The sequence below is a fragment of the Mesoplodon mirus genome (assembly GCF_964341445.2).
Source record: "Mesoplodon mirus genome assembly, chromosome: 9".
NCBI lineage: Eukaryota > Metazoa > Chordata > Mammalia > Artiodactyla > Ziphiidae > Mesoplodon > Mesoplodon mirus.
In genome coordinates this window covers 15,732,512-15,876,690 of record NC_138985.1, presented here as the reverse complement: position 1 = coordinate 15,876,690, position 144,179 = coordinate 15,732,512, and positions in this window count along the sequence as shown.

Genomic DNA, 144,179 nt, shown 5'->3' with positions numbered 1-144,179 from the left:
TATGAATGTGATGATTTATAGATATATTTTAATATTATGAAAAAGAAGAAAGTTAAATAGATTTGTATATTTCTCCCTTTAATCACTATGGTTGACTCTGAAAGGCAATAAGAGGCCATAAAATGAACCCAAATACAGTATAGGCTATAAGCCATTGTGCCCTGCCCTGAAATTGGGTCTTTGCATGTAAGGTTATAAGATACGTTATTCTTTACGAAGAAAATAAATGCCAATCTTAGGAGGATGATTTCCTGTGCATTAGCTGAAGCTATAATCTGAGAATGCATGTACCTGTTAAGGCCTTCTTTATTTTTTTCACAAACTAAGCTGAAGTTAGAAACAGAAGCTTTCTAAGTAACTACAGTTTCCAAATGCGGAATTATTCTGACTCAATCATTTGAGTTACTTAATAATAATTGGTTCCTCTGAGGATTTTCATTTCTACGACTTAGATGGTAAACTAAAGAATATATTGATAATGGTTTTCTCTGGTGGGAAGACCAAAGAGGAATCACAATAACTTATCCAGGAAGAACTCAATGGGATTGTTATTAGTGCCCATTTGCAGATTGCATATAACCATTCCGTGCTATCTTTCTGAAGCTTGTAATTTAATTTTTTTATATTTCGTAGGTGAATACAATCTTGGTGAAATTGAGGGTCTAATAATAAGTACAGAACATTTGAGAGAATGTGTGGGTCTATGAAGATTTTAAAAATGACTTTTTCCCCCAGAACTTGTAGTGAAATAAATTGCTTGCCTTAACACTTGGGGATATCTAAATTGTTCAGTGAATGATCAGAGCAAATATTTCAGCTACAGCTTTTCAATAAAACCAGTTATTTGCATAGCTTCATATTTCTATAAATTCTTATATATCTGTACTTAGAATGCATTACTAGTTTCCCAACTATAGCTAAACTAAGCCATTATTTTAAAAGCAGAGTCCTGTTATTATCAGGTAAACATTATTCTTTCCACGTATAATGTCCCTTAAACATACTTCATGTATTATCACTCTGAATTGAGAATATTTCATCTAACCCAGTTCAACCATAAGACAGCTTATAGCACACTTTCAATCCCAACATTATAATGAATTGTTCTATTTTTCACATAGGTAAATAAGAAAAAAAGTTTCAGAGTTTAGTTATGCTAGTTGTAATAAATTATCTTTTCTCCATCTAAATGTCATGGCCTTTTTTAAATTAGGCAAACTCTTAATGATAATTTTTTTAAGAAGTTAAGTGTAATAGAAAAAAACATTTGGCAGAAGCAACTGTGAAATTACAAAAAGTGCCCAGTGTTATGCTTAGGATATAGTAGAAGCTTTAAAAGTACCATGAATGTACAAAGTGATTTATTATTTTCATAATGAGGTCTTTGGATTCAAACTGACTTGGATTTCATTATCAATTTTATATATTTCCTAGTAGGTTAACATTAGGAATATTGCTTATTTCCTCTAAGAATTTCCTAATCTGTGAAATAGAGTGAGAATTTACTCCACAGCATTATTGTATTGTTTCAGTGAGGTAACTCACTGAATCTGGTGCAGCAGATAGTACTAGAAAATATTGGTTCCTTTCCTTTGCATTGAAGCTTGTCCTCTGTGTTTCTTTCATTCTTTCTTTTTCTTTATTTCTTTCTTTCTCTTGTTTTCTCTCTTTTAAAATTTCTTTTATTTTTTATAAAATTTTAAAAGTTACATTGCATTTATAATTTTTACAAATATTGGTTATATTGCTTGTGTTGTACAACACATCCTTGTAGCCTATCTTACCCCCAGTAGTTTTTACCTCCCACTCCCTCACCCCTATATTGCCCTCCCTGGAACTGGTAACCACTGGTTTGTTCTCTATATCTGTGAGTCTGCTTCTAAAAAGAAGTGTTATAATCACCAGTTTGTTGTATTTTTTAGATTCCACATGTAAGTGATATCATACAGTATTTGTCTTTGTCTGACTTATTTCACTTAGCATAAAGCCCTCCAAGGCCATCCATGTTGCTGCAAGTGGCAAAATTTCATTCTTTTTTATGGCTGAGTACTATTTCATTGTGTGTGTATTATATATATATATATATATATATATATATATATCTCACATCTTTTTTATCAATTCATCTTTTGATGGACACTTAGTTTTCTTCCATATCTTGGCAGTTTTAAATAATGCTGCTATGAACATTGGGATGCATGTATGTTCTAGAATTAGTGTTTATGGTTTTTTTTTCAGATATATACCCAGGAGTGGAATTGCTGGGTCATATGGTAGGTCTATTCCCAGTCTTTTGAAAAACCTCCATACTGTTTTCCACAGTGGCCGCACTAACTTGCATTCCCATCAATAGTGTACAAAGTTTCCCTTTTCTCCACATCCTCTCCAACATTTGTTATTTGCATCCTTTTGATGATAGCCATTCTGACAGGTGTCAGGTGATATCTCATTGTAGTTTTGATTTACATTTCCCTAATGGTTAGCAATACTGAGCGTCTTTTCATGTGTCATGTTTGTTTTTTAGTTAGTGATACTAGTGGTAAAAACCTGTGCACTTGTGATTCCCATGTTCTCAAGAAGAAGCAAGTAAATGTCAGAAATGAGATGTTTGTAGGGTATATATTGCACTTCAGCATATCCATAAAATTCAAATTTGTTTAGACAGAAAAGTGATTCTACATACTAGAAAAACACCTTGGAATGAATAATGTATAATGCAGTCACATACTTTGATATGTACTTATTTTACTAGTTGGATTTATGGAATAGGAATTCTTTTTAAAAAATTTAATCAAAACCATTTTTTATTCACCCACAGCATAGTTATACAATAGCATAGATATATTTCATATGTACATGCAAACATGAATATATGTACACAGGAACTTTCAGGAAACTGCAAGAATATATGGATTTCTAAACAGTCATGATTAGAAGGATAGAATAAGATAAAGCATCTGGGGGCTTGCTTCCCTGGTGGCACAGTGGTTGAGAGTCCGCCTGCTGATGCAGGGGACACGGGTTCATGCCCCGGTCTGGGAAGATTCCACATGCCACGGAGCAGCTAGGCCCGTGAGCCATGGCTGCTGAGCCTATGCATCCAGAGCCTGTGCTCCGCAAAAAGATAAAGCTTTTGGTATGGTCTATACGCTCCTTATTATTCAAACATCTCTCTGAAATTATTCTTGTCCTCCTTAATGTCTAAATATTATTACCTTGAAAAATAGAATACTAAGAATCAGATGCCATAATTCACTTAAACAATCTCTATATTGCCCAAAATCTACATTATAACGATTACAAAAAGTAGTATGTTAAAGGAAGTTTCTTAGAACATAGGAAACATTTTGCTGAATCAAGCTTATTGTCCTTAAGTCCAGGACAATATCTGCAATGGAGTATTTTGATGAAATTTATATTAAAAGTGCAAATTTGCAAAACAGCCAGCCTTTGATTTCTCTTAATATATTCCATAGATTAAATAACCCAGGGCATTTTTATGACTTTCTTTTGAACTATGTGAAGAAAATTTCATAGTTTGTATATTCAAAAGTGTTTTCTTCAGTGCTACACTTAACTAAAGGAAGGCAGAAAACATACCCACTAGATATTTTATAGGATTTTTTAACTTTCACAGAATAAGGGTGAAATAAGAAATTATTTGAATTTCAATTTAACACTAACAGGTATAATCTTTGTACGACCTGAAGAGACATTTTGGTTTATAAGCCTTTCAATTATCAAAAACCAAACACAACTCAAATTGCAAGTCTTTGATGCACATCTCCCTCTGTAGAACTGCAGGCTCAAGGGCACTTGTGTCTAGAAAGGTTCCACGCCTGGACTCAAACACATTTGTGTTTTCAGAGTACTATACGCTGTATCTTCAGTGTATGTCAAAGGTAAATCCTCATTTTTTATCTTATGAATTATTCTTTCATTCTTCTACAATTTGATTAATGAAAGTTTTCCATGTATTGAACAAATTTTTTGCCTGGATTATCCTTGATCAGATCTCCCATTCTAATTTTACCTAGTCCAGAAATAGTGTACCTATGGATATACAAACGAGGCCAATTACTCCTTGAATTGCTTTATTTACTTTTTAAAAAAATATTTATTTTTTGATGTATAGTTGATGTACAATATTATATTAGTTTCAGGTGTACAACATAGTGATTCAATGTTTATATGCTTTACAGATTTGATCACCACAAAGTCTAGTAACCATCTGTTACCATAAAAGTTACTTCATTATTATTAACTATAATCCTTATTCTGTACATCACATTCCCATGACATTTATTTTATAAGTGGAAGTTTGTACCTCTTAATCCTCTTTACCTATTTTGTCCATCAACTACCCCCTCCCCTCTGGCAACCACCAATTTGTTCTTTGTATCTATATGTCTGTTTGTGTTTTGTTTTGTTTGTTCTGTTTTTTAGATTCCACATGTAAGTGAAATTATTCAGTATTTGTTTTTCTCTGTCTGACTGATTTTTTTGGCCGAGCCGTGCGGCTTGCAGGATTTCAGTTCCCTGACCAAGGATTGAACCTGGGACACGGCAGTGAAAGCGTGAGTCCTAACCACTGGACCACCAGGGAATTCCCTGTCTGACTGATTTACCTAGCATTATCCATTGTGATTTGATGACTTTCTTTGGTGTTATGTTTGTACTCCTTTCTTTTTATTTTTGTGTGTCAGTTGTAGGTTTCTGGTCTGTGGTTATCATGAGGTTAACAACCTATGTGTATGGCAGTCTATTTTAGGTTGATGTTCACTTAAGTTCAAGCATATTCTGAAAGCACTACATTTTTACTCCCTGCCAAGCTTTATGTTTTGATGTCACATTTTACATCTTTTTATGTTGTGCATCACTTAGCTAATTACTTTAGATATAGATTATTTTACTCCTTTTGTCTTTTAACCTTCATACTAGCTTTATAGGTGGTTGATCCACTAGTCTAACTGTAAGTTTGCCTTTACCAGTGAGAATTTTTTCTTTCATAATTTTCTTGTTTCTAGTTATGACCTATTAAAGAAGTTCCTTTAACATTTCTTATAAAACTGATTTAGCTTTTGCCTTTCTGGGAAACTCTTTATCTCTCCTTCACTTCTGAATGATAATCTTGCCAGGCAGGATATTCTTGATTGTAAGTTTTTTCCTGCCAGTATTTTGAGTATATTGTGCTAGTCCCTTCTGTCCTATAAAGTTTCTGTTGAAAAATCAGCTGATAGTCTTATGGGGGTTCCCTTGTACATAACTAGTTTTTTTCTTGTTGCTTTTAAGATTCTCTCTTTAACTTTCAACATTTTAATTATAATGTGTTTTGGTGTGGATCTCTTTGGGTTCATCATGTTTGGAACTCTGTGCTTCCTGAACTGAGATGTCTCTTTTTTTCATCAGGTTAGGGAAGTTTTCAGCCACTATTTCTCCAAATAGGTTTTCTTTCCCTTTCTTTCTCTCTTCCTTCTGAGACCCCTTAGAGGGTCTAACTAATGAACTAACATGCAAATGTTTGTACACTTGGTGCTGTACCAGAGATCACTTAAGCTAGCCTCACTTTTTTTTTTTCAATTTTTTTTTCTTTTTGCTGTTTTGGTTGGGTGATTTATACTGCCTTGTCTTCCAGGTTGCTGATTCATTCTTCTTCATCCTCTGATCTGATTTCCTCTAGTGTATTTTTCATTTCAGTTATTGTATTCTTCATTCTGGCTGTCTCTTTTTAATATTTTCTGTCTCTTTGTTGAAGTTCTCATTGAGTTCATCCATTCTTCTCCCAAGTTTGGTGAATATCTTTATGAGTATTACTTTGAATTCTTTATCTGGTAAATTGCTTACCTCTGTTTTGTTTAGTTCTTTTCCTGAAGTTTTGTCTTTTTCTTTCATTTAGAAGGTATCCTTTGTCTCTCCATTTTTCCTAACTCTCTTTGTTTCTATGTATTCGGTATATCAGCCACACCTCCTACTCTTGAAAGGGTGGCCTTATGTAGAAGGTGTCCTGTGGGACCCAGTGACACAATCCCCAAAGGTCATAAGAGTCAGGTGCTCCAAGGGTACTCCTACATGGACTGGGTATGCCCTCCTGTTGTGTTTGGGTCACTTGCTCTGGGTGTACTGGTATATGGGGTTGGATCCCATACAGGTGGCTGCAAGGCCCAGCCATAACTCCTGTGGGTTTGCAGATGTGCAGGGTTGGTCCCCAGGACAACTGACTGAGAGGTCTGGTCATGACTGCTGCAGGTGTGCTGGTGTGCAGAGCTGGCTTCCTAGCATGGAAGCTGCTTTGGAGGGGCTAGCTGTGGGGGGCAGGATAGGAGGGGCTGGTCCTCAGGGGAACACCAGGGCAGTGCCCACAGCTTTAGCTAAGTTGATGGAGAGTGACAGAATTGATGCCAGTGCCAAGCCAGCTAGTTGAAAAAAGAGTTAAAAAAGAAAATAAATGGCACCTGACAGTGCTTCTGTCCCCAGAGAAAGTCCTATCAGATCCCTGTCCCTCAGGCATATGCTCTAAAATTAGTCAATGAATCGACTTCTCCTGTGATCCAGGCCCTTTTCAAGCTACTGCCTCTGTGCTGGGACTCAGAGTGAGCGAGATTGTGCACAAGCCCTTCAAGAGCAGAGTCTCAGTGTCCCATAGACCTCCTCTCTCAGAAATAAGCCCCGCTGGTTTTCAAAGCCAGACATTATGCAGGCTTATCTTCCCAGTACAGGTCTCCTGGTCTGGGGAGCTCAGCATGGGGCTTGGGCCCCTCACACCTCAGAAGGGACCTCCACAGTTGTGATATCCCTCCCTCTTGTAGGTTATTGTACTGGGGGTGTGGGTTCTGGCTAGAACAAGTCTCTGTCCCTCCCACCTGTCTCGATGCGACCTTTTCTTTATATCTTTAGTTGTAGAAAATCCCTTATACCAGTCTTAAAGTCATTCTCAGAGATAATTCTATATGTGGTTGTAATTTTGGTGTGTCCGTGGAAGGAGGTGAGCTCAGGATCTTACTACTCTGCCATTTTGATTGATTTATTTACTAATTATAGAGTATGTTGCTCTCTATACTATATAGTTCCTACATAAATTGAAGAATGATAATGTAATGAAAATGTGTGATATGTCTGAAATTATTTAAGCTCATACTTAATTCCTTTACAATTCATGCATTATTTAATTGAACTTGTATAACTGCATATCATCAAGTTTATTTTAGCGTAGCCATTTATATTACATGCAGTCTGAAGAATTTTAAAAATTTCCAACTTATTCGCTTTATAAATATAGTGATATTTTATTCATTGAGCACTGTTAGGCAGGGAGAAATCCATATAAAGAAATTTTCAAGTAACTGAATCTTACCCTTACCCTTAAGCTAGGAAATTTAAGCATAGACTTTCAGTGCTATGTGTTTCAATTATGTTTTGACTTCTTAAAACATTTTGGTAGAGTGGGTGTTTTCTTCTGGCTTCTTGACTAGATTATGAATATTTTCAGTTTCAGGTAATTAAATTTAGATAAGTGAGATTTGCTAAAATTTGTCCAGAATATCAAAAATCATCACTCTTAAGGACACTCTTTGACCTGATTGATTTATCCTGCCCCTCTTACTAATTATTTTAGTACAGCTGCTCTTTTGCAACACTGCCTTATTCCCCAAAACTTTTAGAAATCAAATATTAAATTGCAATAAATCTGTTTAGTATCATCCACCAAAACGAATTGCAATCAATTCTTGTATTTTTTTAAATGTAAGGAATTTAAAAGACAAAATTTAGTTTAGTTCTGTTGCTTGATTTTATATTTCCTTACCATTTTCTTCTTTTAATTCCTCTCTCCCCTCATTGTCTCTTTCATCTTTTATTTTTAAACAGGGTCTGAACTTATGATTCAGCGCTTCATTTCTAGGGAGGTGTTATCACAAATTGACATACACCTCAACAGAATCAGGGCTTTAATGATTCCCAAACCTAAGGAATTAAAAACCTTCATGGTTGTGACAATAATGTTGGAAAAAGTTATATTGGTTTGTTAACGGTTTATATTGGTTTGTTTGGTGTGGACAAATTTATTTTGATATAACTTGAGAGATGATCAAATTTATACTGTAACTATCAAAAATAAAAATAAAAGTAATATAAAATGTGATCTAAACCAACTTCAATTTAAGTTGGACACTGTGAAATTGTTCTGACTCAAGAAGATCATATACCAAAATACGAAGACTTAATAGGGGGATTTCTAAGTGTAATGAATCTTTGTCAGATACCCCAGGGATTTACATTTCTCAACGTGACTCTACTAGCCTGTGAGTGCCTCAGAGGCAGAAACTGTGTCTTACATTCTTATTCTCAGCATAAAATCTGATGTTAATAATAATAACAAATTAATAAAAGTTATAACTCAATTATTTTAGGTATTACATACATGCTGAATTAACATACCCAGAAATATCTGCATGGTCAACCACCTCAATTTAAAAGGTGTAACTTATTATTCACTATAATTGTCTTTGGCTTCAAACTGAAAGTGCCTGAACATGGTAGCTAAGATGACATTTCCTCATGAATAATTTTCTGCCAAAAAAAAAATCAAAATTTTAATGAAGAAAGGACAAAAATAAAGTTAATGATCTAGAGAAATGAGATTGTGGTTTAATGATTCACTGAACCCATACAGGCAAATGGCCCTGGGGAAAATAAATGTGAATTTTAAGAGAACCAGAAGCAGAACGAGCCACCATTCCTGAAAGTTGAGAAGAGGTGGATGTAGGACAAGAAAGAACATGGTTTTAAATGGTGGGTGGTAACATTACTGATATGATTGTATAGATTAGATGACATAAATAGATTCAAGTGGAATTCACATTAATTATCATGTAAATTTCTAAATGAGAGATTCTTCTTAGGATGTATTATATAAAAAGAGAGGCAATGTAATTAAAGTCCATGATGCTAATTTTAGAGATACATTATTTTACTGATTGGTTATTTATCTCTCACCTGGCAGTTTTAAATGTTTTCTATGCAGAGAATACTTTCACATTTATGGGAGGCATTATGTGTATAATTGATAATCAAATCTTAGAAGTGATCTTACTTTGTAAAAACTATTTTATATAATTAATTGGGAAAAAACAAGTGAAGATCTACTAGATAGTGGACATGGGCATACTTAGCTTCCAATTCATTAGAAACTTGATTACATATACTTTGGAAGAAGTCCTCTTTTGGCCAGTAGGACTCCCAAATCCCTTAGTTTCAAGGTTGTAGGATGGTGAAGCAAACTTTTTTTTTTCCCAGTGAGTTTTTAAGTAGAATAGTAAGAACACTTCTCTCTCTCTCCATACCTACTTATGGGAGAGTGGCAATATATTTATTGGTTGTGGGTTTAAAGGATATACTACATCCTGTAAATTTGTACACAAACTCACAGTGTGTCGTCTCTCAGCTGGGATTGTATGTGAGCCTTCAGCAGGCTGTTCCACTGCTCTATCAAAATGGGGCCCTCTATAGATGAGTAATGATGAAAGACCAATCTCTGTGCACGTGAGATCAATACCACAATTTTTGCCATGAATTATATCCCCAGGTGAAACATCATATTGTGGGCATGCCACAGTGATGAAATAAGTATTTTGTAAGTTGACTAACAAGTCCTTCCAGCAAGAAAGACAAATCTGTACCTAGATTTTTATATTTTCTTAGGAGGACAGTGAATTCTCTTCTATTTATGGAAGGGGTCCAATGAAATAACGACCCCCGCAAGTAACTGGTTGGTCCACCCAAGGGATGATAGAAATTGGGGCTTAGCATTGGCTTCTGGTGTCGTAGATTGAACACTAATCGGTGAAGGTAACTGGGTTCATCTTGGTGTTTTAATTATGTATTGTTATGTAACAAATCACTCTAAAGTTTAACAGCTAAACAACAATAAACCTTATCTCTCTCAGTTTTGTGGATCAGGAATTCTGACCCACTGTCTCTCATGTAGTTGCCATCAGATATTGGCCAGGAAAGCAGTCATCTGAAGGTTTGTTTGGAGATAGAAGCTCTACTTCCAAGGAGGTCATTCACATGGCTGACTGTTGGCAGGAGCCTCAGTTCTTCTCCATGACTGTTTAGGGTAGGTTTAGAGTAGCTTTTCATTTAGGACTAAGTTAGCCCTGCTAGAAAGGCTTAGACTTCCATGGCCTCTACTGAACTTCCACGACGTCTGATCTGGTCTCTTCATTCTGGCTGGTCATACCTGAATGTCTCTTAGCCCAATCTGGGAATTGTTTACCTTATTGCCTCCTGGTAGTTTTTATCTTAGCATAATGGAGAATTACTACACATGCAACCCTTATTGTTCATTCAAGGGGAATCCTATGCAGGTTTCAGGATCCCTTTCTTCTTATGGCTCCTTCTTTTCTGATACTCTGCACCAAAAGTTACTTCTGCTATAGTCTCCCTGAACTCTGATCATTGATTCCACAACATAGCTAGGCAGCTGTGCCCTACTTGAGTTGCTCCCAACCCCCAGCCCATTTTACTGTCCAAAACTCTTCTGAGAAAGCTAAGGCAATAGTAAAAATCATCTCATTTGTTTCTTCTTTCAAGGGTCAGAGTCCTGGGTCACCTTTTTTCCAATATCTAAAAGCTGTTGTTTCTTATGTTTTACCAGATTTCTACTTGTTTATGTCAGGTGGCACATTGGAAATCCATCATGATCAAAATGGCATTAGAAATATCATAGCATTGTGAAATAAATTAGGACACTTTTCCTCTTTTTCTTACTGGGGAGATTTTTATTTTCTTTGGGGTATACTTTTTTCTTTGCTATCTTTAAAATTTTATAAGATGAACTTTTTACAAGCTTGATTTTAAAACATTTAATTTTCTTGCTTGGTTATTGTTTAACCTTAGGTCACTTTTAATAATTTTATTTTCTCAGAAAATATTTCACATAATTGATATTTAATTCAAATTAGTATGGCATTGCATAGTATTCTCTGGTTTTTGTTAAAATTGTGTCTTTGATATTAGTATATACCATTTTTAGTTTTCTGTATTTGTATTTCTTCATTGTTGTTAACTTGATTTACCCCTCAGAAAATTTTCTTACTGGCCTCTATATGAAGGAAAAGTTTTTCAGTTTTTTATTAGTGTTATAATTTACCATTTATAAATGTCTGCATTTACTACATTGATTCTTCCTATTTCTCTATGGTTATTTTGTTTGTCTTCTTTCTTTTACTGAATGCTGAGGTAATTGTCTTTTCTTTTCTATGTAACCTTTCTTGCTAAGGTTCTATTTTTTAGACAAACGTTTATTAATCTAATGAAATTTTTTAGTTTTGTTTTATTATCTACTTTATTAATTTCTGCTTTATCTTTTTAGAGGGTGGGCATCTGCCTTATTTGGTTTTAATGTCTTCCTATTCTACATTCTTTAAAGGTTAAATTGCTCATTTACATTAATATTTTTAAGTATATCTACTATATATGCTTTTTTTCCTAACAGGATCTTTTAAGTTTTGATATATACTGACTTTATTGCCCTTTAGTGTTCATTTCTAAGCTCGTATGTAGCTGAAAATACGTTTTTTTTTCCTTTGGCAAAAAAAATGCCATTCAAGCTGATCCAAATCACTTTTCAAGAAACCACTCTGTGGGGACTTCCCTGATGGTCCAGTGGTTAAGACTTCACGATCCCAATACAGGGGGCCTGGGTTCAATCTCAGGTCAGGGAAATAGATCCCGCATGCCACAACTAAGACCTGGTGCAGCCAAATGAATGAATAAATATTTAAAAAAAAAAAAGAAAGAAAGAAACTGCTGTGTAGATTGATCATTGTCTTCTGGAACCTAGTAGTGAATAAAAATGTTAGATTAGCCTCATGTAATTATTTTTCAGGCAAATATTGACAATCTAGTATTTCTTTGCAAGTTTCCTTTTATTCTTAACTTAAAAAAATAATATCAGTCTTAGGCACTAAACTGAGACACACTAAGCTGTGTCTCAATATTGCTTTATTTTAGTTTATTTTCCTTGTATCAATATGTACATCTGACAGTTTCCTAAATATACCTTTATTTTTTCATTATTAACCAGTCTCCATTTGCTTCTTCTTGAATTATAATTGGTTCACCTAATCTTCTCATACATCCTTTAGTTTTTGAATATTATGTCTATCCTTTTCCTCTGATTTCTTAGAAAACCTTCCGTTTGTCTTCTACATTTTATTACATTTTACGAAGTATCCAATGTCCTTTTCACTGTATATATATTGAAGTTATTAATTTTTTGATCATGTTTTTCTTATGAAAGTAATTTGTTTTTTTAACCTCACAATGTTCCTTTTTATTTCCTAATAGCTTGATTTTTGTCCAGTTCACCATCCTCTTGATGTATATTGAGAAAAAAAACAAAAGATTTTGCAATTTTTTATTTATGGAAAAATATTTGACATTAAAAGGGCCAAAGTTTAAACTAAATTTTAAACTAAAATTTAGCCATGTCTTCAGATAAATATCATTAAAATGTTTATTTTGATTTATTTAGTAGTTGCAAGGAAATACTAATTTCTTCTCAGTTATATTTGTATCTAAAAGGTAATTTGCTTATAATTCTTTCAGTGGCCAGAGCCCAGAGAGCTTTTATAATTCCATAGTAAAAAGACAAATACCCTAATTAAAAATGAGCAAAGGATATGAATTAGAAAATTCTCAAAGGAAGATATATAAATGGCAAATAAGCACATGAATAGATACTCAGCACCATTAATCGTTAAAAAATGCCAAGCAAAACCACGAGATGCTACTTCACACATTTTAAGATGGCTATGATCAAAAAGATAGGTAATAAAAAGTATAGGCATGTGGAGAAATTGGAACCCTCATATATTGCTGGTGGGAATGTAAAATAGTGCAGCCATTTTGAAAAACACTTCGGCACTTCCTCAATAACTTAAACATAGAGTCATCACATGACTCAGAAATTCTACTCGTAGTGGATTCCTTAGGATTTTCTATTACATGATCATGTCATCTGAAAATGAACTTAGATTTATTTTTTTCCTTTTCAATCCACATAGCTATTGAGGGAATTTTGAAGGTGCAGGAAGATGAGCCAAGTACTGCCAGCTAGCTGGAATTACACATCAAAAGAAATAAATCGATGGTTGAAATTTGATTAAATGAACTTCACATAGGAGCACTGCAAATTTTGTTTGAAACTAAATTGCTGACTTACTTACATAGGGTTCCTTAAACTCCCTCTAGTTAGAAATTTGGTTAATCCAAGAGGTTGAAATGAGACTAAACCTGTAGAGGGGGTTTAAACCGATCAAATTCAAAGGTTATGGGTTCACAGGAACACTGAACTAAGAAGACCTTCACATACACTTTGTTGGTCTAGTTAGAACTTTATAGTATATGACATTATAGTATCATCCAATATGAGGATAAATGTGAGTATATAAGGGCAATTAATTTTATTAAATGTTATCAAAATGAGGATGACAGTAATCACACAAAGTGATTATTGGCAAAAATCACACAAAGTCTGCTTTTCTCCCCTTAGATATTGCTGTTCAGAGATAGTTTCAACAAAGTATATATCTCATAATTTCAATGCAACTTATATAACTACGATAACATATAAAACCCAGATGACAAAAGTCCAAAAACACTACTCAAAAAATCATAAAAATAACTGTTATGGTTGTTCTTTTTAGGCAGAACTTTCAAGTGCATTCTTTACCCATGAAATGCTACAGATTTTTTTTCTTCTTCCAATAACTTCCAGTAGTTTCTCTTCACTTTTACCTTTGGAGGCAGTATAGGGCAATTGAAGTTATTCTACCACATTGTGTCCCACAAATTATTTTTTTCTATGGTTAGCTCTTGGCAGCTGTCTGCAGGACATGTGATTTACTCTAATCCAAGGGTTTAATAAGTCCATTTCATGGTTATAACATCTGCTTTTCATGAAACTGTATGGCAAAAAATGGATAAAACTCATCTAGAAGATAAATGTAACAATTTGAGGGAAAAATTTACATTTTCCTCTTGCTGATAGTTTTAATTTTCCAGACTGAATTACTTTTAAATCATGTAATTTTAAAAGTTTCATCCAAATCATTGAATTAGGATGAATTCTAAACTTTAAAAAATTCCAAGTTTATTTAACATTAGTCTTTCCCATCCCCAGTCTAAAGAAAAATAGAAATGCACCTAATATTAATAAAGAAAAAATACCTTATATTTGCATGTCAAATGTTTGAAGTGCTTTTCACACATTATCTTGATTTACACAAAAACTCTGTACCTTGCGTCACTAGCCAATTATAAAGTTAGTAAATTTTCTTAGACTCTGAACTCCTCAAAGACTCATATTGTGCTTACATTTCTTGTTCTTTTCTTTTCAAAGTGTGTCTTTTAAAAAAAAGTTATACTTCAAATGCTTCTCAAAATATCTGACAAAGCAATACTACAAGCTCTCTTACCACAGATTTATCATATTTTCTATTTTACTAAGTATAGAGGTATTTGGATGATTTTTAAATTTCTTCCTACATGCTTGTAAGACTCATCTCAGATTTATCCTTTCTATATAAAGCAGGTATTAATTACGCTGCTATGATGTAAAATTTTGATTATTACGTGTAGCTACTGAGAAAGAAAAATTGTATATATAGCTGCTGATAGCTTGTAGTCAGCTCAGCATCTCACAACTGAGTTGTGGTGTGCCCTGTTGGGCATTAAGAACTTCAGAGAATGTTAACATTAGGTGAGATCATTCTGCGACTATGATAGAACAATACAAACCATCACAAATGTAAACATCACAATGACCAAACATCTCTCTCTCCTGGCTGATATGAACGCTAATGCTTTTCCAATAACAACTCTGGCCTAACTTGTCTTCTTCCTCTTCCCTCACCAATTTTAACTCGTTTTCTTCAAACTTCTGGGAGTTCTCAAATTTTCTCAAAACTGGAGCCACATAGTGAATGTCAATAGCATATAAACCTACTTAGATTGTACCTATATGCAGATTTCAATTTAAATACCTTAATTAATTTTACTTATTCAGCTAATCTAAATGACCTAGATAAAAATAAATGATACTCAAATCACAAATTAGCCTTAATACCTGATAGCACTCAGTCCCATACAAACCCATACTTCCTTAAATTTTGCTCCAAATTACTCAGCATAGGATCAAGTCTATAATAATCTTACCCTAACTTCCTCTTACTTATATACGCCATAATTCTCATGGTACACGATTTCTCTTACTACAGCAATTTCATAAACATAAACAAGTTTGACTGTAGGTGTGTTCCTGGTGATCTTTAGACAGTGAGATTTACCACTGCATATTTACATGCTATATATATATATATATATATATATATATATATACATACATACACACATATATATGTATATATATATATGTAAAAATATATATCTGTGTAAATGTGCTTAGAGTTACCTATAATGGCAGAGGGAGATACAGACACATAGAGAAAGAGATATATTTAATTTAGTGGGAAGAACTTAGCAAGTATTTAATAAATGCTGAGTGAATTCCTGAACAGCTGAACAAAATTAATAAAGAATTTCTGGCAAACACATTATAATGTCCCCGGGATTGGGTTATTCCCTGAGATGTGAACGAGACAGCAAAGTTAATGAACACTGTATTAGCTTTGAATTTTTAGGAAGTGAGCCTCCAGTCCAGGAAAACATCACCCTTCAAATGCTATAACGTCTTGGTGAAGCACAAGCAGTGGTCAATTTCTGTGGCTCTTGTGTCTTAGAAAGAGCAGATTCTGAGCCACTAGAGGCTCCACTGAAAGTGTTCTACACCGGTCTGTTAAAAACTTTCTGTAGTAACTTTACCCTTTGGGACACACGATGAGGAATTAGCCTTCAGGCATCATTTACCACCCACTCTTTGTAGCCATCCTGCTAAGTCTTTCAGTAGAATCCCTTATTCCCCATTAACTCAGGACCAGCCTAGGACTTCAGTCCAATTTGCTGAGAGCTCTGGTTGCATTTCCAATTCTTCTTAGCCTCTCTGTGTCTTTCATTTTGGTTTGTTGTACTGACATCTGCTGGATAAGAGGTTCTCTTCCCAAACTCCTCATCACCAGGCTCCACTTATTTGATCCAGAGTGGGAAGTGATTTCATGACGTGCTGGAGATTTGAAATTCTGGTTTCCTTTCCTATTTTCCACCCCCTCACCAATTTTAACTAGTTTGCTTCAACCTTCTGGGAGTTCTCAAATTTTCTCAAAACTGGAGTCACATAGTGAATGTCAATAGCATATAAACCTACTTAGATTGTGCCTATATGCAAATTTCAATTTAAATTCCTTAATTAATTTTACTCATTCAGATAATCTTAAGTGACTTCTATGAACAAAAATAATCCCATTTGAGGAAAATCCAATATTTTCTTCAAAAGTCCAAGAAAATTAAAACTGTTGTAAGAATGGAAGTTGTCTAACTAGTATAAAGCTGTAAAATATACTTACAGCACAATTTTTGTGTTTGTGAGTCTACTTACGGTTATAGCAAAAATACCAAAAGCATACACTTTTTTTCCTGATAAATTCAATGGTTAACCCATTGGTGCTTAATTAAATAATGCTCCATGAGTGAAGGGATTTAAATTATTTTTACATTCTGATGGATTCTGAATTAGTATTTATCTTTGTAATTATCTCTCAAGTTAAAGATTTAGGTATCAGTAAATTAAGCCCAAAATATATACACAGAGGGAGTGGCTTCTCCAAGAAATGCATCTAATTAAATTCTATAAAACATAGCATATCCTATGAGATTTATAATGTGTACTAAATAAGCGATTTAAGGGAAGTCACCTTCATTGTTTACCTAATATGCAATACAAAAATAGGAAAATAAAAATGCAAGTAACATAGTCTTGAGAGAGTTTTTGATTGTTAAATGAAATAAAAGCTAAACATAATTATTTCCTGTGACATAAAGACAAATTTCAATATTCTGGTTATAGTAAAGACAGTATAATAGTATGCCTGAGGCACAGGCTATTTTTTAGCTGATTTTATGTACTGCAGTTGTGTTTTCTCAATGCACAGTTTTAAATAATATTAGAGAATTCAGTGGGTTCATTAACTACAGTAAATGAAAAACAACCATCCTTTGCAGTAGGCATTTTTATAGATATCAGATTAGAGGGGGAAAAAAAGCAAAATGGAATTTTTCTATGTTGCAGATTATCCTGACTCATAATGCTAGTTAAAATTGATGCCATTTTAGTTTAATGAATCTCGTCAAATCCCACTGTTAGAGACACAAAGCATATGCTGACAATTAAGTGACCAATTTTATAATTTTGTTTTGAAGTACTAAATCAGAACTAAATAAATTTACAGTCCCATCACCTTAAAATCCTATGGTTTACCCACAGTGGCTCAATTTGCCTCAATTTGCAAATGACTGATTCTGAAGAAGAAAGACAAATCAGTTCTAATTTGAGTAGCCTTCCTAGTACAGCCATAAGAGTTTTGACCATAACATTTTGTAAACGCTTAGTCATTTGAAATTTTTGCTCTGCTTGCATAGAGTGTTGCAAAATAGACCAGTTTAGGTAATTTCACTGTCTTATATTTATAATATTCATATAAGTATTTATGTAATTCTTATATAAATTTGTATATATTAAAATTAATATATATAATATTTATAAAAGTAAGAAAAATCTGGAAACTGAGAACATAAAGGAGACAAAATTATCCACTAAATTATTTCTATACAGTGTTCCTGAAAATAATGATTACATTGACTACCTTCGGACTGTTGCATTCCTGGAAACCCCTTCACCAAGGATTTCTTAGCTAGCTAAATGTGCAAGATAACTGCTGATGCCAGGAATCCTTGATCTACATTGTCTCCCATCTTTTTAAATTTATTTTTATTTTTTTTATTTTGCGGTACACGGGCCTCTCACTGTTGTGGCCTCTCCCGTTATGGAGCACAGGCTCCAGGCGTGAAGGCTCAGCGGCCATGGCTCACGGGCCCAGCCACTCTGCGGCATGTGGGATATTCCCAGACCGGGGCATGAACCCATGTCCCCTGCATCGACAGGCGGACTCTCAACCACTGCGCCACCAGGGAAGCCCTGTCTCCCATCTTAATTTTAGATCCTGTGGCCTATTGGCCAGTGTGGTTGGTTTCTTTGTAATTTTGTTGATTTGTCTGAAATATTAATATTAATAAATGTAAATAAACTTATATGTAATATTAATGTATGTAAAAATCCTCAAGGAAGTATGTGAAAAAAAACAGATTCCTAGGTACCATGCCTCGAGATTTAATACATTAGGTAGGTCAAGGGATCTGCATTTTAATATGTACCCCAGGTGATTGTGAAGTAGATCTACAGGCAAAACTTTAGGGACATTGTGGATACTTAGGAAGTGATGAAAAGGAGTTGGGCAAATGAAATAAGTTGATAGTGTGTTATTTCATGTTCAGCGATTCCCCAATATTTGTAGTAGAGAATTGTTCTGTTCATCAACTGAAACTTCAGTTAATGGAAATCTGAGCGTTTAGAACAGCTACAGTTTGTGAGAGAAAGAGAAGTACCATCACTGGTTTCCCTGGTAATTTGACCAGGGAGTCTTAGAGGAATGTCAAAGGGCAAAAGAGTTTAGTAGCAGTCATTGGCTTCTGAGTGGCATGTTAGAATTGGTGCAGTAGGCCATTAAGCTTAGTTGAGTGAGCACTTTGCCGGACACAGATCTCCTTCTCAACTTTAGTCCTTTACTATCTGTACACAGTCAGATGAGGAGCTGCAAGTACAGCAGCTTGAACTGTGGAAAGGGAGTGATGCAGTCACCATACAGGAAACTAGGGGCATTAGTAAATACCGATGACTGGTTAAGCTTGTTATGCAAAAATTTGCTATTACAGGACATTTTGAGGTATAAAGAGAAAAGAACAAAGTTTTTGAGGGCAACTGAATTTAGAATCAAATTGTTGTTTTGTCTGTTATTAGCACTCTGACCTCAGACTCTTTGTTCTCAAAGTCTCAATTCACTTGTAAAATGGGCAAAATTATGCTTATCATGTAAAACTGTCGTGAGGATAAAAGTAGGTAAAAAAAACTGAAAAATTCTTAGCAGAGTGCCTGAAAAAAATTTATACATACATATATTTGTTTTTCTTTCCTTGCCTCAATTTGTTTGCTAGTGATCTCAGGTGGCCTTGGCCTGCAGCAGCTTGAAGCAGGGTTTCGGTTCCCTGGCAGTGATTGAGGTCGGGTCGTGGCGGTGAGAGCACCAAATCCCAGCCACTAGACCAGTGGTCAGTGACAAGGCCCTGGCCCTTCGGCTTTGCAGAAAAAAAATTCCTACAAAGACGGAAAGTAGTGAAACAAGTAAAGTATTTATTAGGAAAAAAAGAGTACAGTACGTGTGGATAGACACACAGGTGGGCTCAGAGAGAGCGTCGTGCCCTCGTGACAGTTTGAATCACTTTTATGGGACATTTCTTCCGTGTTTCCTTTGACCAATCATTTTCATTTGCCTGGTTCGGAGTCCATATTTAGTGTATCTCAGGATTTTCCCATGTGTGCATGTGAATCTCTTAACCAAGATGGATTCTACCGAAGGGACCTATAGGTAAGTGAGCATTAGTTGACATCACTCCCCTTTTGAGCTCCAAGGAACCTTTCTGCACATGTGTAGTCAGGGAGATCTCCCTACTTCAAGAATGAGGAATATGTGGTCTCTTATCTTCTATCTGGGCAGGGCCCAGCCTCCTCTCTCAATTGTCCTGTTATTCCCATCTCGGAGTATTGGTCCACAAGGAAAGAACTCGAACCGTTTGCCCTGGGGGCCCATCTGTCTCCTGCCTCACTATGACCACATTTTGAATCTTTTTTCTCAATTTCATCATATGTGTCTATATAACCTTGTAATTTCCATTTGAAAAACCAAATATTTGTAGTTTTCACAAATGTTAGGGAATGATAAGAGTCTAAAAGAAAATTAAGCTGTAGCCTGTTAGAAAAAGGAGGATTTTTGATACTTGTTTTCTTTTATTAAGCAGTGCTTATTTTTTATTTTGACCACTTTGAAACATTCAAATAAACCCAGATATCTTTTACAACTATTGAGTATTATTAATTTTACTTGGATTTTATTAGAAAATTATACCACACACTTAAATATAATTTTACATTTTTTTGGCTGAGGAACACATTTACATTTTATTATGAAAAATAGGTAATTTTTTAGATACACTTGTTTTTTATAAGGTGAAGCCCCATTATCTCAGTAATCAGTTTTATTTTTAGATTTTTCACTTAGAGCTTTCCTCAGTTTTGAATAACTTAGGTCTCTCTCTTTTTTTAGATATAAATGTGCTTTGTGTAGATGATCTTATTCTGCTATATGTTGCTCAGGTCTATTTAATAACCACTATAGAGAATGACGTGACAAAATACCAAGCAGCACTACACACTAGGTATTTCAGATTAAAAAATTAAATTGTTGTTAGAAGAATTTTATAGTATGAAAGTTGAACTTTAATACAAACTATAACGTAAGAAACAAAATTTGACGTGTAGTGAGTTTATCTTACATCCTTTTCAAGTGAATTTGGTTACTCACATGGAGAAAGGCTTTCTTCCGAAGACAGTTTGTTTCTGAAGTCGTCCTGTAAAATTGACTTCTCCACATTATTGCAATAGTGAGTTTCTAGTATATACTTAATAGAATGGAGACTTTAAAAGATAATCATCAGATATGATGAAATGTAAAACATATCAGGTATTCATGTACAAGTACAATTATAAACTGACTTGAAGGTCTGGAATTCCATTTTAACTCTTTAAGATAGTTTAATTACTCTTAATTGAAAAGAAAGCATATTTTAAAATTAACATATATATTAGGATTTTCTAAAATCAAAATCTATAATGAAAAGGGCTCAATTACATGACTGAAATGGGAATTCTTTAATCTATCTTTAGAATACATGCAATAATACAATAGCTGTGAATGAAATTGTTATACAAATTTTAAAGTACCAAGAAAGGAAAGAAACGAACATTTAAATACAGCAGTTTAAAGGGTAAAATCGGAGTGCACAGAAAAGCAGAAATAAGCTGTGGTATTATAAAAATATCTGTTTTTATTAATCTCGGAGCAATTTTTGTTATCATGTATCATTTTATCAATTGTGGGCAGCTCACAGACTTAGGATTCCACATTTCGTCTTCTGTGATTGGCCAGTGTTTATGTAAAAGATACAAAAAGCAGAAAGAGATCAACATTGATTGACTGCTTGCTTTACGTTTCTCACCACCCGCTATGCACTTATGTCTACCAAGCACACCTGTGACAGGCCGTCGACTATGACTGCTTGTCTGAACTCTGATCCTGCTGCAATGATTGCCCGCAGTGCCTGATGACCCAGATGTAATTCCTGGCTCTGATTCCAACTCTGAGCTGACTTTGACCTGCTGGCAGGGACTTCCAACAGCACCTGAGCTCTGCTTGTGCCAATATATCTGACATGTTCAGAGCCAGCTTCTGGCTGGTGAATCTGCCACTCAAATAGCAGGGTTTTGTACATATTAGGAAATCAAATACAGGACTTGCCAGAAGTGTTGTTTCATTAAAACAAAATATGAAAAAAAAATGTGTGAAATTGGAGTAGACCCAAGTTGGTAGAAGACCTTGTCTGAATAGTCACTTAGTTTAAGCAAATCGATATACATTTATTATATTTGTATTCTCTATGATAAATTCTCTGGTCTCTAAGTTTAAAAAATATTCATAGTTAAGGGCATTAAATTTAAAAAATGTTACTAAGAATGATGCTTTCTTTTTTTTCTCAATTCATGTCACCAGCTTCTAAAAAGTCTACGCATAATTTGTCAGGCCATTGTTAAGAACTGATGTAATCCTTGGTCACCTTATGAACTGTGCTGGTGACCAGAAATAGTAGGAAGTTAAAATAACAATTATTTTTGTGAAATATTTTACCATGAAACCTTTTCTTTGAATACCATGGTGGGTTTTTTTTTTTTTATTCTTTTTAATCTGGGAAAATAGTCTCTTTTGGAGCCAATGTGTCTATATGTGATTTGTTAATAATCTAGTTAAATTAATTACAAATATTTTACCATATGTGTTCATTTTCAGTATTTGTACATATAAGACTATAAATATACATACTCTTAGTCAATTCTGCTGTATCCTATATAATATTTATGGAAGACTTTTAAGCAAATGTAAACTATAATATAGTCCATCTAATGTACAAAATGTAATACTTGACTAAAAATCATTTTAAAAAGAAAAATGGGGCTTCCCTGGTGGCGCAGTGGTTGAGAGTCTGCCTGTCGATGCAGGGGACACGGGTTCGTGCCCGGGTCTGGGAAGATCCCACATGCCAGGGACTGGCTAGGCCCGTGAGCCATGGCTGCTGAGCCTGTGTGTCCAGAGCCTGTTCTCCGCAACGGGAGAGGTCACAACAGTGAGAGGCCCGCGTAACGCAAAAAAAAAAAAAAAAGAAAGAAAAGAAAAATGAAAATATTTGCCATTCTTTCTTGGACCTAAAGGTGACATTAAAAAATACTTACATATGTTAATTAATAGGAAAATGTAGAATAAATCTAAAAGAATGTAGGTATTATCTAAAGTAGTTAAATATTTTCAAGTAAGCTTCAGAGAATATTACAGATATCTATATTTTCTTCATTTTAAGAACAAGAACTTTATTTAACTCGGTTGAATGAACATAAGGCCTCGGCGACATCATTTTAGTGTCACTTCATGTCAAGCCAGTACATTAAAACCAGGGCTCTAAATATTCTAACCAGTTCAAGCAAAAAACATTCAACAAAGTAAAAGGCAGTGTCCACTGTACTATAGAGTAGTTTCAAAGTAACAGCTCTCCCACGTTTAGTCATGTGAATATCTCAAATAAATGAAAAGTAATGAAATGGAAACATGTAGAGAAACAGAACTCTGAATATGCTTAAATGTGTACAAGTAATAATCTGTAAATAGCACAGACTCATATATAAGTCAACAACTTATTGTTGGTAGATGAAGTAGAGTTGTAATATAAAATTAATTTCTTTTGTTTTTTTCTTTTGTTTTGTTTTAAAATTTTTCCCTAGATCTGTTTTCGTGGAAAGAAGATGAGTGATTCTACTGAACATCTGTAATACCCCGATGCACACTGGCATTCAGGTAAGATTTGATTGATGGTGTACTCGAATGTAGATTTACAAATGTGGCCCAAGGCCAGTTTCCCCTTATTTTGACAATGAAACACTAATTCTTAATATTAAGTGTTTACTGGAATGGAGAAAAAGAAAGCAGTTTCTAGCAACATACAGAGAATGAGAAATGGTAAATTAAACAGTGTTACTACCCACCCTTAGGTCCCAAAGCTTATAGTGGATATTCCACCCATGAAATGGTAGCTACTCATTAGTGCAGAAAAACTGCCTTAATACAGCCCACTAGTGCTGTTACGCTGGTGCTGTCAATTGGATACTCTTTAAAGTTCTGTTTTGTCTATTAATCCCATGTGTTATTTTTTTTTTCTTGGAAATTTAGATTCTCCCTTTGTTAAATTTAAAAACACATGCTAGGGTTTCCCTGGTGGCGCAGTGGTTGAGAGTCCGCCTGCCGATGCAGGGGATACGGGTTCGTGCCCCGGTCCGGGAAGATCCCACATGCCGCGGAGCGGCTGGGCCCGTGAGCCATGGCCACTGAGCCTGTGCGTCCGGAGCCTGTGCTCCGCAACGGGAGAGGCCACAGCAGTGGGAGGCCCGCGTACCGCAACAACAACAAAAAAAAAAACACATGCTAAAGTATAAGAATATAACATGCTTTGATTAGAAGCTCCTAAAACAGCACATCAAAAACATTATGGCCTAGAAAATGTTTATGAGCCTGAGAACTGCTACAGAATAGCAAGCAGATTTTTTTTAACAGTGTCTAAAATCTGGACATTTGTCTACACAAAAAAAGATAGAAAACCTTGTGAATTCTATCTTCAGATTTATGTGAAACTGTAGAGATTGCAACTAATATCTTGTACTCTTTTAACAAAAGTTTGAAAGGATGGCTAAACTTTACCATGAGGGCATACACATCATAGCTCTCATTGACAGACATGGAAAGGTAAAGTCCAGGTTAACTTCCTGGAGGCACTAACATTTTTGGAAACTTGTCTTTACACTGGTCATGAGAAGATTTTTCCTGTCAATGCAGCAAAATCTCTCTAGCATAATGGTTTTTCAAAGATCAGTTTAGGGACTTCCCTGGTGGTCCAGTGGTTAAGACTCCGTGCTTCCAATGCAGGAGGCATGGGTTTGATCCCTGCCTGGGGAACTGAGAGCTACATGGTGTGAGGCACAGCCAAAAAAAAAAAAAAAAAGTAAGATCAGTTTAGTTGGACTAATACTTATTTAATAGGAGAAAAAATGTTTTCTTAACTTATAACTACACTTGTGTTAAAAATGGCCCATAGTCATCATTATTTTGATTTGTATCCTAATGGTGACAAGATACCTCTTAGTTCTCATAAACAAGTGACTCATTTTTTTCTTGAGCGTTCTCTGTGGCAATTTCCTTTATTGGACATATTTTGCTATTCTTATTTATAGCTTAACTTGCTTTTTTATGCTGTTTAATAATATAGATAATTTTATAATACATAATTCTTTGGATTGAACAAAGCTCTTTTAAAAAAATATTTAAAATCCTCATCACAACAATTGTACAAAATACACAGGATTAGAAAGTTTATTCAAATTAGCTCCATAAATGGATCATGTTTACCACCTAGATAATAGGTAATAACAGAGCTAGAGTTGGAACTCTGAAGGCATAACTGCAAGCTTAGAGATTTTACCATGCTGACTTTCACTATTGCTGATTTCCAAAGCATGCTTCCTATTCCTTTTCCACTCACTTACAGTATATGATTTTACTGAATATAGACTAGAAATTATATTATAACATCAAATCTGATCTGAGAAGCTAATCAAAACTTTCATGAAATTAGAATCTAAGAATCTTTGTCCAGAAATATAAATATACATAAACTCTTAAAATTATAGCACATTTATTATTGCTATTATTAAAAAGTGGGAAAAAATTTAAAAATTCTGGAGTCATTCAATTCTCTTCAAATTCTAATTGCTAATATGAATTAGACTTAAAGGGAAAGGCATAAAATGCCAACAATTACTTAAGGAAAGTAAAGCTGAAATGCAAAATCCCAGTATGCTCTACAAGGTAAAGGTACTAAAAAAAATAACAACAACAATAATATGCACTGATAAATATAGGACATAAAGCTTATTTATGAGAATCCACAAAAGCATATAGAATGGAAGTAAATAATGCTAAAGCTGACATAACTATCTCTTTTGGTAGTCCAATAAAATATTGATTCTTAAAGGTAACAACAGTCATGAATTAAGGTGACTAATATAGGGCTTCCCTGGGTGCAGTGGTTAAGAATCCACCTGCCAATGCAGGGCACACGGTTTCGAGCCCTGGTCCGGGAAGATCCCACATGCCCCAGATCAACAAAGCCCATGTACCACAACTACTGAGCCTGCGCTCTAGAGCTCTCAAGCCACAACTACTGAAGCCCGTGCACCTAGAGCCCATGCTCTGCAACAAGAGAAGCCACCGCAATGAGAAGCCCATGCACCACAACGAAGAGCAGCCCCCACTCCCCGCAACTAGAGCAAACCCACACTCAGCAATGAAGACCAAATGCAGACAAAAGTAATTTTTTTTAAAAAAGGTGACTAATATAAAGTAAAATAAGTAAACCAACTAATACTTGCTTAATTTATTTTTCATGAAACTATTCTTACTTATTCTCGTAGAGAAAGGAAACAAAAATTTATCCAGAATAATGTAATTGTATTGACATTAAATAAGAAAAAAGAAATCCATTAAATAAAAAACAAATTTATATGTTAAGTGAAGGTTAAAAAAAAAAAGATCAGTTGCTGAGTTAGAATATTTTCTACTCTTGCACTTGAAAAATGCCAGTATTTTTTATTGCAATTACTTTTTGTAGGTCTATTGCTTTCACATTTCAGTTGTCATGATAATGTTAATTGTGTAGCATCCATCATAAATTTAAAAGGGCAGACACCGTGGTCCATTTGCAAAGGAGAATTTGATAACTTACAAGAAAAAAAAACCCAAAAACTTCATCTGTTCAAGCCTTATGCAGAATGCTTAACTCTTTTAATCACAAAACCGTCTTATCCATTCCCTCAACCTGAGACAATGAAATACAGCATTTTGTGTTGTTTCCAATTGAGCTTTCAAAATTCTGAAATGCAGCTTCATTTTAAAAACATTGGTAAGTAATTATAAATGATTGAGATGTTCTACATTGCAATTTTTAACTCTTGATGTGTTTTAAAATCACCTATAGATGGATTGTTTACACAGCAGAAAAATTTTACTTTCTGACTCAAAAATGCTTCTAAAAGTTGGAATTTGAATAGCACCTACATCAATCAAAACAACCAAGAAAATTGATTTGTTAACAATATCATTTTATAATAACATTATTTTTTTCTCTTTTTGTCTTAATCCTGCTAAGACTGTCAAGATCTACTATCAGAAAGAATAATGAGCCATTGATAAATGTTTGCACTGGGATAATTTATGTGTTCAAAACCATCAAAATCTAAAACAAGTTTGGAGGGGGGAGGAAAAGGAGAGGCAAGAGAAAGGGGAGAAAGAACAAGAGAAAAAGGAGGAGGAGGAGAGCACAGTTAACAGTCAAATGAAGACAGAAACAATATAATCAAATTTGGGAAGGGAATACAACTGAGTTGAATGTGAGTGAATTCCTATGCTACTGATTCATTCATTTATAAAAATAATTATGAAGTATGTTTAAATATTGGCAAGAATGTAACTACAATGAACAATAAATTATTTCACCATTATTATTTATTAAATTAACCCAATTATCAATCTTTTAAATTTGTTTTACTTTTATTAATAAAAGAAATCATAAAGAATTAATTCTTATTTTATTAGTAACTTATATAAGCTAAAGGGCAAACTTAAGTCTGAAGATATTATCTCAAACAAGAGGAAATTATTTTTTCTTAACATTTGATTGAATGACTTGTGTTCTTTTGTTCTGTTTGTCAGCCCAGTTGGAATAGATCATCCATTTTCAATGGTGAACAATTAACTCTTCTGGTTTAGAGCTTTGGCTCCTTTCCATAATGCTCAGAAAAAAAACCCAAAAAACTAAAAATCAAAAACAAAAACAAACAAACAAAACTAGGAAAAATGATGCAAGAACAAAACCAGCCAACAGTTAGAGTGAAGATATCACTTAAAATTTTTTTTATTAAATATCTTGGATATTTGGGTAATGTTCTAAACTTATCTCAGAGATGCAATACTCTCTAATGATTTCTGATTTCACATTCAGAATTCCTAACTCAAAGTTATAATTTGGGTTCTCTGGCTACAGTGCACCCATCCCACTTCTAACACAAAAAGCATAACTATAGAACCTTTGTAATGTTTAACTTGCATCATACTCACTTAGGGAAAAATGGGTCTTGTCATAGATAGCTGGTACCTAGCATCACAACATGATTTTTCTTCCTTTTTCTCCATGGAAAATGTCTACTTCATGGTATTTGAACATGACATTATAAGCGGTAGTCAACAGAAACATAACTGAGATAGGTAATTACTATTTTCTTTTGAAATGTATTAACAGTAACATTCTTTCCCCTTGCATTTCTTTTCTTCATTCTCCAAGAGAATCAAGAACATAACTCTTTCTAAGTGTAATATCATACCTTTAAGTAGGAATTATTCTGCTAAGTACCAAATAACGTACACATTTTATATACATTTGCTTCCATTATAATTGCCTTGGAAATGATTTATAAATACAAAAGATGAGGTGAAAGCTACTGCACCACATCATGTCCAAGTTACACTTGGCCAACATCACTATCTGTTACCTATTTCCTGAAACTCTGAAACAAAATTTTGCCTACCTTCTTTCCCTTCCTCTTCTCTTTGCCCATCCCTTCCTTCTTTTCATTTTGTCCGTTAAATATTTTCCTCTCATCTCCCTTTTTCTTTGTTAAGTAGATCATTAAAAAGTTCTGCTCTCTTACTAAATTTCATCTTTCAGGAGTCACCTGATTCCATATATGAGAAATACCTCAAATTCATAAACTTTAATATAAAGTCTCTTGGGTAGTGTTTGAAGGGGTGGGGAAAGACAAAAGATACTCTGGTTTTTTCACTGCTCTTAACTTTTACCAAGTCAGCATCAACAACTTTGATCAAGCTGTTCTCACTTACCATCATATTTCATTACTTTCTGAAATCCAAAGACCTTGTTTTCAGAAAAAAAAAAAAGTTGTTACCATCTCTATATAATTTTTTCACTCCTTGAAATACATGAATTACTTTCTAAGTAGTGGTATTTTTGGTATGATTATAACTCAGAAACAGAAAAATAGAATCTGGGTTATGCAGTGTATCTTATGTAAAGAAAGTAGCTGGTATTATTTGGCTCTAGCCAAATTTTCTATCTTTATTTTCATATTCTATAGCCAGAAAGAAAACAAAGGCTTCGGCAAGAAACATGTTTTGTGGTTATCAGTACCTCGAAATGCAAACTGGTTACAAGCTGTTCAGAAGTTTTAAGCCTATCCATTAATGCTTTCCCCAAAGCTCTGGTCAGCCACAATCTGCAGAATTACATTAAACAGGCTTAGTGCAGGGACTGCTCATTCACAGGCAAAAAATAAATTAATTAATTAATTTAAAAATTCTGTTACTCATTTGCAAATGAATGAGGAATTGGAAATAGCTTAGTATACTACAAGAAATATAACTCCTAGGTATCAGTCACAGCTATGCCAGTAACAAATTATACAATAGGGCACATGTCACTTAATTTCTTTGGCCCTCACTTTCTTCATTTGCAAAATTAGAGATATTCTTCTTGACTAAAATATATTATATTGAAGTTTTAGAAGCAGAAAGCCATTTCTTTTTCTTCCATGACTGAATTTGAAATAAGCTAGGGCTGACGGAAAATCTTGTCTTTGTTAAAACAAACGACACAGTTATTTAACCACCACCACAACACACCCTTCCAACCAACACCAAAACGAGTAGAAAACCTAGTTTGTGTTGGTGATTTTGTCTAAATTTGGGACACTTGGTTTCTGACCATAACTGTATCATAGATGGATAGCTAACCCAAGAGCAGTGTTCCAAGTGGCCTGAAAAGATTAACCAAATGGATTGATTTTTGTCTAAGAATATAGCAAAAGAATGGCACAGGTAGAAATTGCTGAAGCCGAAAGGATGTGAGAAGGATCATGAGGTGATTGAGCCCAAATTTATCAGGAAGTCCCAAATATGAATAAGACTGGGAAGCAGCAACTCTGATGGATAAACCTATGAGATATAGAGAAAAATAGAAAGTACAGCATAAGATAAATGATTAGTAGTAATGGAGAGTAGAAAAAGAATAAAACTAAGGAAGTGCACTAGAATAAACACCCATTTGCCAATACCAGGATCCTCCCTAGAGTTCCTCTTCCTGTGTCCCAGTTGTTCATTTTCTGAGTTTCTCTTTGTGGATACCCTGATAATATATCCTATATTACTTGGAGCTTCCAAATAAAGTTGCACTCTTTCAACCCAAAGACCTTATCTTAATAGAACTATTATATGATGTGTAAATACAAAAATGACTTCATATTCCCATATGGTATTTACATTTTAAAAGAGAATCTTATTAATTCCAAAATGTTTACAACTGGAGGCATATTTAGAAGATATTTTGAAACAGAATATTTCACGAGTATTATCTATTCCAGATCCCTGCTTCTCATATCCTCAATAACAACAACAAACTTGACAAAAAAATCCTCCTCACAATGCTACTAACCAACCAAACAAGATTACATTTATATTATGTTTTCTGGAAGTGTTTTGGTTTGATTTATACATTTCCATGTACTTCCATTAATATGAAGATGAATATGTAATTCATTAAATTTCATCTTCATGATCAAGATGCTACATATTAATAAAATTTTTCCATTTTTACCATGTCTAAATTTACCAAGATGAGGGTATAAATCAAAGAAAGTTTATAGAACTTTAGTTAAGAAATATCTTTTAAATGGCATTTTTACTATTCTTTAAAAAAAAAGTCATGCTTTCTGTACTACATTGCATCAGGGCATTAAAGATTAATGGAGATGTTTGACTACAATGTTGAATTTATTTTTCATTTTGGAAAAAAAGAGTAACATATGCAAGATAATATGAGAGATGAAATAAAAAAGAAGCCTGTTTGATTCAAATGAGGAAAAATACATCAGTGTAAACTTGGCATTATATATCCAAAGAAATAAAAAGCAGAGATTGCAGCAGGGTCCAGAGTTTGCTTAGAGAAGACTCTTGACCTTATCCAGTTTCCACCAATACCCTATGCCCCAAACCAAATAAACAGAATCTGCATTTAGTTATGCAAACTGAGCTTCAATAAAACAGTTTAGTATTTACTCAACTTTTTGTTGCTATATTTTCCTTCCTAAAGAGAAGCTGAAGCTGCTACCAAGCCCAGACAGAAACTAAGTCTGAGAATCACCCAGGAACTGCTCTGGACCACACTTGGAAGTAGTGGCTTTCAGTGGTCCTCATTTCCCTTTTTATTCTCCTCTCCCAACTTCTGTGCTGCTTCCCATCTTTCTGTCCAAGAAGCCACCATCCTAATCTTTTTTTTTTTTTTCCGGTACATGGGCCTCTCACTGTTGTGGCCTCTCCAGCTGTGGAGCACAGGCTCCGGGCGTACAGGCTCAGCGGCCATGGCTCACGGGCCCAGCTGCTCCGCGGCATGTGGGATCTTCTCGGACCGGGGCACGAACCCGTTTCCCCTGCATCGGCAGGTGGACTCTCAACCACTGCGCCACCAGGGAAGCCCCCATCCTAATCTTTTCATTCTTGTTACTCTTGTTATAATCTTTCTTTCTTCCACCCTTTTCCCCACAACTTAGACACGCAGTTGCCGAACTTTCTCCTAATGTAATCAGGAGAAAATCAGTCCCTAAAGTGTTAATTAATTGGTCAGATAAATGAACATAGGATAACTAACACTCTCTCAAGTGACCACAGTTTTCTGGAAAAAAAAAATCCTCTTAATTTTTTTGGTCAGATCCATGTATGACTCTATCACAAAATATTTTGATAAACCTCAAAAGAATTTTCAAGTTATATATTCTGTTTACTGACATGCTCTAAGACTAGTTACCCAAAAAGAAGCAACCTATGGTCCGATCTTAAAAGCTTAATATACAAATGACATCATATCCCTTAGAAAATCATTGTCCTGGACAGCTTTGCCCTCAGATTCATTTCTGAAAATTTCTATGCCCTGTTAAGTATCACAGAAAGGATAATTACTACAGGCTGCATTTCTCAGGTTCCATGTCAGCTGCTTTCCTCCTGCGTTTGGTCCGTGGCAGGCATTGACAGGGGAGTAGGCAGGGAGAGAAAGGAAGAATCCAGGATATGTGCCTCCCTCTCTATCAGAAGTGGTGTCTTCAACAATAGCTGTTCTACCTCCAAATCTCCATCTCCCTCCATGGTTGCAAATTCCCCCAGCTGATTCTGATCCCTGAGCTCTGGTAGTACAGTCTTTTCACTTTCCCACTCAGACCTAGGGGCAGTAATGGTTTTCTGCTTCTTAATCTCTGAATCATCTTACAGATTTTCCATTGTGTGTCTCAGTTCTTTCATTACCTGTGTAACCAGTTCCCTGCATTAAGTACCCTCTGATTGTAATCTCAGAGTGGTTTTCTTGGTTGGACTCTTTACAGGATGTGAAGTCCTAGAGATGACAATGTTTAGTATTGCACACAATTTCCTTAAAGCTATTTATTCCATAAATTGGCTCTGGTTATTAAGTTTTTCAAATAGGTGTGAGATGGGCAAAGATAATGAGACTTCAGTTGTTTCAGTTTCTCTTCTAATTTATTTGTCTGAAAACTGCCAGATGTTAAGATCTACCAAATATCCATTTGTTACAATGTCAATCTGAGAAAACAAAGCAATTAAACCCCTTGACAGGAAAAGCAGTGGGTTTTTTTGGACACCAACTTGTGAGTAATGATCAAATAAGTAAAAAGGAGCAAATGGCTAATGGGACAACTGCATTATAGAATACCAATTTTAGATTTTCCTCAATGTTCAACCTGACAATGTTTAATATAATCTAAGTGTTTATTGAACAACTAGTCTATAGTAAATATTGTGCTAAGCCTAAGGATAAGATAATGAATAAGACACAAAACTTGCCCTAGAGGGCTTCTCTTCAGGAATGAATAGGTGAATAAATAAATAAGAGTAGGTAAATTGGAAGAAAGATAATCACTTAAAAACATATAGGTATTAGAAAGAGAATCCTTCTAGTAAGGGACTCATATGTGTAAACAAATAAATAGTAAATACTGATTAATTAGGACAAAATGGGAAAATATGCAAGCTGTGGATATAGACCAAGGAGGGAGTACTAAATCTTGGTGGAGCATGTATAAAGAGGTTGACCAGGAAAAGTTTTCTGAAGAGATAATGTGACAGTTAATTTTTTGTGTCAACTTGACTGGATCACAGGATGTCCAGATATCTTGTTAAACATTATTTCTGGGTATGTCTGTGAAGTGTTTCTGGAAGAGATTAGTATTTGAACTAGTAAACTGAGTAAAGCAGATTGTCCGCCCCAATGTGGGAGGCATCCAATCTATTGAGGACCTGAATAGAAAAAAAGGTAGAGGAAGGCAAGATTCACTATCTCTCTACCTGACTGATTGAGCTGGAACATTGATATTCTCCTGACCTCAGTGCTCCTGGTTTTTAGACCTTCAGACTGGAATATACATCATCATTGGCTCTCCTGCTCCCAGATTTTCAAATCATTCCACCAGCTTTCCTGGATCTTCAGCTTACAGATTGCAGGTGGTAGGACTTCTCAGCCTGCATAATCACATGAGCCAATTCCTTATAATAAAGCCGTTTATACATATGAATGAATGAGTGAGTGAATGAATGCATAGGTGAATAAATAATAAGTAAAAGATAAATTGGAGGAAAGATAGGTATTTAGAAAAGTAAAGATATTAGAAACAGAATCAATAGGATCTATGTCTATATATATTCTTCTCTGGAGAACCCTGACTAATAACAGGAAACATCTAAGTAATATTTTGAAGGACCAATATCATTCCAAGCCAAGAGCCCTGTTAGAGAACTAGGTGATAGTAACATAATGAAAGGGTTTGTGTGTCATTGTAATGAGTCTGGGATTCAATGTATGCTGAAGAGTTCACTAAGGGTTATACATATAAGATAAACATGATCAGACACATGATTTTGAGGAATATTATGAAAGAAGTATGTAGAGAATGAGACTGGTTAAGAAATTGATGTAATCTAAACATATTTCTCTCTTTTTTTCTCAATTATTCTATCCTTTTAAAAAATTTTATTGAAGTATAATTGATTTACAATGTTGTGTTTAATTCCTGCTGTACAGCAAAGTGACTCAGTTATACCTATATATTCTTTTTCATAATCTTTTCCACTTTAGTTTATCACAGGTTATTGAATATGGTTCCCTGTGCTATACAGTATGATCTTGTTTATCCACCTATATATAATAGTTTGCATCTGCTAATCCCCCACTCCCAATCCTTCCCTAGCCCACCTTTCCTCCCTCTTGGCAACCACAAGTCTGTTCTCTATATTTAAACATACTTCTGTTAACCTGAGGGTGATGAGAACATAAACTAAGGTAATAGGGTTGGAAATTGGAAGTAACAATTTGTTCAAGAAATATTTAGAAGGTAGAGTTGACAGGGTATTGCGACCATTTTAATGTACTGTGTTAAAGAATGAAGAAACCTATTTAGATGATATCAATTTATTCAAGTATTTAAAAATTTAACACTACATAGGTAATGTTCTTGAACTGGAAATTGAATGGGAATTGAAAACCTATAATAAGCTCAACATAGATGAGTCTGTTTCCAGCTTTACCAAATTGTTAATTGAGTCAACAAAACAAATTAGTTAAGAGCAGGGATTCTGCAGCCAGAGTCTGGCTTTGAACTCAGGGTCTGCCAGAAAATAGTAATAGCTATACGTTGAATAAATAAATAGATGAATGAGAAGGTGAATACATAATTAATTAATAAAATGTAGGTAACAAATTGGAGGAAATGTGGGTATTAAACACATATAGGTATTATATATCTTAGTTAACATTTCTGTAACTCAGTTTCTTTATCTTTGAAATGGGACTAGGAATAGGACCTACTTGTCAGGGTTGATAATACATCCAAAAAGGTTGGAATAGGGTATAACTAGATATTAACATCATAATTATACCTAGAATGTTTCACTTGAATGCATCTAACTGAATGCTATTTCCAAGTAAAGATTTTTGTCTGTTTTGTTGATAAAGAATCTGAAGTGCCAGAACAGTGCTTGGCAAACAGCAGATGCTCCATAAACATTTACTGAATAAATGAGAGAATACTTCTAATAGGCACATATAATTGTTATTTCTCCTTTAACAAGCATGTAATGCTTAGTATATGTCATGCACTATTCTAAGCACTTTACTCAACACATTTAATCGTCAAAACAACCTTATGAGACAGTCTTATTGCTCCCTTTTTGTAGATTAGAACACTGAAGCACAAACAGTTATTATTATTGAATATTTATTGTCTTAGTTTGAGGTGTAACAACAAAATGCCATAGACTGGATGGCTTACAAACAACAGAAATTGAACTCTCACAGTTCTCGGTACTGAGAAATCCTAGATCGAGACAACATCAGATCAATGGCGACATAGATGGCCAACTTCTTGCTGTGTCATCACTAAACAGAAGGGGCAAAGGAGCTCTCTGGGTTCTCTTTTATAAGGACACTAATCTCTTGTTCATAAGGGCTCCACTTCATGATCTGATCACCTGCCAAGGGCCCCACCTCCTAATACCATCATACAGAGGATGAGGTTTTAAGATTTTCATTTCAGGGGCACACATGCAGTCAATAGCAGTTATCAAAGATCGCACAGGAGTAGGAGTCAAAGCTAGAATTTGAGCTCAGACACTGTGGCTCTAGAGTTTTATGCTATTGTCCATAATACACTTACAAGCTTGGCTCTAAGGGCCAAGGAGATAGATGGTAATGGCAGTTCCCAAGGAGAGGGAGTCTCTTTTTGATTTAGGCAGAGTATCCCAACTGTTTTTATTGAAGGATTAAGTAAATTCAAAATGACAGACAGCAAGCCTTTCATGATTCTCCAGTTGGAATATTTGTTTTTAACTTGAGAAAATGAGTTGTCCTTGTTGTAGATGATATTTGGGGGAGAGCAAATATCTCAGCATCCAGCTCTTGGCAATCTCATAAAAGCTTTGATGGGGCTAAATACAAACCTGAATAAGATTCATTGTTTCCCTAATTTTGCATTTATGCTACATTGTACTCTTTTTTCCCTTTATACACATTATTACTCCTGTTATTTGTAAACTCTGTGTTTTGTACTATATTCTAGTATTTTATTTTATTATTTCATCTTCTTACACTTTCCCTCCTGTTTATTCACTCTTCCACATTCAGACTTCACGTATACTGTTAAGATTCATGTTCTTATGTCTTATTGAAATTGTTTTTATGATTTTCTTTTTTGTTTGCTTTTCTGTTTTTTGGCTCTACATGACAGACAGAGATTATTTATAAACCCCTTATTGTTTCTTGGTATTGTCAACAGGTTGACAATTTCCCCAATTTTCTCCCTAGGGTACTTCTGAATAATCTTTTAAAGTATTCACCTGCATCAGAAAAATAGAATATCAAAAATTCTGAGCCATACTTGATATGAAATGTACACTTTGATTTGACAGGGTTTTTCTGAGACAAAAATGTACCATTCCTGTGTTACTGTAGTACCAGCTTCTAGGTCTGAAATTTCTACCAATAAGTTTGTTCCTCTAGAACCTACTATACTGATATAGTAAACTATGAAAGTAAACTGATATCAACAGAAAGCCATTTCAAAGTTCATATGCTTTAAATTTGGTCATCTAGCCGGTGTTATTCAGCCTTCTTCCACTGGCATATTATCGTGGCACAATTTCCCTTAACATTCTCTATTGGTGAATCAGAGAGCTTGTCCTAAAAAACTATTTTATTCCCTAAAGGGAACTTATCCCTTTTAAGAATAAGAGGGGTTAAGCTTTGAAGTTATAATAAGTTGATAGCTATACATACATACATAAATATACACTCTCTCACACACACATACACATATACATATATATATATGTATATATCTATATCAGTTTGTCAGAGTAAATAAAAAAATATAGGGACTTCCCTGGTGGTGCAGTAGTTAAGAATCCACCTGCCAATGCAGAGAACACTGGTTCGACCCCTGGTCTGGGAAGATCCCACATGCCACTGAGCAACTGCTGAGTCTGTGTGCCACAACTACTGAAGCCCGCACACCTAGAGCCTGTGCTCTGCAACAAGAGAAGCCACCACAATGAGAAGCCCATGCACCACAACAAAGAGTAGCCCCCGCTCACCTCAACTAGAGGAAGCCCGCACACAGCAACAAAGACCCAAAGCAGCCAATAAATAAATAAATAAATAAAATGTAAAAAAACTACATATTATATGTTATAGACATATTTTATAAATCTATTTAATCTTCCAAACTCTAAAGCATTATCATCCATATTCTTCTTCAATGTGTTTGAATTTCCACAAATGATAATTTGGAAAGCAAGGATTTATTGAGTGTGTTCTTATCAAAATTAACTCCAAATGAATTGTTTTGTATTATCATCCTTATTCTGCGATGAGGAATGACTAAGCTTATAAAAACCCGACCTGGATGGGGGAATTTTTTTTTTCCTGGATTAGAAAACATAAGGGAGAGAGAAAGCAAGTCATATCTTATCCATTATGATCAACAGCCCATGCTAATTGCATTCGTTAAGCTAAATGAGCAGCAGAATGAGGATCCAAGCTTTCTAATTGAGGCAGATTTATTTTTAGTATGAAATTCTCTCAAAATACATTTTCTTTTTTAAAATACCAAGTGCCATATTAAGACATATAATTTAAACAACCAATCATGGATGGGTTTAGCCCTTCTGGAAGTGTGAAATTATACAAGCACCCAAATCATCATTATCACTTTTATAGTTTTATTATGACTATTATTTATTACATGAGTGAATAAAATATAAAAAGGAAAGAAAAAACGTTCTTCATTAGCGTTAATGACTCATCCTAGCAATTTTGATATTGAGTTAACAGTTTAAGTTCTCTTCTGCCCTAGATTCTCTCCTGAGAGCATCAGTCATGTCAAATAAATGCATATCACTTTAGAATAGGGTGCTTGGAAATAGATTTTATATACGCTGAGCTCTACTGTGCTTGGAAGGAAATATATATATATATATATATATATATATATACATACACACACATATATGGACACACACACATATATATGTAGCATATATGAAGGTTAATAAGCCTAACACAAATAACATATATTCTAATGAATTTTATACACAGTAGATCCTGCAAGTATTTTTATAGTAAGTACTTATAACACTTTAGGTATAACTGAAAGATGACTTGTCATTAAAAGATCTGGATTTAAACTGTAGTTCTGCTGTTACTACCTCTATACTATGGGTGAATCCCTAAAATAAGAATAATAAATGTGAAGTCAAATAACTATTTCAAAGTTTTGGTTCTGACTACACCAAAGTAACTTGTTTCAGGTAAATCCTCCCACCAAAAAAATTATAAAAGCTAGACAAAACATATAAAACAACTATTTGAAAGCATTGGAGAGGAACCAAAGCAGGCAAGGTTTGAGGACCTTTGAGACAATGGAAGCACATAAGATGAGTTCTACATTCACCCAGGCTTTTCCTTGAAGCCATTTTCCAGTTCACTGCACAGTGGAGCAGAACCCAAGCAAAAAGTAGCAGTCTCACAAGGCTGAAAAACAATGGCAGGATTTTAAAGCTGCTAAATTGGATGGGACTTGAGAAGCAAAATCCTTGAAATGAGGAAACTACAATAGCAAGTAAAAAAAATTTTCAGACTAATCTCCCTGAAGATGTCGGTTGATTCCTAATCCTTGCATGTGAAAGGTGAGACAAGAAAGAAAAAGATGAAAAAAAGAAAAAGAAAATAGAAAGAAAGAAAGAAGGAGGGAAGGAAGGGAGGGAGGGAGGGAGGGAGAGAGAGAGAGAGAGAAAAAGAAAGAAAGAAAGAAAGAAAGAAAGAAAGAAAGAAAGAAAGAAAGAAAGAAAGGAAGGAAGGAAGAAAGAAAGAAAGAAAGAAAGAAAGATAAAAGAAAAGCTAAAACTAAAGCCCAGCCATAAATGGTAACCAGAAGCAAAAAAACTGAGCAGAAATCTCATCATTCACATAGTACCGAAAAGACAGAAGTTGAAGGTCAAGACCTGGAACGTTGGAAGAATCTTCTCAAACACTTAAAGTCTTCTGTTGAGGCTCCAGGAAGGAGACACCAAGCCACACTTTAAGTATAAGGCATATACTTTAGGAGTAAAGACTACAACCTAAAAGTAACAACAAAACTATATAGAATACCCTTTTAATAACAGCACTCAACAGAATCAACACTGGGAGGAGTTGACCCACTGTCCACTGATACACCATCTGTTGTCAAAAAAAAAAAATTAACCCTCTTTAAAGAAAAATAACATATTCCAGAATCATTATAATTTTTTATCCAAAATATTTAGCATTGAATCAAAAATAAAGAGGCATGTCAAATGCCCTTTATCCAGATTCATCAATTTTTTAATATTTTGTCCCATTTGCTTCATCACTTTAATACATCTAATATTTTTCTGAGGATACATACAACATGAATCGTTTACCACTTACTGCTTTAATACGATTTCTGTAGGAATGAAGAGCTCCTCTTACGTAGCTGTAGTAAAATGATCAAATTCATGAAATTGAACATTGGTGTATTTTTATCTATATTTCACATTCTATTTTCTTCAACTGTCCCAATATACCCTTTCTGGATATTTTTTACTGGTGTAAAATCATATCCATGATTGTGTGTGCATTTACTTGAAATGTCTAGTAAATTTAATTTTGAGAGGTTAAATCTAGAACATTTATTTAAACTTTTATTTGTTTTCCAGGACACTGACTTTTTTCTTTTTAATAATATAGGTCTGATATTTTATTTGAATTTTCTTCACATGGGTTTTGCTGGTGTTTCCTTGTGTCTAGATTTAGGTTATGCATTTAGGCGCTGGAAAACTATGTATGTTATGCTGTGTCCTTCTTAAGGTATCATCTATATACCCATGATGTTTGTTCCCTCTTAGTGATAATGGTAATTTTGATCACTTGGCTGATGTGTTGGCTGGTTTATTTACTATAAACAGATTATTTTCCCTTTTGTGATTAATATGTAGTTTTGAGGAAGATAATTTGAGGCAATGTGAATTCCTGTTCTTCATCAAATTTTTCACCTCTAAATTTAGCAATTATTTGTTTCTTGCCTGTGATAGTGCAAAATAGTAACTTCCTAAGCCTATTATTCTTCTATATTTATAAGTGATAATTCTACTATAAGGAAGAATTTTTCTATTCTCCTTAATTTATTTGTTTACTTATTTGTATTGATAGTTTGCATTCACGGGTTCTTATTTTATTCGACAGGTTATAATACATTAATGTCTTTATTTAATTAGAGGTTCAAGTTGTTCCAGATTTGGCCAGAGGGATCCCCCTTCAAGTTGATCCCTGTGTCACTGTGGCATGCTAACATCACTTTTTGATCACTTCTTAATTTTCTGGCACAGAAAAATTCCAGGTTCATCCTAATTTTCTCTGCCCAGCCTTGGAATTAGCTATTTCTCCAAGATTCCCTGTTGTCTTTTAGAGGAGAATGGTATTTAGAAAAAATGACCTAGTTTTCTGAATGCTAGGTTTGTTCATTGCCAATAGAATGTCATTATTTCCAGGCAGAGGTGGAGGTGGGAGATAGATACATACGTACATAGATATGTCCAAAGGGATTTATTTTGCCTTTCCCAACCCATTGTTGTACTTTCCTTCCTCCACAGTAGAAATATAAATATATTTATTAATTTGCTCAATATTATAACATATACAAAATAGTCACACTTGTTAAACCCCAAAGAAATTAAAATCAGACCTATTTTTAAAAGTTCAAGATATGTTTGGAGTTCCTTTTTTTCTTTTTCTTCTTTAGCCTGAGGATATATAGTCAAAGAATTGCTTTATAAAGTTAATTGGATTCGTGTTTTTATTTTTGTTTCATTTTATTTTATTTTATTTTATTTAGTGGAGATTTTATTCCTTATATATATGGTTGATTAATTTGTGTCTATTTGTATTAAATTTGGCTGTTTTATTTTTCCATTCTTTTAAAAATTTTATTTAATTATGTAGAGCATTGATATGATTCCAAAATTTGAAACTGTAGAAAATGCAATGAAATGTTACTTCCTCTCACATTTTTCACTTTCTCTTTTACACTTGTAGATGATAACCAGTGTTCTTGTTCTCTTATATGTCCTTACTGTGTTTCTTATTGTAAAATTAGCAGATACTTGGATGTTTCCTTATTTTCCCTTCTGTCTTATATGGAAATATTATACCATATGTACTCTGGACTGTTTTGCTATTTGCTTTCTAAAAATGTTATGATATAGTCTGCAAACCACTCCATATCAACTTGTAAACTCTTGTATTCTTTTACATACCTGCACAGTGTCTGTGTATGTGTGTGTGATATTAACTCAATCAATTTCTTATTGTGTGGGTATTTACACAGTTTTTAACATTTTGTAATTACAAATAATGCTATGATGAATAATCATGCGCATGTATGTTTTTGTATTATAGAGACTGTAAGTTCATGGTAAATTCATAGATGTGAGATGGCTGTGTCAAAGGACAAATACATAGGTAGTTCTATTAATATCATCAAATTCCCTTCCAAGGGGCTTTTGCCATTTTGCATTTCACCCGCAATATATAATATATCTCCACAGCTTCATCAATAGAATGTATTCTCAAATTTCTAAATTTTTGCCGGGTTGGTACATGAGAAATGGTATCAAAATGCAGTTTTGATTTATGTAACTCTTTTTTATATATGAAATTAAATATATTTTCATATTTAAGGCTATTCTTATATCTTTTATGCAACTTGTTTTTTAACTTTTGCTTATTTTTTGAAGAGTTTTTAGAAATTCCTATATTTAAAAACTTGTGTATATATTTGATATATTACTCTTTATATGGAATATATGTTGTAAATATTTTCTTCCAATTTGCCATCTAGTTTTTGACTTGGTTTATGGTTTTTGTTATTTTCATTTGGTTTAGTTTGCCATGTAAAAGTCTTTTAAAATTATTTATATGTGGACCAATTTGTTAATCATTTTTTATTGCATGAAATTTTGAATTCTAATTGCAAAACCTTCCTCTACATCCAGGTTATAGAAAATTTCATTCATGGTTTCTTCTGCTACTTGGATAGTTTCATGTTTTACATTTAGATCTCTGATCCTGTTAGAGTTAATTCTTGCATATACTGTAATGATTAGAAATAATCTTGTATTTTCCCAAATGGCAAACAAATTGTACCAGGAGCATTTAAATAGATTTTTACCTCAGGTATTCGGATATCAATATACTAAATGTCTTCATATATTGTACTTAGCTTTATTTCTGTATCTTCTATTATGTTCTAATGATCTCTGTATCTCTTCATGAATTACCACTACATTGTTTCGATTACAGAGATTTTTAGTGTATATTATAATTTATAGGTCTGGTCATCCTAGACCTTATCTGGCTTTAGAAAAAGAAAAAAACATTATCGTGTTTCCATTGTCAGAGTCCAACACTACAATGAGTGTTTTCCAACAATTATCCAAATATAATAACTAATTACTTTTGTCTAAGAAATATAGCTGTTTTATTTCTGCTTGTATTAATTGTTGAGAACATGGGCTGATTTTATTTGGATGTAGTTCTTACACTTACCAAATAATCATTAAATATGGAAGTGAAATATTAATTTTAAAAAGGTAAAATACTTCATTTAAGACTGGAATTTGAAAACTATGAAAGATAGATGTGAGTTCAGGTACCCTAGTACCCCTGAAACAGTTTTCATAAAGTGCCAACTAATGAAGCATATTTAATTTCTATTTCTACTTTCTCATAACCAGGAAAAGGAAAGCTTATGCTAAGCCTATAATTTGATTTTTTTAAATTGCTGTTCACACTTGATGTTTTAATAATGCTTTTATTTCAAAGGAGATGTTCAAATTGCCATATTACTTTCTTAATTGATTTCATTGTAGTGGATGTTAATTTTTATTTTAACTCATTTCTTAGCAGTGAAAAATGATATGTTTGTATAATACCAGTTTTCCTTAAAGAATGGGAATATTTTAGGTGTAACATCTATGAAATAAAAAATAATTCATTAGTGACCTTGTAATGTAGTGAGAGAATATGAAAATAGCAACAAGAGACTTGGGGTCCTAATCTGAAGTTCTGACATACGTAGTTTTAGGACCATGATGAAGGCACCAGGTCCTCAATCCACAGTTTTGTCATTTGTAAAATGTGGGAATTGTATTTAATTGGTGCTTTCTAATCATTATTTATTAAGTATTGGTCTTACATAATTTTTATAGAATGTATTACATGTTGGAACAGTAATATTATTGAAAACCTTGTAAAAGAGGGAAATTTCTACATTTTCCATTTAACAAACCGGTCAATTTTATAAAGTCTGCCTCCCTTACTAATTCATAAAGGCAAGGCGATGTCCAATTTGTTAAAGTTTTGGATACTAGTATTGTGCCTTGCATGTACCTAGTCCTCAATAAATATGTGTTGACTGGTAAGAATGCACAGCAACTAGAACTCTTCATACTTTGCTGGTAGGCAATTTCTTACCCAGCTAAGAATGAATAACTCTGCAGGAAATGAATGTTCATAGCTGTTTTATTCATAACAGCTAAAATCTGGAAATAACCCAAGTGTCTTCCAACTAAGTGAATAGATAAACTGTGATATATTCATACAATAGAATACAAAATCAGCAATAAAAATAAATAAGCTTTTGACACCTGCAATAGCTTGAATGGATCTCAAGGGCATTGTGCTGATCAAAGAAAAAAATGAAAACAAACAAACAAAAACACAACAAAATTCTAACCACATATTATACGATTCCATTTGTTTAGCATTCTTAAAATGATAAAATTATAGGGATAGAGAACAAAAAAGTGGTAACAAGGACTTAGAGTTGGGGAAAGGTATGATTATTAAGGAGTAACACCAGGTAGTTTCTTTGTGGTGTTTGAACAGTTCCTGACTGTGGTGAAGTTTAATCCATATGTTTGATACAATTGTGTACAACCATACATCAAAAAAAGAAAAAAAAGATGTAAAACCTGGTGAAATCAGAATAATGACTATATTTGAGTTAATAGTATTTTACCAATGTCCATTTCCTGTTTCTAACAATGTATTAGGGTTATGTAAATATTACTTTTAAAAGTATATTACCTTTGTGGGACCTCTCTGCACTATTTTGACAACTTCTTGTGAAATTTAATCCATTTCAAAAGAAAAAGAAAAAAGTAGGTTGAGTCAGTTAATGAACGAACAGAGCAACGACCCTCACATTGTCTTGACTAGGATGTACTCATGCAAACTGGACTTTGGTGGGCAGTCTAGAATTAGTATTATGTTCCTGTGTTCCTTCAGCTCATTTGAAGTACAATTATTTTATTACTAATTATTTCAATTTTCTTTGCCTAGAAACTAATTCCAGTTCCAGACCAAACCAATTGGAGTCTTGTCCTTTTTTTCTTGCTTATTAATACCCAGCTAGTGACTACTTCTACTCCATTCTGATTCCTAGAAAAGCAATATACCTTCATGCCTGGATTGAAGGTTATGGTTAACTTACCATGAAGTTTAGTTACTCCTAAACTTCAGTTTGAATCTGTTTTCTTTATAGTCATTATACAAAACTCAGCTAGAATGTTCATTTATATACTTTACTCTGTTTTGAACATATGTCATCATGCTCATCTTGGAGTTAACTCTTTGGTATTTATCATTTCACACTGTTATTTTACTTTTCAGTAAGACTTCCTTTCTGAAACCTCAGTAACTCCAAAATTTAACAATATCATTTAGGTGCACCTTAAACCCACCATTTCTATAATAAATTATAATTTGATACTGTTGGCTTTATTTTTATTTTTATTTTTTAACATCTTTATTGGAGTATAATTGCTTTACAATGGTGTGCTAGTTTCTGCTTTATTACAAAGTGAATCAGCTATACATATACATATATCCCCATATCTCTTCCCTCTTGCATCTCCCTCCCTCCTACCCTCCTTATCCCACCCCTCTAGGTGGTCACAAAGCACCAAGTTGATCTCCCTGTGCTATGCAGCTGCTTCCCACTAGCTATTTTACATCTGGTAGTGTATAAATGTACATGCCACTCTCTCACTTTGTCCCAGCTTACCCTTCCCCCTCCCTGTGTCCTCAAGTCCATTCTCTAGTAGGTCTGTGTCTTTATTCCCATCCTGCCCCTAGGTTCTTCATGACCTTTTTTTTTTTTTAGATTCCATATATATGTGTTAGCATATGATATTTGTTTTTCTCTTTCTGACTTACTTCACTCTGTATGACAGACTCTAGGTCCATCCACCTCACTACAAATCACTCAATTTCATTTCTTTTTATGGCTGAGTGATATTCCATTGTATATATGTGCCACATCTTTATCCATTCATCTGTCGATGGACACTTAAGTTGCTTCCATGTCCTGGCTATTGTAAATAGAGCTGCAGTGAACATTGTGGTACATGACTCTTTTTGAACTATGGTTTTCTCAGGGTATATGCCCAGCAGTGGGATTGCTGGGTCATATGGCAGCTCTATTTTTAGTTTTTTAAGGAACCTCCATACTGTTCTCCATAGTGGCTGTATCAATCTACACTTCCACCAACAGTGCAAGAGGGTTCCCTTTTCTCCACACCCTCTCCAACATTTATTGTTTGTAGATTTTTTGATGATGGCCATTCTGACTGGTGTGAGGTGATATCTCATTGTACTTTTGATTTGCATTCCTCTAATGGTTAATGATGTTGATCATTCTTTCATGTGTTTGTTGGCAATCTATATATCTTCTTTGGAGAAATGTCTATTTAGGTCTTCTGCCCATTTTTGGATTGGGTTGTTTGTTTTTTGATATTGAGCTGCTTGTAAATTTTGGAGATTAATCCTTTGTCAGTTGCTTCATTTGCAAATATTTTCTCCCATTCTGAGGGTTCTGTTTTTGTCTTGTTTATGGTTTCCTTTGCTGTGCAAAATTTTTTAGTTTCATTAGGTCCCACTTGTTTATTTTTGTTTTTATTGCCATTTTTCTAGGAGGTGGGCCAAAAAAGAATCTTGCTGTGATTTATGTCATAGAGTGTTCTGCCTATATTTTCCTCTATGAGTTTTATAGTGTCTGGCCTTACATTTAGGTCTTTAATCCATTTTGAGTTTATTTTTGTGTATGGTGTTAGGGAGTGTTCTAATTTCATTCTTTTACATGTAGTTGTCCAGTTTTCCCAGCACCACTTATTGAAGAGGCTGTCCTTTCTCCATTGTATATTCTTGCCTCCTTTATTAAACATAAGGTGACCAGGGCTTCCCTGGTGGCTCAGTGATTGAGAGTCCGCCTGCCGATGCAGGGAACATGGGTTCGTGCCCTTGTCCGGGAAGATCCCACATGCCACGGAGTGGCTGGGCCCATGAGCCATGGCCGCTGAGCCTGTGCGTCCGGAGCCTGTGCTCCACAATGGGAGAGGCCACAACAGTGAGAGGCCCGCGTACAGCAAAAAAAGTAACAATAATAATAAGGTGACCATATGTGTGTGGGTTTATCTCTTGGCTTTCTATCCTGTTCCATTGATCTATATTTCTGTTTTTGTGCCAGTACCATACTGTCTTGATTACTGTAGGCTTGTGGTATAGTCTGAAGTCAGGGAGCCTGATTCCTCCAGCTCAGTTTCTCTTTCTCAAGATTGCTTTTGCTATTCGGGGTCTTTTGTGTTTCCATACAAATTGTGAACTTTTTTGTTCTAGTTCTGTGGAAAATGCCAGTGGTAGTTTGGTAGGGATTGCATTGACTCTGTAGATTGCTTTGGATAATATAGTCATTTTCACAATGTTGATTCTTCCAGTCCAAACACATGGTATATCTCTCCATCTGTTTGATTCATCTTTAATTTCTTTCATCAGAGTCTTATAGTTTCCTGCATACAGGTCTTTTGTCTACTTAGGTAGGTTTATTCCTAGTTTTTTGTTTGTTTGTTTTTTGTTTTTTTGTTTGTTTGTTTGTTTGTTTTTGCTGTAAGTGGGCCTCTCACTGCTGTGGCCTCTCCCATTGTAGAGCACAGGCTCTGGATGCACAGGCTCAGAGGCCATAGCCCACGGGCCCAGCTGCTCTGCGGCATATGGGATCCTCCCAGACTGGGGCATGAACTGGCGCCCCCTGCATCGGCAGGTGGACTCTCAACCACTGCGCCACCAGGGAAGCCCTATTCCTAGGTATTTTATTCTTTTGGTTGCAATGGTAAATGGGAGTGTTTCCTTAATTTCTCTTTCAGAGTTTTCATCATTAGTGTATAGGAATGCAAGAGATTTCTTGCATTATTTTGTATCCTGCTACTTTACCAGATTCATTGATTAGCTCTAGAAGTTTTCTGGTAACATCTTCAGGATTCTCTATCTATAGTATCATGTCATCTGCAAACAGTGACAACTTTACTTCTTTTCCAATTTGGATTCCTTTTATTTCTTTTTCTTCTCTGATTGCTGTGGCTAAAACTTCCAAAATAATGTTGAATAATAATGGTGAGAGTGGGCAACCTTGTCCTGTTCCTGATCATAGTGGAAATGGTTTCAGTTTTTCACCATTGAGGATGATGTTGGCTGTGGGTTTGTCATATACGGCCTTTATTACATTGAGGTAAGTTCCTTCTATGCCTACTTTCTGGAGGGTTTTTATCATAAATGGGTGTTGAATTTTGTCGAAAGCTTTTTCTGCATCTATTGAGATGATCATATGATTTTTATTCTTCAGTTGATACTGTTGGCTTTAGAAGGAATAGGTAACAAGGCAAAAGGTCACAGTTTTCAATGATAAGGAGAAAGTAATTTTTTAATGTTTGTTTTTGTTTTATTTTACAACAGGTGAATTTGGGAATTCTAGCATAGGAAAGTCTCTGAAATTATTCCCTAAAATCTTACACAAATGTTTTACAGATGTGTTTCTAATATGAAACCATTTTACCTGACCTAAATTAGGGCAAATAAGTTAATAGCATTCAAATTTGAATGGAACTTTTAATTGTTTTTTATGAGAAAATGTCCTACAATATCTTTTTTTTACTATACTTTTAATTTTCTGTCTTTTAAAATTACAGTTACATATATTATTATTTCTGAGTTCTGCTTCATTTCTCTGAGTAAACAATTCTGTGAAGGAAATCAAATAATATTTCTATAACCTTTGTTCTTTCATGTATTTAATCACCTGAGTACCTATTATATGTCCTCTGCTCTCACAGGCACCAAGAATACTATGGGGAATAAGGTAAATGAATTCTTCTTTCTCATAATGTTTGCATTTCAGTGTTTACTTGTTTTGTTTCTAGCTGGACTGGAGTTTTGCATTTGCATCTTACTTTTTCTTAGGTTTCATCAGAAGTTTCTTATATTCAAAGGCGTTTTCTCCATGCATGGAATTTAAAGATCTCTGGTGAAGGAACCTGCCTTTTATATGAATGTGCTTTCTCAGCAATAGGGATTTGGCACTATATCTTATCACTGAGATTCTAGAAATGTAAACTAATTTTCCAAAAGACCAAAGACCCTTAAAATAAATCTTTATGTATAATTTAAATTAATTTGAGAGGTGTAGTTACTAAGCACATATGATTTTTATCTGAGCAGGTAGTTAAGACTGAAAATGTATTCTTTTAAAAATAAAATAATAACTAAGATAAGCCACCAAGATTATTAACATTAAACTATAGTTGTGTACCTATACATAGACATTTATCCCATACATATTTTTGGTGCCTTCATCTATTTGACTACTATGCTGTTTGGGTGGTCAAAGTTATTCATTTTAAGCAGAATTTTGCACTTTCATTTAGTTATGTTTATAATAAACATCTCTCTTTATATTGGTCTAGTACTTCACTTACTGTGTTAAATAGCCAGGGATTGGAAAGTCATTTTCAAAGATCTATCCTTGTGCTGCAGCACAGCAAGCCTTGCAGTGAAACTCAAGATTGGTCAAGAATAAAAATTATCCTTTAATCCCCTGAAGAAAGTTGAGTAACACTGATAGAACATCATGGGGAAACTTGCATTGCTAATGCCTCCTTTCCACTTTGAACTTTATAGAATAAAATGTTTTAACTTTCCTTAACTGTCATGTTTAAGCCTAATTGAAAAAATCACAGAACGGTCTAAAAATAATTCATTAACTATGCTCTAGGGTGCTAGCTAAACCCCCCATGAGTGTGAAGCATGCTTTACAATGTGATATTAAGTTAATCCTGGACTCTATCCTGCTCCAGGCAAGTCATCTTCCTACATGGCAAAGTAATATCAGAATAAGATGCAAGATCATATCTGCATTTTCCTGATTTCTTCTTCTCTAACATCAAATGCATAGGTTTAGTTAGAGCACATCCGGGATTCTTCTGCCTCATAAAAAAATTCTCCACCAGAGCATTCCTTAAAAATGATTATGCAGTGATTCCTGGAGAAATTCAGTCATTATGAATTTAGAAATCAAATGCAATTTATTCCATATATGATAGTCCTTCCAATTGTAAACAAAAGTTTTCCTTTGATAAAAGTCAACTCTAGTTTTTATCTTATTATCTTTATTTGTTCTTGTTGTTATTGAACTTCTGAAACAGCTCCCAATAAATGTGTGTTCTCTTACACATTAAAGTTTTTCAAATATTTGAATATAGTTACTATGTTCCTTCTAAATATTTTGTTATCTGGGTACTATGGACTGCATGTTTGTGTACTCCCAAAATTCAAATGTGAAACCCTAACCCTCAGTGGGGTGGTATTAGGAGGTGGGGCCTTTGGGAGGTAATTAGGGTTACACAAAGTCATGAGAATAGAGTCCCTATGGTGGGATTAGTGTCTTTATAAAAAAGAGAAAATGACTAGAGCTTGATCTTTTGGCCATGTGAGAATATAGTGAGAAGGTGACTGTCTACAAGCCAGGAAGAAGGTCTTCACCAGACACTGGGTCTACCCAGTGCTCTTGGACTTTCCTTGGACTTGCTTTTGGACTTTCCAGCCTCCAGAACTGTGAGAAATAATGTTTGGCGTGTAAGCCACGAAGTCTGATATTTTTGTGATAGCAGCCTGAACTAATACACTGGGCTAGGGGTTAAGAGTGGGGGCTCTGGAGATAGACAAGCTGGGTATGAATTCTGCCTTTAGAGCTTATTAGTTGTATGATCTTGGACAAGAGACTCTTACGTAATTCAATCTTCTCATATGTGAGATGGGATGTAGTATCTACACAAATGGGTTGTCATGGGATTAATTTAATTCACATACCTACATATATACATACACATATATATCTATGTAGTCTTATAAAGTATATGACACATACTGCATATTCAATAATTGTTAATTATTTTTATTAATAGGTTTATTAATCTAGAAACATTAACTTCTATTAATCTAGAACTGTCTATAAATTTATAAAATAATTCTATATGTTTTGTTAGCCATGTAATATTGACTCACGTTATATTTATTGTTATCTATACCAAGTTAAGGACCAAGCTAACTCTTGTTTAATTTGTGCAGTTAAATTTGAGATTCTGAATTCATGACTTTGTGTTTATTTCTTTTAAATTTAATTTTGTTTTTTAACCTAGTATTTCAGCCTTTTGATGTCTTTTTCAATCTGATTCTGTATTTCAGCCGGGTCTATATTTCTTTGTCTGCTTTATATTTAATAAACAGACTATGTATATCTTCTCATTCTTCTCAGGTACCTACCTAGGGTAGGTACCCTCTTCTAGGGTAGATCAGCCAACTTGTCCTAACAGAGAAAGGTAGTAAATAGTTTTTGGTTCTGTGGGTCATACAGTGTCTATTGAAACTCCTTAAATTTGCTGTTGTAGAGCAAAAGCAGCCTTAGACTACAAGTGAATGTATGAGCATGTCTGTGTTACAATCAGATCTTATTTACAAAAACAGGTGGGGGGCCAGATTTGGTCCGGGGGTCATAGTTTACTAACACCAGTTCTTGAGTCCTCCTTGCACCACGTTGACCCTATGGAACGTTCTGCCAGAGGAAGGAGGCATATCAGACTCCTCCATCTTCCACTTAAACTGCAAAGATCTAGCCACAACTGAGTTAGTTAAATTTTCACATACTGACTTTCCAAACTGAGGAAGTAACAAATAGAAATATTTATTTCTTGCCAATTAGGAAATGTAAGTGAGCCAGAAATAGCTTAAGAGAGTTGTTTTAAATTGATGTATGAAAAACCACATAGAAAATTTAAAAATCACAGTTATGAGGGTAAACCAAACTGCTAATTTGAATTTGTGTTTGGAACTGTCTGTTGGATCTAAAAACACTTGTATGTGTATGATGTGTGTTCCTAGAAAGGGAAGGAAGCAGCCATTCCTTTAGGGTATAAATATGTTTTTTTGGTGCTCATTTATTCCTTACTTTCTACACAGAAGCAAAAGCTTACTAGATCCTAAACACAGGTATTGAAAAGACTAGTATTTTTTAAGTTTCCTAATCCACAGATTGTAAACCACCAAAAGTCTATAAATCACTTCTTATTTTCCTTCTAGTATATTCCTATCTGTCACAGCAATGGTCTCTCAAAATACGTTTTAGAAAAATGTGTTGCTTATTGTTTTTTGACTTATAATAAGAAAAAATGAACAATATTTACTATCTTAGCCATCATTCCAACCTCTTTGTGAGTCCACAAAAACAAATGTTTTTTGTTTCAGGAAATTTTATTTTCAAGTTTCTATAAGATGCACTGCTAATTTTATTATTTTAAGTATAAAAAGTACTTCTGCTTTATATTTCAGATTTTATATTTATCTCTTTTATCCAAAATTTGTATTTGGGTTTAAAAGTGCCTCTGGTGACATATTAAGTAGAACACTAATGTACTTCCTATTTATAACTATATAACTAAATTATTTTACTCTGTTTTCTAATGATCCAGTTTAAATATCTTTATAAGTTTAAAAATATCCTGTGCCCCGCCCCCCTCAACCAAAAGATATCCATGTCCTAATCCCTGGAACCTTTAAATGTTACTTTACAAGGCAAAAAAAAAGGGAATTTACAGGTGTGATTAAATTAAGGAATCTGAGATGAGGCAATTATCCTGGATTATCAGGATAGGCCCTAAATGCGGTCCCTAAATATATCCTTATTCAAGAGGGGGACAGAAGATTTCACTATACAGATGCAAGAGGAAAAAACAGTCTCACCACAGAGGCAGGGATTGGATGCAGTGACCACAATCAGAGGATGATGACAACCACCAGAAGCTGGAGGAGGTGAGGAATGAATTATCCCCTAGAGCTTCCAGAGGGACTTCAGACATGTCAACACCATCATTTTGGCTCAGTGACATTGATGTCAGACTTTCAGCCTCCAGAAGTGTGAGAGAATGTATTTTTGTTGTTTTAAGCCACCAGGTTCATGCTAATTTGATATAGCAGTCACAGGACACTAATGCAAGAGTCGCCGAGTCTTTGTGTAGGATTCAACACTTTGCAACTGCCTTTGGTGGCATTTTAAAAATCAGAAAACACATGTACTGTTTTTGAGATGTTTACAGTCTTGTGGGATATGCAGGGATATTATTGGGCAAAGTGATCTTTCATGGACCCTGAGCACCTCATATGTTCTTGCTGGGTATTCCAAGAATTCAAGATCCTGACCACTCTTTACAGGGTATGTATGCAGGAAGCTGTAAGCAGCCTTGAAAGATGAGATAATGTCTCCTTCCTGAACAGATGACAGGAAGGCTATAAAAGAGGTGGATTCTCCAAGATCAGTATTCCTTGGCTGCAATGCCAACCCACTATGTGCAGCAGCCACCTACCCAAGACCTTCTGCTTCACCCCCGTGGAACTTGCAGGTCAATATTAACTGACACAAGCATGATACTCATGCTGTCTTCTATGCTATTAGTAGGAAAATCCTTTGTCTCTGACCCAGGGGTCTCATGTCTTCTGATATCATCCATAAGTAATAGACTGAATTAGTAGCTTGCAATTAAGTATATTGGGGGTCCCTCAGACCGCTCCCACATTGGGAAACTTGCTAGAATGACTCACAGGACTCAGCATGTAGGAGTACTCATGGCCAAGATTTATTACAGGGTAAGAACACACCACAGGATCAGCAAAGGAAGAGACATGGAATCTGGAGATATCCATGCACATATTCCTTATTCTCTCTCTCCTATGAAATGGCATATTTGAGCGTGTTTCTTCATCCAGGAATAAAAATGCAGCAGCACGTGTGGTGGTTCTGCCCAAGGAAGCCCAATAGAAACTCAGCACCTAAGTTTTCCATTGTAGGCTGGTGATATAAGCACCCTCTTCCTATCATGTCCTTAAATTTCAGACTCTCCGAAGAAAAGCATGTATGCACCATAAATCATAATATTTGTTCAAACCATCTAGACACAGTGAGTTATTCTTATTAGTAAGAGGACTGGTCAGGTGCCAAATTCCCAGGTGTCAGCTAAATGCCAGTCTTGCAAGCAGGCTCTTTTAAAGATAGCTCCCTTTTGTCTGTTATAATTCATTTCTTCACAGAAGGTTAAATTAAATCTTAGACCCTGATAGCTTTATCCGTGAAACAAATAAAAATGCATAATATATGCTACACTTCCAATCAAAACATAAATTACTACTGCCAAAGGCACACAAATAAAAGAGATATCAGTATGATTAGGGGGTATTTTTGTGGAATGTCTGGAATCTGAGTTGGATTTTGAAAGATTCAAAAGAGGTAGGAAAACAAAAGCTGTATTCCTTTTTATTTAATGCAATACCAAAAATCAGTTCTGAAGTAAAATCAGGTTGAGAATTAGCCAGTGAAAATATTTCCATTGAGAGAAAGGACTTGAGATGAAACCTAAATCAGAATGACTCAGAGTATAGCAGCATTTTTCCAAGGTTGAGGGAGACACTTGTTTTGGAAAATATAATCTCCTATCTGGAAACATTTGCCAGTAACTAAGGCATTGAATGATTAATAAATATTTATTCCACTTTTAAAATAAAGTGTCGAATGTTGGATGTACATAGAAAAAAATATCAATTCTTAGAAGGGAAAAGGAAGGTTTCTATTTAAATTTCGGGGTGATACTAAGACACTAACGTCAGAAAAATGTCATTAACCTTAAGTGTTTTTAACTTTCCTACTACCAGTGGGGACTGGAAGCATTTTGTATATACTAGTTATAATTTTCATGGAGTCTTAGAATTAGCTATGCAACAAAAATATATGGGTGGCAAAGCTGTTATTATTTTAGTACAGTAATTTTAGTATTTAGTTTACATTACATCTACTGATCCAGACGTTTTTTCAATGTACATTTTTTTAAATACTTATGATGTGCCAAGCACTGTGTTAGTAAATGAGCCCAAAATAAAAACCCCTTCCTACAAGGGGAGCAAAAGCTAATGTAACACATTATGACAAGTATTGGGTTGGCCAAAACCTTCATTTGGTTTTAAGTAAAAATAAAAGACACATTCTTCATTTTCACTAAGAACTTTACTGAACAATGTATTCATTAACTGAACTAACTTTTTGGCCAATCCAATGCTATTCTACAAGTGAGAGTCAAGAACGTAGAGAACATGTTCACACACCTGGAAACATATACCTTCAAGTGCACATGTACAAAATAGCATGTGTACATTCACTGGAAAAGTTTAACCTCAGTTCATTTCATTCTTCTGTTCCTGTTTTCCTAGTGACACTATGGTAGAGTATTAATAACTTAAAAATGCTTATCACAGTTGATGTAATAATACATCACCTAATAATGGATATGAAAAATTAAAAATGAGACACACACATAGAGATATGTAAATATTAGAATTTTTACAAAACATTGTTTATTATTATAAAAACCAGTATATTTGCATCCATTTGTTGTCATTATGTTCTATGGAAATATTTATTAATATTACATTCCTAATATACTGATAAATTAAAAAGCAGATTATAAAACAAGAGGCATACCATCATTCCACTTTGTAAAAATAAAGCATATTTATTTATAAAGATTAAATAAAGCTTATATCTTTGTGCATAAAAATAAGTGGAAATATATGCCTCAGAACAGTAATAGAAATTACCTCTGTGTGAGGTTTTTGTAACTTTTATTTCTTTGTTTTTCTTTTATTGAAGTATAGCCAATGTATAACATTATGCTAGTTTCAGGTGTACAAAATAGTAATTCAACATTTAAAGACATTACAAAAATGATCTCCATGATAAGTCTAGTAACCATCTGTCATCATACAAAGTTATTACAGTAATATTGATTATATTCATTATGCTGTATATTACATCCCTGTAACTTAATTATTTAATAGCTAGGAGTTTGTACCTCTTAATAGCTTTCACTTATTTTGCCCACTCCTCACCCCCTACCCCTCTGGCAACCACAAGTTTGTTCTCTGTGTCTACAAGTCTATTTTCATTTTATTTGTTTCTTTTGTTTTTTAGATTCCACATATAAGTAAAATCATATAGTATTTGCCTTTTTCTGACTTATTTCACTTAGCATAATAGCTTCTAGTTCCAACCAGATTGTTGCAAATGGCAAGATTTCATTCTCTTTTATTGCAAATATTCCATTGTGTGTACATATACATTCATATGCCTATATATACATATATATATGCCACATCTTCTTTATCCATTCATCTAATGATGGATACTTAGGTTGCATCCATATCTTTACTATTGTATATAATGCTGCAAAGAACATATGAGTGCACATATCTTTTCAAATTAGTGTTTTTGTTTTCTTCAGGTAAACACTCAGAGTGGAATTGTTGGATGGTACAGTAGTTCTACATTTAATTTTTTGAGGAACTGCCATACTGTTTTCCACATGGGTGCACCAATTTACATTCCCACAAACAGTTCACAAGCATTCACTTTTCTCCACATCCTTGCCAACACTCATTATTTGTAGTCTTTTTGATGATAGCCATTCTGACAGGTGTAAAGTGATATTGTGGTTTTGATTTGCATTTCCCTTATGATTAGTGATGTTGAACGTCTTTTCATGTGTCTGTTGGCCTTCCATACGTCTTCTTTGTAGATATGTCTATTCAGGTCCTCTGCCTATATTTTAATCAATTTTTTTGGTTTTTTGACATTGAGTTGCATAATTTCTTTATATGATTTGGATATTAACCCCTTACCAGATATATTATTTGCAAATATTTTATCCCATTCAGTAAGTTGCCTTTTTGTTTTGTTGATGCTTTCCTTCTCTGTGCAAAAGCTTTCTAGTTTGATGTAGTCCCATTTGTTTATTTTTACTTTTATTACCTTCGCCTGAGGAGACAGATCCAAAAAAATGGTTAAGATCAATGTCACAGAGCATACAGCCCATGTTTCCTTCTTGGAGTTTTATGGTTTTAGTTCTTACATTTAAGTCTTTAATTCATTTTGAGCTTATTTTTGTATTCAGTATAAAAAGAAAATAGTCCAGTTTCATTCTTTTGCATGTAGCTATCCAGTTTTCCCAACACAATTTAATGAAGAGAATATCCTTTCCTCAGTGTATATTCTTGCCTCCTTTGTCATAATTAATTGACCAGATAAGCATGGGTTTATTTCTGAGCTCTCTATTCCATTCCACTGATCTATGTGCCTGTTTTTGTGCCAGTACCATACTGTTTTGATTACTGTAACTTTGTAGTATAGTTTGAAATCAGGGCATGTGATACCTCCAGCTTTGTTCCTTTTTGTGTACTGTATGTAGGGCCTAGTAGTATGGTCCCTCTGGTCACCATAGTCAGATGCTCCAGGAGTGTCTTCTGTGTGGGTTTGTGTGCCCTCCTTTGGTGGCTGGGCTACAATTGCTGTAGACACACTAGTTTGTGAGCCTGATGCTTGGTGCTGCTGGCTGTCAGTTCTGGCCAGAACTGTTGCAGGTAGTCTAGTATGCAGGGCTGGCCTTTGGGGCAGGAGATGTCTTGGTATGATGTTAATGCTGGGGAGGGCACCCCCCACCAGGACTGGGAGGGCAAGAACCACTGTGGAGGGGTTCTGGTGCAGGCCAACGGTGTTCACTGGGTCTGGTGGGGTGTGGGGCTGCTTTGGAGGGTTGCAGGCTGGGTCAGGTCCACAAGTAAACCTGGGGCAGGGCAAGTGGTGCTAGTAACTTAGAGGGGGGAAGTCAGAAATGACTCCTGCCAGTGCTGGGCCAGCTAGGAAGAAGATGAGCCAAAAACAGAAAACAAAATGAAACAAAAAAACTGGCACCAGCCAGCTCCTCCATTCCTAAAGAAAGTTTCAATGGATTTCTTGTCCTTAAGCACACACCCTAAAATCAGTCAATGAATCTCCTTCACATATGACCCAGGCACTTTTCAAAGTGCTGCCTCTGTACTGGGTTTTAGAGTGAGTGAGTTTTTGCCTCTGCCCTCTAAGGATGGGCTCTCAGTTTCCTACAGCCCTCCAGCTCCCCCAGACATAAGTTTTACTCATTTTCAAAGACAGACATTATGGAGGCTCATCCTTCCCATGCAGTTTCCCTAAACTGGGGAGCCTGATGCAGGGTTTGGAGCCTCTTGCTCCTCAGGGAGGACCTCTGAGTCTGTGATATCCCATCCACCTGTGGATTGATGCTCCAGGGGTGTAGGTTCCAGCCAGACCAAATCTTCCCTCCTCCTACCCATATCAGTGTGGCTTTTTTCTTTTCATCTTTAGTTGTAGAAAATTTTATCTGCTAGTCTTCAGGTCATTCTCAGAGATAGTTTCTCTATATGTAGTTGTAATTTTGGTGTGTCCATGGAGCCCAGGATCTTCCTGCTTTGCCATCTTGTCCCCACCTTTTATTTCTTTATTTGTGATTTTTGTCTTTTTAATTTTCTGTAATACAAATTATTTTGTAACCATAAAATAAATATGAAGACAAATTGTTTATGGAGCAAAAGAGATATTGCCATCAATATATAATTAGTAGGGAGCATAGAGAAAACACAGGTAAAGAAATAATAATATATTGTACTAGACACTGGAGGAGAACAAGAATAAATTAAATGTGTTAAATATGCTGTGTATCATGGAAAAGAGGGAAATATATTTTAAAATGTAAATTTTTAGTGTATCATGTTGGTTAGAAACCAGTATGTAATAACTTTAATGTTTTCTTTTTTGCAATTTTCTCAATCTTTTGATAGAAAACAGTTTAAAATATTCAGACACATATACAATAATTTTCTAATAAATTTTATAAGTATTAAACAGCTTGACAAAGTGAAAATGATTTGAATAGTACAAAGTACTGTAAGTGCATTAATAGTCATTATACTTACCCTAAATCTCATTTCGATCATCTAAGTATATATTTTTTATGTCTCTAATGAACACATATATATATCTTTGCATTAAACATATTATTTGAAGACAAAAAAAAACTAATAGAACTAAGTGAAATGAATGTCTCATTAGAGCTCTAGGAAAACGGGACTCCTCCGGAGATAAAAGAAATTGGAAACTCCATCCCTTGCAGTCATCTTCCTACTAGCTTGAGCTACAATTGTTAAATTTGAATCTATTTAAAATATTGTGCTTTCCTGTCTTAAAAAAAAAAGATTTTTTTAATGTTCTGTGCTGTATCTGGTTTTAAAATTCATATAAAAATTATCCCAACATAGGAGCTCCCAATATAAGAGCACCTCAATATATAAGGCAAATACTAACAGCCATAAAAGGAGAAATGGACAGTAACACAATCATAGTAGGGGACTTTAACACCCCACTTTCACCAATGGACAGATCATCCAAAACGAAAATAAATAAGGAAACACAAGTTTAAATGATACATTAAACAAGATGGACTTAATTGATATTTATAGGACATTCCATCCAAAAACAAGAGAATACACATTTTTCTCAAGTGCTCATGGAACATTCTCCAGGATAGATCATATCTTGGGTCACAAATCAAGACTTGGTAAATTTAAGAAAATTGAAATTGTATCAAGTATCTTTTCCGACCACAATGCTATGAGACTAGATATCAATTACAGGAAAAGAGCTGTAAAAAATACAAACACATGGAGGCTAAACAATACACTACTTAATAACGAAGTGATCACTGAAGAAATCAAAGAGGAAATTAAAAAATACCTAGAAACAAATGACAATGGAGACACGACGACCCAAAACCTATGGGATGCAGCAAAAGCAGTTCTAAGAGGGAAGTTTATAGCAATACAATCCCACCTTAAGAAACAGGAAACATCTCGAATAAACAACCTAACCTTGCACCTAAAGCAATTAGAGAAAGAAGAACAAAAACATCCCAAAGTTAGCAGAAGGAAAGAAATCATAAAAATCAGATCAGAAATAAATGAAAAAGAAATGAAGGAAACGATAGCAAAGATCAATAAAACTAAAAGCTGGTTCTTTGAGAAGATAAACAAAATTGATAAACCATTAGCCAGACTCATCAAGAAAAAAAGGGAGAAGACTCAAATCAATAGAATTAGAAATGAAAAAGGAGAAGTAACAACTGACACTGCAGAAATACAAAAGATCATGAGAGATTACTATAAGCAACTCTATGCCAATAAAATGGACAACCTGGAAGATATGGACAAATTCTTAGAAATGCACAACCTGCCAAGACTGAACCAGGAAGAAATAGAAAATATGAACAGACCAATCACAAGCACTGAAATTGAAACTGTGATAAAAAATCTTCCAACAAACAAAAGCCCAGGACCAGATGGCTTCACAGGCGAATTCTATCAAGCATTTAGAGAAGAGCTAACACCTATCCTTCTCAAACTCTTCCAAAATATAGCAGAGGGAGGAACACTCCTAAACTCTTTCTACAAGGCCACCATCACCTTGATACCAAAACCAGACAAGGATGTCACAAAGAAAGAAAACTACAGGCCAATATCACTGATGAACATAGATGCAAAAATCCTCAACAAAATACTAGCAAACAGAATCCAACAGCACATTAAAAGGATCATACACCATGATCAAGTGGGGTTTATTCCAGGAATGCAAGGATTCTTCAATATACGCAAATCAATCAATGTGATACACCATATTAACAAATTGAAGGAGAAAAACCATATGATCATCTCAATAGATGCAGAGAAAGCTTTCGACAAAATTCAAATTCCATTTATGATAAAAACCCTGCAGAAAGTAGGCATAGAGGGAACTTTCCTCAACATAATAAAGGCCATATATGACAAACCCACAGCCAGCATCATCCTCAATGGTGAAAAACTGAAACCATTTCCACTAAGATAAGGAACAAGACAAGGTTGCCCACTCTCACTACTCTTATTCAACAGAGTTTTGGAAGTTTTAGCCACAGCAATCAGAGAAGAAAAGGAAATAAAAGGAATCCAAATTGGAAAAGAAGAAGTAAAGCTGTCACTGTTTGCAGATGACATGATAATATACATAGAGAAACCTAAAGATGCTACCAGGAAACTAATAGAGCTAATCAATGTATTTGGTAAAGTAGCAGGATACAAAATTAATGCACAGAAATCTCTGGCATTCCTATATACTAATGATGAAAAATCTGAAAGTGAAATCAAGGAAACACTCCCATTTACCATTGCAACAAAAAGAATAAAATATCTAGGAATAAACCTACCTAAGGAGACAAAAGACCTGTATGCAGAAAACTATAAGACACTGATGAAAGAAATTAAAGATGATACAAATAGATGGAGAGATGTACCATGTTCTTGGACTGGAAGAATCAACATTGTGAAAATGACTCTACTACCCAAAGCAATCTACAGATTCAATGCAATCTGTACCAAACTACCACTGGCATTTTTCACAGAACTAGAACAAATAATTTCACAATTTGTATGGAAACACAAAAGACCCCGAATAGCCAAAGCAATCTTGAGAACGAAAAATGGAGCTGGAGGGATCAGGCTCCCTGACTTCAGACTATACTACAAAGCTACAGTAATCAAGACAGTATGGTACTGGCACAAAAACAGAAAGATAGATGAATGGAACAGGATAGAAAGCCCAGAGATAAACCCACGCACATATGGTCACCTTATCTTTGATAAAGGAGGCAGGAATGTACAGTGGAGAAAGGACAGTCTCTTCAATAAGTGATGCTGGGAAAACTGGACAGGGACATGTAAAAGTATGAGATTAGATCACTCCCTAACACCATACACAAAAATAAGCTCAAGGGCCTCCCTGGTGGCGCAGTGGTTGAGAGTCCGCCTGCCGATGCAGGGGATACGGGTTCGTGCCACGGCCTGGGAGGATCCCATATGCCGCGGAGCGGCTGGGCCCGTGAGCCATGGCCGCTGAGCCTGTGCGTCCGGAGCCTGTGCTCCGCAACGGGAGAGGCCACAACAGTGAGAGGCCCGCGTACAGCAAAAAAAAAAAAAAAAAAGCTCAAAATGGATTAAAGACCTAAATGTAAGGCCAGACACTATCAAACTCTTAGAGGAAAACATAGGCAGAACACTCTATGACATAAATCACAGCAAGATCCTTTTTGACCCACCTCCTAGAGAAATGGAAATAAAGACAAAAATAAACACATGGGACCTAATGAAACTTCAAAGCTTTTGCACAGCAAAGGAAACCATAAACAAGACCAAAAGACAACCCTCAGAATGGGAGAAAATATTTGCAAAAGAAGCAACTGACAAAGGATTAATCTCCAAAATTTATAAGCAGCTCATGCAGCTCAATATCAAAAAACAAACAACCCAATCCAAAAATGGGCCGAAGACCTAAATAGACATTTCTCCACAGAAGATATACAGACTGCCAACAAACACATGAAAGGATGCTCAACATCTTTACTCATTAGAGAAATGCAAATCAAAATTACAATGAGATATCATCTCACACCAGTCAGAATGGCCATCGTCAAAAAATCTAGAAACAGTAAATGCTGGAAAGGGTGTGGAAAAAAGGGAACACTCTTGCACTGTTGGTGGGAATGTGAATTGGTACAGCCGCTATGGAGAACGGTATGGAGGTTCCTTAAAAAACTACAAATAGAACTACCATATGACCCAGCAATCCCACTACTGGGCATATACCCTGAGAAAACCATAATTCAAAAAGAGTCATGTACCAAAATGTTCATAGCAGCCCTATTTACAATAGCCCGGAGATGGAAACAACCTTAGTGTCCATCACTGGATGAATGGATAAAGAAGATGTGGCACATATATACAATGGAATATTACTCAGCGATAAAAAGAAACGAAATTGAGCTATTTGTAATGAGGTGGATGGACCTAGAGTCTGTCATACAAAGTGAAGTAAGTCAGAAAGAGAAAGATAAATACTGTATGCTGACACATATATATGGAATTTAAGAAAAAAATGTCATAAAGAACATAGGGTAAGACAGGAATAAAGACACAGATCTACTAGAGAATGGACTTGAGGAGATGGGGAGGGGGAAGGGTAAGCTGTGACAAAGCAAAAGAACCACATGGACATATATACACTACCAAACGTAAGGTAGATAGCTAGTGGGAAGCAGCCGCATAGCACAGGGAGATCAGCTCAGTGCTTTGTGACCGCCTGGAGGGGTGGGATAGGGAGGGTGGGAGGGAGAGGTAAAAGGGAGGGGATATGGGAACATATGTATATGTATAACTGATTAAATTTGTTATAAAGCAGGAAAAAAATTGTCATTTTATCATGAATTTATATGCTTGAATAGTACCTACTATATTACAAATGTTCTATTAGATATTGCAACTATAAAGATGACAAAAGCACATACTGCATCTTCAAATGGTTCATAACTTTTGCATAGTATATACACCTCAACATATTTATAATTAGAAGATAATGTAAGTAAATCAATAGTAATATTCACAGAACATTATGGGAACAAGGAGAAAGACAGCTGTAGCCTGGGGATGGAAATGCCCCAGAGGTAATTGTATGCAAGTCGCTAAATGTTGGAATTAGTATCTAAGATAGACGTAGGTTTGGGAATCACAAGTAAATTGATATTATTTAAAACCATGACACTGATTAAGATCAAGGATGGAAGATTTTAGAGTGAGAAGAGCAGAAAACAAGTATTATAAAGAACAACTTGTAAGTGATGCATAAAGCAAGAGGATGCAAAAAACGAGAGAAAGAGTTTGGTGAGATAAGAGAAAACACTGAAAGTGCAATGTCGCATAACATAAGGTAGTATTAGGAGTTTTCAGTAGCGTCAACAGTGCTAGATCAGCAGAATTTTCAATAGCAGACTAACACAATGTTCAACTGGAATGTTATTAATAACTCGGGAAAATGTCGAAGATGGAACTAGATTCCAACTCAGTTAGAAATAAGTGAGAGGTTTGAAAGGAGACAAGCAAATGAAGACAACTCAAGTTTGCATGAAAATGGAGGAAACAGATAGGATGGCAATTACAGAATGTATAGGATCTATAGTGTTGTCCTATTTTTTCTTCACTCTTTACATTATTTTCCCTTTGGTTTCCTATTTCTTCTGGAATTTTCATTAATCTATATTTGATTCTTATTTTCTTTGAACTCTTGCTACCTTAATTTTCCTGAATGTTGAATCTAATATTCCTGTATCTTTTCTACAGAAATCTCAACTTGTTCAGAACAAGGTTTTTCGTTTTTATTTTCCAGCATTTAACAAGTATACTAAGTACCTACTTAGGTAAACTCATTTTGCCAACTATACTTAAGGATTCAGAGGTAAACAACTATCAGTCTTGTAGGGAACTTTTAACACCTAACAACATCTTGAAACGTTTCTGTAGTTCAAATTATAGATATTCTGTCTTGAACATCAGTGCATGTTGATTAACTTGTGAGTGTAAAATAAAGTGTCATTTGCCATGAATTGTTGATAGTATTGCATGCATTTTCCATTATTTTGTTTTACCTAGTTTATTAGTTGCTAGTATGCCAACTTTTCTGTCAATGATTAAAATGTAGTTTAAATAATTTATCTCATACTGCAGAAAAATTATTTTGAGTAAATGCTACTATTGCCTTGATTAATTTTTGTTAAAAGTATTTGGTACATTGGTCATTGAAATCTATGGGTTATATTGGTAGTTCGTTACAGAACTTCGAAATGATATAACATGCTTGAAAAGGCACTGGAAACATGAAAGAAGAAAAAAAGAGCAGGTGATGCTTAAAATGTCATGACTTCCAACAAGTCTTTAAAGTCCCAGGGTTGGTTACAAAGATCAAATTCTAAAGATGTTTAAAATCATAGAGGACATAGGGAAGATATTATTCAAATGAGACTTTATATAAAAGGACCTCAATCAAATTTAAACTCCCTATCAGGGATTAAAACTCGTAAAAGATAGCATCTTTATTGTCAATAACACTTCTTCATTTAAATAGTTTCCATTTATTCATAAAATATTTTCATAAGTCAGGCAATTGTACTATACTATATTTCAAATGATCGGGTTGTTCTTTGAAAATGAATTTTCTCTTCTATTTCTTTCTGGTCTTGAGCTTTTAGAAATGAAAATGGGGCCAATGACGTTGCTTTTAGGATGTGATAGAAGAGTGCTTAGCAGCTACTACTTGTTATTGTTTTGGCTGGAAGGAGTTTTCTGTTTTTAATTTGACATTTAATCACTGAAGAAGCATAAAGATAACTTTCTTTATCCAACATGTAAAATTAAGCTAGATACCATTTTATACATTGCACTTTTCTCTTCCAAAAGGCTGTACTATATAAGGTACAGATCTTGTAAAATAGGTTTACCTTTTACATGAACTTTATTGGAGTTTTAAGTTTCTATGAAAGTGACAGCCAGATCGCTCAGTTTGTTAATCACCCTCATGGTATGCCAGCACACTCAGATTTTAATTGTAAGTTGGCTAAATTAATTCACAAAAATACACTATTAAGTAAAGTTTAGAAATTAACTGGGGTCCCAAACTTATCCACACTATCACTTCATCTCCTCTTTTCATAATCTCAAACTGGTTATAGGACACTCAAATAACTCATAGCTAAACTTTTATTTTCTTTTATTAATTTTTCTCTGTGCCCTATATTGATCTTTTACTAGTTGGGTGAGACATTTTCCTGTTTCTCTTTCTTGATTTCTCAGACAGAAAATAGGTAATGGTAAGAAGAAATATTCATTGAGAACATTTAATAAAGATGTAAAACAGTAAGGTTTTGCATCTGACTAATTTAAAACTAATTTGGAAACCATTATTTTACCAGCCACTACAATCCTCTAAAATAGTGAAAAAGATAAATTCACGAATATAATATCTGGAGTCGACTATGCACAAGGAGTTAGTTCTCACTGCTGATATTTCAACTAAATTCTTTACTTATCAGTTTTAATGGAGCTCCTGTTCTTTTCTCTCCTGTGTGTGTCTGCCCATTATTAAGCAAGTTGCCAGCAAACTTGTTCTGTGTATTTATAAGTAAAATTTTTAGGTGATTTCTTTGGATAGCTCATGTGTAATTGCACAGCACTGTGTTCCTCATAGTATATAATTTTTGAGTTCATAGAATTTGAGAAGTACAAGCATGATGGTATATAGAAGTAATTAACTTTGCTTGGTAAATTTAGGAATCTGGACTTTTTTGAGGAATTCAATCAAATATTAATAGTAGGCTTGCAGCAGTACATAATCAGAACAGATTATGGAAAGAATTATAAAATATAGGCACTTAAGAGAGCTGGTTGAGCTCTAACTAGAAATATTGACTCACGTATGAAGTTAGGACTAATTTTTTTTTTTTTGGTCACAGTTGCAGTTGCACTTCTTTTCTCCTTTCCTACTCTTACCTTCACTATATTCCTCTCTCTTTATATTTCTCCTCTCCTCATAAATATACATTTTTTAATCATCGAAAAATAGAATTTAGTTATAAGAAGAGTAGAGAGAGAAAAAAAGAACCTGTCTAAGGACAGGACTGAGCATGAGGATTAAGCAATAATGTGATGATATGGAAAAGGCAATTCTCTAAGTCCTCAAAAATTTACAAGGTGTGTGACCAAGGCAAGTTATTTAACTTTCCTCAGCCTTAGTTCTCTTATTCATAAAATTGGGAAAATATTTTCTTAGAAGTGTCACTGTGCCTTCCCTCCCTACATCCCTACCTAATGGAAACTACCTTAGCCAAATCCTCATTGGAGGAAGGAGAAATTTTTTGTGTGTCACACAAGTCTATTCCTGGCCACAGTTGTTTCAGCCATGTATGGGCAACCCACTTAAAACTAGCCAATTCTAATCCAACCCATGACCTTCAGTTTGAAGGTAGAACAAAGATACTCTCACTGAAATTTGAAACAAGAAATACTAATTGGCTGACCCAGCTAGCTGGTAGTTTAGTAACTAAAATGTTCTAACAAGGAATGGCATGGAGTAGACCCACAGTAACTAAAGCATGTGCATACCTAAACTATGAGAGAATAACTAAAAGGAGATTAGATTATAGTCAGCCATCTGAGAGTGGGGAAGAAAAACGGAAGACATTTGTAGTAGAGCAGTTAAAAAAAAAAAGGTTTCACAAATCCCTGTTGCTAAAGTCTATGAAGTTTCCTTGGACTTAGATCTATTCTCAAGTTCTAATGACCATGAGGCCCATTCCTATTATGATTCCAGTTCTTAGAATTCCATGATATATGATATTCTCTCTTGCAGTCACTTTTCCTCCACATCCTAACCCTTTTGCAGAATAATTTCACATGAGTTAAAATTATCCTACATGTTACTTTACCTAGAACAGCCCCCATTTCTAGATCTTCATTAAGGGTTTGTGTAAGATCAACTAAGTTTTTAAATTGATAGAAATCATTTTTAATGGTTTTAAAATATGAAACTATTTTCTGTTAAGTGATAGTTTCACATCTCCAAGTAAGGATTTATTATACTCATTGCCATTGTCTTTACGTGGAATTCAAAGTATGACTATTAATTCACCCATCTGTTTAACCAGTATTTATTGAGAACTATTAAGTCCCAGGCTATTCCCAGAACTAGAAATATAGCAGTGAACAGACAAACAAGGTCCCTGCTGTTAAGGAACTTGCATTATAATTAAATGGAACAGACTTAGATGGTGTCCTTGACTCGAATATCAACAAGAACTATAAAAATATGTCAGAAAAGTGAAGCAGATGATCTCATGGAATCACATTTTCAATATCCTTATAATTGTTTAGTTTCTCTTTCACCATAGGAAAAGGAAAGAGGTGTTTATTCCACTCACTTCTTAGTGAAGTAAACATTCACAAACCTTATTAAGATTTAATGAGTTTAACAGTTTTATTCATGGTAAGGAAATATTGATATTACCCAATTTGTTATGTGGCCTATCAAATTTATTTTTTAGTAGTAGCTGTATTGACCTGGAACATGAGTTATGAGCAGTGATCTAACCAGCAATGTCACTTTGGATAAATCTAGTACTATCAATTTTGGTTTCTTTATTGTAACATGAGGAGTTGGACTAAATGAAGATAACTTCCAGACCTAGCACTCTAAATATCTCGAAACAGATTTATTTACTTTGTCATATTTCTTATTTCTTATGTTTTTCTGTTGCTGGTGGTACAGCCGCATTTATCCACCCCATCCTTCTCCAAAAGCCCCAGTGAAAATAGAGACTAATTTGTGACTTGTCATCTCTTTTGTAGGTCTTTTATTTTTGAACTTTTACTCCCAAATGTTGCCTTTAGGATGTTATTTAATTCCTCACACCATGAACATGGGCCAGCTCTACTTTATTCTCATGTCTCACCTCCAAAAACACTAACCTGGTTCAAACCCAGTAGGCATCAATGAGACTCAGTGGGAAAGGATATTGAAAGACCACTAAAACTTTTAATTCACCTCATTGGTATCTAATTAGGTATTATAGAATTGGTATGTTTTAAGGCAATATTATACTGAGGCCTGTTACACAAGTCTGTGAATAATTCCCAAAAGTAATATGCATATGTATGGCTTTGGTCATAAGTGCTTCCAGTGCTTGAGTATTTAAGCATTATCAGGTGGATTTTATCATCAGAAAATTTAAAAAATCTTTCAAAGTATGAATGTTAAGTAACACAAGACAACCAGAGGAAAAAAAAGAAGTAGAAATAAGGAAAATGTATACAAATTATGATTTAATTTCCCTACCACTTTCTGAATAGGGCGTGTTTTTTTTTTTACTGGACACTGTACTATACTAGGTTTAATCCTACACTAGTCTTCAAAATTAAAATATAGGTATTCATAATATTCAAACATAATTTATTAAAATTAAATGATGACGGAGGGTAGTTAGAAAATAAAACGTCAAAGAAGCAACGGGAAAAACTAAAGATAGTTTTTTAAAAACTGAAGTTGAAAAAAGGATTTGGGAGATGCAAGAGGGAAGGGATATGGGAACAGATGTATATGTATAACTGATTCACTTTGTTATAAAGCAGAAAAATTGCAGAAGCAATTATACTACGATAAAGTTGTAAAAAAAAGGATTTATAATATCTCTTAAGTGTATGAAGTAATATTATTAAAGAACAAATTGAGTATCTCTGCTGAGTCCTTAATCATTGAATGAATGAAAACATAAGCTAAATCTGGCATTATTTCAAATTCATATAGGCATGAAGGTTGTAAAACTCTGAAAGAGTTTCCCAAATTTTAGGCTTAAGAAGTATTTTTTTATGAGATATAGCTCAGAAGAATTCAATTAAACTTTGACATTTCACGGTTATCCGTGGTTTTTCACTACTAAAACAAGGTATTTGCCCTACAGATCTCAGTTCATTGATGGCATTCTGGTTCCTAAGTTTAAGGGCCTCCTAACTTCCGTGATTTCTTATCTACATCTCAGACTGCTTTTCCTCCTTTGAGTTTATCTTGCTCTATGTGTTGATTCTTATGTTTTTGTGACTGACTTTTCCTGGATGATTTCAGCTATCTTCGTGGCTGAAATTACCATATCAAAACAGAAATGTGCAGGTTTCTTCAGAGCTTCATATCCTCACTTGGTGCACATTTCCACTGGGTGTTTTACCATCAATGCAACTGTAAAGTAAGTCTAAAAGGATACTTGTGGTTCCCTCCATGCCATTATCATATTCCAGAATTTATTTTCAAATTAGCATTATGCTTTCAATCTCACAAACAGAAAAACAAATGGATTCATATTTTTTTCAGTGATCCTCCCAAATCCAGACAAATTACCTAACATATTATTTTTTGAATATTTATTTATTCTTTATTTTTGGGATTTTTAACTTTAAAAAAATTGAAGTATAACTGACATGTAACTATTAATTCTTCCTATGTAACATTTCTGACATTCTGTAATCTCCTTCCTCACTGTCACTAACTTTCCTTGCCTTGCACCAGGATTCCTGCATTAGACTTCAAGTTACCTTCTTTATTTCCAGGCTCTTCAGCTGTCTCTTCAGCATTGCTATTCAGTGAGTGGTCTGGGAATTGGCAGTATTAGCATCATCTGGGAACTCGTTAGAAAGGCAAAATCTCAGTCTCTACTTGAGAACTTCTGAGTCTGAATTTGCATTGTAGCAGGATCCCCAAGTGATTGGTGTACACTTTAAAGTTTGAGAAGCTCTGCTGAGCATGACCATGTTATTTCTCTACTCATAAGGTCTTCAAAAATATCACTGAATGATAGCATTAATTAAATTTAAAAGTATTACATTCTTCTTCTCAAAATGTAGTTCCCACTAATCATGTATACAAACCCTATACTTGGTTTTCTCATCATCCTTGAACCACTGTGTACATTCCAGTCCCTGTGTTTGGTCCATGTGGTTTACTTGTTGAGAATGGCCCCTAGTCACTTGTTTGTTCACACAGATCCAATCCATTCTGAAGGACCAATCTAAGATTCAGTTTTTAAAAACATTTTTATAGTTCTTATTATACAAATAAAATAACAAAAATAATTTTATTAATACTGTATACAAAAATGTATTTTGTATTATTTACCTTTTCTTTAAATATATAGTCTATAATTCCAATTATATGGAAAGACTTTTATAAGCTCATATCCTGGCATCTAGAAGAGATCTTTGCCATTCAGACCAGATGATTTCTAAAAATAGGTCTTTCAAGATGTGCTTAAAAATAACTGAGATTTATTTTTAATTTATAGCAATATTTGTGCAACAAAACTGGACAAGATTCTACAAAATGTTGGTCAAAATTTGTTTAAACAGCACTCCCTGCTGTTTTCTTTCTCCATATAAGAAAAGGAATTTAACTTAATATAAATATCAAAACATTTAAATGGGCAAGAACCTAATTATATATAATTATAATTATATATAATATTATAATTATATATAATATTATAAACTGATTATATATAATAATAACTATCACCACCTATATTTAAAATAGTACTTTATAATAAAATAGATGTTTGGATATATTGTAACGTTTAATAGGGAAATAATATCCTTCATAAATCTACAGAGAAATATATCTACTTAAGCAACTAAGATGTTTAGTAGAAATTAAACTTTATAACTAATGCTTCTTGTTAATTAACATATATTATTAACCATAATGACTCAACAATTTGTATTATTCACAAATAAATTATGTAATTAGTATTTGAAGCACAAGACCCCTATGAATAAAAAGTAAAATAATTTTTTTTTTTTTTTTTTTACAGTACGCGGGCCTCTCACCGCTGTGACCTCTCCCGCTGCGGAGCACAGGCTCCAGACGCGCAGGCTCCGCGGCATGTGGGATCCTCCCGGACCGGGGCATGAACCCATGTCCCCTGCATCGTCAGGCGGATTCTCAACCACTGCGCCACCAGGGAAGCCCTTCATTGTAATAATTCTTAACATCTTTTGTTCCAAACAGTTATCTAGTCAAATACTATAAAGGGATCTATAATTTTTCTATTTATTTTCAAAGTAATTATATATGAAGTATCTTTTTGATACTTTTTTATATTTGATACTCTCCTATTTTAAATATTAACTCAAAGTTTTAAGGGATAATATGAACAGTCATACAAAGTAATAAACAATTGTATATCCCTTTTAGTTTATAAAGCCCTTACTTTGGATTGTTCAAGTGCTAGAATCTGCCTCTGGCTTTAAAGAAGCCCAGAATTTCCTTTGTTAAAAAATATTTTTTAAGCATGTTATTGCTCTAATTTGTCATGCTATTTTAATTTAGTTAAGTGCATTTCACACTAGTTTACCTGTTGTTCATAAGAGGTGACTTTATCAAGGCATCTGGAAGAATATGACCACAGTTCTAGACTGGAAACATGGCTAGTGATGAGCCTTCAAATGGTGCACCATCTAGAAACATTAGAAGGGCTGATAATGCAAGCTAATGAAAGTCTAAGTTGACCTATCAGTCCTGTAACTGATCCTGGGATTTTGGTCATGAATGTACATTAGATAAAATTATCCCAATCTTTTTTAACTTTCTTCCCTAAAGACCACTACCAGTCAAATTCTCTGGGAATGTCTTTTAGTTTCTAGGCACTGAGGGGTGATGGGGCTGATGTCAGGATGAATGTTGTATGATGCTCAATTCATCCTTAAAGGAATTTGCTTTCTCCTAAAGAGAGTAAGACATAAACACAAAGAACAAAATTACAAGACAATGTGATGAGTTATATTTTAGATTAAAATTCATAGTAGTTACCAAGCATTAAATAAAGAAACACTATTTCTTCTGGGTGACTAAGTAAGGTTTTATAAAGGAGTTGGAATTTGACTTAAACTTTAATAAAGAAATTTTTGACATTCAGATGAGTATAGGATGAAAGCCATCCAAAAGAAAGGCAGATGAAACAATAAAATAGAGGAAAGTTAAAGGAAGAAACAGTACAGGATTCATCCACATTTGTGGAATGGAGAATAATCATTGACTAACATATAGACCACATAAGGTTTAGAGAAGGCAATAGTGGGTTGGAATTATACCATATGCGGGCTTAAAATGAGCTTGAACTTTACAGAATAGATCATAAAAAGACTAAAAGTGCTTTCTGAATATATATTTTAATGATAATGTTAATGGCTTGTTCTTTCCTTTTTGAATTGAAGATAAAATACATTTGAATCGGACCATCAAAAACTATATAAAATACTCAGTCTTGAAAGGATTTTATAAATCATTTTGTCAAAATATTCATTTATATTTGGGTAAACTAGATTCCAAAGACCTTAAATAACTTCTACAAGGTCAAAGAGCTATTTCTATTTGTTTTAACTAGAAATCACACATAGTTCTTATAGTTATTTCGATTGTGTCAATAATTCTAACACTAGAATGCAGTCAACTCTATTGAGAAGAGAGTCTTTGATTTGGATAATCAGTTTGTTTCAAAAGATTTATTTGAACTATTATGATTTTTCTCCTGTATATAATTATATTTCATTTAAACTTAGTTTCAGAGAAAATTACCATGAATTTTAAAAAGTATAAAATTTTTTCCTCCTTTCTTTAGTGGTCTTCTCATACACTGTTATCATGCAATATAACATTTAGCCTTTCTATCACTTTTTTTAAATTGATGTTCAACAAATTTCTGAAGACAAAATGAACTAACTCTTTGTTCTCTCTTGGACATAATCAGACATAGTCCTGAAGAGAAGGTAGGGCCTCAAATCTGTTGGTTTTTCAGGTGAGATAAATTTGGATGTATATGACTCCTTTCCTAAGAATTTAGACCTTTTTTAAAAAAAATTCAATATGGTGGAGGTATTATACAAGGGTAGAATGGGGAAAAACTGAAAGAAGGATAAGATCAGCATATCACCTTGATTTCTGTCAACCTCAGAGATCCACTGTCGAGCTCTCTGGCTCACATGACATAGACCTCTCCCTAGATTTCTGGCACGATGGTTATGATCCTGCCAACATATATGATATCTTCTTTGATATATAACCACATTTTACTTTTATTTATTCTATATATTCCTCAGAAAAATTAAGTACAACTAGGGGCAGAAGGTAAGGTGCTATCTGCCTCTAACAAGGAGAAGTGTGCTACTTCATCTGGCCTGGAGTGTTTAGGGGAATATATACATAAAGGGTTTCAAGTTTCCCAGACAAATCCTCTCCAATTTTCTCATTCTAGTTATCAGAGTTCCATGCCTTTTCTACTAGGGCCATGGCTTTAACATAAGAGGAGTCACGGCTGAGAAGCCAGTCAGCTTTGAAATTCTCCCAGACTTAGGATTTTCTACTCAGTCTACCCTCCAATTGCTGGAAATAGAGACCTTTTCGTTTTCAAAATACAACGTGGGGTTGACTTTCTTGACCCTGTCCTTTTTATTTAAGGCTTCTAGCGCAACTTACAATGTCAGTTGTTTCTTTAAATAAGGTGACCATGGTTATTTTTAAGTCTGCGTTTGAGAATTCCATTATCTGACGTCTGTATAAGTCTAATGTTGCTGTCTCATGAATCTTCTGGTTCTTTGTTATGCATCTTTCTTTCTTTAACTGCCTGGTCATCTTTGACTGATTATGGTTTTTGCCTTAGAAATTTGGAGGTACCTTGAGACCAGAGTTAAGTATATCCTTTTCCAGAGAGGAATTGCACTTGCTTCTGCTTTTTGCCTGAGGGGAACTAACTGTTGGAGGTGACAGTTAAAGAAGTTCATGGATTTCAGTTCCTTGAATATCCCAAAGTATGTAGCTGGGGTGAAAAGTTATCACACCATTGTTCTATGGACATTATGTCTCAAAAATATGTTTCCTTTCCTTTCTATTCTCCTGCAGACTTTCCTACTTTCTTCTGGGATTAGGGCAGTAGTTACGTTTAAGTCTGCTTTGATCTTTTCCTATGATTGTAGCTTTTACATCCCAGCTTAATGTGAAGGAGGTTTTCTTTAAGATTCTCAACATTGGTCAAGACCTGAGATTTTACTTCTTTCAGTACAGCAGATGAACCAAAACTTAAGTGTTATATATTGGCCAATGCCTTCAAATCATTGGTGTTCTGATATTACACTTTCATCTCTCACAAGCTTTCAAACAAAATTGACCTGAGAGCTCAACACTGTATTTTTTAATTCTTTAATTTAATTAATAAGGTTTAAAAATATTTACGCATTACTTTTAGAGAATGGGTTTATGTGGATAGTACTTTAGAAACAGAAAAGTCCTTCAGAAACAGAAAAAAGTAATTTAGAGTGAAGAATATTTTAAAATATCATGGAGAGTCATGATACTGAGAGTCTAGTTTAGGTTAATAATCTTTATACATTTCATTTTCTCCATGTGTGACTTTTCTCCTGTACAGTGATATGACATGTGTGAAATCATGCAGAAGAAAATTATATTTTATTCAAGGTTGGGATTTTGCCAGAACATGTGTGTTTAAAACATATAATGAAAAGGGGTTTGGGATATTTCCAAGAGAATGAGTAAAATGATAGGTCGTGGAATCTAAGTCAACAGGAAGTGAACTGAGGATGGGCAAAAAGACAAAGAAAAAAAAGAGAAACCAGTAAACTGGAGTTCCTGGGGAAATTCATAACCACTCAATTCACAAATAATTGAATAGGGAAAGACGAAGAATAGAAGATAGTGGGATTTGGGTGATACAGGACTTTTGGGTGACATCTTAGGCCATTACTATGGAGTGGATAGTGAAGGTGGACTAGAGTTGAAAGTTATTGTTGTGTGAAGTCAAAGCTACATTTTAAATTTTCTACATGGATTTTGAAATCAATCAGATTGAGAGTAGGAGTTGGAGCAAACAGGAGAAGTTTGGACTTGATGTCACTGTATTCAGTAAATGAAAGTGAATAATTGGGTAAGTTGGACGATAGTAAATGACAGTATTTAGGAGGGGTAGAGTGTTATAGATGTTATATAGAAGTAGAGAGTTTTGCAAAAAGAGATAGAGACTCCATGGATGTAGCCATGGAGAGCCCAAAAGATACTTGTCCCCTCTTATATGAGCTCTGAGAGAATAATTAACTTCTGCTAATTTAACTCTTTCATTAAATAAGAGCATCAGAGAGTTGTGTGTTTAGACAACATTGTTTTCACTATTGTCTCATACATAATGTTAGTAGAGTAAAGCTTGACTCAGTAACAATGCTTTAGGCTTTAGTAAAAAGGAGTGATTCTGGCTATACTTTAATAAGATAGAGGCAATGAAATGTAACAGTTAAGAGTGTCTTACTCTGGATTGGTTTTAGGAGGAAATTATCTGGATTTTTATTTGTTATGTGTTAAATTGTATCCCCCTGAAAAGAGATATGTTGAAGTCCCAACCCCACTATGTGAGAATGTGACCTTATTTGGAAATAGGGTCATCACAGGTTTAATTAGTTAAGATGAGGTTATATTGGAGTAGAGTGGGCCCCTACTCTGATGCTGTAGTTGTTGTTGTATGTATATGTAGGTGCAAGCATGTATTTATATAACTATTATCTCTCTTACAGTCAGGTGCTGATGGGGATGTAAAGCAACTGGAACTTTCATACATTGCTGATGAAAAAGCAACATGATACAAGCACTATGGAAAGCCATTTGTTATATGTATATTAGGGACATGGGATTAACAGAAACAAACGACTATATATAAAATAGATAAGCAACAAAATAAAATAATACTGTAGAGTGCAAGGAATTATACCCATTATCTTGTGATAATCTGTAATGGAGTATAATCTGCAAAAATGCTGAATCACTATGCAGTACACCTGAAACTAACACAATATTGTAAATCAACTACACTTCAACCAAAAAATTTCTTATTTCTTATTTCTTTACTTCTAAATTTAATTTCTTAAATTTCTTATGATCTTATTTCTACAACCAAACGAGCATCATTTTCTTTGACAGTATTTTTCATGAGTAAGCTGAATAACCTTATAAATTATAAATATGTCATATGAATAATTTATTTTAATGAGAGACACAAAGTACATTCAAGTTTATGTGCAAAAAAAACCCCAAAATCATGTGTTGATTCAATCAGCCAATGCATCAAATACTATCTTTAAAGGATTTTGAAATAACTTAAACTGTGAAAATTAACACTGCTGAACCAGAAAGTTAGTATGATGTAGCTGACATGAATTAGAGTGCAATGTCAAGAACTAGTGTTAAACTATGTCCAGTAAAATAAGACTCCAATAACAAGAAAAATTGGAGATAAAATTATAAATAAGCCCTTAACTTATTTAAGATTCACTACAAAGTGCATTCCAGTAGGAACCACTGCTTTCTCCACCCCCTGCCTCTTTTCAATCCATTTCTAACTCTACATCAGTTCCTTTCTGTGAGAATTCTAAGGAAGGGAATCATCCAAATTTCTGGTAAGACATACAAGAGAGTGAAGAAGAAAAAGTGTCAAGGAGGAGGAATAATTAAAGCAAGGCCTTGAAATTGGGTAAAATTTCACAGAGATAGAGGAGCACTGCAGACCTAAGAGTAAGCAAAGAAATAGTTTGAAGGAAGCTTGAAGTACATCCAGAGTCTGGTATATAGTCTAATTCCATGCCCATAGTCACCAGCTCAGTTCAGGTTGCCATCCTGGCTATCATCCCAGCTATCACCATATCTTTTTATGACCGTGAGTCTCCTGCATAAAATATGTTCAACACAGTGTCACCAAAATAATCTTCCTGTCTGATTATGTAACTCACTTTCCTACAAGAAGGCAGAAACCTTCCACTATTCCTCTCTGTATAGAGATTGCTATGTATAGGCTTTAAACACCCTGATAAAATGTAAACTCATTTAGAGGAAAGAACTATATGAATGAATGAATGAATGAATGAATGGATAGATAGGTAAAACCTATTCAAAATATGTTGGTGATGGAAAGGTTTTGCCCACATAAAACTTCTTTATCAAAACAGAGTATGGGGCTTCCCTGGTGGCGCAGTGGTTGAGAGTCCTCCTGCTGGTGCAGGGGATATGGATTTGTGCCCCAGTCTGGGAGGATCCTACATGCTGCAGAGCAGCTGGGCCCGTGAGCCATGGCCGCTGGGCCTGCGCATCCAGAGCCTGTGCTCCTCAATGGGAGAGGCCGTGGTGGTGAGAGGCCCGCATACCGCAAAAAAAAAAAAAAAAAAAAAACAGACTATGACTGTTGGATAGATGAGAGATTTTGTCAATGATACAAATTTTTTAAAAGTATACTTTTTATCTAGACATATAAAACAATCAAATAATGTTTTTATTTTGATATCTGAATACTCAGTAATATTTAAAAGTTCTATAAATTAAATTTTATCTTCCTTTTTTGATTTAGATAGGAGATGGTTTGGGGGAAAGATAAAGGAAAGAGACCAAAATAGGGCAAGATAAGATAGAGAGATAAGAAGGAGGTAGAGAAGAAAAGGAAAGGTGCCCATGGAAAAGAAATATACAGGACTAATGTGTTAAGAGAGAAAGACACCACATGGAGACAGATATGGAAATGGAGATAATGAAACAGGGTGGAGGAAAGAAGACACAGAATTCTATAGAGAAGGAAAGGAGATAAGACATGAAGATCTATATAGAATGAAATAAACCAAGAAGATATTATGGGATAAGATTTAGTCAAGGTGAACTTTTATTTTCACATACTACCCATCCTTAGATCTTGCTGCTTTGACAGTCTAATTAACTGGGTAAGAAAAATGGAATTTAACACACAGTAAGGAGAATTTTGAGAAATAAATATGATGAGAGTGACAAGAAAAATGGAATGTGACTATTAAAATTATGAAAATATTTTTTCTTAGCAGTTTGAGAACAAGGAGCAATAATAATTTCTAGCATCCTTGCATAAAGTATTGGAGAGGTCTTTATCTGCTCAGAGCATGTGTATGTGTCATTCTGTCTTACAGACTTCTACCCTAACTCTTCCTCTGGGAACAGATACTACACTGCCTATCCAACTCTTGGATTCCCTGTTCACTAACCTTGTCTTTTCCTTTCTTTTACAGTTTCCTTTTTCCTGATATCAACCCACTCTCGGGGATGTCTTCTCCTGAGGTATTATGCAGCTCTCATTTTGAGGAGAAAATGAAGAAGAGGCAATATATAAGAAAGTAATGGCTGAGAACTTACCAGAAATGATGAAAACATATAAATCCACAAATATAGGAAGTAAGATATATCACAGCAAAGCTATCTTTATAAAAAGAAGAATGAATGGAGACATTTTTCCAGCAAGAAAATTTTTGCAACATCATTAGAAAGAACTTTGCTAAAGTAACTTCTAAACAGGTACTTCAAGAGAAAAGAAAATGATTACTGAAGGAAAATGAGGGGTGCAAGACAGAATGGTGATCAGAGAGAAGACCAAATATGAAGGTAAGACTAAACAGTGATTTACACTAAGAATTATAGTACCTAATTTATAAAATTAAAAGAAGTCAAAATGAAATATTGGATACTTAAGTGCATGGACAAGCATAATTTCTGTTTCATAGAAAGTCAAGAAATTATGGTTGAATTAACTGCAATAAGTAAAATTAATAAAAGAACAACAACAACACACACACAAAATAAATGCAAGCTTCTGGAGACAAAAAACTCATAACCACTACTGTATAATCTCTCTGGCATCAGATATCTGATTAATAACTCTGGATGGCAGAAAACTATAGAACAATGGTTCCAGAAGTATTAAGGAAAATGACTATGAATGTAGGACACTGTGTCTAGGCAATTCATAAATCAAGTGTGAAGGCAGAATACTGACATTTTTTTAATTCAAGGACTCATAAAATTGACTCTTCACCCAGTTATTTTTAGACATTACTTAGGGACGAGCTACTATAAAACAAGGAGAAAATTAAGAAGGAAAAAAACCAAAGATGTGGAATCAGGAAATTAGACACCAACCCAGGACTGCAGAGACAGGAAGTCATAGGACCACATCTCTGACGTAGGACCAGAAAGGTACTACCCCAGATTGGGGCAGAGGGAAAAAGAGTTCCAGAAGCGTTATTACTGGAGAAAAACAGGTCTAAAGGCACTAAATAACTGTTTCTCAACCTTCTTCATGTCGTATTATATGTAAAAAATATTTATATTTATACAACCTAGTAAGGTAACTTGGTGACACTGATCAGGGAGATGAGGGGATCTCTGTACACCTGTAACCTATTTTTCTCACTTGCTGTGCATTGGAAATTGTTTGGGAAGCTTTTCAATAGGTTTAGAAGATGAATAGACTTGAGGTTACATAGAAGGTACATTATCTTATCAAAAAAAGGCTGGGGAGAAATGAGAAACACCAGGAAAAGCTAATCCCAATACAAGAATTTCATGGTCCAAATATGAAGCATACTAAAATGTGGGCATAATTTTAAACAACTGATAAACTGACAAAAAAATAATCAACATGGTCTTAATGTTGGCTATATTACACATTGAGTGATCCAGAAGTCATGATATTGAAACACTAGAAAAGAAAACATTATTTTAAAATACAACTCAGATTGCAGTAAATAACTTTACAAAATCATAATAATACAAATGAAGTTCATTAGTTTTCCACTTTTAGATCATAGAACAGAATATAAATTGTATTATTTTTGAGCATAAACTAATGTGCCGAAGACAGAGGTAGTAGGTATAATGAGAAGAAAAAGTAAAAAGATTAGGAGTAAGGTATCCCCATCTAATCTAGATGGGAACTTGATGATAATTGATGAAGTATGAAATAAACATGTAAGTACATTATATAAAGTTGCACAGCTAGGCAATAAAATGAATAATTATCAAATTATCAAAATATTGGGAGAAGGGGATGGTCAGAGGTAGAGGATAACTTAAGTGATCAAAATCCTCAGTTTCCATGATGGTGAGTTAATAAAGTAATATTTACATTCCATATAAGAAATTGGAGAATATATATAAAGATAATCTGAAATGATAAATAATTAAAAGATTATATTTCTTTACATTGGAATAGGGACGAAGTGGTGACAAGAGTTCAAGAATTACTATTTTTCTTTGTTTCTTTACGTGAACATGTGACGTATTATTTTATTTATTTATTTTTATTTTTTATTTTTTTTGCGGTACGCGGGCCTCTCACTGTGGCGGCCTCTCCTGTTGCGGAGCACAGGCTCCGGACACGCAGGCCCAGCGGTCATGGCTCACGGGCCCAGCCTCTCCGCGGCATGTGGGATCCTCCCAGACCGGGGCACGAACCCGTGTCCCCTGCATCGGCAGGCGGACTCCCAACCACTGCGCCACCAGGGAAGCCGTGACGTGTTATTTTAAATGAAGTACTTAATGTTAATCTGAAAAATATTCTCAGAAAAATTACATTTAAGGTTTCTCTGTCATGTGATATACAGAAACATTCAAAGATTGCTAAAGCTGAGAACAGTGGGAAATTTGTTGTATGTTTTAGTAAGCTCCTATTATTCTTGCAGAGAAATGCCAATCAGTGTAAACAATCAATGCAAAGTTCAGAACCTTCCAAACATCTTTTTTAAAAATTTTATTTACTTATTAATTTTTTGGCATACCAAGAACTTTTTAAAATGTCTTTATTAGAGTATAATTGTTTTACAATAGAGTGTTAGTCTCTACTATATAACAAAGTGAATCAGCTATACATATACATATATCCCCATATCCCCTCCCTCTGTGTCTCCCTCCCACCCTCCCTATCCCACCCCTCTAGGTGGACACAAAGCGCCAAGCTGATCTCGCTGTGCTTTGCGGCTGCTTCCCACTAGCTATCTATTTTACGTTTGGTAGTGTATATATGTCCATGCCACTCTCTCACTTCATCCCAGCTTACCCTTTCCCCCTCCATGTGTCCTCAAGTCCATTCTCTACATCTGCATCTTTATTCCTGTCCTGCCCCTGGGTTCTTCAGAACCACTTTTTTTTTTTTTTTTTTTTTAGATTCCAAATATATGTGTTAGCATATGGTATTTGTTTCTCTCTTTCTGACTTACTTCATTCTGTATGACAGTCTCTAGGTCCATCCACCTCACTACAAAAAACTCAATTTCGTTTCTTTTTATGGCTGAGTAATACTGCATTGTATATATGTGCCACATCTTCTTCTTTTTTTGTTGTTTTTAAAGGAGATGTTGGGGGTAGGAGTTTTTATTTATTTATTTATTTATTTTTGCTGTATTGGGTCTTCGTTTCTGTGCAAGGGCTTTCTCTAGTTGTGGCAAGTGGGAGCCAGTCTTCATCACAGTGCATGGGCTTCTCACTATCGCGGCCTCTCTTGTTGCAGAGCACAGGCTCCAGACGTGCAGGCTCAGCAGTTGTGGCTCACGGACCTAGTTGCTCCGCAGCATGTGGGATCTTCCCAGACCAGGGCTCAAACCCGTGTCCCCTGCATTGGCAGGCAGATTCTCAACCACTGAGCCACCAGGGAAGCCCCACATCTTCTTTATCCATTCACCTGTCGATGGATGCTTAGGTTGCTTCCATGTCCTGGCTATTGTAAATACAGCTGTAATGAACATTGTGGTACATGATTATATTTGAATTATGATTTTCTCAGGTTATATGCAAAGTTGTGGAATTGCTGGGTCGTATGGTAGTTCTATTTTTAGTTTCATAACGAACTTGCATACAGTCCTCCATAGTGGCTGTATCAATTTAAATTCCCAACAGCAAAGCAAGAGTGTTCCCATTCTCCAAACCCTCTCCAACATTTATTACTTGTATATATATATATATATATATATACATATACATATATATTTTTGTTGTTGTTGTTGTTCGGTATGTGGGCCTCTCACTGTTGTGGCCTCTCCTGTTGCGGAGCACAGGCTCAGTGGCCATGGCTCACGGGCCAAGCCGCTCCGCGGCATGTGGGATCCTCCCGGACCAGGGCACGAACCCGTGTCCCCTGCATCAGCAGGCAGACTCTCAACCACTGTGCCACCAGGGAAGCCCCCACATCTTCTTTATCCTTTCCTCTTTAAATGGACATTTAGGTTGCTTCCATGTCCTGACTATTGTAAACAGTGCTTCAATGAACATTGCGGTGCATGTATCTTTTTGAATTACAGCTTGCTTTTGCACAGCAAAGGAGACCATAAACTAAATGAAATGACAACCCTCAGAATGGGAGAAAATATCTGCATATGAAGCAACGGACAAGGGATTAATCTCCAAAATACACAAACAGCTCATGAAGCTCAATATCAAACAAAATAAACAACCCAATCAAAAAATAGGTGGAAAATCTAAATAGACATTTCTCCAAAGACATACAAATGGTTAAAAAGCACATGAAAGGTTGCTCAACATCACCAATTATTGGAGAAATGCAAATCAAAACTACAATGAGGTGTCACCTCTCACTGCTCAGAATGGCCATTATCAAAAAGTCTACAAACAATAAATGCTGGAGAGGGTATGGAGAAAAGGGTACCCTCCTACACTGTTTGTAGGAATGAAAACTGGTACAGCCACTATGGAGAACAGTATGGAGGTTCCTTAAAAAACTGAAAATAGAGCTACCATATGATCTAGCCATCCCACTCCTGGGCATATATCAGGAGAAAATCATAGCACTCTGTCCAACTTTTTTATGTCTTGCCAGCTTTAATATTCTTCATAAAACAGTTTCTCTTATTTATTTGAAATTATTATACAAAATCCATGTGTGAGTCTCTAAAGAGGAAAACAAGAAAATCTAAATTTTCTTCATTATAAATTGTGGTGTATAGAAAACCAGAAGATTGAGATTATGATAATTGTTCTGCCAAATATATTTTGTGTACTTGCTCCTTAACTTCCCTGATAGGTTTTTGTCATGTATATATAAATGTGAAATGTGAGAAGTTAGTTAAAACACACATAAATCTCTATGATCCACTCATTTTTAACTCTGAAATTTTATAATTAGAAAGCATTTTTTCAAGACTCTCTTTTTTTTCTGTTTAACTTTCAAATGGTATTTTAAAAGTTGCAAGATAAGAAGAACTGGTTTCATATCATCCCCTCAGGTGGATTTTCAATATAACTCCTCACAGAGTTTTCGTGTCTCTGAGATACCAATAAGATCTATTCTGTGGCAATACACAATTTTGCAATATTTCTCTTTTCTTTTTTTTTTTCGTAAAATAATAGCAGATATTGTTTTTTTTAAAAAATGTATTGAACTTCCGGGTAAGATGGCGGAAGAGTAAGACGCAGAGATCACCGTCCTCCCCACGGATACAACAGAAATACAGCTACACGTGGAACAACTCCTACAGAACACCTACTGAACGCTGGCAGAAGACCCCAGACCTCCCAAAAGGCAAGAAACTCCCCACATACCTGGGTAGGGCAAAGCGGAGAGATTCCCGCACAGAGGATCAGTGCCGAGCGGCACTCACCAGCCCGAGAGGCTTGTCTGCTCGCCACGGCGGCGCTGGAAGCTGAGTCTCGGGCTTCGGTCAGAGCGCAGGGAGAGGCCTGGGGCTGGCGGCGAGAACTCAGCCTGAAGGGGGCTAATGTGCCACAGCTAGCCGGGAGGGAGTCCGGGAAAACTCTGGAGCTGCCGAAGAGGCAAGAGACTTTTTCTTCCCTCTTGGTTTCCTGGTGCGCGAGGAGAGGGGATTAAGAGCGCTGCTTAAAGGGGCTCCACAGACGGGCGCGAGTCACGACTGAAAGCGCAGAGCCCAGTGACGGGCGTGGGACGCTGGGGCTGCTGCTGCCGCCGCCAGGAGGCCTGTGAGCGAGCGCAGGTCACTGTCCACACCGCCCTTCCGGGAGCCTGTGCAGCCTGCCACTGCCGGGGTCCCGGGATCCAGGGGCGGCTTCCCTGGGAGAACGCACGGCGCGCCTCGGGCTGGTGCAACGTCACGCCGACCTCTGCCGCTGCAGGCTCGCCCCGCACTCCGTGCCCCTCCCTCCCGCCCGGCCTGAGTGAGCCAGAGTCCCCGAAGAGGCTGCTCCTTTAACCCTGTCCTGTCTGAGCGAAGAACAGACGCCCGCCGGAGACCTACACGCAGAGGCGGGGCCAAATCCAAAGCTGAGACCCAGGAGCTGTGAGAACAAAGAAGAGAAAGGGAAACCTCTCCCAGCAGCCTCAGAAGCAGCGGATTAAAGCTCCACAATCAACTTGATGTACCCTGCATCTGTAGAATACATGAATGGACAACAAATCATCCCAAATTGAGGAGCCAGGAGTCAGTGCTGTGCCTCTGAGGTGGGAGAGCCAACTTCAGGACACTGGTCCACAAGAGACCTCCCAGCTCCACATAATATCAAACGGCGAAAATCTTACAGAGATCTCCATCTCAACACCAGCATCCAGCTTCACTCAACGACGAGCAAGCTACAGTGCTGGACACCCTATGCCAAACAACTAGCAAGACAGGAACACAACGCCACCCATTAGCAGAGAGGCTGCCTAAAATCATAAAAAGTCCGCAGACACCCCAAAACACACCACCAGACGTGGACCTGCCCACCAGAAAGACAAGATCCAGCCTCACCCACCAGAACACAGGCACTAGTCCCCTCCACCAGGAAGCCTACACAACCCACTAAACCAACCTTAGCCACTGGGGACAGACACCAAAAACAATGGGAACTACGAACCTGCAGCCTGCAAAAAGGAGACCCCAAACACAGTAACATAAGCAAAATGAGAAGACAAAAACACACAGCAGGAGAAGGAGCAAGATAAAAACCCACCAGACCTAACAAATGAAGAGGTAAGAGGCAGTCTACCTGAAAAAGAATTCAGAATAATGATGGTAAATATGATCCAAGATTCTATTTCCCAGATCCAAAATCTTGGAAATAGAATAGACAAAATGCAAGAAACAGTTAACAAGGACCTAGAAGAACTAAAGATGAATCAAGCATCCATTAAAAACACAATAAATGAAATAAAAAATACTCTAGATGGGATCAATAGCAGAATAACTGAGGCAGAAGAACGGATAAGTGAGGTGGAAGATAAAATAGTGGAAATAACTGCTGCAGAGCAAAATAAAGAAAAAAGAATGAAAAGAACAGAGGACAGACTCAGAGACCTCTGGGACAACATTAAACGCACCAATATTCGAATTATAGGGGTTCCAGAAGAAGAAGAGAAAAAGAAAGGGACTGAGAAAATATTTGAAGAGATTATAGTTGAAAACTTCCGTAATATGGGAAAGGAAATAGTTAATCAAGTCCAGGAGGCACAGAGAGTCCCATACAGAATAAATCCAAGGAGAAATATGCCAAGACACATATTAATCAAACTGTCAAAAATTAAACACAAAGAAATCATATTAAAAGCAGCAAGGCAAAAACAACAAATAACACACAAGGGAATCCCCATCAGGATAACAGCTGATCTCTCAGCAGAAACTCTACAAGCCAGAAGGGAGTGGCAGGACATAATTAAAGTGATGAAGGAGAAAAACCTGCAACCAAGATTACTCTACCCAGCAAGGATCTCATTCAGATTTGATGGAGAAATTAAAACATTTACAGACAAGCAAAAGCTGAGAGAGTTCAGCACCACCAAACCAGCTCTACAACAAATGCTAAAGGAACTTCTCTAGGCAAGAAACACAACAGAAGGAAAAGACCTACAATAACGAACCCAAAACAATTAAGAAAATGGGAATAGGAACATACATATCAATAATTACCTTAAATGTAAATGGACTAAATGCTCCCACCAAAAGACACAGATTGGCTGAATGGATACAAAAACAAGACCCATATATATGCTGTCTACAAGAGACCCACTTCAGACCTAGAGACACATACAGACTGAAAGTGAGGGGATGGAAAAAGATATTCCATGCAAATGGAAACCAAAAGAAAGCTGGAGTAGCAATTCTCATATCAGACAAAATAGACTTTAAAATAAAGACTACTAGAAGAGACAAAGAAGGACACTACATAATGATCAAGGGATCGATCCAAGAAGAAGATCTAACAATTGTAAATATTTATGCACCCAACATAGGAGCACCTCAATACATAAGGCAAATACTAACAGCCATAAAAGGAGAAATCGACAGTAACACACTCATAGTAGGGGACTTTAACACCCCACTTTCACCAATGGACAGATCATCCAAAATGAAAATAAATAAGGAAACACAAGCTTTAAATGATACATTAAACAAGATGGACTTAATTGATATTTATAGGACATTCCATCCAAAAACAACAGAATACACATTTTTCTCAAGTGCTCATGGAACATTCTCCAGGATAGATCATATCTTGGGTCACAAATCAAGCCTTGGTAAATTTAAGAAAGTTGAAATCGTATCAAGTATCTTTTCCGACCACAATGCTATGAGACTAGATATCAATTACAGGAAAAGATCTGTAAAAAATACAAACACATGGAGGCTAAACAATACACTACTGAATAACAAAGTGATCACTGAAGAAATCAAAGGGGAAATTAAAAAATACCTAGAAACAAATGACAATGGAGACACGACGACCCAAAACCTATGGGATGCAGCAAAAGCAGTTCTAAGGGGGAAGTTTATAGCAATACAATCCCACCTTAAGAAACAGGAAACATCTCGAATAAACAACCTAACTTTGCACCTAAAGCAATTAGAGAAAGAAGAACAAAAACATCCCAAAGTTAGCAGAAGGAAAGAAATCATAAAACTCAGATCAGAAATAAATGAAAAAGAAATGAAGGAAACGATAGCAAAGATCAATAAAACTAAAAGCTGGTTCTTTGAGAAGATAAACAGAATTGATAAACCATTAGCCAGACTCATCAAGAAAAAAAGGGAGAAGACTCAAATCAATAGAATTAGAAATGAAAAAGGAGAAGTAACAACTGACACTGCAGAAATACAAAAGATCATGAGAGATTACTATAAGCAACTCTATGCCAATAAAATGGACAACCTGGAAGATATGGACAAATTCTTAGAAATGCACAACCTGCCAAGACTGAATCAGGAAGAAATAGAAAATATGAACAGACCAATCACAAGCACTGAAATTGAAACTGTGATAAAAAATCTTCCAACAAACAAAAGCCCAGGACAAGATGGCTTCACAGGTGAATTCTATCCAGCATTTAGAGAAGAGCTAACACCTATCCTTCTGAAACTCTTCCAAAATATAGCAGAGGGAGGAACACTCCCAAACTCATTCTACGAGGCCACCATCACCTTGATACCAAAACCAGACAAGGATGTCACAAAGAAAGAAAACTACAGGCCAATATCACTGATGAACATAGATGCAAAAATCCTCAACAAAATACTAGCAAACAGAATCCAACAGCACATTAAAAGGATCATACACCATGATCAAGTGGGGTTTATTCCAGGAATGCAAGGATTCTTCAATATACGCAAATCAATCAATGTGATACACCATATTAACAAACTGAAGGAGAAAAACCATATGATCATCTCAATAGATGCAGAGAAAGCTTTCGACAAAATTCAACACCCATTTATGATAAAAACCCTGCAGAAAGTAGGCATAGAGGGAACTTTCCTCAACATAATAAAGGCCATATATGACAAACCCACAGCCAGCATCATCCTCAATGGTGAAAAACTGAAACCATTTCCACTAAGATCAGGAACAAGACAAGGTTGCCCACTCTCACCACTCTTATTCAACATACTTTTGGAAGTTTTAGCCACAGCAATCAGAGAAGAAAAAGAAATAAAAGGAATCCAAATCAGAAAAGAAGAAGTAAAGTTGTCACTGTTTGCAGATGACATGATACTATACATAGAGAATCCTAAAGATGCTACCAGAAAACTAATAGAGCTAATCAATGAATTTGGTAAAGTAGCAGGATACAAAATTAATGCACAGAAATCTCTGGCATTCCTATATACTAATGATGAAAAATCTGAAAGTGAAATCAAGAAAACACTCCCATTTACCATTGCAACAAAAAGAATAAAATATCTAGGAATAAACCTACCTAAGGAGACAAAAGACCTGTATGCAGAAAATTATAAGACACTGATGAAAGAAATTAAAGATGATACAAATAGATGGAGAGATGTACCATGTTCTTGGATTGGAAGAATCAACATTGTGAAAATGAGTCTACTACCCAAAGCAATCTACAGATCCAATGCAATCCCTATGAAACTACCACTGGCATTTTTCACAGAACTAGAGCAAAAAATTTCACAATTTGTATGGAAACACAAAAGACCCCGAATAGCCAAAGCAATCTTGAGAACGAAAAATGGAGCTGGAGGGATCAGGCTCCCTGACTTCAGACTATACTACAAAGCTACAGTAATCAAGACAGTATGGTACTGGCACAAAAACAGAAAGATAGATGAATGGAACAGGATAGGAAGCCCAGAGATAAACCCACGCACATATGGTCACCTTATCTTTGATAAAGGAGGCAGGAATGTACAGTGGAGAAAGGACAGTCTCTTCAATAAGTGATGCTGGGAAAACTGGACAGGGACATGTAAAAGTATGAGATTAGATCACTCCCTAACACCATACACAAAAATAAGCTCAAAATGGATTAAAGACCTAAATGTAAGGCCAGACACTATCAAACTCTTAGAGGAAAACCTAGGCAGAACACTCTATGACATAAATCACAGCAAGATCCTTTTGGACCCACCTCCTAGAGAAATGGAAATAAAGACAAAAATAAACACATGGGACCTAATGAAACTTAAAAGCTTTTGCACAGCAAAGGAAACCATAAAGAAGATCAAAAGACAACCCTCAGAATGGGAGAAAATATTTGCAAATGAAGCAACTGACAAAGGATTAATCTCCAAAATTTACAAGCAGCTCAATAGCAAAAAAACAAACAACCCAATCCAAAAATGGGCAGAAGACTTAAATAGGCATTTCTCCAAAGAAGATATACAGACTGCCAACGAACACATGAAAGAATGCTCAACATCATTAATCATTAGATAAATGCAAATCAAAATTACAATGAGATATCATCTCACACCAGTCAGAATGGCCATCCTCAAAAAATCTAGAAACAATAAATGCTGGAGAGGGTGTGGAGAAAAGGGAACACTCTTGCACTGCTGGTGGGAATGTGAATTGGTACAGCCACTATGGAGAACAGTATGGAGGTTCCTTAAAAAACTAAAAATAGAACTACCATATGACCCAGCAATCCCACTACTGGGCATATACCCTGAGAAAACCATAATTCAAAAAGAGACATGTACCAAAATGTTCATAGCAGCCCTATTTACAATAGCCCGGAGATGGAAACAACCTAAGTGTCCATCATCAGATGAATGGGTAAAGAAGATGTGGCACATATATACAATGGAATATTACTCAGCCATAAAAAGAAATGAAATTGAGCTATTTGTAATGAGGTGGATGGACCTAGAGTCTGTCATACCGAGTGAAGTAAGTCAGAAAGAGAAAGACAAATACTGTATGCTGACACATATATATGGAATTTAAGAAAAAAAATGTCATGAAGAACATAGGGGTAAGACAGGAATAAAGACACAGACCTACTAGAGAATGGACTTGAGGATATGGGGAGGGGGAAGGGTAAGCTGTGACAAAGTGAAAGAGCGGCATGGACATATATACACTACCAAACGTAAGGTAGATAGCTAGTGGGAAGCAGCCGCATAGCACAGGGAGATCAGCTCGGTGCTTTGTGACCGCCTGGAGGGGTGGAATAAGGAGGGTGGGAGGGAGACGCAAAAGGGAGGGGATATGGGAACATATGTATATGTATAACTGATTAAATTTGTTATAAAGCAAAAAATAATAAAGAAAGAAAGAAATAATTTTTAAAAAATGTATTTTAAAATCTTTATTCACCATTTCATCATTAATAGCTCACTGAGACTCAACACCAGAATATATTCAGTGCACTAAATTAGCATGCTCACTTTTACTGTGTCTCCAAACATTTTCTTGTTATAGCATACAGGGCTTATTATGAGGAAAGGGTTCCAACTGATAGTTTGTTATTCAGAAGAAGGTAAAGGGAAGCCTGCTTTTACTGGCACTTTTACCCAAACACTAGAATAAATTAATGATGTGTGAGTTTAAATGTTGAAAACTAAGTTATTGGTAAAGAAATATGTTTAAGACAATATTTTCACTTTGAAATAATACTATTTTTTCCCCAGAAACCCAGCTGGAGAGTAAAGCAATACTCTTTTACTTTGTTACCAAATTACAGAATTGATTTATGTCCTGTGGGCAAAGGTAAACACACAGTATTCATAGCTCAACATCTTCTTATTCAAGGATACCCATCAAGCACCCTAATGATGTTGTGTTTATCTTGATGGTTTATTATTTTTCTTCAACACACCTGAAATATTTTACCATTCCGCTGATCCTGGCAGTTTCTAAGTATATTCTCAGTCTCAGAGAGGTATACTGAGAGCTGGCTGAAAAGACAGTGTCCTGGCCTGAGGCCAGGTGCTTCTCTCTGGCATAGGCCCTGCATGTCTCATTAGACTAGTGAGCATTGAGTGGAGCAAACCCAACGGCAAATTTGACTGCAAAAGTCATTCAGAGGCATGCGATTCTAGGACACTTTCTTTTTTTTTTTTTTTTCAAAGAAATGGTTTGGAGGAAAAATACATGATATGTGCACCAAAACACACACAACCTAGGCTGCGGTGCAAAGGATATGTATGAAAATATAAACCTTCAAACTGAAGGTTAATAAAAGTAAATAATGAATGAATAATGGAGAAAATCATTTTGATTAATAAATAGATGGAAAAGTGAGGAAACATTGCCTGAGATTTATGAACTGAGTAAGCTTGAAATGTGAGACATTTAATTAAAATAAATTGTGTTTTCCTCACAATATCTAAGTCCCTTCTTTTTTTAGCTGTTAGTGCTCTGATAAGTTTTGATGATCAAAATCCCTTGTAAAAGCAAAAGCCATTTCTAGTATTAGTCTTTTAAACAAATTCTAGTCTTTTAAACAAATTATTCTCAGATATAATGTAATAGAAAAATTAGTTTTTAGAAATTATTTTAATTCCAAAGCATTAAAAGTAAATTAAATCTAGAACCTTAACACAGACTGATGAAATATGATGATAATTGGTAATGTTTGAAATAAGGATTAGGTCAAAAGATTTCAAAATGGAAAGTTGCATTATGTTCTAATATAAAACATCCTTTAAAACTATAGTCAGAAATGAAATAGACCAAAAGATCCTCTGCAGCAATATTTCTTTCACTATTATAAATATGAATATGAATTGGAAAACATAACTATATGCTTTGATATATCATACTCATGATACCCTGTTTCATCAATAAATACTAAGCAGTGAATTTAATGACTAGTATATTTACTATGAAAAATGAAAACTGGAGGTTCAGTACTACCCAACGTTTCAAAGGAATATGTAAAATATTACAGATAACTTCTATAATTTTGAAAGCCAGTCACTGAAGTAGCTTTTATTACTGCAAGTGTTTGGAATGGTTTTTCTCTCATTAAATGAAAAACTGAGTAAAAATTTGGATTTATTATCTAAATGACTCAGAACTATTTGAAGTTAGAATTTCATCAAGGCAGTAAACCTCAAAAAATTAATCATTAATCATGAGATGAATTAATACTTATACCTATTTTAGTAAGTGAAGTAAATGAAAGAATAGAAATACAAGGTAACTTTTCACTGTTATAATATCTCAAATGGAAACCACTGTTTTTGTATTGTAAGCTGCCCAGCTATGGAATTCTTGGTCAGCTATCATTCCATGTGACTTCAGGTAACATCTTTTTTGGCATTCTCACCATGCCTAATTCAAGATGAATTGCCTAAAATACCCAACTGTATTACCCAACAACTAGACTTTCATTGTTAAAAATATAAACATATTAAAGCCATTGATTTTCCTTATTTTTAAAAGTAATAATTTTTTTTAAGTCTCTAGAGAGCATTAAGCAGTTTGATCTGTAACCTACCCATACTTGATTCTCAAAATCAATGAAAATTTTAATTTCGGCTTTGGATTAAAATTCTAAACATATATCCTATGAGGATTTTTACTTTACAAGAATAAATTCATTTATTCACAATCATAAAATATAATTTGTAATTGAAAGGAAACAGTCTTGTTGATTGAGTTCTTAGGATTAGATATGCATCTAATATAAAAAAAGTTAAATTATTTGTTACCAGGAGTTCAGAGACAGCAACTTTAATTGAGGAGGAAATTCTGTTTGCACATTAGATTCTCGAGAGCCCCATGTTCAGACAGTTCCTCTCTCTTTGCTTTTCTCTAAGACAGATAATTTATATTGTGCCATCTGGAGGGGGTACAGGCAACAACCAAAATAAAATCCAGTTCAAAAAATCACAAGCTATATATCCAATTGGAAAAAAAAAATACCTCAGGTTTTTTTAAGATTTTGCCCAATTCTGCTCTTTTATTTGTAATTCTTTGTATTTTGGGATGCCTATTTTTCGGAAATCTTGTTTTGATGAGTATCTATTCTCTCAGATAACGTTTTTACACAGTAACATATGTTTGGGAATCTATCCAAGAGAGATATTACTGCCTTCTGAGATATTACTGCCTTCTGAGAAAAGGATTACATTTTTCTATCACAAGGAATTCCTCTTCAAATATGGCCAAAAAAAGCTTCTAAAGAGTGAATCATCTCAAAGATAACAACCATTAAATCTGGATAAACTTTTTAAAAAGATAAAAGTGAGAAAAGCTTGTGTGTGTGTTTTTTAAAGAGGATGTAAAACTTGGAAGATGGTAACAGCATGGGTGGTTTCCCATTTTTATGACATCAGTTTGAAGGCAGGCTGCAATCCCAGTGTAGCTCAAGGAAGTTAGAAGTCTGGTAAAATCCCACATATTTTTCTGGCCTAAAGAAACAGAAGATAAAACTAGGGCAATCACACTCCTAGAAAGTGAAGATGGAATCCTGGGAAGGAGCAAGGCACAGAAGGAATCCCCAAGTTTTGTGTATAAACTCTCCCCACATCTTTGGTTAACCACTGAATCATGCAAGTATGGGAAAGACTTAAAGCAGCTTTCAACTAAGGCTAAAAAGAGGAAACTAAGATTTGAGATGCTGCCTCCAATAGGTGAGAAAATGTTTACAATTTGACCATAAGCAAGGTAATCTTTTGCTTTAAAAAGAAAAACACCCTTTATAGGAATATAACAGAATGTAGACCATCAACAACACAACTCTAACAATGTCCAGAATATAATCCAAAGTTACTTAAAGAACTGAGAAACTGTAATTCATTCTTCTTAAAGGAAAATTAAATAAACAGACATCAGTTTTAAGATGGCCCTCATGTTGGATTGTCAGACAAGGACTTTAAAGCATCTCTTATGATGATAATAAGTGAGGCAAAGGAAAATACACTAGGAAGAAAAGAAAAAAATAGAAAATTTCAGTCAAAAAAGGAAAATACTAGATAGAAATAGAAAATGCTGAGGGAGACCTTCAAGATGGTGGAGGAGTAAGATGTAGAGATCACCCTCCTCCCCACAGATACATCAGAAATACATGTACATGTGGAACAACTCCTGCAGAACACCTACTGAATGCTGGCAGAAGACCTCATACTTCCCAAAAGGCAAAAAAACTCCATGTACCTGGGTAGGGAAAAAGAAAAACGAAAAAAAAAAAAGAATAGGAACAGGACCTGCACCTCTGGGAGGGAACTGTGAAGAAGGAAAAGTTTCCACACACTAGGAAGCCCCTTCATTGGCAGAGACAGGGGGTGGCGGGGGGTAAGCATCTGAGCCACAGAGGAGAGAGCAGCAACAGGGGTGCAGAGGGCAAAGCAGAGAGATTCCTGCACAGAGGATCAGTGCCAACCAGCACTCACCAGCCTGAGAGGCTTGTCTGCTCAACTGCCAGGGTGGGTGGGGGCTGGGAGTTGAGGCTTATGCTTCAGAGGTCAGATCCGAGGGAGAGAACTGGGGTTGGCTGCATGAACAGAGCCTGAAAAGGGCCTAGTGTGCCACAGCTAGCCGGGATGGAGTCTGGGAAAAAGTCTGGACCTGCCTAAGAGGCAAGAGACCATTGTTTCAGGGTGCATGAGGAGAGGAGATTCAGAGCACCACCTAAACAAGCTCCAGAGATGGGTGCGAGCCGCAGTTATCAGCGCAGACACCAGAGACTGGCATGAAACTCTACGGCTGCTGCTGCAAACACCAAGAAGCCTGTGTTCAAGCACAGGTCACTATCCACACCTCCCCTCCCCGGAGCCTGTGCAGCCCACCACTGCCAGTGTCCCGTGACCCAGAGGCAACTTCCCCGGGAAAACACAAAGCACGCCTCAGGCTGTTGCAACGTCACGCCAACCTCTGCCACCGCAGGCTCACCCTGCATTCCGTACCCCTCCCTCCCCCCAGCCTGAGTGAGCCAGAGCCCCCTAATCAGCTGCTACTTTAACCCCGTCCTGTCTGAACTAAGAACAGATGCCCTCAGGTGAACTGCACACAGAGGCAGGGCGAAATCCAAAGCCGAACCCCAGGAGCTGTGTGAACAAAGAGAAAGGGAAATTTCTCCCAGCAGCCTCAGGAAAAGCAGATTAAATCTCCACAATCAACTTGATGTAACCTGAAGCATCTGTTGAATACCTGAATAGACAACGAATCATCCCAAAATTGAGGCATTGGACTTTGAGAGCAACTGTAGACTTGGGGTTTGCTTTCTGCATCTAATTTGTTTCTGGTTTTATGTTTATCTTAGCTTAGTATTTAGAGTTTATTATCATTGGTAGATTTGTTTATTGATTTGGTTGCTCTCGTCCTTTTATATATATATATTTTTTTCTCCTTTTTCACTTTTTGTGAGTGTGTATGTGTATGCTTCTTTGTGTGATTCTTGTCTAGATAGGTTTGCTTTTACCATTTGTCCTAGGGTTCTATTTGTCCATTTTTGTTGGTTTGTTTGTTTTTGTATAATTTTTATTGCTTGTTATCATTGGTGTATTTGTTTTTTGGTTTGGTTGCACTCCTCTTTCCTTTTTTTATGACTTTTTAATTTTTATTTTAATTACTTTATTTTATTGTATTGCATTTTCTTTCTTTCTTTCTTTCTTTCTTTTTTCTCCCTTTTCTTTGGAGCTGTGTGGCTGACAGGGTCATGGTGCTTGGGCTGGGTGACAGACCTCTGCCTCTGAAATGGGAGAGCCCAGTTCAGGACATTGGTCTATGAGAGACCTCCCGTCTCCACATAATATCAAATGGCAAAAGGTCTCTCAGAGATCTCCATCTCAATGTTAAGACTCAGCTCCAATCAAAGACCAGCAAGCTACAGTGCTGGACACCCTATGCCAAACAACTAGCAAGACAGGAATACAACACCACTTATTAGCATAGAGGCTGCTTAAAATCATAATAAGGTCACAGACACCCCAAAACACACCACCAGACATGGTCCTGCCCACCAGAAAGACAAGATTCAGCCTCATCCACCAGAACACAGGCATCAGTCCCCTCCACCAGGAAGCCTACACAACCCACTGGGGGCAGACAACAAAAACAACAAGAATTACAAACCTGCAGACTGCAAAAAGGAGACCCCAAACACAGTAAGTTAAGCAAAATGAGAAGACAGAGAAACACACAGCAGATGAAGCAGCAAGGTAAAAACCCACCAGACCAAACAAATGAAGAGGAACTAGGCAGTGTACCTGAAAAAGAATTCAGAGTTATGATAGTGAAGATGATCCAAAATCCTGGAAATAGGAGAAAGTACAGGAAACATTTAACAAGGACCTAGAAGAACTAAAGAGTAAACAAGCAATGATGAACAACACAATAAATGAAATTCAAAATTCTCTAGAAGGAATCAATAATAGAATAACTGAGGCAGAAGAACGGGTAAGTGACCTGGAAGATAAAATAGTGGAAATGACTACCGCAGAGCAGAATAAAGAAAAAACAATGAAAAGAACTGAGGACAGTCTCACAGACCTCTGGAAAAGCATTAAATGCAACAACATTCGAATTATAGGGGTCCCAGAAGAAGAGAAAAAGAAAGGAACTGAAAAAATATGTGAAGAGATTATAGTTGATAACTTCCCGAATATGTTAAAGGAAATAGTCAATCAAGTACAGGAAGCTCAGAGAGACCCATACAGGATAAATCCAAGGAGAAACATGCCAAGACACATATTAATCAAACTATCAAAAATTAAATAGATAGAAAAATATTAAAAGCAGCAAGGGAAAAATAACAAATAACATACAAGGGAATCCCCATAAGGTTAACAGCTGTTCTTTCATCAGAAACTCTGCAAGCCAGAAGAGAGTGGCAGAACATATTTAAAATGATGAAAGGGAACCAAGATTACTCTACCCAGCAAGGATCTCATTCAGATTCGATGGAGAAATTAAAACCTTTACAGACAAGCATAAACTAAGAAAATTCGGCACCACTGAACCAGCTTTACAACAAATGCTACAGGAACTTCTCTAGGCAGGGAACACAAGAGAAGGAAAAGACCTACAATAACAAACCCATAACAATTAAGAAAATGGTAATAGGTACATACATATCGATAACTACCTTAAATGTAAATGGATTAAATGCTCCAACCAAAAGATATAGACCGGCTGAATGGATACAGAAACAAGACCCATATATATGGTGTCTACAAGAGACTCACTTCAGACCTATGGACACATACAGACTGAAAGTGAGGGGATGGAAAAAGATATTCCATGCAAATGGAAATCAAAAGAAAGCTGCAGTAGCAATTCTCATACCAGAGAAATTAAAGCTTAAAATAAAGACTATAAGAGACAAAGAAGGACACTGCATAATGGTCAAGGGATCAATCCAAGAAGAAGATATAACAATGGTAAATATTTAGGCACCCAACATAGGAGAACCTCAATACATAAGGCAAATGCTGACAGCCATAAAAGGGGAAATTGACAGTAACACAGTCAGAGTAGGAGACTTTAACACCCCACTTTCACCACTGGACAGATCATCCAAAATGAAAATAAATAAGGAAACCCAAACTTTAAATGATACATGAAAAAAATGGACTTAATTGATATTTATAGGACATTCCATCCAAAGACAACAGAAAACACTTTCTCCTCAAGTGCTCATGGAACATTCTCCAGGATAGATCATATCTTGGGTCACAAATCAAGTTTTAGTAAATTTAAGAAAATTGAAATTGTATCAAGTATTTTTCCAACTGCAATGCTATGAGACTAGATATCAATTACAGGAAAAAATCTGTAAAAAAAAATAGAAACACATGTGGGATAAACAATACACTACTAAATAACCAAGAGATCACTGAAGAAATCAAAGAGGAAATTAAAAAATACCTAGAAACAAATGACAATGAAAACACGATGAACCAAAACTGATGGGATGCAACAAAAGCAGTTCTAAGGGGGAAGTTTATAACAATAAAATGCTACCTCAAGAAACAAAAAACATCACAAATAAACAACCTAACCTTACACCTAAAGCAATTAGAGAAAGAAGAACAAAACAAAAACCCAAGGTTAGCAGAAAGAAAGAAATCATAAAGATAAGATCAGAAGTAAATGAAAAAGAAATGAAGAAAATGATAACAAAGATCAATAAAACTACAGCTGATTCTTTGAGAAAATCAACAAAATTGATAAACCATTAGCCAGACTCATCAAGAAAAAAAGGGAGAGGACTCAATTCAACAGAAATAGAAATGAAAAAGGAGAAGTAATAACTGGCACTGCAGAAATGCAAAAGATCATGAGAGATTACTACCACCAATGATATGCCAATAAAACAGACAACCTGGAAGAAATTGACACATTCTTAGAAAAGCACAACCTTCTGAGACTCAACCAGGAAGAAATAGAAAATATAAACAGACCAATCACAAGCACTGAAATTGAAACTGTGATTAAAAATCTTCCAACAAACAAAAGCCCAGGACCAGTTGGCTTCACAGGTGAATTCTATCAAACATTTAGAGAGGAGCTAACACCTATCCTTCTCAAACTCTTCCAAAATATAGCAGAGGGAGGAACACTCCCAAACTCATTCCCTGAGGCCACCATCACCCTGATACCAAAACCAGACACAGATGTCACAAAGAAAGAAAACTACAGGCCAATAATACTGATGAACATAGATGCAAAAATCCTTCAGCAAAATACTAGCAAACAGAATCCAACAGCACATTAAAAGGATCATACACCATGATCAAGTGGGGTTAATCCCAGGAATGCAAGGATTCTTCAGTATATGCAAATCAATCAATGTGATAAACCATATTATCAAACTGAAGGAGAAAAACCACATGATCATCTCAATAGATGCAAAAAAAAGGTTTTGGCAAAATTCAACACCCATTCCATTTATGATAAAAACCCTCCAGAAAGTAGGCATAGAGGAAACTTACCTCAACATAATAAAGGAAATATATGACAAACCCACAGCCAACATCATTCTCAGTGGTGAAATACTGAAACCATTTCCTTTAAGATCAGGAACAAGACAAGGTTGTCCACTCTCACCACTCGTATTCAACATAGTTTTGGAAGTTTTAGCCACAGTAATCAGAGAAGAAAAAGAAATAAAAGGAATCCAATTTGGAAAAGAAGAAGTAAAGATGTCACTGTTGCAGATGACATGATACAAATACATAGAGAATCCTAAAGATGCTACCCAAAAACTACTAGAGCTAATCAATGAATTTGGCAAAGTAGCAGGATACAAAATTAATGCACAGGAATCTCTTGCATTCCTTTACACTAATATTGAAAAATCTGAAAGAGAAATTAAGGGAACACTCCCATTTACCATTGCAACAAGAAGAATAAAATACCTAGGAATAAACCTACCTAAGGAGATAAAAGACCTGTATGCAGAAAACTATAAGACTGATGAAAGAAATTAAAGATGAATCAAACAGATGGAGAGATATACAGTGTTCTTGGAATGGAAGAATCAACATTGTGAATATGACTCTACTACCCAAAGCAATCTACAGATTCAGTGCAATCCCTATCAAACTACCAATGGCATTTTTCACAAAACTAGACCAAAGAAGTTCACAGTCTGTATGGAAACACAAAAGACCCCGTATAGCCGAAGCAGTCTTGAGAGAGAAAAATGAAGCTGTAGGAATGAGGCTCCTGGACTTCAGACTATACTACAAAGCTACAGTAATCAAGACAGTATGGTACTGGCACAAAAACAGAAATATAGGTCAATGGAACAGGATAGAAAGCCCAGAGATAAATCCACACACATATGGTAACTTTATCATTGATAAAGGAGGCAAGAATATACAATGGAGAAAGACAGCCTCTTCAATAAGGGGTGCTGGGAAAACTGGACTGCTACATGTAAAAGAATGTAATTAGACCACTTCCTAACACCATACACAAAAATAAATTCATAATGGATTAAAGACCTAAATATAAGGCCAGACACTATCAAACTCTTAGAGGAAAACCTAGGCAGAACACTCTATGACATAAATCACCCAAGATCCTTCTTGACCCACCTCCTAGAGAAATGACAATAAAAACAAAAGTAAACAAATGGGACCTAATGAAACTTAAATGCTTTTGCACAGCAAAGGAAACCATAAAGAAGACCAAAAGACAATCCTCAGAATGGGAGAAAATATTTGCAAATGAAGCAACTGACAAAAGATTAATCTCCAAAGTTTACAAACAGCTCCTATAGGTCAATATCAAAAACAAACAAACAAACAACCCAATCCAAAAATGGGCAGAAGACCTAAATAGACGTTTCTCCAAAGGTGTACAGATTGCCAACAAATACATGAAAGGATACTCAATATCAGTAATCATTTGAGAAATGCAAATCAAAACTACAATGAGCTATCACCTCACAGCAGTCAGAATGGCCATCATCAAAAAATATACAAACAATAAATGCTGGAGATGGTGTGGAGAAATGGAACCCTCTTGCCTTGTTGGTGGGAATGTAAATTGATACAACCACTATGGAGGACAGTATGCAGGTTCCTTACAAAACTTAAAATAGAACTACCATATGACCCAGCAATCCCACTACTGGGCATATACCCTGAGAAAACCATAATTCAAAAGAGGCATGTACAACAATATTCATTGCAGCTCCTTTTACAATAGGCAGGACATGGAAGCAACTTAAGCATCCATCAACAGGTGAATGGATAAAGAAGATGTGGCACATATATTTAATGGAATATTACTCAGCCATAAAAAGAAATGAAATTGAGTCATTTGCAGTGAGGTGGATGGACCTAGAGACTGTCATACAGAATGAAGTAAGTCAGAAAGAAAGAAACAAATACCATATGCCAACACATATATATGGAATCTAAAAAAAAAAAGGTTTTGAAGAACCTAGGGGCAGGACAGGAATAAAGACGCTGACACAGAGAATGGACTTGAGGACACAGGGAGGAGGAAGTGTAAGCTGGGTCAAAGTGAGAGAGTGGCATGGACATATATACACTACCAAATGTAAAATAGATAGCTAGTGGGAAGCAGCTGCATAGCACAGGGATATCAGCTCGCTGCTTCGGACCACCTAGAGGGGTGGGATAGGGAGGCTGGGAGGGCGATGCTAGAGGGTAGAGATATGGGGATATATGTATATTTATAGCTGATCCACTTTGTTATAAAGCAGAAACTAACATACCATTCTAAAGCAATTATACCCAATAAAGATGTGAATAAAAAAGAAAATGTTAAATAAAAATAATAAATAGAAAATGGAAACTATAGAAAGAGAAACAAGATATGTGAAATAAAAAGTAGACTCGATGGGATTAATAGTAGCTTGGAGCTGACAGAGGAAAGAACAAATAGACTTTAAAATTGTTCACTGGAAATTATCCAGACTGGATGGGATTAATAGCAGAATGGTGCTGACAGAGGAAATACCAAATAGAGTTTAAAATTGTTCAATGGAAATTATCCAGGCTGAGGGCCAAAGAGAAAACTATATTAAAATAAAAAAACAAGCAGAGCCTCAGAAAATATTAGATAATATCAGGTTGTCTAGAATGAATGTAACGGGAGTCCCAAAAGTAGAAAAGAAAATGTGAGAGCAAAAAAAGTTAAAGAAATAATGGCCAAATATGCTCCAAATTTGATGAAATACATTAATTTAAATATGGAAGATGTGCAGCAAAATCTGTACAGAACAAATGCTGTGAATGTACTCTGCCTAGGCATATCATATCCAAATTGCAGAAGTCCAGAGATACAAGGAAAATATTGAAAGAATCCAGAGGAAAATGGCACATTATGTACAGAGGACAATATTTTAAATGGTTTTGATCATCTCCTCAGAAGATATGGGAGGCAGAGGCAGTGGAATAACATCATTAAAGTAATGAAAAAACAAACAGCTAGCAACACAGACTTCCACATGTAGTAGATAATTGGCACTAGCCTTCAAGAAAGTATGCAATTAGAGATATTTTCAGATAAAAGGAAACTTAAAGACAGTGTTATGTGAAGATATGAACTGCAAGAAGTGCCAAAGGATATTCTTCAGGGTCAAAGTTAATGGTAGCAGAGGGAAACTCAAACAGTAAGGAGCTACTGCAATACTATAAAGAGTGATAAATATATGGATATATTATCTATACACATCTATCTTTATCCTTTATTCCATTAAAATATATGACTTTTTAAGCAAAAATTATATTTTCTTACAGCTTTTTAAATGCATGTGAAAATTCTAGCATAAAGGATATCAAAAGAGGTATATGGAACTAGATGATTGCAAGGTTTCTACACTTCACATGAATGTGTACAATGTTAACTCTGATTAAACTGTGAACAATTAAAGATATATAATATATCTTTAGAGAAACCATTAAAAATGCAAACAGTTATATGTATAAAGTCAGTACATATTAGTATGCCTTATTCAAAGAGTTTCTATATGTATAAAACTAATATATATAGAAACTATTCAAATAATCAAAATAATTATTCAAGGAAATAAAAAAAAGAGTAACATAAAATTAGAATGGACAAAAAGAAATCACAGTAAAATGGTACAACAAAATCAAATCATATCAATATTACATTAAATATTAATGGACTAAGCACTCCATATATATGGCATGGATAATCATAAGAGATTACAAAACGAACACTCAAATATATGCTATCCCCAAAGGACTCACTTTCAATATACAAACAGGTAAGTTGAAAGTAGAGATGGGAAAAGATATGAAATTCCAAGAATACACTTGATAGTAGATATAATAAAATCAGATAAAAAGATTCTTCAAGACAAAAGGTACTACCAGAAATAAAAAGGGTTATTTCATGATAATAAAATACTTTTATTAATAAAATAAAGGACAAAAATCCCTGATCACATCAATAGATGCAGAAAAAGAATTTGACAAAATTCAACATCTATTCATAATAAAAATGTTTAGTACGGTAGTAACAAAAACGGACAAATGACTTTCTCAATCTGATAGAAAGTTTCTGTAAAAACCTACAATTAATATCATATTTAATAGTGAAATATTTAATGCTCCCCTCTAAGGTCAGAAAGAAGACATAGATGCCTACTCCTACCACTTCTATTTGAGATTACAATCGAAGACATAGCCATTGAAATAAAGCAGGAAAAATAAGTAAATAAAAGGCATAGGGATTAGAGTGATAGAAATAATATTGTCTCTATTTGCTGATGGTATGATTGTTTATATAGAAAATCCTAAGAAGTATACAAAACAACAACTAGAATTAAGTGAATTTAGAAGGTCAGAGCATGGTAGATTTATATATACAAGTCAATTTGACTTTATGTACTAGCCATAAATGATTGAAACATGATTTTTAAAAATTCCCTTTAAAATAGTATCAAAACACATTAATCTGTTACCTAAATATTTGTATGCTCAGCATAAAAATGAAGAAACTGCTGATATACATAATAATATGTCTGAATCTGTAAGTCATTGTGCTGAGAAAAGCCTGTTACAAAAACGTTCATACCATTTGATTCCATTTATATAAATATCTAGAAAATACAAACTAATCTATACTGACCAAAAACATATCTGTGATTGCTTGGGGCAGGGTGCAGAGGGAGGGATAAACCCTAAATGGGCTTAATAAATCTTTTGGAGGTGATGGAAATGTGTATCTTGATTTGGGCAGTGGTTTTACAGTGTGTACATCTATCATCACAATTAATTAACTGCACTCTGTACATGGATACAGTTTTTATATGTAAATATACCTCAATAAGGCTGATAAAATTGTGAAACCTCTGACACCACTGATAAAACATAAAAAACAATTCTGTCAATAGAACTGTAATTTATGCTATATTTTTTAAATTTTTATTTTATATTGGAGTATAGTTGGTTAACAATTTTGTGTTAGCTTCAGGTGTACAGCAAAGTGATTCAGTTATACATATACATGTATCTATTCTTTTTCACATTCCTTTCCCATTTAGGTTATTACAGAATATTGAGCAGGTTTCCCTGTGCTATACAGTAGGTCCTTGTTGGTTATCTATTTTAAATATGGTAGTGTGTATATGTCAATCCGAGACTCCCAATCTATCTTTCCCTTCCACCTTTCCCTTTTGGTAACCATAAGTTTGTTTTCTAAGTCTGTGAGCCTGTTCCTGTTTTGTAAATAAGTTCACTTGTATCATTTTTTTAGATTCTACATATAAGTGATATCATATGATATTTGTCATCTGACTTAATTCACTCAATTTGATCATCTCCAGGTCCATCCATGTTGCTGCAAATGGCATTTCATTGTTTTTAATGGCTGAATAATATTCCATTGTATAGATGTACCACATCTTCTTTATGCATTCTTCTGTCGATGGACATTTTGCTTGCTTTCATGTCTTGGCTATTGTAAACAGTGCTGCAATGAACATTGGAGTGCATGTATTCTTTTGAACCATGGTTTTCTCCTAATATACACCCAGGAGTGGGATTCTTAGATCATATGGTAGCTCTATTTTTAGTTTTTTTAAGGAACATCCATATTGCTCTCCATAGTGGCTGCACCAATTTACATTCCCACCAACCATGTAGGAGGGTTCCCTTTTCTCCACACCCTCTCCAGCATTTATTGTTGTAGACTTTTTGATGCTGGCCATTCTGACTGCTGAGAGGTGATATCTCATTGTAGTTTTGATTTTCATTTCTCTAATGATTAGTGATGTTGAGCATCTTTTCATGTGCCTCTTGGCTGTGCTATATAAAATATGCTGTCTTCTCTTTTTTAGAAAAGGAGTCTACCAATACATACTAAAACAATCATTTTATAGAAAGATCTTTTTATTGTATATAAATATATATCTTAATTATACATTATTTTTAATGTCCAAAATCAGTAACATTTTGTTTTTTTGTTCCTTTTATGGCATGTTAACTTTATTAAGTGTAAAATCAATTAAGGAACAACAAAACCAGTTCCACAGAGAAGTCTGAGAAAATTACTGGTAAAACAAATAAACCAAAAGTGCGGTATTTTATAATGTCTCTCTCTCTGATTATATTAAAAAGTGTTTTAAATTTCTGTAAATATATCTCTCTTTGGGTACAAAATGCTAACTGATGTGATTTTATGTTTAATGATTTTCATATATTTATTTTCTTGTACTTATATTTTATCTTAACCTCAATAACTAGTAGTACTGAAAAAAATGAATTCACCTCTTACTGCAGCATAGAAATATTAATGTAGTCAGTCATATAAACAGAGATGAATGATGGAAATCTGGCTCTAACCTTCTGTCTCGTTGTGTAAGAAACCATTTCTTAAGCTGCACCTTAAGAAACATTTTTTTAAGAAACATTTTTAACATCATTAAAAATCAGAAACATATTAGTGCCCTCTCCCCATTTCAAACCATGTGTTTTCATTTTCTATTAAAAATCAGCAGCATGCTTCCATTTCTTTGATTTAGTAAGTCTCTGAACTTCTTAATAGAAAGAGGTTTTTTAAAGTTGAATTTAAAAAGAAAAAATATATATATATATACCTATGTATGCTATTGGGTTAGTTGAAAAAGTAGTACATTCACAATCTTCTGACCTAGGTTCAAACCCCAGCTCTCAGTGATTGCACCTCCATGAAATAAAAACAATCCCTATCTCACAGGGTTGCTCTCAAGAATACAAAACCTAAAGATATTATAGGATGCATGTTTAAGTGCAAAGAGCTTGATTTTTGAGCCAGATGTACCTAGAGTTAAAACTTGTTTTCTCAATTTATTATCTGTACAATTTAGGGCAAGGAACTTTGTCTCTCTGTTGGTTTTATTAGTTAATATAATAGGACTAACAATACCTACTTCACAGTGTTGAGGTGGGATTTAGGGATTATGTAGTTTGAAACCTAAACATAGTGGTGGGAACTTAATAGGCATCAATTTTTTATAGCTATTATAAGCAGAGAGTTAAGACAGTGACAGTTGGCAGTACCTCATTAGCTCTTCCAAGATCAATTTTAAATGGCCGTGCAAACAGACAAGAAAGACAATTACAGATAGCACAAGAAACTAAGGAGCTGTGTCTTCAAGTGATACAGATGTCGCTCCAAATAGAGAATTTTCTTTGCCACTTTCACCACTGTCCACGAATACTGCTTGTAACTGCCAGTCATCATTCCTCTTTCTCCCATCAACTACCACCTATATAAACAAACCTATTTGTATTTTCCACATCACTAACCCTATTGCCACAGTACAAAAGATCAAGGAATAGAGGGAAATAGTCTTAGTGCATGGAACATTTGTGGAAAGACTGGTTGAATGGATTTCACTTAAAGTAGAGTAAGATTTCACTTACTCTACATTTTTTCTGGCCAGTGTCTTAGATCTGTAGCTTTGGAAGGGGGTACAAATCTACAGGGTGGTTGTCCATGCAGTTGATATGCAAAATCTCTAGTCTAATTTCTGCAACCTAGAATAAGTTCATCTAATACAACTTGGGAGTATATCTGTAAAATTTTATCTTACTTACCTCATTGCTTATTATTCTTTTAAAGAAAATGAGATGGTCTTGGAATGTCTGAGGAAATTTGCATTTTCCTTTCCTTTTCCAGGTAGGTATAATATTCTATTTTTTGAGCTAGATGCTAGTTACACAGTTGGCTCAGTTTGTGAAAATTCATTAAAGTTTTCATTTACAACATATGCAGAATTCTGTGTGTATATTATACCTCAATTAAAAAGTTAAATGTATTAATAATCAGAAGAATAGCTATAAAATCATATTTCTCTGCATTTCATGATAAATTATATGACCTTCTCTGGGTGAGAAAGAGGGGTATAAATTGCAAAAATTAAGAATGATTATACCTCTCAAACAATATTTCACAGTTTGTGTCATGTAGAAAAGTGGTTCTTATATAAATAAGTTTGGGAGATGGCCCATGTACTATACTCCAGCTTGAAGATTCCTGATTCACAGTAATAAATAGAAAGTCTTGAAAAGATTTATCATAAATGTACCTGTTGAGCTTTATTTAACACAGTCTTTACAAAACTTAGATGTGTTCTATAGAACAATAATTCTTCTGCATATTAATATGTGATATAGGAAAGCAAAAATTTCTGTGGTCAGATAAATTCGAGCAATAATGGGTTAAATAAAATTTAATAGTTTTCTTTCCTACAGTATTTCATCAACTGAAATTTACTATCTTTTCCAGTATATTATATTTCTGTATATGAATGAACACTCTGTTAACTATTTTAGAGATGTATTATTTTTCCTGCCATCATCTAAAATTAACTGGAAAAATCATATTACCAAACGAAGTTTCAACCACTAAGTTAAGCCATGCCTTAAGGATAGATACTTCCCCATGCTTCCATAGTTTCATTACAGACATTTGTAGCCATTTTGAATTATGCAGCAGAACCTTTCAGGATGAGGGTTTCTTGGGAGACATTCTTTTTAAAGTATATGAGCCTTCACATGAAACAGCTCTAAAAATTGCATTTCCAGCATCTCTAACACTCACCCACTCTCACAGGAGAGTCATACATCCAATGTTTCTGCTTTCTACAAATCTGCACAATAGCAGTAGGGTCAGAATAGGACATAAAAGTAAGAAAAATGTGCTTGATGAACTCAGCCATTGTACAAAGAACTGTGATGAAATAATCTGAATTTATGGACTGGCGTCTGAAAAAAACTATAGCAATTTCCCTGAAATTAGCATACCAAAACAGACACCTGAAAGTGACCAGTTTGTGTGAACTAGCATAGCTTACATAAAAATGTAATGGGGACAGGAAAAAAGTTGCTTATGATTAAAATGAGACCAAAGACATTTAAGTAGCTATTCTATAATAGAAGTTACCTTTATGTGTTCATATGTCAGTAAATATAGTCAAACTAGTTTCAATATTGCAGCATTACTTTGGTTTTATTAATGTTATCTTTTGTGAGGCTAGCAAAAATAGGAACATGTTAAATGATAAACTACAACTCTTTTAAAATATCTTTCTTACAGTTTTGAATTTCGAACTTTAAGTATTTTACATAAATTATAAAAATAAATTTTAAAAAATACCCCAAATCACACATCAATTTGACTACATAACCCCTCTGACCAGAATTATTTAACATTATTTTAAAACAGTACTGTAACTGACGTTGCTACTGAGATATGCTGTAAGGATTAAAAATAGCACCAAAGAAATTTGAAGCTGAATTAGTCATTGTTAGTAAAAATATTGGTATTAAGTGAATATACATGATAGTAGATAATAGAGATAATATAAAAACCAATAATTTAATCAGTATTTTTAGAATAAGAGAAAATGAAAAGCAAATATAAAAGAAGTTAAATAAAATCCCAGTATTGTTTCTTTCGATTTAAAACTATCAGCATACACTTATTTTTAGTCTTCCATTTTGAAAAATGCATCTTTCCTAGCTCTGTTTGTTGAGAGGCATAAAAGCAATGGCAACACGGAAGCAATCACACACTAGAACCAGTATTTTAGTATCTAAATACTGTTACTTACTAAAAGGAACAAGGTTTTTTTAAAAAATTGTTTCCAGATCTGGGAGAAGGAAATACAGACGGTGAGCATGAAGTATCTTTTTTGTCTAAGAAATCAAGAAATCTGTCCAAGACTACTGAGATCATCTCCAAAGGACATAGGAGTCAACTTGAATAGGCTTTCCATGGTCAAAGATAAAACAACTGGGGCAATAAAAAATAAGAATTACAGTGAAGTGAAACATAAAATACATAGAAATCCATGAATTTTAAAAAGCACTTGTGAGTCACTTTTGCCTGGAATATCCCCAATGACTGCTGTCCTAGGGTAATTGTTAATACCACCTCATGTCACTCAGAAGTGTTTCAGTTTGAAGGTTAAATTATATGGTTACTCTTCCTTTTTAGAGTGCTGATGTAATAACTTGTTATTCTGCAAATTGGCAAGTATAAGGAAAGAAGAAATTATACTACTTTACAATATAAACTGTTTCAGAGTAGCCAAACAGTTGATAAGGTTAATTTCCTTTATAGAAGTCCAACTAATAAAGCAGAAGGAATGATAGAAGATTAAAATCATCATTTTCAAGCTCAAATTAAATAATGGGTCTAGATAAAAATCCTAACTAGATGCTATAAAAATCACACGACTTTGTTATAAAGCAGAAACTAACACACACACACACACACACACACACACACAAAATCACATGAAATGTTGCTGGTGAACTCAGTAAAGGATGGATTGGCTGACAACAACTGAAAACACTGATCTGTCTTAGGAAAACCAGACCATATGTGCCCATAATGTAATGTTAAAGAAAGATAACAACTATCTAAAAATTGTTATTGCTAAAATTTGAGGCTGAATCTGCAAACTTCCAGGTTTAATTACAGGAAATATAAAGAAAAGGAAACATGTTGAATAGTTTCAAGAGAGAGCAATAAATCAAATATAGATTGTGGAATATGGTACTGAATGATTAACCTAATTTCTTAAAGAAATAAATGACTTGGAAAAAAATTGTGCATATATGTGTATGGGAACTGTTATTTATTATACAACAAAAGATATTTAAGAGACACGTCTGGAATATCCCCAATTTTGGAAACTTAAAAGTTTCAAAATTATTTGTGTGTCACAAAGATATCAAAAGGGAATGTGAGAGGTGACATCAATAAAGATTCTATAGATATTTTAAAAATAATAAAAGATTTAAAATTTTTTATGGGAATAAATTCAACAACTTAAGTGAAATGGACAGACTTTCAAAGCTTGATTAAGGAGAAATAGGTAACCTAGATAGTTCATACAGCTATTAAGGAAACCACATTTGTACTTTCAAACCTTCCCACAAAAAACAACTTCAGGCCCAAATATCTTCATTGGTGAATTTTTCCAAACATTAAAGGAAGAAATTATACTAATTCTGTGCAAAGTCTTCCTAAAAATAGAAGACACAAGATTTAGTCTGACACCCAAACCACACAAGGCCTGGTATCTCTGGAAAAAAAGGCTTAATCCTGGGGTAAGGACAACAAATAATTTTGTCCAAATGGCACTGAAGAAAACCCATGAGGAAGGGAAAGAAAACAATAAAACCATAGACTGGGAACTGTTATTTCCAGTTCAAAACAATAAAACCATAGACTGGGGGAGGGGAGGCACTGTATGCTGGGGCCAGAACTCCAACCTAAGGGGCAGCAGGAGCACTAAAGGGGCCACACCTTCAGGTCTTTGACCTCACATATTTAATTAACTTTCTCTTCTTCCCAAAAGGACAATTTGTAGGCTAATAGTAATAGAGCTGTTTCTCAGTGACAGTACCTTTTTGAATTTAAAGATAAGGAAACCTATCCTTAGAATTTTTCTGGCAAAATTTCCACATTTATGCATATCTATTTTGTAACTTAGTGATGGGGAAATTTGTATATTTTCCAAAAATACACAAGTTACATTTAACTTTAAATGTCTTTTCCAAAGAGAAAATCAAGAGAACAGTTCAGACAAGTCAAATTTCTGGAGTATTCTCTACTTTAATCCATCTGTTGGGAATTCACCTGATATCAGTATTAATCCATTGAGGACACAGCTCACTTGACATTTTATATTAGTTTGGGGAATCATTTCAGATTACAGGCAATTCCTCAAAATAGAAAAAAACTACTATTTCAGGTAACTTTAAAATGTTCATCTCCTTACTTTATTCCTATGTACTCTGGAATGACCTTCTGTCTCCTTTCTAACCATTTGAATCTTGCTTTTCTTCTAGGCCAATTCAACTTCAGTTTCTCTATGAAATATTACAGCACTGCAAAAACCTTTGTTGGCTTAATTAAATGTTCTGCCCAATCAGCACACATATAACTATCCATCCATGTATTTATTCTTCTAGTTTTCTCTCCTAATTCTTAAGATGTATATATTTTACAATATCCTTCCATTCAATGTTCCATCTCTCCCCAACCTCTCTTTTCTCCTTTTCCATTCTTTACGATTTTTGTTCATTTCTAAAGGGATAGTACTATACCTTGAATTAAATTTTATTGCCATAATTCCTAGTATATATTTTTCTTGTTCAGTTCCTATATAAATTTTCATATATTTGCTAAGAAAATTAGTTTAATGGAATAGCTTTATTATAAGACTAAAATCTAAAATAAGTGCAATAGCTGTTAAAATTCATCACCTATCAGTTAATTGGAAATCCAGAATGATTTGAAATTGAGACTATGAGACCACGGCAAAAAAAAAAAAAAAAAAAAAAAAAGCTAATTCAGAGGTACTTTTAGAGAATGGGAGGTGATAAGGAAAAAAGAGAATTAAATGTATCAGGTGTTCTTTTTGTAGCAGAAACTCTTGAGAAATTTATATTTTGACTCTGTGTGTGTGTGTGTGTGTGTGTGATAAGAGCATGATATGTGGTCAGTATTCCTTCACCCACTCTATATTAATGTAGACACTGAATCTCAAAGTTACAAAGTGGAAGAGCTGAGATTTAGCCTAGGTTGTTTTAATTAAATAATACCTCTTTTTCTCTCTACCATACCTCCCACTTGAATATGAAGTAATCGAGACTCTAAAGAAGGCATTTTCCTGCCAAAAAAATTAAATGTTGAGCAAAGCATTGCAAAAAGACTTTGTGTAAACATGCTCATCTTCTGGCAGGTTAATACTGATTAACTCATGGAAAATAGCTCTTTAGACTCAATTAAAATTTCACAATAATTTGTGAGGCAGAAATATTGCTCTGGCAAACAAAAATCCTAAACCTGTAACCAGATTTAGAAACTATCAATATATTAAAGTGTACTTTGAAAGACCTAGAAAAATATGGAAATTTGCATAAAACATTAATTGGAAAACAAGAAGGCACTCTTCGATAACCTAGATATCTGGATATCCTGAAGACTATCTAGACTTGTGAACAATCTTAGATCAACTGATTGACATGAGCAAAACACAACTAAATTCACCATTTTATTTCCTGAAACCACAGAAAGAGTTGGGTTTATTAGTCAGTTGATTTTGGTTGTGATTTTCATTTGTCTTGAAACTGAATTCAGTTGGATCAGTTGTGTCTATAGAAAAGCATCTGATTGTATGAACTAGTTAAATATAGAGGTAATCATTTAATCACATATGCATTCCCAGATATTTGACAAGCATCTTCTAAATTGTCTGGCCCTCTTTCAGACCCTAGATACATATTTTAAACAAAATAGACACCCCATTCTCATGGCTATTACATGCTAGTGGTGGCAAAGTTAGAGGGAGACAGAATATTACAGAAATAAACAGAGTACTACATTGTTAATAAGTGTTATAAAGAAAAATAAAGCAGGGTAAAGGACTAGAGGTAGTCAGGAAAATCCTCTCTTTAAAGGTGGCATTTTAGCAGGGACACAAATTAAGTGAGGAAGCAAAACATACTAATATTCTGGGAATAGGTACTAGAGGCTAAGAGGATTGTATGTGCAAAGGCATTGAGGAAGGCCATCCTCAAATTGATGGGTATAACATAAATAGATGACACCTCAAGTCCCTTTTCTTACTCTGACACTAATATATGACTTGGGAAAAAGGAGAACTAAACATTACAATGTTGAATAGAACAGGAACATCTTTTGTTCCCAATACAGATTCTGGCTTTTCTAAAAAGTTTTTTTTCCTTAATTCAATTTGTGTGTGTTTAAGATCTTAGTTACATAGAGAAAACAGCCATAGTGATAATTAAAATTTCCTCAGAAATTATTTAATCACTCATATGTTAATGTAAATTGAATCAATTTTAAACTAATGGACTGTAGAAATAACAGTAAAATCATATGATGTTACAGATCAGTAAAATCTAGTCTGAATTAATTTACACTGAAAGCTTTACTTAATTAAAACACAAGCTTTAAGTAAGTGTCATTTTTTGCTTATAAGTCTCAATGAAAACAAGTAATGGTCTCTAAATACAGTAGAGTAAGACTTTCTCTTACAGTCTCATGAAAAATGGTATGAGTGGTTTGTTTTCAGATGGTTGCTGTCTTCAAAACTCTTTACATTTGTGGCCTTACCTAAAAGTCATATTAATTTCAACTGCTTTGTAATCAATTTATACCAACAAAATTATGTTCTTAGATTATAATCTATGAATATATAACATTACTTTTGCCTTATTACCCAGTTACTTGCAGCTTCTTAGTTATCAATCATACATTTGCCTTTTATTTGCTTCATGGTTAATTGGCGATAACTAATAGAAGTGTTTACCTCTCTCCATGTAAATCTTTCTAAGGCATCCATCATGAAGTACATGAAAAATTATATCTATTTTAATTTTGAGATTGTTAATATTCAGTTCAGAAAACAAAACTCAAAAATAGGAATATTTTGGGGCTTCCCTGGTGGCGCAGTGCTTGAGAGTCTGCCTGCTGATGCAGGGGACATGGGTTCATGCCCCGGTCTGGGAAGATCCCACATGCCGTGGAGCAGCTAGGCCCGTGAGCCATGGCCACTGAGCCTGCGCGTCCAGAGCCTGTGCTGTGCAATGGGAGAGGCCACAACAGTGAGAGGCCCGCGTACCACAAAAAAAAAAAAAAAAAGGAATATTTTTAATATTGTACTATGTATTTGAAGTTATTCAACAAAAATAATAAGCCAGTTATTATTAATTTATATTTTTTCTAAATCAGTTGTAAAAATAATGAATCCTGTCAGTAGGATAAGAATAACTATAAAAAGTTTCCATGTTTTATCACATTTATTAGGATATGCTTGACAAAAAAGAAGACACAAAATTTTTATTTGGCCATTTATTATGGTTTAGATTCTATGTTCATTAGTCTTGTTAATGTTACCTTATCCCACTGAAAGGGAAGATGGGTTAATTTCAAAAAATTGAAATGTGGTTAAAAGTTTTTATAATGTCCAGAATGAAACCAACTTTAGCTAATAGATATTTTATGATTCCTTAATATTATTTTCTGTTACAAATTAATTTTGAAATAAATAAATGGATATTTTTTTTCAATACTGTTAATGGGGCTTAATATGCCTTTGGGGAAAACTGTTACCTAATGGATAAGGAAACATAATACTACATGCCCATACTTGTAGTATGTCACTTAGCAGATTGTGTGGTAATGGGTTATTGTCTCATTTATCTTCTTCCCTAAACGTCCCTAGATCTTCCTGAGGATAGAACAAAAGTCTTTTCCTTCTCTGTGCTTCCAAACCCTAGCATAATGCCTAAAACAAAAATGCTCTTGAGTCTAATGCAGAGTCTAACATTGAGTCAGTGCCAGTAATATAGTAGGTTTTTCTGGTCCATGCTCAAGTGTCACCTTGACTGGACTCTTTTCTGATCATGCCATTTAAAGAAGGAATTCCTCCCCAATCCTATCTACTCATTCCGTCCTCTCTTTTATTATAATTTTTTTAATTTAGCACTTATTACTATATGACATTTTATACATATTATTTTTGTTTTGTCTATGTCCAGTATTCTCAGTAAATAGTTGTGGAATTAATGAAGAGGTGAATGAGGAAGCAGAGGAAATAAATTCAAGTAGTTTATGAACCAATATCATCATGTGAGAGTTTTTTTTAAGTGACTCCTTATTATGTTTCTGATATTCTTTTTTTGGATCCTGATGTTTCTAATTTTGTAGTTCTACAAGTTCTACCCAGAGAATTCTGGTGCTCTTTGTGAAAGGGACTAAAATTGGAAATAGTTATTATTTCCAATATAAGATCAAACAATCTAACTAATTAATCTCTATAAAACTTATTACAAACTATTAAATTGTAAAAAAAATCATCAATGTTTTACAAGTAAAAAACATACACTAGTTTTGCTAAACTCTTAACCAGCACTGTCCAATAGAACATTCTGCAATGATGGAAGTGTTCTATATCTGTGCTGTCCCACATGGTAGACACTAGACATAAGTTGTTATTGAGCACTTGAAATATAGTTAGTGAGACTGAAGAACTGAGTTTTAAATTTTATCTAACTTTAATTTAAATTTAAATAGACACCTGAAGGTAATATGTATCATATTGGACAAGCACAGCTTTATTATTCTCCTTATATATGTTTAGAAATTTTAAAAGAAATAATGTAACAAAGTGAAATTTACAAAAATATTAAAAAGTTAATTTTAGCAATAATGATACTTTGTAAAATTATTAGGGAAAATGATATCAATCACTTATGAATTATTGTGAGGAGTTTTGCTTGTATTATTAGGGTAAGATATATAAAAAGTTATAACAGCGGATACAGTCATCTGAAAGGAAAAGTAGTTCTAGTGATATATAATTCATTACACCATATTTTATGGATTCCTTCTCTAAGGTTTGGGATCAGAATAAAAAACAAATGTGGGGAACTTCCCTGGTGGTCCAGCAGTTAAGATTCCACACTTTTAATGCAGGGGCACAGGTTGGATCCCTGGTTGGGGAACTAATATCCCACATGCTGCTTGGCGATGCCAGAAAAAAATTTTTTAAATGTGGGTTCTATTATAATAAAATTTTAAAATCACCTGCTAACAATACAAGATATTGTGGATAAGCAAATATCTTTGTTCATTGGAATTTTTATGATTCGTTTCCCCATTTGATTTTAAGTCATACCTGAATTTAGGATGAAATCAGCATTGAACATATATGATTCAGTGAGATAAAGATTAATTCCTTTGTAATAAGAGCTTTATTGTGGGTGTGAAGATATCTTATCAGTCTTTCTAAATTTATTGAGCAGAGTGGTTCTGCAATGACAGTGTTTGGGGGATATTTGCATTATGTATAGGGTATAAGAAAATAAATACTGTAAATAATGATTTTTTAAATGCTAAAAGATGACCAAAGTATAAAAAACTGAAACAGAAATAAAACTTTGACCTGAAAGATTTTGCTGCCATAAAATGAATGGAAAATAAAATTCGGGACTTGCTTTCTGAATTGTACTCTTCTGAGTCTAGCTCATTCACTAAGCCAATTACAAACACACAGTACATTATGACTATACCTTAAAGACTCAGGTTTGTCAAAATAGTTGGGCACTTACCCCATATACTTTCTTCCTTTATATCAGCCTAATTCTGGGAGTTCCAGTTAATACAAAAATAACAAAATCATATTTAAAAATTGACTAAGAAGAAGAGATACAACTCAAATTACACAAGAAGTGACAGTGTTTCTAGACAATTTCTGGAAATCAAAGAAATATTGTTAAACTAATATAAGAATCTAGTAATGGAAAATAGAAAAATAGTTTACAAAAATTGATATCTTTCCTGTAAATATTGACAACAATCAACAACTGGAAAATGCAATGGAGAAAATCCCAATGAAAATAGCATCAAAAACTACAAAATACTTAATAAACAGCTGTAGCAAGAGATGCTAAATACTTATTGATGGTCAAAAGAAATGACTGGTAAGAAAGATCATGCTCTAAAATGGAAAGACTCAATATAAAAGAAGCTCATTGTCCTTGTATTAAACCATAAAACCCATGTAATTCCACTCAATATCCTAATGAGATGTGTGTGTACTTATGTGTATATGCATGTATCTATTTGGCTTAAAATAGTTCTCAAGTTGTTTATTTCAAAGTTTATGTGGAAAAGTAATTTTAAGGATAGTCAGTGGTATTTCAGAAAAGGAAATAATGAAGAGGAACTTTAGCTCATATCATAACAAAATACAAAATTACACAACTGAGCAATGTGATATTCTGTGAGTACACCCCCTGGGGTACACAACTGTGATTATGAATTGTGTACATAAAGTTCCTTTGTGGAAACATAGTATATCCACAGTTGTGTATATGCATTGTGTACCCAAAGTTCCTTTGTGGACACATAGTATGTACACAGTTGTATATATATATTGTATATATATATATTATATACACAGTTGTGTACATAGGTGATGTCCCCTTGGTGGGGGGATTGCTTGGGCTTATTCAATCAACCCCGTTGGATCACATGACTCCTATTGTTAAATCAGTCCCCATAAATCAGGTGACTCCCATTGATTCTATCAGCCCAGTTATATAGCCTGACCCCAATTAAATCAATCATCCTTCTTAAATCTCCTGATGCCCATTATACCAATCAAATCCCTTAGGTTTCCTGATCCTCATTAAATCAATCTGCCCTCTTAACTCTCCTGACACCCATGACGTCATTGGGTCTTCTTAATTTGCCTGAACCCCATTAAATTAATAGGCCTTCTTAATCTCCTGATCCTTGTTAAAACAAGAAGCCCCCTTATATCACGTGATTTCCTTTGATTCAATCAGTTCCCTTAAATCATGGGACTACCAATGATTCAGTCCCCGGTATCATGTGACTCCTGTTGATTCAATCAGCCCCTAGATCACATGACTCCATTGATTAAATCAACTCCCTTAAATATCTTGGCCCCTGCTAAATCAATCTGCCTTTTTAAGTCTCCTGACACCCACTAAGAAGGATGATTGATTTAATTAGGGTCACCATATTTAAGAACGCATATTGAATCAATGGGAGTGCTATCCTCCTTGGAGCGTACTCAGGCATGCTGTGGGCGTTAACCCCCTGTGCTAAACTACTCTGCCAAACCTGCTTGTGCATTAGTCTGTTGAACACCCAGCATTGTCTTTGACAAAGTAAAGATCCCAATAGTTCTCAAGTTGAATTAGATCAAAGCACTGGAGGAGTAGTGAAAAGCTTCTTTCTTGTACATTCCTTATGGTTTTGTAATTAACACACTGACTCTTCATTATTTGGAGAATGTAGCAAATGTGCTGAGTGGACAAAATAGGAGTATAACAGGGAGAGCCTGAGCTTTTTGTTAGTTCATTTGTGTTTGTGTATGCTGCTTCTGTTGCTTTTGATGATTGTTGATCAAAGAAAAGTGAATTTATGGTCAGAGAGATTAGAAGCATCAGTAAAAAACTTAATTCTGAGACAGACTTAGTTTCTACCTTACTCCTACTCTGTTAAAGTAAACAAAACTTATTCTGAACTCTTCTAAAAGAATTGTGATACCAGTATTTTTTTCTTTCAGCATACTTGACAGGCAAGTCAGACTCATAAAAAACAGGGGTGTGGGGTGATACATTTTAATCTTAAATTTATAAGATTTATTAAATGCCATGGGTACTAATGTTATTAAGGGAAATAAAAAGTACTGAAATGAAACCCTTTAGTTAAAGGAGAGAAAAGAAATAGCTCTTCAAAGTACAATTTAGAAGCCTTATTTATTACATCAATAAAACAGAAAATAAGCAGTGGTATATATTCATTAATTCTATGGAACAAACTACACATTGAGGTTTATATTAAAATCCAATTTAAGATAAAACATTCTATTCTTTTTATGATAGATTTATTTTAAACTATAAATTACTCTAATGATATTTGATATTTTTACAGTTGAGGGTTTGATACATATTTTTAAAAAATTCTATATCAAGCACATGGAAAACCCACATGAAACTCTAGTTATAATTAGAATGCACATAGCACCATATATGAGTATTTGCCTTTTCATCTACTGGTTTAGGCATGTGGGAATGCATACCTTCTTCCTCAAAGGTATGCATTCCTTGTTTTCTTCCATGTTATCTCTTGTTTTGAGCTGGCATATTGTTAAAAAGAGGGCTTGAAATTTTCACTCTCTTTTTGTGTTCTAGAATAACATAAAAGTATCATCAGTCTGTAAGATAACAATGTGAGTCTTTTTAAAAACTTATTATCATACAATTTAAAACCTGCTCCCAGGATTAGACCTCATTTAATCCAATACCCTCAGTTTATAGAAGGAGAAACTGAGGCCCACAGAGAACAAAATATTTGCCCCAAATCATAAATCCAACTATTGGTAGATTCAGAATTAGACTGGAAGTTCTGAGCTTTTTACTCCAAGATGACTTTCCTAAATTAATTCTTTTTTATTTTACGTGTTATTTATTTTCAGAATATAAAAACGTGACATAAGAGTAAATCATCCAAATAATATAGTGTGCAAATAAGTACCTAATGGATTAAAAACACTTTTATACATTTCTCATATGTCTATCACATTTATGTTTACTAGCTAAATGGCATATTTATGAGGGACAAAGTACCTGATTCTCTGGAAAGTAGAAAAGAAATAGGATTGTTCTTATTGCTACTGAGTTTACAAATTAAATAAGATTGGAGAATCATTTTTAAATGTATTATTAAGTGCTAAAACATGTATAATACACTTAGGTGGTTAATGCTGAGAGATCTTAGGATATGCTACTGATCAGTGTTTAGTTTTTCAGGGAAAGTTTCCTCAAATACAGAAGTTTCCAGAGTGTAGTTCTTGGACCAGTATCATCAGTATCACCTGCGACTTGTTAGAAATGCAATGTTCAGGTTGCACCCGAAACCTACTGAATCAGAAATTCTGGGGGTGGACCCAGCACTCTGTGTTTGAGCAAGCCCCCATGGGACTCTAATGTACATTCAAGTCTTGATTGATCAGTAGATGAGGTTGGAGCCACACTTTTGATTATAGAGATTAGGGAGACTCTGACAGATACTTCAGGCAGAAAATCACCTTTTCAGAGTGTAAATTTCCTTCACTCACTCCTGAGACTTATTTAGGAAAATATCCAGGGACATATGTATTTAGAATTATCAGCAATAACACTCTCCAGTAGATATAAACAGAAAATGAAGTAGTTAGTCTGAGAAAGAATAAAAATGATTTTAAATTTTTTAATTAAAAAATTTAAATGTTTCTGCTCCTGAAACATTTGCTTTGAAAGAGTTATTTCAGATTTGAAATATTTTGTGTTAAAGAGAGATTATACAGGAGTGTGGATCTCATTCAAAACTCAATTATCCTTTCTTCCTTACACTCTAAAATATACATTTAAGAGAAAGAGTTCACAAAACAATTTTCAAAAATATACAAAATAATACCCTTATAGAGATGTCCAGGGAACAGTAGAGATTCATTATATTTTTTTCTATGTGTCTTACATCAAACTTTATAGAATTACACAGTAACATTTTTAACCCCTGATATTTCTGGAGCGCTAAAAGAAATCCACTCATCTTTGAAATGTATTTATCATAGTATTTTTATTAAGACAAAATAAAGACTAATCTACCTTAGGAAAATTAAAGAAATATTTCAAGTTAACCAGAAAATTTAATATACTGGAACATTATGTTAGGAAGGAAAGGATTTTTATTATGTAAAATATAGTACGCATTATGAATTTCAATGCATTCTAATAGTTTTTCTATTTATGTTCACATGAGTAGCCACATCACAGTACTTTTAACAGTTGGAGTGCATAAAAGGCAATTAGCTCTTACCAGAGTGAGATGAATCATATGTTTCAGTTAATTAATTCTCTTTGTTCCTGAAATGTTTTTCCTAACTCCTTTGTCATAGTTTTGTCACACTCCACTCCTTCCCTCACTCCTTTTCAGCCCTTCACACAGCTGAAGAAACATATTTTAATGAAATATAGCTTAAACACCATATTTTAAATGTTTCCTCTGGAAAAAAATTAAACCTAATTGTTTACAAAGTTGCTGTCATGTAGTTTTTGCTTAGATGTAAACACTGAAGAATATTAACAGTGTTGCAATTTGATTGGGAGCAATATATCTTCAAAATTACATTTGCACATATGTGAATTCAAAAGTATTAAAAAGTTAAAAATGGAAACACTTATTAAACCAAACCATTTTCTTTCTGATAAACAATATTGTGTCAATCTAACTATGATATTTTAATTAAATCCACTAAATATTTTTAAATCATGGAGACAAACTCATGAATAAATCTAGGTTTGCAGAGTCTCACCTGAAGAAATGTTAGGAAGAGCCCAGACTTCCAGATCACTTTTCTACAATCCTTTGCTTTGAGACTTTGTGGAAGTGGGTCTCTATCTAAACTGCAATTTCTTATCTGTAGAAGGAGAGAATGACAATAACCCCCTAATTACATAGCTATGGTGAATAAATGCGACTATGCCTTTAACACACGTAATAGGATCCCTGGTACAATGTGTTTCTATAAATGTCAGCTACTGCTTTAATTACCTAATTAATAAAAGGTTAATTTGTTATAAGTTTAAGAAGAGATTCTAGTGGTCAGGGAGCATTTGGTTGTCACTACTGGATGGAGAAAACATCCCCACAGCAAAGAATTATTTGGCTCCAAGTGTCAATAGGGCTGAAACTGAGTAAATTTGTAGTATAAAGTGAGTTGATACTAAACTCTGCCCTGTTTTTTTAAAGCTCTTCTTGAGTTAAGTAATATATGTTTCAATAACTGGTAACTGCATTACAGGAAGAATTATTCTGTTGAACAACTTGTATAATGTACCAGTCATTTTGATATTTTAGATAAACTACTGAAGAAAAATCAGTCTACCTAATGCCTCAAAGTTGTTCAAACATCATCATTTAAAAGTTAAATTTTTATTGTACTGTTAGTGTACTGTTTTATTGTACAAGTTCTAATCTGCATATTTTTAAAAACAAATCCTCATTTTCCCCCCTTGAAAGTCAGAATTTCATAGCAGAAAGATATGTTCATTATAAAAATAATTCTACTGAGTATGTACATTTTTCATTTTTCGAATGTTAATTTAGTAATATAATGGAGTTGAAAGGTCACTAAAAGAATCCTGACACCTCTCCTCCTCTCACAAGACACAATCTGTCAGCAAATTCTGTAGGCTTGGAGTCTGACCACTTGTCATACCCTCCACCATTACCACCTTGGTCTAAGTCCCCACCATTTCTTGCGTGCTAACTAGTCACCAGCCTCTACTTTTTCTCAATGTACCATGTCCCACAGGGAGATTCATTTTTAAACTTTGCTTTTTACAGTGTAATGTAACAGAAAGGGTTCTTTTTCTGCTAAAGCTCTTGAATTGTATCTTTTTTCATCCAGAGCAGAGCAGGGAAGTGGAAGGTGCATATAAGGTCCTACACCACCTTGTCCTTTACCAGTTTCTCCCTCCCTCTCTCTGCTTCAGCCACACTGCCTACAAGCAGTTGCTGTTATTTGAATACTCCATCCAAGTTGGGCATCAGGAACTTTGCACTTGATCTTTCCTCTGCGTATCACACTTTTCCTCCTGACTTTCACATGGTTCACTCCCTTCTTTGCATGTGTGTTACCCTCTCAGGGATGCCCTCCAAAACCATCTATGAAAATTGTAATTCCAAATGCATGATCTATCTTGCATCTCCCCATCAGCAACCCCAATCCTGATTCAGTGCCTTATTTTTCCTGTAGCAATCATTATCGTCTGACATATTACATATTTTACTTATTAATATTTTTATTGTTTTTCTCCTTACATTAGAAGATAAATTGTTTTAGTGCAGGAATTCTTTTTTTTCTTCTTCTTCTGTTTTGATCATTGCTTTTTCTGGTGCCAAGAACAATGTTTGCCACATTGCAGGAGCAAATCAGTGAACAAAGAGAATCACTATAGGGAAATGCAAAGGATGATGTCTGTAATGTAGTCATTTTACTGTAAAAAGAACTGCATTTTTGAACCATATTTTTCCTTCCTCATGAGCGGCACGATCAATAGAAATTAACTCTGAGCCACATAGTTTATAATATTGTAGTAACATTAGAAAAGGTAAAAAGAAAAAAAGGTGAAATTAGTTATAATAGATATAACCATATTTTTAACCCAGTATGTCTATAATATTATCTTCTGTGTCTTTACATCTACACATATGTCAATTTAAACTTGCCACATTTCAATTGCTCAATAGACACTTGTGACTAGTGGCTCCACGTTGGGTAGTGTAGCTCTAGAACAAGAGATAAACCTTATTTCTCAGTGGGCCTAAGCTTACATACACAGGTAGAGGAAATAATACTGTCACATTCTGATGAACTTTATATGTATGTTTGCATAAATATATTAAGCTAATTTTTAATTAATGAGATTTATATTGTAGTGTAATTTTTGTTAATGAGAAAGATATATGCCAGATTTTACATATTTTAACAGATTTTGGAATTGAAGAGTCAGACTTTAAAATTATTTGTTCTAGCCCTATGTCTGAAGAATAGATCCCTTCATTATATTCATATTAATATCATTGAGCATATATTTGAAAACCATTAGTGATAGACTTAGAAGAACCTAACTCTCCATGACAACTGTGGACACTTCTATAGCTAAGCAAAAGTTTACACATATTAAACCAAGATCTAATTTGTAGCTTCATCAAACAGCTCTCAGCAGTTATGTTATATTGGCCCCCAGCTTCACTTTTCTCATATCTATCCTCTGGACTCAAGCATGGACTTCCCTGGTGGTGCAGTGGTTAAGAATCCACCTGCCAATGCAGGGAACATAGGTTCGAGCCCTGGTCTGGGAAGATCCCACATGCCATAGAGCAACTAAGCCCTTGAGCCACAACTGCTGAGCCTGCACTCTAGAGCCTGCGAGCTACAACTACTGAGCCCACGTGCCATAACTACTGAAGCCTGTGCGCCTAGAGCCTTGCTCCGCAGTAGGAGAGGCCACCGCAATGAGAAGTCCACAATGAGAAGCTCAATCCATGCTTGAGTTTCCTGACGACCCTTTTAAAACTGTAGGAACTAGAGTAAGGCAAATAATTCAAGATCTCACTTTAATATCCTTTTCTAGTTTTACCATCAAATTCAATACAGATTCCACCCATTATTTCAGCAGTTCTCTTACACATACCCTCAATATTCTTGTCCCTTTGTTCTTTTACCTTAACCAGCTTAAAATTCTCCACCCCTAAGCAGATCTATCTAATTGTTGATGTATTTTCTAGAGTCAGGCTGCCTAGTACTGCTAGTTACACAAGATGACATCCCTCAATGACACAGATGGGCACTGTGATATCAGAATCTCAGATCTCAGCTGGGTTCTCAATGTTGCCTTATAATCCTCCAATTCTTCAGGAACTATCCTTTCTACTCCCCCTCATTCTCAATTCCAATCTGTAAAGATATTTTCAAGGCACAGAGCCAAACCCAACACATTCCACTACCAGAATATATCAGTTTCTAGTTCTTAAAGAATATAAAGAAAACCACACACACATTTCCCATCCCTGTACAATAAAGTTTTACTCAATTGAAATTGTGTAGATAAAGGAAAAGTGAGCCACATTCCATTGCTGACATGTTTGACTTAATTCTGGTTTTCCATATGTGTAGCTATTTATCAATATATAAACTTATTCTTTAAAATGTCATTTATCTCTAGGAAATTGTACCATATTTAACCTATTATTCATGCCTTTTAACGTTTCCTTACTTTAATTTCAGTGCCATGTTGTTACTGTCTTTTCTACCTTCTCATAATCTGGAAATGTGATGATCACGCCTAGGATGCTTTTCTTAAATTATGAACAATATTGGATAAATAAGATAGTAATGTTAAAATGTCACTAGAACTCTTTTGGGGGCCAATCAAGATGCAACTAGGTGGAGTAGAGTGAGCAGCCTTCTAGGAGTCAGGCAAACTAGGAGGATTACCTCTCTGTCACTAGGCAGTGGGCTCTATAAACTTCCCTCAGCATCAACCACCATATTACTCATCTCCCCCTCAGTTGCAATCCCTGAGGGCAGGGACTGACAAGATAACCTCCCTAGGCCTGCTTCTCTCATCTAAAATCTGACAATAGACTGAACATTTTGAATCTCTAAGTAATATTAATATAAAGCATTAGGAATGACTATCTACTGACCCATTTTTTCTGTTTATGATGACTTTACCCAGAACGCTAAGCCTAAAAATTATAAGGCTTTCTTGTGATTTCTATGTAAAATACAGATATTTTATCATTATAATTTTATTGTGATTATTTCAACATTTGAAATTTTTAATTTACTTTAAATAATGATGGAATATTGTTCACTACCATAGGCTCATTTTGTGCTATAATGACATTTCAAATGAGCATGTTCACAAAGTGTCTTACTTGAATTAGATATTGATTGCAAGAGGCAGCCTTTTGTTTATGACTGAAGGAATTGGCTTTTGAGGAGTTGATGAAAGTAGAATGATTGCAAATTGCATGAAACTGAAGAATCCTCTGACCAATAGGTTTCTTTAATGAGAACAGTGTTAAAAATTGTTTTAAAAGAAAGAATAGAGCCTTCTAAGAATATTTTTTATAAGGAAAGTGCATTTGTGGTAGTTACAATTATTTTCTTTTATTTTTTGATTCAATGCTCCCAGTTTCTATTTTCTGAAATATTCCAATATAAGAAAATCAATTAAGAAAGTTAAAAATAATTATGCACCATCATTTAAAAAATCAGAGATATAAATTTTTATTGAAAACCATCTATCCAGAAGTGTTTAAAATTTTGTACAATATACATAATGTATTTTGTAAATAGGGTAGGATATTAATTAAATGGCTCTTTTAAAATTTAACTCACTTTCATTGGGCATCTATTACTTTCCACTGTTGATGATGGATTAAAAATTGTAAGAAAACAGAGCCCCTAAACTCAAAAAGCTTACAATTTAGTAGGTAAAGTAATATGTAAGCACACATAGCTTTAATACCATGCAAATCTAACATATTATGATAGTCACACTCACAAAAGGTTATGAACTGTGATAACTATTCAACTACCCTGGAAGAGATTGAGAAGGGTTTTATAAAGAAAATGTCTTTTTTGAGCTGGACTTTAATGGATTAGAAAAGTCAGAAGTTGGAATGAATAAAAGGAGTTTCCTAGTATAATAAACAATGCAAACAAAGAGCAAGTGACAAGGAGGAACGTATGTATCACTAACAGTGGTACTTTATGAATGAAGTAGAAGGTATTTGGAGGGGACTGGCAATAGACAAAGGTGAACTACTATGGAGAGTTAAAATGTCCAGAGAAGTTTATAGGGTTAGCTCAGAAATCTGATTTTATTTAGTAGGGTAGTGAGAGATTGGATTAAAGCAATATTTTGCTGAGGTATATACTTCTTCTTAAACACCTTGTTATGAAAAAATTCACGTACGTACACAAATATGAAAAAGTTTACCATGTACCCATCACTCAGCTTTGACAATACTCAATTTATGGCTAATCTTGTTTCATTTACACCCTCACCCACTTCCTCCACCCTCCCATTACAGATTATTTTGAAGGAAATCAAATATATAATTTCATCTGTAATTGTTTTAGTGTATATTTCTAAAGGATAAAGGCACAGCAATATTGTTATTATCATACTTTAATAATGATTCCTCAATATCAAAAAACCAGATAGTATCCACATCATAGAGATTGTTTCCTAATTTTTATTTTCTTACAGTTTGTTTGAATTAGTATCCAAATAAGGTCCATACATTGCAATTACTTGTTAGTTGTATCCTCATTCGATCTCTTCTTTTTTCTTTGCAATTTATTTTTTTGAGGGAATCTAGTTATTTGCCTTAGAGATTTTTTTTCCAGTCTGCAGTTTTCTGATTCATTTTATGCAACCATTTAACATTTTCTTCTATTGTTCCTCTCTCCTTTTTCTTTTTTTTTTTTTTTTTTTTTTGCATTACATAGAAATTCCGGAAATCTCCCTTCAAGCTTTCTGTAGCCATGTGGTCAAACATTGCTGGAGAAAATTACACAGTGCGGTCATTTTATGTTCACGATCGCCAATACCAAATGATCATCCTACAATGCTCAGTAGCATTAGTATATTTCTCTAGTAAATCTGCTTCCCATGATCTGCAGTGTCTTTTCCCACCTTTTATTATTCTCCTCGACTTTTCTAAAAAGCAAATTTTCATTTGATATTCCTGCTCTATACTTTTTTGAAAAGATAGAAGCCCTCAGACTAGAGACTCCTTGTCTTCACATAACCAATTCTTCTATAGTAGTTGCATTTGTTCCATTCTTCCTCTTTTCTCATATTGACAGGTGTGTGTATATGCTGTCTTCTTTGATAAGAAGCCACTTATAAATACATTTAGTACATCTACACTTTTAGCACTTGTCACAGTTTACAGTTATACTTATTTATTGATTTTTTAATATTAATATTTCCAACTATAGACAAGAAACTCTCTGAGAGCAAATGTCTATGTTTGCAGGTTTCATTCCATATTCACACCTAGATCAGCATAGTGCCTTCTATATTATAATCACTCAGTAAATAGTTGCTTAATGAGAAACTGGAATAATGGCAGAAAAGAAAGATGCATAAATGTATGGATTGAGTGATGAGTGAATGAACAGGAGATTAAATGCTCACATAGACAAAACCAAACCAAAACAAAAAAGTTTGCATTATACAGGATAAAAATGAGTGTAACCTATTCATTGAGCCACATGTACAAACCATCTGCCTTAGAAAAATTTCTATCAGCAACTATTCTTCTTTTTTAACATATTAAATTTTGGAAAATTGAATTTTACAGTGGAAAATAATTAATTGAAAGTAGAAAGGAAATTAATTCAAGGCATCATATGCTTTGCTCCAAAATTTTAAATGTCAAGAAAGAAAAACAGTGTTTGCTGATATATTTAATTGAAGTGAAATATTTAAGCCACATCTAAATATTTTAGCTATTTCCCTTATCGAAATGAAAAAAAATGGTCATAGAAATGTTCTGATCAAGTTCAATTTTCCATACATTTGCTTACACTGCTGTTTTCTGCTTTTGAAAGTACACATGCACTTTCATAACTTTGCAATAGAAATAGAAACGATAACTTTAGGAATTTATTGATAGAGAAAGATAATCAGTAATGGCTCACTAAGAGTATAATTTACACAGACACAAATATTTTAAACTACTATCATATAATCATGCAATGAAATGTCTTCAGTTATCAAAGGATGGAAAATTACACATTCCAATGATTTCTGTATTTGTTTTTGTGTATAAATACAATGATGTATATATTTATATATACACATTTAGTGATTTATGGATTTGGTATTTTTCATCATTCTGATAATTTCCTTTTGACAAACGTATTCATTTATCTTTACCTAATGAGATTATCATTAGGCAAGAGGCCATCACAGTTCCTAAAACATATGTACTTGCTGAATGAGACAATATTTCAAGAGAAAAAAAAGTGGAATTATGTGGTTTGTGATCACTACTATGCTACAAGCACAATTTTTATCCTAATACTTAATTGATTAAACACTCACAAAATATTCCACGCTTGACAAAAGGCCTTCAGAGAGAATACTGAAATAATATTTTTAAGGGAGTAGACCCAACCACATCATGTCTATTGCCCTATTAATGTTTACATTTTGTGTAACAGCAAATGACTTCAAAGACTGTGATTAGACAAAAGAAATCTCATGAGTCTGTGCCCAGTGCCCTGGTGATTTTTCATCTTTGACTGCTTAACATGCATGTACCTATTCATGTGCATTCACCTCAAAATCAGCATGTAACCTTTGGTATTATATACTCATCTGATGAGTGTGTTAAACTGAAACTTTACCCCATTACAAATAACATGTTCAATTTTTTTTCATTTTTGAAAAATGCAGATTATGATTTTAAAAAAATTAGTTTTCATTTATATATATACCAATGAAATAATTCTAAGACTTCTAAGTAGTTTTATTTTATTCATCTGACTTTATTTTTTATCATGCAAGAATTATGAAGAATATTCATATTCCCTATGAAGAATTATGTATCTCAAGACCAAACATGGGATATATATTATATTCAATAATTCATACTACCTGTTGTTGAAATAAAAATGCTTAATAAAACATAGTTTTTTATAACATTTATTTCATTATTCATTATGCATTTCCCTTTTTAAATTTTACCTGCCCCAAATTTTACAGATTAAAAAAACACCTATCTCAACCCTCATAGGTTATAAATTAAACAAGTATTTCAGAAAAGTGCAAGTAGGATACTCTTGTAATTAGATGATCATTTACTTTTTATCCGTAAAATAAGACACTTTTTTTAACATTTTCAAATTTTAGAAAAGTAAAAACCAAAACAAATAAAACAAAAATTCCATTGATGCTTTACCATCATTCTTTTTTCATATGAAGCTTGGAAAATAGATGATGCTTAATGATAAGGAAAAATTAGATCAGGATGCAAAGTATGAAGTCTAGAGGAAGAATAAATAGTTTTCCTCTTTTATGTCAAGTTGATAGCACAATTAGTAGAGCACATGGCATCTAGATATTATCAAGAGTGAGAATCCCTCCTTCTGTATCCAGACCATGGGTAGATGCCCAAGGCTATTCTATGTAAGCGAGAAGGACAGACACACATGTCAAATAAAATTAAACAAGGCATTGCACTAATTTATTTACTCTACTTTCTAGATATCTGTAACTATGAACAGAATTTCTTTGACTGGATATAGACCTGTGTTGTTATGTTTTCAAACACTCGATTATCCAACTTAAAAGGTCAAAAAGTGACATGTTAAGTGACGGTTTGGCTTCAATCATTTTGCTACAATAATTAATACTGCTGTATTTTACAGTTTGTTCTTATGTATTCTAAAATAATCTTAAAGCACATGTATTGTTACCTACAGCTATGAATTCTAGTTTTTTAGAGTTAAAATTTTGATCTGTTATTAAATATATTAGAAATCTTTTTGAAAAATATTGATTCAGTCTACATAGATATTTAAGAAAATCGGTTTATTGACAATTTTATTGATGCAAATTCTTATATTGTAAGGAAAGTATATTCTCACAGAGAATCAAAGACTCAGCCAATTGAGAGATGTTAGAGATAACATGGCCTAACCTTCAAGCCTTCTGCTGGAGGACCGGCAATTGGCAATGAGGGCTTCAGGTGTAAGGTTGAGAGTTGGAGTTGCCCATGCCTTTGTGAGCATTGCACTCTTCACTCGTTTCATTCTTCATCATGAGAACCGTTAACAATTATTGAATTAAAGCCACTATATCTGCCATTAGTCTTCTCAAGCCTGCAGCTGATGATTTTGTGTGTGTGTGCCTTAAATCATGCCATATGGTTTCACATTTATCTTCTATTCAGGTTTAAAATCAAGTATAACATGCCAGATGTATGCCTGCATTGGTGCACTCCTGTGGGCTTATACTGATTTTGTGATCAATGAAATTGCCAGGTCTTTCACATGAATAGTGTTGATACAAATACCCATTGATTTGATAAAAAGAGAACATTAAAGATAAATCCTTACCTCCTATCATCCTTCTTAATAAATTCCATATTAAAGATCAAAATGCAAAAAATAAAAATGTAAATATTCTAAACTTATTAAAAGAAAAGGAAATATATCAGATTACATTGATGACTTTAGCATAGTGGAGAATTGCTTAAACCAGAAGTTTTTTTAAAAAAGTGCTTCATAATGGAACAAACTGGCACATATCTTAAAATGCCCTTGTACATAAATTATTGATACAAATTAAATTATGGTCATATCTCATTTTTCAAAGTATGAGTTTTATGTGCTTTGCTTTCTTGGGTATTTATACAAATTTTTTTCTCTCTTTTTTATCTCAAATCAATCATGCTTCATATTTTATTATTTTTTTCCAAAACTTTTCTTTAAGTTTTGCTAATCATCTCTTTTCTTTCTTTCTTCCCCGTGTTAACAATTTCTGCTTTTATCTTACAGTTTTCTAACATCTTTAGGGTTATTTTGTGAGGTTTGTTTAATCTCTTAAGTTGAACCATTAGTAGTTACTTTCCATCCATTATGTTTTTAAAAATAGAGATTTCATTGCTCATTATTTGTGAATAATTTCTTCCTGTTATAATTATTTTTTAACCCTTGATATACTTAAATGGTTTTATTGTAGCCATTTATTCAATATTCATTTATTATTTGTTTACTGCACATTCCAATCTCTGCCCCCTTCCCCACTCCATTTTCCTCATTATTTTTAATTTTTATTTTTTAGAGAACATAACTTTTCCATTAAAAAATAAATATAGAAAGTAGTATAATGAGTATTTACTGAATAGTTGGTCTAAATTCATCTAATGAAATTAATCTAAATCATAGATGCATATAGATTCCTTATTCTTGAAGTATCTATTACATTTATCTTTTAAATAATGTAAAAGAATTTTTATTGTATTTGTTCTCATTCATGTTTTCATCATATTATAATCTAGACAATTTGATTAAAAGTAATATAAAAAGGCAATGCAAAAAAGATACTACACATCCATTAATATTTTAATAATGCCATTTCTTTATAATCATTATAAAATGCAACATACTTCTAAAAAAAAAAGTAAAGCTAGCAAAAGGAAGAAACCAAGCTATTTTAAAGTTATTTTGCTCCTAATAATTCCAGTCAAAGATAAGGGTTGTGTGCACTTCTAATAAGTATTTAAGTAAAGCAATTTCCCCTGACACTTCATATAAGAGAGCTATTCAGTTAGGGTGACATGCTTCCTATTTCAGAATGTATTATTTTAGTGATGTTGGTATTCATTTGAAACAGGGGTTGAATGCAAATAACTTTCTTTCAATATTCTGTACTAGCAATCTTTTCAATAACAGGTACCACTATACTCTGGGGGGGAAAATGCTGTATATTAATGTTGTAGGAATGTGATTTAATCATTTTACATCTTAATTTATAGGCAAACATTTTAATTAACTTTAAAAAACATATGGAGTTTATACGGTTTTTTTTCTTATTTTTGCGTTACGCAGGCCTCTCACTGTTGGGGCCCCTCCCGTTGCGGAGCACAGGTTCCGGAAGCGCAGGCTCAGCAGCCATGGCTCACGGGCCCAGCCACTCCGCGGCATGTGGGATCTTCCCGGACCGGGGCACGAATCTGTGTCCCCTGCATCGGCAGGCGGACTCCCAACCACTGCGCCACCAGGGAAGCCCTGGAGTTTATACTTTTAAGGTATTTGGAATATTTACTTATAATATTCATTAGAAGTATATAATTTTAGTGTTATATTTTCAGTATAAAAATAGACTGCATGAGTAGTCTACTTATTTTTGGATATAATGGAAAAAGGAAGAATTTTGGAGCCTCAAATTTCAAATCAAAATTCAAAGTTAAAAGTTTATAATTCTGATTATTATTATAGATATTAATATAATGTAAAATTACAGTGGCTAACAGGTTGTATTACAATTTACAATATAATGCTTCCTTCATTAAATGTTTCATGCTATAAACTCTAAAATATAGTAAGTTATATTAATTTTTATGAATATTTCTGACTAAAAGTAGTGTATGGTATATATTATCTATATTATATACTCTATAAAACCTGACTCAGAAGTAAAACATTTAAAATAATTTAATCAAAAATATGTTTATTGTTTTTTGCATACAGCTTTCTTTGGGTTATACAGTACTTTTGCATGGAGAATTTGTGCCAAATTACAGGTTATCTTTTAAGTTTAAAAGTAGCAGAGACCACCATAGAACTTTTAAATAAATTTTTAAATAAAATTTACTCACCTTGAATCTATAAACTGTTATAGAATATATAAACTTGAATGTATAAACTGTTAATTTTCAGATAATTGACTTGAAGCACAGCATTTCAACTTCAAATTCCCATTTTTCTTAGCCCAAGGTAACAAACTTATTGAGAGTGAGCATTTTAATGTAGTCATGAAGATCTAAGCACTGAAAGTAGAGTAAGCATTCCAAATCCAGAATAAGAGAAGCCTAGAATTTGTTAACTCTGTTCTGTTAATCAAAGACTGCTCATTCCATCTGTCTAAAGGTGACCTAGACAATTCTATTTTTATTCCTTTTTTTTAACTTTAATACTATAACTGCATTTGAATGTGTGCCTATGACACAGCTAGGCAAATATCTAGAAAGGAGCAGGCCACTTAGTAAACTTATTAATCCACAGTGTACCAAAAAAATAACCATTACTATTTACCATTTGAGTACAAGGGACTCTTTTTATTTATATCTTAAGTCATTTTATAAAAAATTTATCTTCTTGAGCATGTTTGGACTATAGTTGAGAATGAGTCTTTTCCATTTCAAATAAAGTTGAAAAATTATTTTGCCAATTTTATACTGTAAGCCCAAAGAGGGTAGGCTTAGTTGTTTTACTCAGTGGTGCATTCCAAGTGCCCAGCAGAATCCTTGTCACTCAATACCCATTTGTTTAATTTATATATATGTAATAACACATTTTATGTAGATGTTGTATTATTGAAAAAAGGAAGAAAGCTGTAGTATACTATTCTGAAAGAATTTTGAATTCCTGATTTATTTGTTAGTCTTTATCAGTAATCAGATATTTTTCTTGGTTGTTTGCTTCTTAACATTTTGGCAAAATTAGATGTAAAAGGAGGTGCTATGTATTTTCAATGTTTGCTTAGTAGAGTCATTGGGTAAACATATAGTCTCAGATATCACCTTGATATACATGAATTTTCAAGTACTTAGAAACATGGCACGTTCACAGGCATTTTTATTTTGTTATATAGGTCATAGTAACCTAAACAAAACAAAACAAAACACAACATTTTAAGGTGTCTGGAAATTTCCACAAAAGCTTTTATAGACAAAACCATATGTCTTTAGTTTACATGTAAAGTTTTAAGGATATTTTTTCCCTTTAATTCTGAAAGCCTGGATCATCTTGGACACACTCTTTGTGAAACTTCACTATATGGCCAGCAATTACATTATATATAATTTCTATCTTTCTTTTTAATAAGAAAATCCATGAATGTTAATAGCCAACAGATGTATCTGCTGTTTGGCATTTATAAAGTTCATCAGAAGCACTTATATTTTACGTGTCAGTTGGGACCACACCACATTAGCCCTGGTTTACAAGTATTATTTATCAAAGATAACACCTACTGCATCAAGAATATCATACAAGGTCATGTTTTCTCTTAATATCTCTGCTGCGAATTTATTTGTTTTATAAAGTTTTTTACTAGAATTTTTACCATTAATAGATGGTGAGATATGAGTCCTCATGTTCATTATGTTTAAAGGGTCAGATATATAAATGTATGTGTATATATATTTATGTATTTAAGTTTTTTCTAACTTTGGATATGTGTGCTTAGTGTGTCTATCCATACATTCTACAAGTTTTATAGCACAAAAATTTTGAATGCAGGTGATGTGAGATCGGCTAACATGAACCATTTTGGGGGGTTATGTTATAATGCATATTTATTGAATATTACTATATGGGTAGGAGGATTTTGTACTCATGTATTAACATTAGATAGCATGCTAGAATTTTACTTTATAGAGAAAATTGTAGATGTTTAACGTCTTCAGGGTAAAATTTTTCAATGACTTAAAGAATCAATAGAGAATGTCTTTTAACAAACTTTCCATGGTTGATGGAGAGTGAGAATACCTCTTTTTAGAAATGGTACTACAGTGTATGTAGCTCAGAGGCTTAGTAGTATATTGACTGGGAACCCCATCCTGGAAAAGAAGTAGCTACCCTTATAGTGTATCCAGTCTGTAACACTTCCTATCTCTAAATTGGGTTGTACTGACAATACCTGGCAAGAATCTAGGATTTTACCCTCTTTGCAAACTAAAAAGATAACCTTTACCCTTTCATGGATGCTGGTAGAAGACAGGAGACTCTGGGTCAAAATAAAAAGAATGTATTATTCACTGGATAGCAGGAAGCAAACGCTTCATTTTCATGCCAGTTCTCCTTGTCACATGATACAAGGGTGCTGATTGAATCAATGGGAGTCACCTGATTTATGGGGACTAATTTAACAATAAGAGTCACCTGATCCAAGGGGCTAATTGAATAAGCCCTAGCAAACCCCAAGGGGGACAGCACCTATGTACACAACTGTGCAAATAATATGTGTCTACAAAGGAACTTATGGTATAATGAGAGTCAGGAGATTTAAGAAGGATGATTGATTTAATGGGGGTCAGGAAATTTAAGGGGGCTGATTTAATCAATGAGAGTCATGTGATTTAGGGGACTGGTTTAAATATATGGGAGTCAGGTGATATACAGGGTGTTGATTGAACCAATGGTAGTCACCTGATTTATGGGAACTGATTTAACCATAGGAGTCACATGATCCAAGGGGCTGATTGAATTAGACCAAGCAACGCTCAAGGGGGACAGCACCTATGTACACAACTGTGTATAAAATATGTGTCCACAAAGGAACTTTGGGTACTCAAAGCATATATACAGCTGTGTACTTACTATGTTTCCACAAAGGAACTTTGGGTACACAATGCATATACACAACTGTGGACATACTATGTGTCCACAATGGAATTTTGCATACACAATGCATATACATAACTGTGGCTGTCCCCTAGGGAGGGTGCTGTCCCCCGTGGGTGGTCTGTGTCCACAGGGGACAGCACCATCCCTGGGTGTGTACTTGAGAAAATTTCTTAATTTATCTGTGTCTCAGTTGTTTTCACCCACAAAGTGTAGATATTTTTAAAAGTACTTTGTAAGACATTTTTTGGTTTCCATTTAAAAAAATTTTAAATTTAAAAAATTTCCATCTTTATTAAAGAATAATTGACAAATAAAATTATATATATTTAAGGTGTTCAATGTGATGTTTTGATATATGTATACATTGTAAAGTGATAACCACACTCAAGGTAATTACAATATCCATCACCTTACATAGTTACCTTTTTGTTGTTGCTGTTGCTTTGGTGGTGACAACACTTAAGATGAAATCTGTTAGCAAATTTCAAGTATATAATACAAGATTATTAACTCTAGTTATGCTGCTATTAATTAGATCTCAAGAACTTATGCATTGTGCATAACTGAAACTTTGTACCCTTTGACCAATATCTCCCCATTTCCCTCACTCCCTAGCCTTACATAATATAAATATGATTTAAGCATACTTCTTCTCGACCTTACTTCTCCCGTGAGGCAACCTCTGCCACCCCAGTATTTTGCCACCTAATACTCTTGTGCAAAGCGCTCCTGTAGCTCTTACCAAACTGTTTTGTAAATATGTGCTTCCTACCCTCTAAAAGCAAACCAACAAAGAAAATAACTTTAAAACTTTAAGGGTAAGTTTAGTGTTTAATTTCTCTTCATAACTCTAATACCTAGTTCCCAGCACTTAAAAAGTACTGACCCACAGTACGTATTAAATATTTATTTAATAAATAATTCTTCTCCGAATAATTCTTGGTGGTAAAATACTAATTTTTACTAATTTATGGCAGATGCAGCTTTAATATTTAGGATCTTGTAGAACAGCAATGAAGAGTCCATTGGCTTGGTCAGTGTGGCGTTAAAGCTGAATCAGGAACATATGTTAAAAGGGAATGAGCTTCCCGTGTGGGTAAAATAATCTTGAATTAATGTACATAATACACCAGGCATGATATGACTTGTGAACTCCCTGAAATATCATTATAGTTTTTAGTATAATCTCCTTTTTGCATTTAGTGCCACCATTGTGTAACTTGGCCTGGAAGAATTTAATTTTAGAATATCTAAAGTATGCTTACGGGGAAAACTTTGGAAGAATTGACATTGCCAACTAAGGTTTCCTTCTGAAATCTAAGTCATTATAGGGAAATACTTTTGTTTCCAGAAAGTAAAAATAGTCAAAATGGCAAATTAGCCATAATTAATGAACTGAAAAGAATCAAAAGATTTTACAATCTTCTTTTATTTAAAGAAAAACTATACTAGGAGAAATATTTCTATAAATGATGTGTTTAATGAAGAAGGTTTTAAACACCTCATCTGCATGCAAAGAAGCATCTTTATTTGCAATGATTATTTCCAATTGGAATAAGATGTAGAAGTAGAATTATTCTTCTCCTGTAATGATGCCAAGTATATATTGGTATTGAATAAACTGTATTTTTTCTTAATGAATCAAATGATCCAGACATTTTGACATTATTATGCCCTCTTTGTTAGCTTATTTTCAGACACTGATCCATCTACAATTTCAGTAGATTAGAAATAGAAACCAGATTTTGACTTACAAATTAATTTCACGTCCGCTATTATTTTAATCCAGAATAAATATATTTCATTAACTAAAAGGTAGAGTCTCTTAAGGAAAATAATGATAATAACCAATACCTATGTATTTACATAAATACAAAGGTCCTTTAGAGCTGACAGGTATATGTAGAAAGAATTAGAGAAGGTGAAAGACTTCTGTCTATGCTCTTGCAGTTCTATTGAAGTAAAATTTACATACAATAAACTGTTAACTTACAGAGTACAGTTTTACTTTTTTTTTCTTTTCTTTTTTTTTTTTTTTGTGGTATGCGGGCCTCTCACTGTTGTGGCCTCCCCCGTTGCGGAGCACAGGCTCCGGATGCGCAGGCTCCGCGGCCATGGCTCACGGGCCCAGCCGCTCCGCGGCATATGGGATCCTCCCAGACCGGGACACGAACCCGTATCCCCTGCATCGGCAGGCGGACTCTCAACCACTGCGCCACCAGGGAGGCCCCAGTTTTACTTTTTGACATATGTATACACTGTGAGTGCCTCACCAAATCAAGAAAATCATAATATGCTTCACCCACAAAAGCTTCTCTGTTACTCTTTGTAACCCTTGCTTACCCTCCTTCATCGCAGGCAGCAATTCACTTGCTTTCTGTTTCCGTATATTAGTTTGCTTTTTCTATAATTTTATAAAAATGTAATGATATAGTATGTATGTTTTTTTGGTCTGCTGTCACTCACTCAGCATATTTATTTTGAGATTCATCCACGTTATTGCTATTGAGAAACAATCCTCCATGAGTCTCTCATGTTTTCTGTATGTCTTGTGAGCAGAGTCACTGATGGCCTTTGTTCTGTATTATCTTTTGGGGACGTTTGTATAGAGAAGAGACTTGAAAGGTAGAATGTCTCCCTCCAGAGCAAAAGGCAGGTTGGTATACTGTCCAGTATGGTAAAGATATTTGTCTTCCATTAGGGCAAAGGTTAAGAAGGCTTATTGCCTAGTATAAAATATTTGAGTCACTAAGTTTGAGGTCCTTGGCCTGTAACATAATGTATTGCATGTGCCCTGTTCATATTTCTCTGTTGGAACTGGGGCTAAAGGAACCCATGCTACTCAGCCTCCTAGCATTGTATGTAAGAAAGTCCTTTGTCTCTGACCCAAGATGCTCATGTCTTCTGCCATCATTCATGAAATTGTGCCAGACAAACTTCTTAGCTGGCAAATAGAGTAAAATCTCAGATCCTTCACAGTTCTTGACAGTTCATTCCTTTTTATTGCTATTAATCCATTTTATGGATACACCTCAATATATTAACCCATCCATCAGTTAATGGATGTCTGTTTCTAGTGTTTAGCAATTATGGGGAAAAAACTGTTATGAACATTTATGTACAGGTATTTGTGTAAACTATACTTTCATTTCTCTTTGTAGGCTCGACCTACAGCCTGTCTTACAGAGTGAAGTAAGTCAGAAAGAGAAAAACAAACACCATATGCTGACACATATATATGGAATCTAAAAAAAAAATGGTTTTGAAGAACCTGGGGCAGGACAGGAATAAAGACGCAGGCGTAGAGAATGGACTTGAGGACACGAGGAGGGGGAAGGGTAAGCTGAGACGAAGTGAGAAAGTGGCATGGACATATACACACTACCAACTGTAAAATACACAGCTAGTGGGAAGCAGCTGCATAGCACAGGGAGATCAGCTCGGTGCTTTGTGACCGCCTAGAGGGGTGGGATGGGGGGGTGGGATAGGGAGGTTGGGAGGGAGACGCAAGAGGGAGGGGATATGGGGATATATGTATATGTACAACTGATTCACTTTGTTATACAGCAGCAAATAACACAACAATGTAAAGCAATTATACTCCAGTAAAGATGTTAAAAAAAAAGTATGGACTTGAATATAGGGAGTAGATATATATTTTAATTCTTAAAAATATATATGACACAAAGACAATTAATACATTCTGCTTGTTGGGTTAAAAACAACAGCAGCAACAACAAAAAGTGTATGTCTACATCCCATCACCCAAATGCTCACAGCAGCTTTTTTTGTAATAGCCCAAAATTATTATAAAGACTCAAATGTCTACAGAGAGGTGAATGCCTAAGAAAGCTGCGCTATATCCTAACAAAGGAATAGTATTCAGCAATGAAAAGACACCAACTATCTTTTCCAGTTTTACTGAGGTATAACTGACGTTTAGCACCGTGTAAGTTTACGGTGTTCAATGTGATGAGTTGATACATGTAGACATTGCAAAATGATTACCACAATAAGTTTAGGTAACATAGTCATCACCTCACCGTAGTTATACTTATTTTTTTTCTTTTTGTGATGAGAAAGTTCAAGATACGCTTTCTTAACAATTTCCAAATATACGATACAGTGTTGTTAAGTATAGTCACCATGCTGTACATTATATCCCCAGAAATTATTCATCTTACAATTGTAAGTTTGTACCTTTTGACCAACTTCACTCGTTTCTCCCACTCTTTCCCCACCCTGGCAACCACCAATCTACTCTCTGTTTCCATGTTTTGTTTTTTAGATTTTACATGTAAGTGATATCTTAGAGTATTTGTCTTTTTCTGTCTGACATTTCACTTAGTACAATGCCCTCAAGCTTCATCCATGTTGTCACAAATGGAAGAATTTCCTTCTATTTTGTGACTGAATAATATTCCATTGTATATATTTCCCACATTTTCTTTATCCATTCATGCAATGGACACTTAGGTAGTTTCCATCACTTGGCTATTTCCAAAACTGCTGCAATGAATAAGATATAGACACTGCTTTGAGGTAGTGATTTTATTTCCTTTGGGTATATACCCAGAAGTGGGACTGCTGGATCATATAATAATCCTATTTTTCATTTCTTGAGGAACCTCTATACTGTTTCGTATAGTGACTCTATCAATTTACATTCCCATCAACAGTGTACAAGGCTTCCCTTTTCCCCACATCCTCACCAGCACTTGTTACCGCTTGTCTTTTTGGTGAGAGCTGTTCTCACAGGTATGAGGCGATATCTCATTGTGGCTTTGATTTGCATTTCCCTGATGATTAGTGATGTTGAGCATCTTTTCATGTACCTGTTGGCCATTTGAACATCTTCTTTGGAAACATGTCAATTCAGGTCCTTTGCCCATTTTTAAATTGGATTATTTGGTTTTTTTGCTGTTGAGTTGTATGAATTCCTTGTATATTTTGGATATTAACCCCTTATCAGATGTATGGTTTGCAAATACTTTTTCTGTTCTGTAGGTGCCTTTTCATTTTGCTGATGGTTTACTTTGCTGTGCCGAAGCTTTTTAATTTGAGATAGTCCCACTTGTTTATTTTTTATTTTGTTTCTTGTGTTTCAGGTGTCATATCCAAAAACTCATTGCTTTGTCTGTGATCAGGTAGACATCGGGCTGAGCTCCACTTTGGCGCAAGATCACAGGCAGAGCTCTCTGATTGAGAGGGTCCTCCAGCTGTATTCCACAGTTGGGTGTGGCTAGAGACCGTGCTTCCGGAGGTGGGATCACTGTCCGGGCTCCCTTTTCAGGTGGGGTCACAGGCTACATGCTCCACGACTGGGCTGGGTCACTGGCAAGTCTCCTTGCCTGAACAAGGCCCCTGGCTGTGTTTGGTGATGAGGCAGATTCATAGGCTGGGCTTCTCTGCTGGGCGGGGCTGTAGCCTGGGCTCCACAGCTCAGTGCTACCCTGGAGCCGTGTTCTGAGGCTGCGCAGGCCTCTGTTCAGGCTCTCTGGTTCCGTGAGGCCAGAGACCATGCTCAACGGTTGGGCAGAGCTGCTGGCCTGGATCCCAGACCAACCAGCACTATAGGGTGTGGTCTGCGGCTGCCCAGGTTCTCTGGCCAGGCTTCCTGGATGGGCAGGGACGGAGGCTGCGCATTTGCTTTCCTGCTGAAGCGAAGCGGTAAAATGAACTGGAAGGGCCCTTTGACTGGAGACCCAAATCAGTCAAAACTGCCAAACAGCCGTGTACCGGGGCCAGACGGGACCACCAGCAGCACCGTAACCGGGATCTCTGCTCCGGTGCACAGTAAGTAGGAATGCGGTCGGCGGAGCTCTGAGTGCTGGTTGCTGCGAGCCGGGCGCTCTCTGTCTCCATTCGATTTCCGGTGGTGGATCCCTGCCGGTTCCCCAGGTGATTTCTTTGAGGCGAGACCCGAGTGGGCCTCGTTGGAAGTGCGTTCCGCCGTGTTGGGAAAGCTGGATGTCTGTCCTCTGTGGGTTCTCTTTTTCTCACTGGAGAAACTGTAGGTGGGGGGTGAGGAGCGAGCCTCCCCAGGCAATGCTGCGCCGGCCTGGAGGAGGGGCAATGTGGTCGGAGCGTAACGTTCCTCCTACCTTCTAACGTGGTCCTTCTCAGTCTCCGTGGTGCAGGGGGGGTGCTTCAGCCTTGCCGCTGCACTCTGGGATTTTCTCAGTGGTGTCTTGTCTATGGGCAGATGCTAGTTGATCTTGTTGTGAGGGGGACTGAAGTGGATCGAGGTATGTCTCCATCTTGCTGACGTTACCTCGGGGAGGACGCTGCCACAGGCTCAGCTGGGGCACTGGTGGCAAGCTCCTGATGGCCTGGAAAGCTAGGGTGGTGATGGCAGGATCTGCAAAGGCCAAAAAGAAACAAGCTAGTGTTGCACACAACACCATGAATAAGTTTCAAAGACATTGTGCAAAGCGGAAGAGGTCAAACCCAAGAGGCTGTATTTATATGATTCCATTTATATGAAGTTCTAGAAAAGGCAACCTATCATGACAGAGAGCAAATCAGTGTTGCCTGGGGCTGGCAAGTGGGGAAGGGCATTCATTTCAAAACGGCCCAAGGAAACTTTGAGGTAATTTAAATGTTTTATAATATATTGTGATCACGTTTACTCAACTGCACACAAGTACCCAAAGTCATTGAACTGTAATACTTAAAATGGATGAATAAGGTATGTAATAAATACCTTAATAAATCTGGGGAGGGAGAGACAGAGACAGAGAGATTGAGAGAGAGACAGGGGTTGCCAAGGCAGGGGAAAAAAATGTACTTTTCCACTTACTTGGTTTGCCAGAGGAAAAGAGCCAAAAAGAATAATAAAAAGACCTCTGCTGACCAAATTCCCTATGAATTCCATGTGAATTGGCAGGATCCACTTGGCATCCAGAAAGCTTAGCTGAACCAGAATCTAGTAAACATAGCTTTTAGTTTGATATCCTCTAAGTTATAAGAAGAAACACAGAGAGAGGAATGGTGGTAGAAATGAGTCAATAAGTAGCATCTACTAAATATTGCTTGGTTTTTCTTATTGATTTGTAGATAATAATCTTTATCAGTTGCAATATCTTGTAACATTTATATCCATGCTTTTTTTTCTTTTGATAAATGGAAGCTTGTAAGGTGGTTATGTTTCTCAATGTCGTTTTTATTATTTGTGCTTATGATGTATAATATAAGCAGTCTTCCACAATCCCCTGTTCATAATTGTTATGCTCTATTGTCCTCTAAACGTTTATATTTTTGGCATTTTTGACCTATAATTTATTTATTTGCATATGATTTGAGGTGAGAACTCAGATTCATGGAAAAGTAATTATCTCATCACTACTGAAACTCAGTCTTTCCCCACTATCCACAAAGCCACTTCTGTCCTATAAACATGGTTTGTTTCTGAGCACTTTATACTGCCCACCCAGCTGGTTCTTCCTCAGAAATATCTTAGTACTTGGCCCTTCATCATTTTCCATAAGCTTTAGAATTTGACAATTTAGCTTGTCAAAATCTGAAATAAACAAACAAAATCTTTTAAGTTTTAATGGGTTCATTTGGGGACAACTGGTTAAAATATTTGCATCTTCCAAACCAAGAACATGATATATCTCTCTAATTATTTATGTATTTTCAGTGTATTTGAACATTTAATTTTTTCATAGAGATCTTAAAGACAGATTTATTAATATTATTATTTATATATTAATTTATTAATGTTTTGTATATTGATACTTTTATAAATATTACTTTTTAAAATATATTCTATTTAAAAATGCAATTGCTTTTTTGATAATAATCTTATATTCAGCAATAATGGTAAATTCAGTAGTTCTAATAATTAATCTGTACTTTCTCTTGTGTTTCATAGATGGAAAATTGTATCATCTGAATATAATGAGTGATTGATGTCCTTTCCTTTTCTTTTCTAACATACTTTGTTTGATATTGATACTCAAATATCTGAATAATTTTTAACATTTTGACCAAGCTATCTGGTTTTTGTTTCCCCTATTGGACTAAAAATTAATTTGTTGTTTCTCTTGTTCATGAGTTTCATTGTAGGTTCATATTCCTTAGAATTTTTCTTCTGTAAAGACTCTTTGAAACCTGGCCTAAAGACAGGCTTCTCCAAACAGGATATGAATTTGCATCTTCTTAGGTTCACGAGGGCACTATAAACTGTAAATACGTTCAGCTAAAAATTCAAGATCAATCTTAGCAAATGCCCTGGTCTATTAGCTCTTTAATACCTTAGCAGCTCAATGTTCCCTTTTAAAAGACTTTTAAAATATTTTATAAAACATTTGAAATTGTTTTTTTTATCAGGAGATCATTTAATGTATCTGCTTCCATAGCTGCAAAACCCCTTTTTAAATTTTTAATTGAGGTATAATTGACATATAACATTATGTTTCCAGTGTACAACATAATGATTCAATATTTGTATACATTGCTAAATGATCACCATAATAAGTCTAGTTAACATCCATCACCATGCATAGTTACAATTTTTTTTATCCTGTAATGAGAACTTTTAAGATTTACTCTCTTGGGAACTTTCAAATATACAATGCAGTATTATTAACTATACACAACATGGTATACATTATATCTCCATGACACATTTATTTTTATAACTAGAATTTTATATCTTTTGACTCCCTTCACTGGTTTCACCACCTGCACCCCCCCGCCCCCCACCCCCCGCCAAATCCTCTGCCTTCGGCTGCCACCAATCTGTTCTCTGTATCTTCAGCTTAGATTTTCTTTTTAAGATTCTTCATATACTTGAGATAATATGGTATTTGTATTTCTATGTCTGACTTATTTCACTTAGCATAATGCTCTCAAGGTACATGCATGTGTTGCAAATAGCAAGATTTCATTCTTTTCTATGGCTGACATATATATATATATATATATATATATATATATACATTGTGTTACATATCACAATTTCTTTATCCATTCATCCTTTGATGAATATGGATAGATTGTTTCCATATCTTGGGTATTGTAAATAATGCTGCAATGAACATGTGGTTGCATATATCTTTTCAAGTTAGTGTTTTTATTTTCTTCAGATAAATACCCAGAAATGGAATTATTGGATCATATGGTAGTTATTTTTTAAATTTTTTGAGGAACCTGCAGACTGTTCTGCATAGTGACTGTACCAATTTACATTCCCACCAACAGTATACAAGGGTTCCTTTTTCACTACATCCTTGTCAACATTTGTTATTTCTTGTCTCTTTGATAATAGCCATTCTAACAATCATGAGAGGTAATTAATGATTTAGAGCATCTTTTCACGCACCCTTAGCCATCTGTATATTTTCTTTGGAAAAATGCCTATTTTGATCTTCTGCCTATTTTTTAATCAGATTGTTTTTTCCTATGGAGTTATGTGAGTTATTTATATAGTTTGGATATTAACCTCTTATTAGATATATGATTTGCAAATATTTTCTCCCACTCAGTGTGTTGCTTTTCATTTTGTTGATGGTTTCCTTTGCTCTGCAGAAGCTTCTTAGTTTGATGTAGTCCCACTTGTTTAATTTTGCTTTTGTTGCCTTTGCTTTGGGTGTCAAATCCAACATATCATCACCAAGACTGATGTCAAGGAGCTTAACACCTAAGTTTCCTTCTAGGAATTTCATAGTTTCAGGTTTTACATTCATGTCTTTAATCCATTTTTGTTAATTTTTGAGTATGATGTAAGACAGTGGTCCAGTTTCATTCTTTTGAATCTGGCTGTCCAATTTTCCCAACACCATTTATTGAAGAGACTGTCCTTTTCCTATTGTATATTCTTGACTCCTCTGTCATAAATTAATTAACTGTATATGGGTGGTTTTTACTGAGTTCTATATTCTGTTCCTCAGGTCTATCTGTCTGATTTTATGCAATACCATACTGTTTTGATTATTATACCTTTATAATATAATTTGAAACCAGGAAGTGTGATGCCTCCTGCTTTATTCTTTCTCAAGATTGCTTTGGCTATAT